The 133,166-nt window shown below is 40.8% G+C and overlaps 1 protein-coding gene across 3 annotated transcripts; it reads right to left on the bottom strand.

Moving 5' to 3' along the window:
* Nucleotides 1–29,367: 29,367 nt before the first annotated feature.
* On the bottom strand, nucleotides 29,368–126,725 carry EXOC2 (exocyst complex component 2). Of its 3 annotated transcripts, none has more exons than XM_061590748.1 (28): nucleotides 126,616–126,725; nucleotides 124,536–124,695; nucleotides 121,022–121,198; nucleotides 119,960–120,086; nucleotides 103,311–103,424; nucleotides 101,525–101,649; nucleotides 98,309–98,389; nucleotides 94,145–94,290; nucleotides 93,976–94,057; nucleotides 93,125–93,227; nucleotides 88,690–88,808; nucleotides 78,573–78,707; nucleotides 77,651–77,775; nucleotides 74,201–74,269; nucleotides 71,993–72,150; nucleotides 70,765–70,886; nucleotides 68,082–68,143; nucleotides 67,001–67,081; nucleotides 66,507–66,566; nucleotides 65,204–65,265; nucleotides 63,603–63,669; nucleotides 61,685–61,801; nucleotides 58,006–58,147; nucleotides 40,654–40,709; nucleotides 39,748–39,870; nucleotides 34,609–34,670; nucleotides 32,584–32,643; nucleotides 29,368–30,089 (listed from the first exon to the last, which is right to left on the bottom strand). In XM_061590748.1, the coding sequence occupies exons 2-28, from the start codon at nucleotides 124,651–124,653 to the stop codon at nucleotides 29,996–29,998; spliced, it is 2,787 nt and encodes a 928-aa protein (XP_061446732.1). In that variant the 5' UTR covers nucleotides 124,654–124,695; nucleotides 126,616–126,725; the 3' UTR covers nucleotides 29,368–29,995. The 3 variants fall into 3 exon arrangements, with proteins under 3 accessions (XP_061446732.1, XP_061446742.1, XP_061446750.1); XM_061590758.1 differs by lacking the exon at nucleotides 126,616–126,725 and adding an exon at nucleotides 126,448–126,580; XM_061590766.1 differs by lacking the exon at nucleotides 126,616–126,725 and adding an exon at nucleotides 126,159–126,404.
* Between the last annotated feature and the right edge of the window lie 6,441 nt (nucleotides 126,726–133,166).

The following is a 133,166-nucleotide window of genomic DNA, read 5'->3' as shown; positions in this document are numbered from 1 at the left end:
CAGTGGGCCTTAATCCGGCCCTGACAGAAGGTGTGTGTGTGTGGGGGGAGGCAGATTGCTGCACTAGGCTGAAGATGCTGCAGTGATCAGGCTGAATGCTGTCACATGATGGCAGTGAGGCCAGCTCAGGTTCCAATGTACCTGGGTCAACACAGCCCCTTCCCAGAACACTCTGTTTCAGGACTTCCTGCTGGTTGCTGCCCACAGGGAAATCACTGGCGGCAGTTCTGCCCAGCCAAATGTTCAGCAGGTAGAAGGGGGACCTCCACACTGGTGGAGCAACACTGGCATCAATCCTCAGAGGAAGGCTGACTGGGCTGGGTGGAGGCACCTCATTTGACCTCTGTGGTCTATGTTTGCTTAAATTCAAGAACACTAATTTAGATTATCTAAATTACCGATTTTATGTCTTTCAATTATAATTATTTCGCACATATTTGTTTTTTAAATAGCTTTCTGGATCTTAGCTGTGCTTTATCTGCAATGTTATTATGTAATCTCTTACAGATTTTTTGATTAAGCTGTTAAAAATCTTTTAAATAATAAATAAAAATAGAGACTTAATGTTCTTGCGGAGGGGAGTACCAATTAACACACTTCTTTTAATAATGTTGAGGTTCATTTTCTGTGGATTTCTTTTTCTTTTCCCAGCAAAACCCCCAAAGATAGTATGCCTTTTAAAACAGAAGTGGGGGGTTTACAGTCAAGGGAAACCCCCCAGTTAATTTATTTTTAAATGGTGTGAAAGCTTTCTGCTAAAAATAGCTTTTGCTCTCTCTCAAATATAAAGTTTCTGTTGAACTTAAATATTTGTCCTTTCCCCACAAACAAAATTTCAGTGATAGTCAAGCACCCACATTATACAATACAAAATGTAAAAGAAAACGAATCAAAAGGGAAAGCGACATTGGAGAGGTAACAAATTCCAGACAGAGTTGTGGGGCCCTTCAGTTTACACCCCAATCCCAACTCAGTGTATCGAAATCACATGTGAGGTGGATGGATCACATGGCCATGCAGATTAGCCCTGCCATGCAGTGCAACAAGGGCCTTTACCTTCTGTTTGCCCAACATGCCAGGAGGCTCTGTGGGTGCACTGATGTAAGTGCATGGAGCTCTTCCATATGAGGGTAGGAACTCAGCGCTCCAAGGAAAGATGTCTGTCGAGGTATATAACCCCTTTATATGCTAGCTGAATGGGGCGGCTGTGTGCATCTATGGCAGGGGCAGGGATAGTCTGTGTAGCCCCATGACCCTCCCTCACACAATCTTTCAATATATGGGAGAGAGAGGCTGAACCCTTCTAGGGTAATTTACACAAAACAAAGGATATAGCATACCATTCAGGAAAGGTGTCCTTTCCAAAATGCGTTACGGGGAGATGGGGATTTTTTGACAAGCAAATCTCTACTAATGTACTTAATAAATGGGCACCATGTAATATAAAACAAGTTTCGTTTGATTAGTCAGTTTCTCAGAGAGGGTCGGGTCCCAGATTCTTGTGTACCAGGTCTGCAATGAATAAGCTGAAAATTTCCAATGACCTGTTGTTTTCAAGTGTGTTTCTGTTGAAGAAGATATGGACATTATGCACGAATTTTGCAGTCATGTAAAATTTCTTTCTCCTCTTCAATTTCTTTCACTGCAGTTTTCCCATCTGAAAGAGACCCTATGAAATATAGTGTGCAGGACTGATCTGCAGTCTCTCCCCGACATCCCACCCCTGCACTTTCATACACTTTAATTACACTCCATATGCTGTACTTAGTTGCATGTTTGGTGAGTATGAAAAGGGATCTTATGCCAGTCAATGAGGGCAGTACTGAGCTAGAAGGACCAATGGTCCATCTTACACTCAGTATAAGGCAGATTTCTCTGTTCCTAAAATCAAGGTATACAAATATGTATAGGTTGACCAGATTCAAAAGAATATAGAACTTCTGCACCTTGTTATATAGAAGAGAGAATTTCAGCAGGTAGAGCTTGTCATACAAGATTAAAGTAGGAATTTGAAAGTTTTTTAACTACTAGAATTAAAATTCTGCAATAACCTCATTGTCTGGAACAAAGAACCTCACTGGGTGCACAACAACATTGATATATGACTGATACTATATTATTATTATTTTTACTATGTATGTCCTTCTGATTGTTTCCTGCCTCCTTCTACAGATTTTCTTCTACTACGTCTATCTTTCACTCTTCTTTTCCTTCACTCTTTCTTTCTTACTCAGATGTAAGTCCCATTAGGTTCAATGGAGTTTACTCCCAGGATTACAGCCTAAATAAATAAATAAATAAATAAATAAATAAATAAATAAATAAATAAATAAATATTTGTTTGTGGAAGTGATTGCCAGCTATGATGGTTTTGGTGACAGCAATCTCAGTGATGTTTCCTGGAGCTGGAGCAGTGGTGGCTTCTGGCAAAGCCGTGGTGTTCTCAGGACAATTTTGTAGCATACAAACTTTTACAGCCCACAAAAAAAGGTTGTCAGGGCATGAAGAATGTAAGAAGCAAAGCTCAGACCAAAGGCCTATCTAGTCCAGCATCCTATTTCCTACACGGGGCAATCAGATGTCTCTTGGGAAGCCTACAAGCAAGGCATGAGGGTGACAGCCTTCTTTTGCCCCTGTTCTCCAGTGACTGGTACTTAAAGCATGCTGCTTCTGATCCTGGAGGAAACATACAGTCATCATGATCAATGGGAACTAGTGGCCATAATGACTAGTAGCTAGGGCTAGCCTTATTCTCCATGAGTTTGTCTGTTCCTTGTCTTTTTTATTTATTTATTACATTTACATCCCACCTTTCCCCCAAGGAATTCAAAGTAGCGCACATGCAGTGGTGGCTGATGTCCATTAGGATTGGTGGGGTGGAAGGCAAAGAGGTCAGCGGGAGATGGAACCAGATCCAATGACAGGCAGAGCCAACTATTTCTAGGACAGAGACACACTCACTATTCTGCCAATTCCAGTGTGTCTCTGCCTCTCTTTTCTGAAAACAGGGTCACACGCCGCTGGTGAAACCTGTCCCTTTTTACTGTAAAACCTGGTGGGATCAGTTTTTAAATGCTTCAAAGAGATTTCGCAACTGGTCAGCAGATCAACCCGTTCCCCCTCCAGGTGTGGCTAATGGAAACGCTTTGCTGTAGGCGATTAGTGTGTTCACAGTCCTGATTTTGCCCCCCTTCCTCTCTGCAGAGTTCTGCAATGGCAATACTGAGTTTATGGAGCAGGAAAATGCCACAGTCAGGGCCACCCCTTCGACCGGTTATAAGTAAGAAGACAGGCAGGTTGAGGCTGGCTGAGGGTAGACTGAGGCAGCTGGGGCTTGGCTGTCTTGCTTCAGTCATTTGCTGCACAGGAATTCTCTTGCCTGCTCTCTGACTGTAGTGCGCTATGGTCTGGATTGTGTGCATAGCCACTAGGAGGATAGTCCTGGCTTTTTGCTCAGGGGTTGTACTACCTTGCCACTATGCTTCTGTCAGGATGCTATGAAACTACAGGGAAAGATGTGACATTTTGAAATGTGACATTTTAGGTGAGCATGTTTCAATGTATGACTCCTCCTCTAGTCTAGCTGAGATCACCATGTGCTCTACCCTCAATTTCCTAAGGTAACAGAAAGAAAAGGTCGGAAGGAGATAACTACTTCTCATAGTCTTAGAACACTGAGTTTACCCTTTTAAGATTAAACTAATGCTCTCAGTTTCTAATGTGGTGTAAGCCTTAGGGAAAAGTAGGCATCACGAGACCACTGATAAACAAAACCAATGTAATGTCTGCTAGTACTGGCCCTCAAGAGGAGATGGAATAAAATATCAACCACAGGTCATGAGTCAGTGACTGACACAGCTGGTTAAACCAAGATATTGGATGACATAGGTTTGACTACCCAGTTCGTTCAAATTCTGTGGTCCTTGATTCAGGATGTGAATTTTTCCACTATAGTTAAAACATCATTCATTTGCTAGCCTTGTCTGAATTTGGTTACTTCTCAAGTCTCTATATCAGTGATTCTCAAAAGGTGTGCCGGGGCACACTGGTGCGCCGCAAGAGGTGGCTAGATGTGCCGCGCATATTATGAAAGTATATTATTATTAAGATATTTTTATTCATAGTTTAAAATATATTAATATATTTTTTATTTTGTACATAAAGTGCGCCAGAACATTTTTATATGTTTTACAGTGTGCCACAAATCAAAAAATATTGAGAACCACTGCTCTATATCCAGACACATTGGTAGCTGCATTCACCCACAATTGCCAGGATTTCCACAACAGATTACTGAGTCTAGATCCATCTGAGGCTCCCCCCCCCTAAAAAAAACCCCTCTTTGGAGATTGTTAAGGTTCAGGAAAATTCTAGAAGAGTGCCTGAAAGCATCATATACTGAGCTGTGTTGGTACTGTGGTGCTAGATCTCACTCCATGCCTAAAGAGGACTAGTAAACCCTGCCATCCTTAAAGGAAGAGGGGTATGACTACTGGTGGTGGGGCCCCAAGTCAAGTCCTGATATGGCAACATTGTGTGTGCGTGTGTGTGTGTGTAGATGTTGCTAGCTGTGCATACCAGGCACAGAGCCTCTTCTGTTCCAAGAGCAGCAGCACTATGTATGTGTGTAGGGGTATATAACCTCACTAGGCCCAGGATGAGATCTGATATAGGCATGAATCATATATCTTCATTGGCACACTAGTCCTTGGCCTGCTTTTAATCCTCACAGATGTAACAGGTTAAGGGAGGTCTTTTCATTGTTGGCACCCTGGGTTTGGAATGTTTGTGCCAGAGAGGCTTGCCTGCTGCCATTATGATGTTCTTCTAGCACCAGGCAATAACTTTGTTATTTTGATGTTTCACTCGGATTATTTTGATATTATCTTTATGATGCTTTGATAGATTTGCTGTTTTGGGCTTATTTTAATGTATTGGTTATTTTATGATGTCTTCAATATTTTATTGTAAAGTGCACAGTTGAAAATGAAATGGACTGCCTTCAAGTTGATCCCGACTTACGGCTACCCTATGAATAGGGTTTTCATGATAAGCGGTATTCAGAGGGGGTTTACCATTGCCTCCCTCTGAGCAGGGACCCCGGAACTGTTTTCTAGGTGGGGGGGCTCAAGACTGGCAGGCAGGTTATGTCATGATGACATACTTGCAGGTGCATTTTTACATCTGCTTATTTAATGGGTTAAGTAAACAATAAATCTGTCATATTCTAGCACTGTCACAATCATAAATACACTGTTAATCTGTTAGAATTCCTGGTGTGGTCGCCATAGATTACAAAAGGGATTCTCATGCTCTGAAGACCTCTTTGTAGTGGCAGTGCAGGAAACCATTCATTTTTTCCAGAATTTAAGAACACTGCTGTACCACTATCAATTTTGCTTGGTCTTTTCGGGGGGGCTCAGCCCACTCAAGCTTAGTCTTAGGGGGGGCTTGAGCCCCCCCTGCCCCCTTGTTCCAGGGTCCATGCCTCTGAGGCTAGTCCTCCCCAGCTGGCGAGGGCCTGCTCAGCTTGCCACAGCTGCACAAGCCAGCCACTTCCTTGTCCGCAACTGGTCTCCTTGGGACTATGCAGCTTGCCCACGGCTGCACAGGTGGCAGGCACGTAACCCCTGAACCATGATCTTTAGCTGGCCCTTGACATCCAGGAGACATGAGTGGGGATTTGAACTCACAGACTCTGGACTCCCAGCCAGGCACAGATACTATGTTTGAAAAGAGGGGTATCAATTTTAATAAATCAATAAATTAATGAATAAAAACAGCTCCACAGAGTATTATGCCACAGCAAGTGAATACTGATTATTTGAAAGCATACTTTTAATTGTAATATGGTTGCTGTTGACTGGGCTTTGTGGCTTCTGTAGGATTTTTGTGTAAGTCTCACAGAAATTAATGGTCTATGAGCAACAGTAGTGTTTGGTGGATGACTGCATCGCCATTTTAAGAAGAAAGCAAATAACCACCTTAATTCAGTGCAGTTCCAACAGTTAGCTGAAGTTAACTTCATCACTGCACACTATGGTATACAATCATTTGGCATAATGATCCTTGAATATTTGTTTGTATCATAAACATTTCAATAAAAAACTGAATACCCCCCCCCCGAAATGATTCTTGTATATTACTATTACTCACTGCAACTTTGCTCTGTCTGGAGTTTGGTTAAAAATGCCTGACTCTTTGGGGAGTAACTGATACTTGTTTGATATGAACCTGATGTGAGGCATGCTGCTGATATAAATAAGAAGCTAATATTCTGAAATACACACTTGTATAAAGCTGGAGACCCTAAAGATCTTGCAGAGGCTTACAGGCTGATTATATCATTCTAAAAACAGAACGCAGGGCCACTGTACATTCAGCAGAACCAAGCGGTAAAGCTTTTCCTGAGCTGTAGTACTTTAGCTTACAGGCATTGTGGTAACAAGGAGGTAGGCTTTTTCACTGGTGGCACCAGTGTTGTGGAATGCTCTCTCTGCTGAAATATGAAAGGCCCCATCAGTATTGGCATCCTGCAGGCTCTTGAAAACACATTTATTTAGACAAGCATTCCTTTGATTTCCTGACCTCAACCTCCTGTTTTAAGAGTGTAATCCAACTCATCTTTCTGCTGGGATGGGGGGAGTTGGTTGCCATGGATCCCTGGCTGTGCTGGCAGGCACTTGGTGCCACCAGCCTCCACTGGTCTCTCAGCAGCAGCCGTCTCCATCAGCAGGGCCACACCGCCACCAGGAGCCTGCTGGCACTACCAGGGGTCTGCTGGGGATGGCCAGCCTTGCAGACTGAAGGATTGTCAGAAACAGGTGGAAGCCCTGAAAACAGGGCTTTTCAGGTGCATGGCAGGGGCAGAGTTGTGGGGAAAAACCTCTGCGAGATCCTCCTTGTGTTCAGAGCCCTCCCTTAGGTCCTGATCTGTTTGGAATCTCTGCCAGCCAAAAGGCCGGCACAGTAAAAACATTTCCATGGTGGCCTATGAGGAGCACTAACGCCCTGGGAGGCCTGCTTGTGGGAACCAGTGCTTACCGGCTAGCTCGTGTGCGCAGCTCCTGACAGAGCCGGCATTCAGCCAGGCTGGCTGCTCCTGAGCGGATGGAGGATCCCATGGGGCTTTCCGTGGGCTCCTCCTCTACCTGCCCCCCTTCTGCCGGCTCCTCGTCATTTGGATTGCTCTGCCCATTGCTGTTTTAAGTACTTGAATTGTTATGCTGTTTTAATGGGGTTGTTTTATTCTGTATTTTAATTATGGGTGTATATTTTTTGTAATTGGGTTTATACTTGTAAATTGCTTAGAAGGCACCTTGCCAATTAAGTGAAGCCAGGCTGACATCTTCACCTTGACATGCTCAGTTTCTACATATAAGGAGCTTTCCCATAAAGAACACTTAAAACATACAACTCCTATTTACCAACAGCCAAAAGTTACATAGTCCAGGAAAACCATACATTACCACTGCATTCACCTATAGTGTACGCAAACTAGCTATAAGTCAAACATGGAACAGAGGGAGAATCTGCTTACATGGGATTGTTACTTGCCCCTAGAATGCAGCGATACTATTACTTTATGAACTGGGGCCCAAGAGCAGCATCTGTTCACTGGTCAAACTTGAGCTATTTGTGTAATGAAAATAGTGCATTAATGGGAGAAGAGTTCTATAAGAGAGCAGAGATCAAAGGCTAACCATCCATTAAACCTCTGAAATCTCTTCCGGCCAAACCCTCATGTCTGCCTCCCTGGAAGAGCACACTGCCATTTTCTCTTCCTATTTTTCAGGAAGTTTTTAAGTCACAAAACCAAGACCCAGATTTCTTTGAAGCTTTTGTGCTCAGTTGTGGTTAAGCTTGACTCTTATACTCAGATGTAGTAGGAAAACTAAGCCTGGATGATGTTCACCTTTGCTAACCAGCTGCTTAGTTAGGTAGACTGTACTGTCTTGTTACTGCGGACCTTTTCTGAGTCTGCACTGGGGAGGCTGGATACCAAAGGAAGATAAGGACCAACAGGGAACTGGCCTTCTGCAAGAACCTGAGCAGGGGTTGGACTCGATGGCCTTGTAGGCCCCTTCCAACTCTATGATTCTATGAACCCTGGGTGTGTGCAGAGCTTGGGATATGGGGCTTGGAACAAGTTTAGCCCTGACAGTACACATACACCTAGGAGTTTGTGAACAACCTCAGTCAGGGGCCAAATGTGACCCTCAAGGCTTCTCTAGCTGGCCCTCAGACCTCTCCCCAGGCTACACCCCTCACTGGCCCTGCTCCATACCCTCCTTGAGTGCTTTTGCCTGACTGGAATATGTTCTTGAACTCTTGTAATGCCTGTTGCCTGTCAGGATGGAGAATAGACAAGAAGTATGGGTGGGGTAGCAAACTCTTGACTTTAGCGTAGCTGAAAAGTAGGCTGCTATACAATGGTAAAATTGACTTCTGTTGCTCTGCCAATGCCCACCACCGGCATGTGGCCTCTAGAACATGCCCTCAGGTGGAAGACGTTTCCCTGTCCTTGGTGTACAATATACATCAAGTGGGTTTATGATCAGGATGGGATCCGTTGGCTGGCACCAGTTGGCATCTGTTGGCTGGCACCAAAATTAATCTGTCAACCTAACAGGCTGGTACTGATCTGAGTTTGTTCATTGTCTGCTAGCTGCTGAATTTACAGTCCATTTTCCCTCATAAAAATATTGGTATTAATAAGGAAATATCAATAGATGAAAGGAAATATCAATAAAATTATCATTCTTAATATTGATATTTTAGAGGTGGATTTTTTTAAAAAAAAATCTGATTTCAAAAATATCTGTGGAAAATTGCTTCATAAGAATCCAATCTGTAACGATAGAGAATAAACAAATTAATGTAAAAATTGATACCAAATCTGAATTGGGTGGAATTCTAGCACATCCCTAGTGTATTAAGAGTATATGGAAGTGGGTTTAAATGTATCCTAGATCTCCGGGCCATCACATGCTAGAAATGCTAGAAATTTGACAGGTAACTTGCTGGTTTCCTTCATCACATATGAAGATGACAATATAAATAATCAGGCATATCCTCCACTAACAGACAGAGAAATAACATTCATATTCAGTGTTTCAGTGCCTTATCATTGATGGGAATTTACCTTTCCCCCCTTAAATATGTCTTTCAGATGTACTGGAAGTGTTTGCAACTTTTTTCCCCTTTCCTTTTTAATACTAAGAGGTTTCCTGGAATGACACCTACTTTTAATTCTGAGCTAGCTGTCATAGAAATGGCATGAGAATGTTTCTTATCTGTGAACTCTTCAGGGCTGCTAGGGACAATCCACTTAGTCAATTAATGCCCCAAAGATACAAGAGTTCAGGAACCACATTAAAAGGATCTTTCAAAGGCTACACAGGGTTGAGGAGTGTTTGGACTCCATAACGTCTCATTTGCATTACATGCTAAGATAGCCACAGAAATGGCTGTAAGGTCTCACCTCCTATATAATTCCAGACAGGCCTGAAGCCACCTCCTGCTCTGTTTTTCACCACATATGTTCTTGTATAGGTAGCACGGTTCAAGAAAGACATTCCTCTAAATATCCCCTTATACAGTATTTCATGTGGTTTGCTTTAATGTAAAAACCCACAATAAAAATGTCAACATGCTGAACCGGTGCCTGGCTGCGGCAATGGATTGGATGAGGGCTACTAAACTGAGGCTCAATCCAGACAAGACTGAGATGTTGCTAGTGGGTGGTTCTTCTGACCGGATGGTGGATGTCCAACCTGTCCTGGATGGGTTGCACTCCCCCTGAAGGAGCAGGTTCGTAGCTTGGGGGTACTCCTAGAACCATCTTTGTCACTTGAGGCTCAGGTAGCATCGGTGGCACGAAGTGCCTTCTACCAACTTCGGTTGGTGGCCCAACTATGCCCCTATCTGGACAGGGATAACCTGGCTTCAGTTGTCCATGCTCTGGTAACCTCCAAATTAGATTACTGCAATGCACTCTACGTGGGGCTGCCTTTGAAGATGGTTCGGAAACTGCAGCTTGTGCAAAATGCAGTGGCCAGATTGGTAACAGGAACCAGACGGTCTGAACATATAAAACCGATTCTGGCTTGCTTGCATTGGCTACCTGTATGTTTCCAAGCTCGAATCTAGGTGCTGGTTTTGACCTATAAAGCCTTACACGGCTTGGGACCACAATACCTGATGGAACGCCTCTCCCAATACAAACCCACCCATACACTACGTTCAAGATCAAAGTCCTCCTCTGGGTGCCTACTCCAAGGGAAGCTCGGAGAATGGCAACAAGGGAGAGGGCCTTCTCAGTGGTGGCCCCCAAATTATGGAATGATTGTCTTGATGAGGTGTGCCTGGCGCCAACACTGTTATCTTTTTGGCACCAGGTCAAGACTTTCCTCTTCTCCCAGGCATTTTAGCATGTGTTTTTAAATTGTTTTAAATTTGTAAATTGTGTTTTAATTGTTTTTAAAAGATGTGTTTTTAAATTTGTATATTTGTTTTTGATGTTTTTAGTTACTGTAAACCGCTCAGAGAGCTTCAGCTAAGGGGCGGTATATAAATACAATAAATAAATAAATAAATAAATAAAAACACACAGCAAGATATGATATTCTTATAAGCCAGCTATCTGAGAGCCAGAAAAATGTAGAGCTCAAATCTCCAGTTGCTTGCAATTCAACCTTCCTGTGATCACTCCACATTATTAATTGCCCAAAGTAGGAATATTTATTCACAGTTTGGCTGCCAAACAATACACTCTTCTTTCAAAGTGGGGAAGAACTCCAAGGAGTCATTTTGCAACCGTTGCTCATTTTTGTAGACGCTCAGGTGAAAGGCAAGTGAACTTCTTAACCTTTTTGCAAATATGCTTCATGTAAACCCCAAGCAGGTTCTAAAGAGTTTAACTATCATCACACACTGGGTCAGGGTACCCTAACAATGCCAGTTTGGGCAAAGTGCTGAGGTCCCTGAAAACTATAATGCCCAGAATTCACTGGTGTAGAAGTAGGTGTAAATAGGGTAAGAACATAAGGAGAGCCCTGCTGAGTCAGACGAGAGGCCCACCTAGTCCAGCATCATGTTTTCTACAGTGGCCAACCAGATTATTGATTTATTTATTTATTATTTGATTTATATCTCGCCCTTCCTCCCAGCAGGAGCCCAGGGCGGCAAACAGAAACGCTAAAAACACTTTAAAACATCATAAAAGACCTTAAAATGCATTAAAACAAAACAAAGTTAAAAACATTTTTTAAAAAAGCTTTAAAAACATCTTTTTTTTTTAATTATTAAAAAAAGGTGCCTCAGGGAAAGCCAGCAAGATGCCTCAAGGAAAGCCAGCAAGTAAAAAACTTGAAGGCAACAACCCATTTTTGTTCCCCAGCAACTAGCATTCAAAGTGTCCTTTCAAGAGGTCTAGTAATTAAGTGTTAATCCTAAGTGAGACTTTTAGTTACCCACATAAGGAAGTTCTTACTTTCAATAAATGCCCCAGCTTCACAGGAGCAGTACCTCATCACGGGGAAGGTCAGGCAACTACCCAGGAGTGGCGGGAGCCTGGAAACTACCTTCCCTCACCATTTTGCCGACCTCAGTGCCTGCATATCAGTGCTGCCATTCTGCCCTTGCCGCACTCTAGCCTTGCACCTTGTAATTCTTTTTGTTATTTGATGGGTTTAAAAGATGTTATTGATTATGAGTTATGGCTTTTAAAGTCTTGATTAGTTTTATTTATTGTGTGTGTTTTTATCTATGATTCTTGTTTTAAATTCATGTATGTTTTAAATCTGCTGGAAGGTACCTAGAGACCATTTGGTATTAGGCAACTAACAAATAAAAAACATAACAAATAATAATATAAAGGAAAAGGGTAAAGCTGCATGCTCAGGAGGAGGACATCAGAGTTGCCATTTCATGTTCATCCATGCTGCTAGGCCTTACAGCAGTTCGTTGTCTTTGTCACACTCTCAACCTGTGCCTTATGAGGGAAGGGGAAAGGTGGTGGGTTTCTGAGGAGAATAGGGAGGTGGAACTGCCGTTTCGCTCCATGGAGTTCCAGAGACTCTCTTGCATGGACCAAAAGGATGCTAGTTTCTCAGGAAGAAAACCAGCAGTTTATTCTGTACGGAAAACATCTGAGGCCTGACTCTGAGCCACTCTGTTACACTTAATCCCAACAGCCGTTATAAGCACCATCATAAGGGGCTTCTTCTTTTCCTCCCACATTCCACTAGAAGGCTGCCCCTCCTGATCAGCCAACATTAACCCTCTACTGTTTGCATATTCTCTGCCACATTATTAGGCCTCAGCACTGCTAAACACTCTTACACGGAAGTGCAGGGAGACTGCTATAGGAGAGGAAAGACTGAGGACTTCTTCCATGAGTCAGTTCTGGCTCCCTAGGGAGAAGAATAATAATAAGAAGAAAGCAGGACGGCTAGTCAACTATGTCAGTTGGATCTAGGTTATGTTTGCCTGGCAGAGGGAACAATTTGGTTCCCCACCCCTCTTTCTTCAGAGGACGACAGAGGAATAACCTGTGATGTCCCTGGAGGAAAAACAGAGTGGAACCCTTAGGGGAGAGAGTAGCAGTCTGATTGTCTGGTATCTCCTGAGAAAGAAAAACTGCCCGACTGAAGGGCAACACCATATCAATTCTGAGAGAACGTCTTATCTTCTTGTCACTGGAATCAGAGGAGATCCCAGTCCAGGTGTGAGATCCACATCTAAATGCTCACGATTCTTGCTTGTTAAGGAGATTTGGGCATGTTTCTCTTTTATTTCCTTGTAATTGCTGCTCAGCAGCACTGTATAATTGGAGGAAGGGGAGGTCCCTACAGTCTAGGGTTGCCAGCTCAGAAGCATCCCAAAGTCTGAGATTTCAGGAGCGGGCCCTAGTGATGTCATTAAGCATGATTGGAAGTTAAAATGGAGGTGTTTCCAGGTCCAGCTGAAGTGACAGGATCATTCCTTCTCACTTGCTTAGTGAGCCTGGGTAAGGAACATTTAATCTAGGCTACTGACTTCTGGCAAGAAGGGTTTTAAGTGCCATCAGACCAGGCAAGTCAGCAGAAGGCCATTGTTGGGAAAAGGAGCCTAGTGTTGTGGACATGTTAGATGGGAGCATTCAGGAGTAGACTGATGCCCCCGAAGGCTGCAATTCTATACACACTTGCTAAGGTGTTTCTTTTCTTCCTTTCTTTTGTTTTTCAAACCAATTTGGAGGAGATTGGGTAGTGGGGAGGGCGTGCGGCTCATGTGTGTTGCTGTGTGTGTTTGTGTTGCTAAATTTGTTTAAAGCAGCACAACAGCAGCAGAGAGTAACAGCGGATGTTGAAATGCGAGTGTGCCAGCATGTGTGTGCGTTTACCTAAGAATGCAGGCTTTTACCCTGCATCAGGATCACTGAGACTTGAGACAGTAAAATAAGAAAAGCTACTTTATTTACAGAAATACATAGTAGATAGAAAGGCAAAACTAGTTCTAACTAACTAACTAAGTTGCAGGCGTATCACCCAGGTGTGGGAGTTAGCCCCATGCTAGGAGAGAGCAGAGACAAAGGGTGTCTCCTCTCTCCCGGACAGTCGGAGAAGAAAGAAGTGGAAAAGGCAGGAGGAGGGGCAGGTAACCTTCCCTAAAGACATAACAGTCTAGTGACAGAAGGAAGTCAGTTAGAGCATCACAGGTAAAGGCAAACAAGCCTATCCATCTGGAGGACCCTAACTCTATCTCCCTTCTGGAACATAAACAAAAGAACAAAACAGGAGTTGCTCTTGCCCCACTTCCAACAATGTGTAGTTCCTGCGCAGGGTGAGAGCCTGTGCAGTGAAATGAATGATAGGAGAAAGTCAACAGATGCCTTCAGAGTGAGAGTCTGTAACTGGCAGAAGGCTGGCCCTCCCTGGATGTGAGACAGAGGGCGAGTAGATGTGCCCTGTGTGAAAAATATTCAGTGGGTCTGACTGTTCCCAATACTTGCAGAGGCCTGCTGGGATAATTGGCTCAGGTAGGTTTTGTTGATTCTCTACTCTTTCCTGCCTACTCTGTGGGTTGATATAAACTCACTTTGACAGCCAACCCAATTCCAGTGAGTTGACAGAAAGAATTGACGGAGAGAAAACACACATGGTTTGGTTTACCTTCACAGGCAGTAGATTGGCGGCAACAGCAATTGAAGTCACACTTCCCAGTATGTGAATTCTCTTTTACCACTATTGGGCAAGAAACAAACCATAATGCAAATAACAAGGTGCATCATCAGTGGGTTTAAAGCTGACCACAAGAAACCACTGTTGTTGCTTTTATGGATGTAAGGGCATAAAGTTAGAGGTAAATGAAATGCAAATAGAAAAAGAAAAATGAAAGGCAGTGATTATTTCCTAAATGCAATACCATACCAACCACAACAAGATTCCTATGAGTAAGACAGAAAACTCAGCATACCTTAACCAGTCAGGGTTCCTAACCAAAACTAAAAAAATCCTAGCAGCCAGTCAGCCAAGGTCACAGAAATCCACATGCAGCACAACCTGACCTGGGGGTTGCAGTTAGTGCAGAATGCTGTGGCACAATGGCTGACATGAGTGAGACCCTATCAGCACATAATACCTCTGCTCTGAAATCTGCACTGGTTGCCGATTTGCTGCTAGACTAAGTTCAAGGTTTGCTTTCCATGTTATGGGTGCCACATAGTACTTGTAAGAAATCGATCCCTGAGGGTGGCAGTATCTATGCTTTGGAACTCCCTACCTATTGACATTAGGCAAGAAACTTCATTGTACTCATTCTGGCACCTGGTAAAAACCTTTTTTTTAGGCAAGCCTACCCAGGCATGTAGAAGCTATTATGTTTTTAATCTGTTTTTAACTCATTGTTGGTTTTATTATTTTGAATGTTTTTAAATACCTATCTTTAACTGTTTTTGCCAATAATTTTACTGTTTTAATTCCTTCTATAAACTGCTTTGAGGTTGGTTTTTTTTTTACAATAAAGTAGTATATAAATGTTGTAAATAAAATACATAAATAAATTTTGGAGTCACTGTGGCCTGTGGGTCTCTTTCCTCTTTTATATTGAATCAGGCCATTTGGCACCATCTAGCTCAGTACTGATGACCCGGATTAGCATTAGCTCTCCAGGATTCCAGGCAACAGTCTCTTCCAGAGATTAAATTTTGGACCTTTGCATGCCAGGTCCTGCCTCCAAGAGGTCTTCTGTATCTCTAAAAGTTGTGGAGGGGGGAGGGAGAATTCTACCTTGTGGTTTTTCCCATTACAGAGTTGCAAGAACACCTGCACTTGGCTGACCTTATCTTCTCCTAAAGATACAGGATCAGTCTCAGGCCATGGACCTGGCAACCCTACTCACAGGGGTTGTTGGAAAGACTCCATATGCACACACACTCTGGAGATGTAAAAATACATACCACCCATATAATAGTTTATTGTCAAAACCAGTTGGCCATTGCAGAAGATATTTTTTAAAAAATAAGTGTTGGTTTCCTGCCAAATAAAAGCAATGACACCTAAGTAAGCCCTGCTTAACTGCTTAAAAAAAAGAAGGATCGGAGAGGGAGCGAAAGATTTAGAACACAATCCTTTTCTAGGTTGACTCAAAAGTCCCATTGATTTTCAGTACAATCCTAACCATGTCTACTCAAAAGTAAGTCCTACTGAATTCAATGGGGTTAGCTCCCAGGTATGTGGAATTAGCATTGCAGCTTTACTCCCAGAAAAGCTTCATATTGGGAAGGTTTTTAAAACAGGCTATGAATAAGACAAATAAACTGTCCTCTTTAGCAGTCCAGTAACATTTAAACTTGTTTGACTCCTTAATTAGAAAATTTTAACAGTGCAGCATGTGTACTTTTTAAAACGTCTGTTCAAAACTTATTTGAAAGATAACATGTATAATATGCCATTTTTGCAAGTAAATTAAAAAGACCCTGCATGTACACTTTTATGCCTACCAAGATCCTGCTGTGATCTTCTGTTGTAGTGCAATCCTATGCATGTTTACTCAGAAGCAAGTTCCAATCTTGCACAGAGAAAGTATTATTTATGCTGCTGAAAGCTATATATTTACTGAATTCCTGATGTGAGACAAGCAGGAAAAGGAAACTGTGAGTTTAGCTATTGCCGGGGGTCAACAAATCTTGTCAATCACAACCCTGACTTCGTTTATTGGCTAAAAACCTGAAAGAGCAGGGATTAGAGCAGCCGGTACTGATAGAAGTTGCACGTGTGTGTGTGTGTGACATTTTGGTTTATATCTTTTGAACCAGACCACCTAGAAACTTATTTTTTTAAAAATGAATGCTAAGAGTCTAGAGATTAAGGTGACTCATTTGGAGACCTGGAGAGAACCCCCCAAAACTGGAGTATCTGGGTGAAAACCAGACACCTGGCAATCCTACTACACACCCTCGCAGGTGTTCAGATTAGCAGAGGGAGTCCTTTTGGTAGTTCCACTGCCCCCAGGAGTGTTTGGTGGATGTGGTGGCCCAGGAGAGGGCATTCTTTGTGTCAGCCCCTAACCTGTGGAATTCCCTTCCCACACAGTTGTGTCTGGCACCTTCAGTATACAGGTTTTGTTATATTCTGAAGATGCACCTAGACCAGCCTTTCCCAACTAGTGGGCCACCAGATGTTGTTGGACCACAATTCCCATCTTTCCTGACCATTGGTAATGCTGGCTGAGGCTGATGGGAGTTGTGGTCCAACAACATCTGGTGGCCCACTAGTTCGGAAAGGCTGACCTAGACCCTTTCTAGTTGTGATTGTAATTTGTTTTAAACTATTTTTAATATTGTACGTTATATTATTGTGACTCACCTTAGGACCCTCTGATGAAAGTTGAGTAATAATATTACATGGGTATGGATAATAATCATAATGGCATGGAGAATGGAAGCAGGAAGAGAGGAATCAATTTCACATTCTGATTTCTTCTGTACATCTTCTGGAATAATTAGATTCTGAACTGGATCAGTTATGGAAATCCTTGTTGTTGATTAGAGTCAGCAGAGGCCCCTCTCTAAGTGCAAGTGGTGCAGTGCCCACCCAAACTCCCAGTCCCCCCAGAGCTATAACCCAGTCCCTTCTCTGTTCATTACATTCATATTCAATACATTACCTCACATTTAGAGACACTCTAGACTTGTTTCTCTCCATTTCCTGTGCTTGCCAGTCATCTTTAGACAGCACAGACAATCACAATAAACGCTATGGTTCCACCCGTCTCCAGGATTAAAAAATGTTTTTAAATAATAAATTCCAATAGGAGAGGTTTAGGGAGGAGAAGGGACCCCTCTGACCCTCCACATTTTGGTTTTATTTCCCTTGGAATAAACTAGCCAATCAGGAGTCCCTCAGAAAAGCAATGAAAATTCCATAGCAGTAGTGCAGGGCTATGAAGAACCTCCCCAACCATTCAGAGTCATGGATTTCAATATGAGCCAGTCAGATGCATGTATTTGCAAGCTGCTTGTTGCTCTTCTCTGAGTCTGAGTTACTTTTCCCTCTTTTTGCAAGCCCCAGATTAAAGCAGAAGCAAGCACAATTTTTTTCTTTGCTTTTCTGTGGCTAGTCTTTGAAATCAGCAGTATATCTCTGTGAGTTCATTGTTCAGTTTTTGAGTTCATCAGTACCATATGTAGAGACATTTCAGTGATAGGAGTGGTGGTAAACTTCCAGAAAAGCATGTTTGGTTGCCATGGGGGATGCTGGTGGAATCTGTTTTTTTCACAGGCCAGACTGGGCCCTATTTATTGTAGGAGGAAGGGAGGGGAGATTCTTAGTGGCAAACAGCCCCTAAAAATGGCATCATAAGGAGGGTGGGATCTGGTTTCTTCATGGGCCAGACTGGGCCTTTTTTATTTGTTAGGGTGGGGGGGAAGAGGAGATTCTTGGAGGTGAACTGCCCGAAGAATGGATTAGGCTGGACTGAACCTTTTTACTTATTCAAAGTTTCTGAAAAAATGATATGGGCTTATGCAAGATAATTAACTCCCACTAGGGACAAGAGCAAGAACTTATAATTATTTTAATCAAAACAGAAAAGCTTGGCAGTACTTCGAAGAGAACCAGATGTTTATTTTCTTTCTAAGCCCAGGACTGTGTCTTTCATTATGGGGGCTGGAGGAGAAGACAGCAGGAAAGTAATTGATAACACAGACATCCTGGCATTGGTAATACAATTTGCAGGGCACATGTGAGGTTGTTGCATACTTCCAGCCCCAATTTCACTTTGAATCGGGAGATGGAACCTGTGTAGATGTGGTTAATCAAAAGGAGAAGGAATTTTGAGTTAAACAAATTCCTCTTTTTATAAAAACCAAGAAACTTAGTTGTTATAAAATTGTGAAAGAAAAACCATCCATACTTCATATCAATGTCTGAATCCCCGCACCAGTGGAATGCTGGAGGAACTTGTGGAACTTCCTGCTACAGTATTTAGAACTGATCATATGGTGTGAAAGACTCCTCTTTAAAAACATTTTGGCTACTTGTTTCCCCCCATCTGCCATATATTTTTCTCTGAGCAATAGGACCTGAGTTTACAGGATTTATTTAAAAAAAATATCTGGAGATCTTTAGCCAATGAGTATTAGCCATGACACTTAAATACACTACTCTAGGTCACAGAGGTTTTTCTGTGTGCCAGGGAATGATCCAGACATAGCTGGAATACAGTCTCACATATATAATGGTTAACTATACTAAGAAGGTGGTGTGATTTAGCTATAGTAATTAACACAATCCTATTCATTTTACTTAGAAGTAAGCCCCATTGTGTTCATTTATGTGTAGAATTGGTCTTCCAGGTCATGGTCCAACACTCCAACCCAGTGGTTCTCAAATTTCCCCCCCCTCACAGACCACTTGAAAATTACTGCGGGTCTTGAATCGCTTAATTATTTTTTCTGCCTATCATACCAATTGTAATGCACTGTACTAAGTGCTGTATGATTTTTAATGGTATTTTTATTGCTTCTTTTATTTTTTATATTATATTTTATTGTATTACAATTTGCGCTCCATGGAATTCAATTTGTAATATAATAAAATACAATATAAGAAACACGAAGCAACCAAAATGCAATTAAAAATCAATATAGACATTTAATGCAGACATGCTGCAGACCACCTGAATGATGGTCCATGGAGCACAGCTTAGGAACTCCTGCTCTAACCATTACATTTATACAATTACAGATGCTCATTTTAAATGTTTTAATTTAAAAACATGTTATCAAGTTGCCCAAATGTGTATTTTCTTTTTATTCTTCACTTGAGTTCTTTGCATGGTTTATGTCAGGGTTGGCACTGGGGTGGAACAGCACTCTTGCACCTTTAACAAATGTGTGGCGGGCAAAAATTATTATCAACTTAAAGTGCATTTGGATGAACTTGAACTGAACTATTTTGTTCCTCTTTTAAATGAACTTTCCAATCCCCGCTAGTTACTGACACAATCCTTTTCATCTTATTCTGAAGTAAGTAACCCCCTCCCCCGTATTCTGTTGGGCTTACTTATAAGAGTGAGCATAGGACTAAAGCTCTGTTGGTGCTAAGTAATTAAGTGTCCACTTCTGTTTTTGTTTTTTTGCAAAGGAGGAGGACAGGGGAAGAACCAGAATGGGTGGAGGCCACATAGCTTTTCTCCCATCAGAGAAGTAAGTGTGACAGCATGGACCTCTTCTGAAACAAAGTAATCTAGTTAGGTGCCGTTTGCAAAACTGCAATGCTTGAGTGTCCACAGTATGTTTGCAAGGGAGGATAGGGATAAAACCAGAGCTTGGCCACACCCTGTGACCTCATTGGTTATGCCCCCATAACAGCCCTACTAGATCTAGCGGTTCATTATAGAGTATAATTTAAGAACGGACTACATTTTTGTTGATGAATAAAGTGTGTGCGTATAGTGTGTGTATTGTATATATTGTATGGACTAACTACATCCTTCTGAACCAATCAAGACTTTTATTTAAGTCATACATGAGAATGATTCAATGTTAGTGCATCATGACATACACCAGGGATGGGAAACCTGTGGCCTTTCAGGTATCATTTAACTCCAACTTTCATGGTCAACTAGCACGGTCAATTATTAGGGATTATAGGGAGTTACAGTCCAACATCTGGAGGGTCACAAGTTCCCCACCCTTGTCCAATGTTTGGAAAGAACTAGTTTGATTTAACAAAATTCACCAGATTAGATAAAACACTCTCTGAACTACATCTGAAAGTAGGGGTAGAAACTCACTCACTGTTCTGCCAGTTCCAGTGCTTCTCCACCTCTCTCTTCTGAAAACAGAGGCACATGACACTAGTCAAACCCCGCCCCTTTTTACTGTAAAACCTGGTGGCTCAGCTTGAGTAAATCTTTTTTTAAATTCATCTTCAATGAGGTTTTGGAACTGATTGGCAGATCAACCTGTTTCCTCCTCCAGGAGTGGCTAGTGGAAACACGTTGATCTGGCAACTAGTGTATTTACAGCCTAGTTCCCATAATTGCTAGGTGTTCTGAACATGAATTAAGTTTATTTTGGAGTAGAACTTTGAACTATTTCTAGTCCATCTTCAGGTTCATTCTCTTACATGTGTTGTTAATGCTTTAGACTAGTCTTTGGGCCTGTACATTTAAAGATTATAATTGTTAGGAAAATAAATTCACATTCCATGGTGTGTGTTTTGATATTTCCTTAGCCTTTTTAAGATTATTTTATGGTTCAGCAAAATAGCTTGTAACATTCTGAATGCTGGAAAAAAAAGGCCAAGTATCATTTGGATGAACTTAAATTGAACAGTGAACTTAACGTGAACCAGATAAGTTCAAACTTGTCATTCAGGGACAAACATGAACTGGAAATAGTTCCCTTTTGGACATGTCGAACTTGAACTAGGTTCGTTTTTAAAATGAACTCTCCCTGGCATATATGTTTGTCTGCCAATGAATCCATTGCTAGCCCTTTATAAAAAGACAGAACCTAAACTACTCCACTCTCTCTCTCTCTCATATAATTTGCTTTGAGGTTTGGGTTAGAAAGGGAGGAGGAATTAGAATGACTATGTTTTAGGACTGGGACTGGGGGAAAAAGGGAAATGCTAACAGGAAGAGCTCTATTACTGATCTTACTGTGAAAGCCACCCAGAAGGAATGTATGAAATATTTATATTGCAAGGATATAATCAAACAAGCCAACAACAAAAAAGATTAAACTATTTGGTCACTTTTTGAGTAATTAACATTTAAAACTCCATTTACAGTATAAATCTGACCTAACAAGGGCAAAGATCCAATTATCTCTTTCTAACGTTACAAACAGAAAAAAGGCCATACTATGAGAGCAATCGTGCTCAATATAGGAGGTGTGTGCAGCGTCCTGCTTTAGGCAGAAGATGGACTTAATGCCCCCAAGGTCCTTTTCCAGGACTGTGAATCATAACATTTGAAAAGGTGAGTAAAAAGAAGAGTTCTTTTTAAGTCTTTCGGGTGCACTGTTAGGTTACTTCCCATCACTATAAGGTTTTGCCAGTAATTGAGATTTTTATTATTGTGAATCTGCAGCACTCTTATCCTACAATGTAGCTGTTGCAGAAAGACTATCATTGTGGGGAAGAGGTGTCAGTTTTCTTGGCTTAGGCTATAATTCTATGCAACCCAGGAGGCCAGCTGAAGGGCCTTATTCTACTTCCTAAGCGCTGCTCTGCCAACAGGAGGGATGGGCAGATCTGTCAATTTCAGTTCTTTCAGTTTCTCATTTTTCCAATCTTAAATTCAGTTCTCCACATTTCTACGATTAGCAATTTTTTAAAAACTCATGAAAATTCGCCAGCATTTTTGTACTAGAGTTTCTCCTACTGAACACATTTCTGTAGACAACTTTGACTAATGTACACATTTTTGCAAACACTTTCTCATCATATAATGCATTTTGTATGTTTGTATATTTTTCACTCATGTATTCATTTTATGCACCCCTCCCCTAACATATGCATTTTTGTAAACTTTGTTTGGTTGGTGAATTGCATTGCAAAATTTGAATAAGTGTGCATTTCAACGGATGGCCATGTTTTGGTTTGCATATTGTTTCAGAAAGTACCAATTTAATAGATTTGGCTTCAAATGCTAAGTGAATCAAATTTCTTGTTCATCCCTAGCCAACAGAGAGGACATTGCAGTGGTAGGATAACTTATGCTTCTTGAGAGTTCTGCAACTGTAGATGTTCTGGGTTTGTACAGGCATGCTTTGATCTACCACATCCAAAGCCCCCTTGTTCCCCTGACATCCAGAGAACTGGCACAACTCTTATGCCAGGGGTGGCATAGTTAATTCTGTCTGATTGTAGGCAATGGGATGGAAGAGAAAAAAACTGCCTTCCCCACATCTCATCCTGGCTGCAGCAAATGGCACAGGCAATGGACATAGTGGGTAGAAACTCAAGGAACCTTTAATCGATTACATCTATGAAGTGTAATGAAAGTATCAGAGCCACTCATGTAAGCCCACACCAATAACAGCCTATGTACCCACAAAGCAATGCACCATTACGATTTGATGCATTTAAGATTGGGTCAGTTAATGGAAAACAGACTTTATTATACAGCCACAAGAGTGGCTGTATACTATAGCCAGCATGGATTTTTCACATTTTGCAATGTTAAATTGAAAATACCCCCATGCCATTCTGATGCTTCCCATAAGCTCATTTCAAAACAAAACCTTATAAAACTTATAGTCCTGAACTCAGAAACGCTTGCTTAACAACATTCTCAATTTTCATGGCGATACACAAAACAGTCAGAGAGAATATAGAGTTCAAAGTGTAAAAAGAGAGAAAAAACCCCAGAGTCCTTTTGGACTTTTTTCTCTGAGTTCTCATAATCTGTTGAAATTCATTAAAAATCAGCCATGTTCACAGAGTACCTGTAATCCTAATACTGACCTTGCCCCATACTCTGACCTGCAGTGTAACAGTTTAAAAAATGTCTGGCTGATTTTTAATTAATTTAACAAATTTTGGCTGGATCCCTATGATAAGCCCGGGCATGCTCAGTAAGAACCAACTGTCAGAGTTCTAAAAGCCAGACTCACAGCTGCTTGGCATGCCTAATCAGGGGGCCACACCCACAACTAGACTTTGATTTCACGTGAGACAGTTCTCTCAGGGAATCCTGGTAAGTGTAGTTTGTGAAGGGTGCTGAGAGGAGACTCCTATTCCCCTGAGAGAGCTCCAGTGGCCAGACTGGTTTAACAGTCAGCCACTCTGATGGAAGGTCTGTGAGGGGAACAGGGTGTCTCCTAGCAACTCTCAGCACCCTTCACTAACTACATTTCCCAGGATTCCTCAAGAGAAGCCATGACTGTCCAAAGTGAAATAAAGGCCTGGTGTGGATGTGGCCAGGGACAGCTTTGGTTTAAATTTGGGTGTGAGGCTACATGTGCCTGCTATAGAATAAAAAGGTGGGGCAACGCTGAAAAGCAATGATACTGTTCACAATGTTTTCCTTTTGGAAAGGAAAGGGGCTTCCCTTCTGCCCAGTGCCTACCCAACCAATCTCCTCCCCTCCCCATCCAGGTCAGTGTTGGACTACAACCTGGGAGACCAGGGTTCAAATCCCCACACAGCCATGAAGCACACTTGGTGACCTTGGGCCAGTCACTGCCTCTCAGCCTCAGAGGGAGGCAATGGTAAAACCACCTCTGAATACCATTTACCATGAAAACCCTATTCATAGGGTCTCCATAAGTTGGGATCGACTTGAAGGCAGTCCATTTCCATTTTCAAACATGATTGCACAGAAATAAATCCCATTGAACTCAAAAAGTATGCAAATGATCAAACCCACCCTCCCTTCTCCTCCCTCCTATTCCCTCCCTCTTGACCCTTCCCTCCCCCTTCTTTTGCGCCTCCCTCCCCATCTCCATCCCCTTTCAATCTCCTCTTACCCCTTACCCCTCCTCCCCATCCCCTTCCTCCTCGCCATGGTCAGTTTTACCTATCTTAAGCATGATTGTACGGAAGTAAATACCATTGAACTCTGAAGGTGGGGTATTTTTCATCTACTCCATTGTCATAGACAGATCATCGCTTGCTGAGTTTTAGACTCACGACAGCCCTTTCCCTCTGCAGAGGTGGGGGACCTATTAAGTTGGTCCGCTCCCGGAGGCTTATGGATCCTGAAGCTTTCCAGAGGGCTCTGGGAGTTTTTCCGGCTGATAGCACTGGTGCTCCTGTCGAGGCCATGGTTGATCTGTGGAATACGGAGATGACCCGGGCCATCGACATGATCGCTCCCGCGCGCCCCCTTCAGTGCCGAACTCATACAGCACCGTGGTATACCCCGGAGCTGAGAGTGATGAAGCAAGAGAGAAGGAGGCTAGAGTGCAGGTGGAGGCGAACTCCTGACGGATGTAATCATTCCTTGGTAAGTGCTTCCACTAAGTTGTACATAAAAGCGGTTAGGGCGGCAAAAAAGTCTTATTTTGCTACCACCATTAGATCATCCCTTTGCCGCCCAGCGGAGCTTTATAGGGTGGTACGAGGGCTTCTACATTCTGGCTCTCATGATACTAAGGAAACATCGGAAGCCCGTTGCAACAAACTTGCGGAGCACTTCCAGGATAAGATTGCATGCATCCGTCGGGACTTAGACTCTGATGTTATGACAGATGAATCCATTGAAGTGTCCAGAGCGCGGTCTTGTCCTTTATTATTGGATGAATTTCAGTTGGTGCAACTCGAGGAAGTGGACAAGGTGCTTGGAATGGTGCGGGCGACCACGTCTGCTCTGGACCCTTGCCCATCTTGGCTAGTGAAGACTAGCAGGGCTGTAACCGCCGGCTGGGCCAGGGAGGTAATAAATGCCTCCTTGAGAGAGGGAGTAGTCCCTGGTAGTCTCAAGGAGGCAATAATAAGACCTCTTTTAAAGAAACCTTCTCTGGACCCAGATGTTTTGAACAACTACAGACCGGTGGCGAATGTCCCTTTTTTGGGCAAGGTTCTGGAGCGGGTGGTTGCCGGCCAGCTCCAGGTGCTCTTGGATGAAACCGATTATCTGGATCCGTTTCAATCCGGTTTTAGGTCCGGTTTTGGCACTGAAACAGCCTTGGTATGATGACCTTTGTCGGGAGAGGGACAGGGGGAGTGTGACTCTGTTGATTCTCCTTGATCTCTCAGCGGCGTTTGATACCATCGACCATGGTATCCTTCTGGGGAGGCACGCGGAGTTGGGGGCACTGCTTGGCAGTGGCTCTGCTCCTACTTGGCGGATCGTCGCCAGAAGGTAGTGCTTGGGGAACATTGCTCGACACCCTGGACTCTCCATTGTGGAGTCCCTCAGGGGTCGGTTTTGTCCCCCATGCTTTTCAACATCTACATGCAGCCTCTGGGTGTGGTCATCAGGAGTTTTGGAGTGCGTTGCCATCAGTACGCTGATGACACGCAGCTCTACTTCTCCTTTTCACCTTCCACAGGTGAGACTGTTGATGTGCTGAACCGTTGCCTGACCGCGATAATGGACTGGATGAGAGCTAATAAACTGAAACTCAATCCAGACAAGACTGAGACACTGTTGGTGAGCTCTTTCCCTGCTCAGATGGTGGATGCTTATCCTGTTCTAGATGGGGTTACACTCCCCTTGAAGGAACAGGTTCGTAGTTTGGGGGTCCTTTTTGACCCTTCCTTGTCGCTCGAGGCTCAAGTGGCCTCGGTGGCACGGAATGCGTTTTACCACCTGCGCTTAGTAGCCCAACTACCTGGGCCCACGCCCCTATCTGGACAGTGATGATCTCGCCTCGGTTGTTCACGCTCTGGTAACTTCTAGACTGGATTACTGTGGTAACACACTCTACGTAGGGCTGCCCTTGAAGACTGTTCGGAAACTTCAGCTAGTGCAAAATGCGGCAGCCAGGCTGTTGACGAGGACCAATCGGTCTGCGCATATAACACCTGTCCTGGCTCGCTTGCACTGGCTACCTATTTGTTTCCGAGCTAGATTCAAGGTGCTGGTGTTGACCTATAAAGCCTTACACGGTGTGGGACCGCAATACCTTGTGGAACGCCTCTCCCGCTATGAACCTACCCGTTCACTTCGTTCGGTATCTAAGGCCCTCCTCCGGGTACCAACTCACCAGGATGCCCGGAGGACTGTTACTAGATCTAGGGCCTTTTCTGTGGTGGCCCTTGAATTATGGAACAGCTTACCGGAGGAAATACGCCTGGCACCTACGGTTCTTTCTTTTAGGCGCCAGGTTAAGACCTGGCTATACTCCCAGGCATTTTAATGTTTAATGCTTTATGTTTAATGTTTTTAGTTTAATGTGTTCCTTTGTTACTGATTTTATTCTATATTGTATTTTAATCTCGTTTTGTACACCGCCCAGAGAGCTATTAGCTATGGGCAGTCTAGAAATGAAAATAAATAAATAAAATAAATAAATAAATAAGCATGCAAATGATCAAACCTCCCTTCCCCTCCCCCTTCCTTTGCCTCCCTCCAATACGCTCCTTCCCCTTCCCCCAACCCCTCCTCCACCCCCATGGTTAGTTTTTCCTATCCTAAGCATGATTGCACAGGAGTAAATCCCACTGAACTCAATAAGCATGCAAATGATCAGACCTGTTCTTCTCCTCCCCTCCCCCTCCTGCCTGCTCCCATCCCAGTCCTCCCCTCTGCATTTCCTCCCCTCTTCCTCCCCTCCCCATCCCCTGTGGTCAGTTTCACCTATCCTAAACATGATTGCACAGGAGTAAATCCCACTGAACTCAATAAGCATGCAAATTATCAATCAATTCTCAGAAAACTTGCACAGGATCCAGTTTCTTACCTGCCGGATTAAAAAGCAGGGAAATTCACTAATAGGCAAAAAACCTTGTGGTTTAAGAATGTACCTATAGCCCACAGAGATTTCTATCAAACTTTAAAAAGCAGGGAAATTGTGCAGCTATAGTGAATGCACCAGGGTAGCAGGAGACCTGACCTCCTCTCTGAGATATTGTACTGCCCTACAAATTTGTCAAAATGCAAACACAATTTGGGTTGGTCTTTCACAGTCCAATCCACTTGCTGTGTAGCTTGGAAGAATTTGGTAACATGCGGAATTTCCCTGCTTTTTAAAGTTTGATAGAAATCTCTCTGGGCTATAGGTACGTTCTTAAACTGCAAGGTTTTTTGCCTATTAGTGATGATACCTTAACAAACAGTTGACTACATTCATGTTAACTCAAAGTCTCACATATGATGTTCTCTTACCCATACACATTACTGAAAAGTCAGTCATCAAAATTATTCTTTATGGCATAAGAACATAAGAAGAGCCTGCTGGATCAGGCCAGTGGCCCATCTAGTCCAGCATCCTGTTCTCACAGTGGCCAACCAGGTGCCTGTTAAACTATAGTCCAATAATACATTTTTAAAAGTTCACAAGAGGTTTTGGCTAGCCTCACTAACAGAGCAATCCAAATGCCGAGGAGGTGGCAGAAGAGGAGCCGGTGGAAAGCTCCGTAGGATCCTCTTCCCACTCAGGAGCTGCCGGTCCGGCTGAACTCCGGCTCTGTTAGGAGATGTGCACATGAGTGGGCCAAGAAGCGCCATCTCCCATAAACAGCCTCCTGGGGAGTAAGCGCTCCCTGGAGGCCACAGTGTGGCATATTTAAAATTATTTTACTGTGCTGGCCCTTTGGCCAGCAGTTTGCGGGGGAAACCTGGGGGAGGGGGACCTGGGGGAGGGGTTTGAACATGAGGAGGATCTTGTGTAATTCCCCCACGGCTCCTACCCTGCCACACCCCCAGAATGCCCCATTTTGGGGGCTTCTGCAAGCTCTCCGTCTGTCCACCTGGCCACCCCTGGTGGACTTCTGGTGGAGCTGACAGGCTCCTGGCGGTGCCTTGGCTCAGCCAAAGTGGACGGCTGCTGCTGGCGGTGCCTTGGCTCAGCCAAAGTGGATGGCTGCTGCTGGCGGTGCCTTGGCTCAGCCAAAGTGGACGGCTGCTGCTGGCAGAGCCCGGCACAGCTGGGACCCTGCCAGTGCAGCCCGGACTCCATGGCATCAAACTCACTCCAGCCCAGCAGAGAGGAGAGTTGGATTGTGCACTAAGCCCAGCAAATCCACATTAGCATTTGAGAACCATGCTGCAGATAGCATTACGTCATTAAATATAACTAAACTCTTTACATATATTACAATGAAGTCAGCAATGGATCTCATTTGGACAATGCTGGCTTTCATCTGGGACCCTTGTACCTCATGGATCCTACAAGGCCTTAACAAGCTCTTGCATCATTTCCCCCAAATGCTCCTCTTTCTACATTTAAATTGTGGAGGAGGCATCAATTAAGAATTTCTAGAAATAAATTTATTGGAAATACAGCAGTAGCAGCTAGATCTTGGGTTTTAGTTTAATCAACCTATTAACCACACTGAAATTTATGAGCAGTCAGGTGTGAAGGCTATGGCAATGAATTCAACTAAGAAATTTCTATAGAACAGGCAAAACAGTCCATGCTCGTTCATCGACCTGTTGTGCAAGTGCACACATCTTTTTATAAAAATCTAGTGTGAGAAAGGGATTGGACACTGCAGATTTTGGGGGGCTTCAGTGCCCTCTCCCAAGTGCTGACTGTGCCCCGTCACTTGGACCCCCCAGTGGCAGTACTCCTGCAGCTGCCATTCTTGACCTCCCCCCTTGAGTGAACAGCATTGATGGCAGCACTATAAAGAGCCAGGGTGTCAAACATTTCCTACCTATTATAGCTCCACCATCTCGGTTGCCCAGTAAGCCCCACTTATACGAGAAGGTGAGCAGCCACCAGTCTCCCTCTCCAGAATGGGCTTTTAATCTGGTTTTAATCTGGTTTTAGATTGTGGATTTCTATATATATCTGTTTTGTATTGTTTATGTGATTTTATTGTATTCATTCATATTTGTTGTACACCGCCCAGAGAGCTATGCTAGTGGGGCAGTATAAAAATTCAATAAATAAATAAAAATAAATAAAATAAGCAGTAATGAGCTGGGGAGCCAAGCAGGTGCTGAGCTCCCTGGTCTGTTACAGGGCCACCACTGGGTGAACTAGCTCAGGAACGAGTGCGAGGGGGAGGCTGGCAGCTATCCCAAGTGGCAGCAGGCTTTGGAGGGGGCAAGACAAGGTTAATCAGCCCAGTGGGGCCTGGCAAATGTTTCAGTATATTGAGTGCTGATCCAGGCCCGAAGGTAACATTATATCATCAGAAGATGTGCAAGCCTCAATTGAGCCTCTGGAGTTTTGCACATATTTACACAGTGTCTGTGTATGAGTGTGTGTGTTATACCCCCCCACCACATAACAGTACACACATTAAGTCATGAGTAGACACTTCTATTTATTAGATACTCACATTTCAATACATTTTTTGTCATCCAACTCCTGGAAGAGTTACAACATGGTTGAAAAAGATTTTTACAAACCTGGCAAATGGTATACCTAAAGCTGAGAGGTCTATTGGTGAATGCAGATGATAATCATGATGTACATGTCACCACTTGATAAGCCAATAATCTATTTGGAAAGAATTTTACTACATTTCTGTAACTGATCAGAAGTATAGGGAAGCAGGAAAATAATAAAGTTCTTCTCTTAGTTTTGTACTTGCCAACCAGCTTGCAAAACACATGTAATGTGATAAATTACCATACAGAATTTTATCATTTGGCATATTTTCAAGACATACCCCTAACAACAAAAATCTTCTGTTTGCTGCATCTCATCGCCAGAAGTAAAGCCAATGCGGAGTGACAGGCTGACAAGTAAATGAGACTTTTTAACCTTTGGAGTTCTGATTCATGAGAGACAATTCACACAAATGGGCCAATACAGTTACTTGTCAGCAAGGTGAACAACACAAAAATACAATAGCATGTATAGAAGGAATACGAAGATCAAGAGTGATAGTGTTTCCTTTTCCTAAAATGGTTACATTCTAGAATTGCCTTATGTCTTCACCACTGTGGAAGAAGAAGCTTGAAAGCAGGTGAGCTGCAACTGCATGCTACTCTTGAATGTATTTAGTAGCTCTTCTAGCAACCTGTTAAAAAGGAAAATACTTTAATGATTTTGACTGACCTGCAGAGTATAAATTTGGGGCATGAAAATAACCAACAAATTTTATACACGGGGGGTGGGTGGGAAATAAGGGTGGATTGGAAATGTTATGTACCATAACTTGTCGCCCTGGGCTCCTTTGGAAGGAAGGGTGGGATATACATTTAATAAGAAAATACAAACAAACAAACAGTGTATATGGATGGGAAACAATCTTACACATGCTTAACCCGATCCTAGACACACTAATTAGGAGTGCCATTTCAATTTTCTGGGACACACACAAAGCTTTTATGGGGGTGGAGATTCATAACAAGGCTCAATGGTCTTCTCTTTGATGTGTTCCTTAAATCAAGGAGCAGGTTTTTGTCCATGTTTGGATACAATTGGACACCGTTTTGAATCAAGATGGCACACTGAACCTTTAAAAACTGCACTGATTTTTTTGTTTGTTTCTTAGAATTCCCAAGGAATGATGAGAAGGAGGCTTGCTAGTATTACCATACTGGCAAACCATATTTATTTTACTGATACTTCTAATGTACCTTTAACAGAAACAAGTGAAGCAACCCCCTCTCTCTGATTTTATCAACCACTGTGGTCACCATCAGATATATCTGTGGTTTCAAATAGGCAAAATGGCTGCTCCTTCCTGTTTCTTAAATAGTACCCTTGATGCTTAGTATCTGTGGTCCTCCAGATGTTTTTGGACTCCAGCAACTCCCATAAGCCCCAGCCAGCATGGCTGATGGTCAGGAAGGATGGGAGTTGTAGTCCAACAACATTTGAGATGCTACAGGTTCCCCATCCCAGCTGTACTAGAGTTCACTCTCAATTATGTGTGCACAGGGTTGCAAGCTAACAGATCTTATATGTGTTTTAAAGTGGTATTAGCTTGAGGAAATTCAGACAGACAATGGGATTAGCCTACATAACCTTACTGTGTGGCACAACCAGAAACCAAACCCCTGCTGTTTGGATTCCAGTTCAGTGCCTGCTCCTTTCCCTTTGATTGCAATGTTTACTCATTAGTTAAATCAAAGATTCAATAAACATTCTCAGATTGCCAGATATTTCTGACAAAGCCAAAATGTAAGATGAGCCTTTAGGTGGTAAGTGCAATTTTAAAGTAAGTGTGTTAGTGTGCAAGGATAACTATTAAGGAGCAAAGAGAACCCCCCCCCTTCAAAACTCTAGGAAAGAAAAGGGAAGAAACCGCATAATTTTATATTTAAAAAATGTTGAGCTAGTCATTAGGCAGCCACCACCAAGTTCCTCTTGAAAAAAATGTAGTATTTTATAGCTGCAGTAAATGCTACAGCTGTATAATCTTTGCCAGGGCCAGCAAGTAAAAGACATAAACATGTCAGAATCTACTTCCTCAATAACACCCTCCAGGAGCAGGTACTAGCACAGCAAACACACACAGGCAATACTTAATAAGTCAATATTAAATATATCACTGGCAACACAAACAGGACTAAATCATTCCACAGATGTGAATTTGTTATATGAAATGCTGAGCTGAAGTGTGCAGTGAGCTTGCAGGTGCAACAGCAGTGTAGAAAGGCAAATAATAAGCAGCGGTGAAGAAAACCCATCAGGTTGCAAGCTGTTATCGGGAAGAAACTCTGCATGCCAACTGTTGCTTTAAGTTCACCGCCGAGGCTGCTGGAGGCAACCCAAATCCCAACTCTGGAAATTTAAGTCTGTTGAACTCCCTCTTTGTGTAACTTAGGCAGAACAGACAAATAAGGAGATACAGGCTTCAGTGCCAGTTTGGTGAAGTGGATAGGGTGCTGCATTTAGATGTGGGAAACCCAAGAACACATTTCAGCTTACCATTGAAACTCCTTGTGTGGTATTGCACAAAATTGGTATCTCTTTGATCAGGGGCAGAGAATCTCAGTCCTGGGGGCCAAATGCCGCCCTCGAGACTCTCCCTCGGAAGCACTCTCTCTCCAGCCTAGGCCCTGTACCAGCCGTACTCTATGTCTTACTTTAATAGTTTAGTGTAGCTGAAAGGTGTCCTTGAACAGAGATAATGCCTCTGGCTTCCTTGAAGGATGGAAGGGGGTGCAGGGGCTGTAAACCTCTGACTTGCGTGTGGCTGGAGTACAGCCTACTGTACAAAGGTAAGAGTCACATCCATGGCTCCACTCACTTTTGCCTCTGGCCCCACCCACCAACGGCAGGTTTCTGGAAGTAGCATATGAGGGAATACAGCCCTCAGACCGAAAATGTTTTCCCACCCCTGTCTGAGAGTAAGTTACCCTGCAGATCCTTGGAAAGGCAGACAGCACAAGGACCATACTGAATGTGTACATGGCGAAGGGCCATAACAGAAACATCATTACTATCACCACCAACAAGGTTGTAACTTCTTGGACTAAAAGTATTATATATCATGGAATATTGTAATAATCATATTGTTCATAGAACACATATTTTAAATTATGAAGGGGATATAAACTTACTTTTTGTCTCCACCACTTGACAACTGCGGCAAGGCTTCCAAAGCTTGCTTAAAGCTGGAGCTGTAACATTTAAATGCATATTGATTCTACCTAAGATTTACAAAAATCTTTTTATTCCCAACCTATATACATGTTTTAAGTGCAGTCATGTTTTTCAATTATGCAGGTTGTGTAATTATGCATTCCCATAATATGAGCATTTATCCTCTAAAATTAGCACCACATTAATAAAATGCCTCAGTTCATAACACTTTCCAGCAGGGCCGGCCCCAGACATGCTGGGGCCCTTGGGCACCAGCTTGCCCTGGGCCGTGGCACGCATGTGCGCATGCACACATACATGCATACGTGCGCCCAGGGCCAGCCCCAGACAAGCTGGAGCCCTTGGGCAAAAGCCTGCCCCAGGCCCCAACACTCCCCTTCCCTACATGGCAGGGATGCGAGCGCACAGCACGCATGCATGCCATCAGCCAAGATGGCAGCAGAGGCTTCAGCCCCTTAGGAAAACCTCAGCCACCATCTTTCTTAAGGGCACCGCTGCGTGCGCAACCGCAGAACAAGGTAAGTTAAGGAAGGGAATGGCGGAGCTCCGAAGCTCTTGCCCTGCGATCCGCGGCAGCGATCCTGCCGCAAATCATGGAAGGGGAGCAGAGGGGCCCCCTAGGGGCTCCTGTAGCCTCAGGGGCCCTTGGGCCAGTTCCCCACCTGGCTGCCCCTTGGAACCGGCCCTGCTTTCCAGTATGTGGCTAGCATGCAGTGAACTCGTGCACATGTGTGTGTATGGCATTTGAATGCATTTCACCTCATGAAGAGGAGCTTAAAACTTTAGTCATTTTTTTCCAGTTTCACACATTATTTTGATTATTATTTATTCCATTTATATTGCGCCCTTTCTCCCAAAGGAGCCCAGGGTAGATTATTAATTTGATAGCCATCTTCTTCCACATCCTGTCCTTTGATAAAGTGACATACAGGCATACCCCGCTTAACGTTGCTTCACTTAACGTTGCCTCGCTATAATGTACATGCTCCATTCATCCCCATACCCCGCTTAACATTTGCGCGCTTCGCAATAACGTACACTTTATTGGCATGGTGCCGCTGCCATCTAGTGGTGATTGCGTGCAGTACAAGTGAAGACAATTGCTTCGCTTAAAGTTTATTTTCGCTTAAAGTATACTCTCGGGTCCCATTGCAAACGTTAAAGCGGGGTATGCCTGTATTTTTGATAAGTCTGTGCAGGGCTTTCACAGAAAGAAATAGAAAGGTGATGTGTTAAGGCCTCGTTTTTACAGCACAGTTAATAATTGTTGCACCCAGCAGAAAAAATATAGTCAAAACAAATAGTCTCTCTTGTTACTGTTTCTTGACGGATGTGTAGGAAAGAGAGCCTAATAGGAACCATCCTGCAGACTGCTGCCAACTTGAGCTAATGCTAAAGAATTTTTAATGTCTGCTAGGTATTTGTAGAGCAGGGAAAAGATTACACACTTTCAAAATTAGACAAAACTCAGCTAGGAAGACTCCATGTGCATTGTTTTAACTATAGCTTTCAGCACATTGTAATTTATGGTTTTGCTGCAAAAGAAGAGCAGGTGCCCAGAGAAGAAACTTCCAGTCCAGTAACCCATCTATTCAGTCAGACTCCACAATTAGTTCACAACTGCTGTTCCCAGTGCTTTGCAGATGCGTAGCAACCATCAAGGAATAAGAAAGGGAATGACAGAGCTCAGCTAAAAACTCTTCTTGACTGAGGACGTGTGCGTAATCTCTAAAAATGAAGTGGATGACTGATTGGGGGCCCGCTTATTGGGAGTTTCCAAAAACCCTGCTTAGGGAGACAGGCTTATCTGGCCAGGGAAAACCTCTCCTCCTGGATGATATCTGCTATCCCAGGAGGAGGTTCATTCCTAGTTGTAAGACTCAGGGGGTGAGGATACTACATATTAGGCTCTTTTTTACTTTTGTGCACAATTTGCCATGCATTTTAATCATTGACCAACACTGTAAGCCTTTTGTACTTACTTGCTTTCAGATGTGAGGAATACAGCCACAGCATCTCTCAGTGCACAGATTTCAAGCCGGGCCTGGAGGACACAAATGTTCAGACATAATGCAAATGTATTTATAGCTTCAGCATCTGATTTTGCAAGGTTTGGTTGCATAAGCAAAACAGTGGTGGTGGTGGTGGTGGAGGAGGAAGAGGAGGAGTAACAGCAGGTGATAAAAATTAAGAGCCCTTAACTGAACATTTGTTTCTGGTGCTGGAAACATCAGTCCTAAAACAGCTGTAAGGCCAACTATAGATTTGGGAAGTTCCGGAAGTGAATTACAATGAATCTGAATATTAGGAAAAGTTTGCAAATATAGATTCTTCAACTTATTTCCTACCCTGCAAATGTAAAGTAAATGCCCTGAAAACAACTTGCACTTAATGTTTTTACTGGGGAGACTCTGGCTTCTTAATATGCAATGCAAGCAAAGAGGAAGGAAGTGGCAGAGGGTAAAATCTGTCAATAAGCATCTCATTCTTTCCCGCCCTTTGCGTTCTTGCTGTTGAATAGTAGCAACAACAAAAGGCACCCCTTGAGCATGTTTTATGTTGAGTGATCTTGTCAACTTCATCTAGGGCAGCCTTCTTCAACCTGACACTCTCCAGATGTTTTTGGATCACAAAATCCCATCATCCCTGACCACTGGCCAGGCTGGCTGGGGCTAATGTATGTAGTAGTCTAAAACCTCAGGAGGGCACCAGGTTGGGGAAGGTTGATCTAAGCACTGCACCAATGTTTAGGGACAGCCACTTTGTGCTGTAGGAGGTATCCAAAATGAAATAAAATTTTAAAAAATGTAAATATTTCAGAATGATTAAGCATTGTTTTGCTTTGTGAACTTTAGTTGGAATATGCAACATGCCACTGACAGGCTTTCCTTAATCCAATTAAAGTTTGCATTTCCACGGCAGGTAATTGTTATGGATTCTTAAGAGAGCATTACGATGAGACACAAGGAAATGTTAAGTTACATGCCTCCAGAAGTACATCATCATTTTCACACAGATTGAAGGAATACTCTACAGGCATACCCCGCTTTAACATACACAATGGGACCGGAGCGTGTATGTAAAGTGAAAATGTACTTAAAGTGAAGCACTACTTTTTTTCACTTATTGATGCATGTACTGCACTGCAATCGTCATATATGGGCATAACTGATGTAAATAACGCATTTATAACTAAAATAAACATAAAATAAAATAAGCTTCATATCTAAGGTGATAGATTTACGACTTTTCTTTGTATCTGCCATTATGTACTGTACGTAATACTGTACAGTACTGTACTGAAGGCAAGGAAAATGCACCCCACACACACCAATGCACCCCACACACACACAAGTCAGCAGTGGCAAAAGCCAGAACTAATGATAGACAGAGAGAGAAAAGTATTCCATTAAAGCAGGAAAGGAAGATGGGACAATGGAGAGGTATAAAATGGGACAATGGAGAGGTATAAAATGAAATCAGGGTGATCTAAAGATTTTTTTTATTTTTTTATCACAATTACAGTAAAGCAGATGGGACAATGGAGAGGGAGAGGTATAAAATGGGATAGTAAAATGAAATCAGGGGGATCTAAAGAGCACGAGGTGCCCCCACACACACACACTGCCGCCGCCAGGGCAGGCAGAGCTCCGATCGCTCTTTACAGTACTGTAAAGTACTTAAAGGTAAATGATTTACATTTAAATGATTACAGTTCTGTCTCCAAGGCAGCAGCCGCTCAGATCACTAGATCGCTCTGCTCAGATCGCTCCGATCGCTAAGATGACGCTTTGCAACACACGTGGCACGCAAGTTCCGTCAGTGTCCATTATTGCGAAGTGCTTACGTTAAAGTGGGGTATGGTGGCGTATGGAGCATGTACGTTATAGCGAGGCGACGTTAAGTGAAGCGACATTAAGCGGGGTATGCCTGTAGTAGACTATCAAGTAACTGCGGCTAGACTGTATAACATTGTTACTCTGGCAAAGTACCAGTGATTCCATGGATCTAAAGAACTGGCTGCAGAATTAATCTGATGCTCCAGGCTAGCTGTTGCAAACCTTACCTGGAAAAGGGACTGGTGTCAGGACTGTGCTGGATCAGCACAAAAGGGATAACTGGCCTTATATACTTATAGTAGTTCTTTATCAATCTCGCAAAAGAACAATCAGAGAATCTACCTGCTTCTTTTGCCCAATTATCTGATATCATAGAAAGAACAAAATGATGCTGAGGCAGGGAAGAGATCTCAAAGGGTGCAACCCTAGAGCAGGGGTAGGGAACTCTTTTACTGTTGAGGGACACATTCCCTTGAAGGCCACATGCCAGTGGTGGGCGGGGCCAGATGCAAAGTGGGTGGAGTTTGTAGCATTGCACATTGCTCTCTCTGTGCTTTCCCCAGCTTCCTCCATATTTCTGACCATTTCAGATTTCCCACCCACCCCCTTCATTATCAACACAGGTTGGAACTGATCACTTACAGAAGATTTCCCCCACCCCCCATAATTATTGCTCTACGCACTTCTGTTTTTCCATCCTCCAGCTTCCTTCTTCTTCCTTTGTGCTCCTCCCATCCCATGGTGCACTGCAAGTTCCACCCTCCCTTCCTGGCTCTTCACGTCTAAAAGCAGCCATGTCCTATCTCCACATTTCTCACATACAATGCAGAAGACAAAGTGACTCCCAGAAGGGGTGGTCCAGGGAGCAAGATGGGGCCACATGCAGCCCCAGGGGTGCAGGTTCCTTGCCATTATACTAGACGATTGCAGAGGATTTATCAGCTAGCTAGCCAAGGCACACTTATGAAACATGGGAGAACACACTTTCTCAAAATCTAGCTGAGCAGCAACTTTGTATTTTAATTTAACATATCTATACAGTAGATTTTTCAACACTGTAAAGCCACCTCTCAGAACAAAATACAACTATCCTCTGTGCCTGGGATACATAGAATCCCATGCATAAGTAAAACACACTTTCTTGTGCACCTGGAGAGTGTTGTCAGTTTCTCCTTCTGGAACAGCACTGAAATTCACTTTGGAGTGTCCACTGATCTCCAACAGTGGCTTCTGGGGGAGAAAGTGATCCAGAGAAGCCCCAATACTCACCCAATGTTCTATAAGATTTACTGCAGGTAAATTATTGGTCCACTGATATGAACCTATACTCATTCCATTTCCACCTCCCACCCAATTGCAAATTAGCGTGTGATATTTGTGTCTGACTTTTTTCATTTAGCTTTCAAACTATGAACTGTTACATTTAATATAGTATTTAATATTTCCATATCCAACACGTGTAATATAACTACACAAAGTGACAAACTGTTGTGCACTCAGTGTCTTACTGTTAAACATAAAGTTTGCCGCCCTAGGCTCCTGCTGGAAGGAAGGGCGGGGTATAAACAAACAAACAAACAAATAAATAAATAAAGTATTTACAAACACTAGACTGCACACTATATATTCTAAAGCAATTCCACTGAAGTCATTGAGTAGGCAGTGGGTGGGTAACTTCAACATCTTTGCAACTTGCAATATATTATGAAAAATGTTAAAATTCCCAACTTTCTTATGATGTGAGTGAAGAACAGAGAAAGCTGAGCTCTGGCTAAATGAGTCCACTTCTTTTATTATGGGCATGTGGATTTTCAAAATAAGCCCTATTGTAGAACAAAATCTGCTCAAAGAAAATGTTCAGTCTCATAGGCAATCTGACGTATGTTACACTTAAATAATAATAATAGTAATTTACACATCATAATGCATAGCTCTGTGTGTGTGCCAGACACATCTAAGCTTCTTCAGAGTGGTTCAAAAACGCATGTATATCATCTCGCCATCATGGAAGCTACATGTGATCATTTCTGCATCAACTTGCCTGCTGTAGGTTTCTGGTACACATCTGTGGGTTTAACTATGCTACAAACTTGTATTCTTTTAAAAGCAGCTTACTGTCATGGCTACCACCAAAGAGCTCTTGCAATTGCTAATTGGTGAGGGTGTGGAGCATTCTATACAAGGCTCTTTGATCCCATTACAGACCTACAGTTTTCAGGGTTTCCTGGAATGGAAAAATGTCTGTTACATTAGTCTAAAATCCTATTTCAGGCATTCTGAAATTGTATCTGTGGCAGGCATGGAGGTTGCCCCTGTGATGATCCTGTATTAGTGTAAATAGGGTAAGTGCTGTTTGTATAGGAGATACATGGTAAGTGGAGTGAAAGAGGAGGGGGAGTGAATGGGCAGTAGAATGCTGGATGATTGGCTGAGTGTTTAAAATGGCTGACAGTATAAATGAAAGGATGTCAGGTAAATCTGGGTGGATGTGATGTGATGAAAGTGAGTGGGTTGTTTTGGTGGGTTTTAGAGAGTTGTTTGCCAGGAGAGCGTGGAGAAGGAGGGGGGTGGAGTTTGTATTAGTATTAGATAAAACCATATGCTTATGTGCCTTATGAAGAAATCTTGTTATCTTTGTTATATTTAATAAATACTTAATTTGGTTTACCAAAGGCCTGATCCTTGGCTGGGGTTTCACAGACCAGAAGGGAGGGTAAGGTAATGACCAAGGCTGAAGGGAAACTGTAACAAATGGTGGCAGCGGTGAAGAGAATAACAATACAAGTATTCAGAGTATCTGGGAATACTGGTATTAGGACGTGACTGGTGGTGCTGCCTAGCAGGGGGATCTGTTGAGATCTGTGCTAGAGCGGGGAGAGAAACCATAAAAAAGGACAGTCCGGACTGGTGGAATCCCTGGTGGTGCCTAGTGACAGGCAGTAACCACGAGCAGGTAGGAACCTGACAGGGAGAGCCAGGGAAGGGCGTCACAGCCCCTCCCCACTCCTGACCTTCCTGCATTGAGAGGAAAGGTTTGAAGAGTATTTAAAGCACTTTTGGCTGAACACTGTCCTCTTATGACTGAAAATCCTGATCGTACAGGGCTCCCAATTGTGGAGAGGATTGAAAATGCATTCAGCTGAATGCATTTACCATGTCCTTCTGACCTTCCTGCTCAACACAGGAGGGTCAGGGATAGAGGAACTGCCCCCCCAATACAATTTACAAACATCTGAATAGGACTCAAGTCTGTAAAATAATACACCCCCAGAAGTCACATACCTGCAAAGCACCATTTCTGCTGAAGGATGAAACACACTGCATTAGCCTGCTGAGTTCTTCAGCAACTGCTTCGACAATCCTTGACAACACTCTGGGTACAAGCTCTTTTGAGATGGCAAATACCTGCAGATTTCAAATTAAAATACAATTTAAAGTTTAAAAGCTGGAATTATTCCCTGCCCCTGCTCACTTGTCAGGATTGAGACCTTTTCTCTTGTCTAAAGGCGTTCTAGACTGTCACCATTTTTGGGTGGGATTCAGTCACATACCGCCAAATTCAGGTTGTGCAATTATAGTTGATTGAGAGTCTTGCACAACAAACCTGCTTCCTAAAATATCAGACTTTTTGCAATAAGGAACATGAAGGGAAAATTCCCTGGCAAGTGTGGGTAACATTTGCTTTGTCATAACATCATCTAATCTCCCCACAAGCAAATCAGAAAAAGTGCTCACTGAAGAGCCATCATCATCTAATCCTTCTGCAAACAAATCAGGATGAATGCTCAATAAAGAGGTTGAATGGAAATGGCTCCATACTTGCAGACTGTAAGTGACCCACAAGGGGTATAAATGATGTGAAACAAGAGAGCGCACCTGCAACAAAATATTGCGGTGTATCCCCAGCTCCTATTATATCCAGATCAGTTTTTCTTGTTTCCTACTTTTCTCTACTGTTCCCAGTCTCTCTCTAAAATATAGTTAAGGTCCTTGTGGCACAGCCCTCCACAGCTCGGATCCTGATTGCATCGTATCAACTGAAGAAGAGTGGAGCACTGTTCAGGCTAATATTTCTTTGGAATGATTTTTTGGCACTGAAAAAGGCCTGCTTTTCTTGAAAGTTGACCTTGCACTTCCCCTTGTTTAAACACATTGGTGCTCATCATAGATAATCTGAAATAGCCTCACCTCAGCGTGTACAGCAATGATATGAACTAAGGCTTCCTTCAAATAGTTCCTGACTCCTGGAATTAAAAAAACACAACTATTATGCTGAAAGAAATATTTCATTTATTTATTGCATTTCTATCTTGCTTTCCCTCCAAGGAGCTCAAGGTGGCATACATGGGTCTTTCTTCTCCCCATTTTATCCTCACAACAACTGCATGAGGTAGGTTAGGCTGAGAGAATGTGATTGGCCCTAAGTCACCCAGTGAGCTTGATGGAATTTGAACCCTGGTCTCCCAAGTCATAGTCAAACGCTCTAACCATTTCATCACAACTATCTATACCATGCAGGCCCCTCATTCCTTTAAAAGGTGCTCCATTGGTTATGATACCAGTACACAGAAAACAAACGCTTATCCCAACCGCATCACCAAAATCTATTTCCTTTTCGAAAGCGAAATGGAGAAAGGCACATTTCCTTACGGTAAAAGGCTGAAGAAGCCAGAAGTTCCTAGTCTCGTCTGGCATCCCTTTCCCCACCTCTTCAAAATAGCTGTTTGTTTTGTGTGTGGTTTTTTTTAACAGTTCTTTCAAATACTATTCAATAAATGGCAGCTTTCAAAAGTACTTGTCTGATCTCGCCATTATTGAACAGAAACACAAGCCTGGAAAACAGGATTGCAAATGTAAATTTTCTGCTGCAACTCCTTTGTAAAAGAAATGATTGACAATAACAAAAATCCTTATTTCTATGTTGGTGGTTTCAAATGTAACTCATGACAAGAGTTGAGCACATACTGTGATCATCCAGTCATAAAAGCTTATGACACAAGAATGGTGAAATTAAGGTAACAACCAAGTCCATGAAATGTTCACAATTTATTTTAACAGAACCAAAATTTTACACTCCAGTCCTGTGGAGTACTACCAGCAAATATAAACAAAACTTTAATGGGGAAACTTTTTAAAAAAAGTCTAACAACCTTATACAGTAGGGCTCCGCTTCCCGGCGTTCCGCTAATGCGGCGGCTTTCCTCCCCTCTTTAAAAGCCGCTTTTGCAGCATTTTTGCGCGACGTGCCCCATTAAAGTCAATGGGGTTCCGCCTTACGGCGATTTCCGCTTTACGGCGGGGGTCCAGAACGGAACCCGTCGTATAAGCGGGGCCCTACTGTAACTAGACAGACAGCTAATCCATTCTATAAGTAAATAAAATCTACAGACAGACGTGAAAAGTTTGAGCAGAAAGAGTATGAGTAAACATACTATAATTGGCTTACATTGAATATATATTTATATTGCTCTGTAATGAGTATTTTGAGTATTTTGTGAAATTTGTGAGTGCATGGCTTTAACATCTTACCAGGTGTTTTTTGCAACACAGGGACATAGCTACGTTTAGAATGAGAAAAATGAAAAGTGTTCAAATAACATCAGCTACAGTTTATAAATAGAATGGAAAGATATTATTCTGAGGAAAGCAGAAACGAAGATGAATTGTGAATGTCAGTCTTTATTACAGTCACATGACCTGTTACAACAGAGATCACAACTGAAGAAAAGCAAAAAGGCTGTACACTTTGTACAGTTTAGTAAACATAGTCTTATGCACATTGCAATTAAAAAAAGTTTGAAATGCATTCTGTAACATATAGGACCTTATCTGATAAACAGTTCATAACCAGTCTCTTGTCTGGGTAACCCAGAAACTAATCAAAAGAAGATTACATTTTTAAGAAGTCAAAATTAGTAGTGCAGTTATGGCTGGATCTTGGGGCTGAAGTTCAGGGCCCCACACCCCGAATACCCTAAATGACCTTTGAAAGTGAAAGTGGCCAAAACTGTCCCTTGGGTCCTGCCACTGCTCCCATGCTGACTGTAAGTGACTGATTCATTTTGATTTATCCCAGAGAGCAGTAGGTGATGGGGGAAGCAGCAAAAAGCAGGCAGCATCCGTTCTGTCCTCCTCAGGGGAAGAGCTGTAGCTCAGTGGTAGAGCATCTGTTTTGCATACAGAAGATCCCAGGTTCAATCCACAACATCTCCAGGTAGGACTGGAAGATAGCTGCTGCCAGTCAGTGTAGACCATACTGAGCTAGATGGACTAATGGTCTAACTCAGTATAAGGCATCTTCCTGGGTTCTTATTTTAAAAACCATTTTGTACCTTGGAGGCTACTAGCTGGGCATATACATGATATCCAATGCTCATTTTATTATTTTCTGCAACATTTCCCCCCTTTCTACAATAAAATGGTGCTTATTCCCATGCACAAGGTTTTTACCATCAGGGCAGCAGAAGCAAACCCCATTTTATTCCTGCAGTCATGATGGTATTATGATTTAAGTAAGTTTAAAATGTCAAGCTCCACATACTCAGTATGTTTTTATTTTTATCAGGATTGGTGAACTTTTTTGTTTGTTGCATTAAGAATGTGGAAACAGTTGTAAAGCAAGGAACAGAGGACAGGGGAGAGAATAGAAATGTTAAATGTGTGCTTCATAACTGAAGTAATACACATGGCCGTCTAAAGCGCAGGCACACACAAGCGCACCACTCTGGGTAAGACCACTAAAAGTACCTAAAATACCAAGCTGCACCATTGGTCACAATATAAAACTACATGTGTTAAAGCATCAGTAACTCCTGCCTTACAGGGACACAATGTAATAGGGAATTCTCAAAACTCTGGCCTGAAGTAGTACTGCAAAACATTAAATCTTGCAAGTATAAATCCTTTACAACCTTGTGTTTTCTTAAGGGGATTCAGATAAGATGGCAGAGTACCATAATCAGGTAGAGTTCCATGAATCATGCATGGGGGAAGAAATTCTATTGGCCAGGAAATACAGATCTTGTCTTTCAATATCATATAATCTTTGGCTCAATACTTTGAATGCTTGTTGTTGCCCAAATGCTGGAAGAGATTCAAACGAAACTTGAAATTTTATATAAGTTTATATGGGACCATGTACTCTTATAAGAGTAACATAACATTTTATCTTAACAGTCTGAATCTGTTAACATAAGATGTACAAAAGTAGATATCGCTAAAGAAAAGACCTAACTAAAATGGTAGAGTCTGGGCCCACACTTTGTTTTCCATATACTCTATACCGGCTTCATCCCTCCCAAATGTGCTATTAAGAAAGTGCCTGAACTTCCTCCAAAGCAGAATTGGTCACCACAATACATATGGGGATACCTTTTTCAGCCCGAGGGCTGCATGCTCATGGCGGGCGGGACCAGAGGCATAAGTGGGTGGGCCAAAGGACATGACTCTTACCTTTTGTGCAGAAGGCTATATTCCAGTTATGCAAACGTCAGCGGATTCTGCACGCACTTCTCCATCCAGGCAAGGAAGAGGTATTAACATAGTTCAAGGACACATTGCAGCCTGGCAAGAGGGTATGAAGCAGGGCTGCTGAGGGATACAGCCTGGGAAGAAGGGGTTTTGCTTGGGGAAGGACCAGAGAGGCCTGGAGGCCCTGGGCCGGAGGTTGCCCACTCCTGCCTAAACCAGTTTACTTCCTCCCCCCGCTTCAAACACAGGCAGCAATGGGTAAGATCCAAAGAACTGTGGGTAGTGTTCTACTCATGTACTGGGGTTTTTCTATCTCCTGTTCCAGAAATAGTCCCATCTCCAAAGTCCTCCAAGATTGGGGGACACTCGAGACTGGCACTCCACCGAGGTGCTTTCCTTAAGGGAAGGACCATAGCTCAGTGGTAGAGCACATGCAAAAGGTTTATTTTCTGGCAACTCTTGGTTGGTCTTGGAGAAGACTGATGCCCGAGTCCAGGAGAGCTGCTACCAATCAGTATAGACCGGGGGTGTGGAATCTCAGGTCCGGAGGCCAAATGCAGCCCTCCAGGGTTCTCTATCTGGCCATCAGGGCTCCGATGAGGCCACATGCCCCCAAAGCCACACCTCTCACTGGTCCTGCTCTGTGCCCCTTGCCCCCAGTGAATTTACCTGGCTGGAATGTGCCCTTGAATGTGCCCACAGCCACTTTTGCCACACCAACTACTAGCATATGGCCCCTGCAAGATTGCTCATGAGGAAATGTGGCCTTCAGGCTGGAAGACGTTCCCTATTCTTAGAGTAGAGCTAGATACACCAAGGAACTGACTCAGTAGAAGTGCGATGTTCCACTGGGGCTACCACCAGAAACAAAGACTGTCACCCTTCCCTCTAATCAGTGCATGGAAATACTTTCAGCTGCCCAACAAAGGGTCTTAGTTCCTGGCCAAGGTTTTGAACATTATTCATATCTTTACATTCACACTACACATAAATATTTGGTAAATATAAACACTGCTCAGGAATTTGCAAAAAACATATATAGGGAAACAAGTCTGGAAAATAGTTTTCTCTCTCTCAGGCTTTCAGGTTATTTATACTTTTGCATCCTGACCAAATTCAGCAGAACAGGGCAATTTACAACACAGTAAACAAACAAACAATTCCATCCTTAGTATTATACAACTAGCAGTAAAACGTAAGAGACTCAGTACCCATCTGCAAGGCAAATAAGACTCCTGAATACTATAAAAGGCTTTGATAAAAACATGTTGCAATGCTTTCCAAAAATCAGTAAACTGAGGGCTCAAATGGGCATTCCAAAACACTGGGGCTACCACGAAGGCCTTAATACCAAGCCTCACAAATAAAGTGATCTCAAACATGTTTTTCCTCATTGATAACAGGACTGCGGGAGGGTGCTGGGAACATAAAATAAGTGTTCCCTCAGATAACGATTACTATTTTTTAAAGGAAAGCTTGGGAGACCATTTTGCAATGAAGACCTGTGCAAAAATCTGATATAGTGTCAACAGAATAGTTGTAGGAGCAAAATAACACGTCCCAAAAGCTGCCTAACTTGGGAAAGATGTTTTATATTTGAAGTGAGTGCTCGGTTAGGGCACAAAGCAGGAATACTCTGTAAAATCTTGGATTATTCACTCTGCTCCAAGGCATCGGAAATGGGTTATTCATGCCAGAAGGCTAATTAAACTTTCTCTTACAGCCCCATCCTAAGCATGGGACTATTACAGCACATCTGAAAATGTAAGAATTTTTTTCTCTAATAATTCCAGAAAACTACCACCTTAAAATGCCAAATTACATTTCACAGAAAGCTGGGATGAATTCAAAGAGGGCATGAACTTCAAACACTATAACCCCCCCCCCCCAGCCTTAAGAGCACAGAGCTCAAAGAATTGAGTTAAATGCTGCCAAGATAACAGGAAAAGCAAGATTTTTTACCCCAACTCCATTTCCATTGGGCAAATCTCAAAGAGTTTAAGATATTAGGAAGTGCAACCTGTACTTCCTTTTCACAAGTGACCTATAGTTTACCCACACATCCAAAATCTAAAACCCTCAAACCACTTTTAAAAGTGAAATAACACTGCTGGCCAATTTGCAAACATTATATAACTTTTTAAAAAATGCATTGAGGACTGTATTATTGATGCTTCAACAGCAAAGAGAAGCCCTTTCCACATTCACTCTTCTAGCAGAGTCTGGAGCTTCTGAGGGGGAAAATAAAAACCCAAGTCCTCAGCCTTCCCCCAGTTCTCTTTCAGCTAGCCTCAGATGTAAACCCCTCAAGTCCGGTTCACTTTGTGGGCATCTGCACCCTGCCTGTGACATGAGCGTTACATGTATATATGCGATTAATATGATCCATATCTCAAGTCATGTATGTGGAAACAGCTATTGAAATGCATATCAGACATGTGGTAAGGTGCATGTGAGACTGCTGCTCTGCTGCATGTAGATATAGAGGACGATCATTTTGCTATGTTTGTGAACAGGTTTGACATACCACCACCCCCGCCAAAAACAACTGTGTATATTATTGTTAATCTACTCTTCATGGCACTAAGAACCTTGAGCCAAATCACAAGGCATCAAAAGAGGATTCTTTATATTCTCAATTTCATGTAATGGCTTATATCTTACTAGCTAGGCAGGGTTGGGGAACCTCTTAGCCCCCAAGAGGGGTTAATTTGGCCTGTGAGGCCATTTTCCTGAGGCCACACCCACCCATCAGGAGCAATATCAGCTGATGGGCAAGAGGAGAGGATTAAATCCTGCATTGGCTGCACACACCTGTTCCCAGCAGGGAATAGGCATACACAGCTAAAGCAGCAAGATTTAACCCCCAATCTTCAGTTGACAAAAGAGGATTAAATACTGCTCAGTTTGGCAGGATTCTATGCAAATTCCTTCCTGATTCTGCAAGAGGGTTGCATACAGAACCTTGCCAAATGGAAGGTTTTTTCCTTCATTTTAGCAGGGGATTCCAATGCAATCCCCTTCCTAATTCAGGAAGGTGTTTCTATTGGGATCTTGCCAAATGAAAGGCTTTAAACAACCCTGCATAGACTCATAACAGTCAGAGAAATACCAACCGGGGGGGGGGGGATAGAGAAAAAGGGCAGGGATAACGAGGGAAGCCAAAGAAGAGTGAGGCCAAGTGATGCTTCCTTAAAAGGGGGGGGCAAAAGAAGGAAAGTTGAAGAATTGGGGAACAGAACAGACTCAAGGCACTATACACCAATGATTACTGTACCTTCATATGGCCTTAAAAGAAAAAAGCCTTGTAAAACACTTTTTGTCAATCAGTGATACACAAGGTATTTCTGATGAAGATGCAAGTTGTAAAAACCATAACCTTCTAAATGCAAGACAGACAAAGGCAGCATATGTGATGTCATGGTATTTGAAGAACTGTCCCCACCCACATACCTTCTGACTCATTTAGCAAAAGGTAGAAGCCTGACTGGAAATTCCCCAGGGAAACACAAAATAGTCTGCTGTACTTGCCTGAGTAGGAACATGGATGAGAGAGAAGCGGGGGAGAGGATTCTTCACTAAGATGCCGCTACTGATTGGGCAGCTTTGTAGCATTACGTAAGAATTTTCTGGTTGGTTCAGGTTGAAGTCCACCTACCCCAGAACTCTTTCCCAAACAGTAGGAAAGCCAAAAGCACAAACTGACTAGTCAAATACAGTTCGTCTGTTTAAAAAATCAAATACATTTTAAATCACAGCAATCATAATAACGCAAGAGCAGCCCTTCTGGATCAGACCGAGAGCCCATCTAGTCCAGCAGCCTGTTCTCACAGAGGCCGAGAAGCGTATGGGAAGCCTGCAGGCACGACCTGAGTGCAAGAGCACTCTCCTCTGCTGTGAGACACTGTATGGCTGTGCCTCCCAAAAAATAATATTCTATACCTTCTGTGCCTCCCAATTCAGCAACCTGTAAAGATCCTTCCACATAATTGTGTGCATACAGCTTGCTAATGTGTGCAAGGACTTAAGGATCTGTGCCACAATGTGCATTGGCACTGGAAGGGGAACAGAGCAAGAGCTTTCTGAAACTCTTTAAAATGTACACAAAATACATAAGGAAATATAAGGACAAAACTGTAGCTCTTTCCAAACCGTATTGGGATGGGCATTAAGGGTGTATGGGATGAACAAGGGCCCCTCACCAGGGGACATTCACTCTTGCCTGACGGGGAACAAAGACAGTACCTGCTCCAGGATCCCATCCTCACTGGAGCTCTGAGCAAAGGTAAAATTGATTAGACTATTCCAAAGAACAGTTGAAAGATGAGATGGTGATCTTCATCAGATCAATGTCTAGATAATCATTCTGACTTTTAACTGCTGCAAAAGATGGGGTGTGTGATTCAGAGCCCTGTAATATGCAGTTTTTCCCAGTACTTTCCTGCATGATGGAACACAAAAGACCTCACACTAAACAGTTCCCTTACTTGGAAGAGACTGGGATAACCTTGCAACTTTGCAGTACCCTACCAATCAAAGCTGCTGGATTACTGCCGAGGATTAATAAGAAGGTAGGGAAAATACCTGTAAACATGCACTGAAAGAATGAAAAGACACTCAATGCTTAAGTGATCTTCAGCATTTACCATACAGTGCTAATTCAATCTGTGCTAGTGATTGTGAAAGTAGGGACCAAGGATTTTTCAAATTATATGAAGAGTAAGAATATGCAATTTTGTGAAGTGCCCTACAAATCAGTACAATTTCAACTGGTTACAGGCTCTGGAAGTGAAAGAGGAAGCACAGTTTGCTTAAAGCAGTGAGAAAAAACATTTACTAGAAGTGAATGATGATCATCTGCATACGGAAGAAATCGATGACCCATTTCCTGCTTTTACTGGAAACATTCCTCCACCGATCATAGAAGGATCTAAAGCTGTTCTGTTTCACTTTGCTCTGATAGTGTCATTGTTAGAAGAAAACGTGAACCTGTAGGCAAGATCTGGAAAGTCTTTGGAGTGACTACCCACTAGTTTAATCACATTTTCCTGTTTTTAAGTCCTTAATTCTAAATTAGCTGTAACCTGACAAAAATAGATTGAAGAAAACAGGGCTATAAATACCTCAGGTTTTCCCCCATTTACTTGCGCTTTAAAGACAAGGTTTTTTTAAAAAGAATTTCTTTTGATAAAATATGTTCAGTTGGAACTGATTTCCTCTTCCACCTGAGATCTTGCGGAAGCTCTTGCTGAAGGAAGGGGAGAGAGGTTTCACCAATTCTCACTTTCTTCCTGAAGCTCCCAGTGTCACCTGTCTCAGTGTCACCTGTTATGCAGTTCTAGAGAGTGCCCTGACCCTCTGGAACAGTGTTGGACAGCGGGCACAGGAGATGCAGGGGGAAAAATCAGTAAAATCTACTTTCCTCCTTCCTATGTCCTATGGAAGGAGTTCTGCCCACATGGCCAGAGTCAATGTAACACATAGATTTTGTGAACAAAGACACATTTCAAGTAGCAAAAGGATTATGACAGTCTTGACACTTGCTACTCACCTCAAATGAGTTGGAATTGCTTTTTCAGGTACACCCCAGTGCATACTGTGTAAAGTGTGGGGAGCTAGCCAAGTTCTGCCACCGGCTAAGCCACTAGCATGGTTTAATCTGGGACTGGGTGCACATGGCTTTGACTTTCTTGTACCTGAATTGATATCTGGAGTCAGGAGGAGTTGAAGGATCCCTCTCTCTACATACTCACCTCTATGGAGGCTGCAAAGAATTTGATTATGTCTATCCCCCCCCCCCCAATCTGATGCCACTACTCTGACCAACTTTTCAAGGGCTATAATCAGTCTTCATTAATTCAAGAAATAACAAATAAGTTACTTAAACATCTACTTTACACTCCATCAGCAAAGAGCGCTTATTCATAAACATATATAAGAAATAGGTACATCTTAATTTAAACCTCCTTTTTATTAAAAAGTGCCACTCATCAAAACCAAAAAATGCTTTAGTGTTTGGGCATTTATTCCACCATTGCCTTTTATGAACATAAACCATCCACTGGCTACAAGGTATTATTTTCTTCAACACCCATCACTATGATTTTATAAAATTATAATAAGATCTGCAACACACAAACTAGCTGAAAAGTGATAGGCGCTTATAAATCCATAAAGCTGTTACCATAATAATAGCCTGTCATAGCCATTACAAGATGAAATGACAGCAATTTTGCAAATGAAGAATGGACTTAGAGATATGCAATGTTTATGAATTTAGTTTGGCTGTCACTCAAACATTATGAATATTACTCCAAGAGCTGTTTAGAAAAATAAGAAAATGAATCCACTGATCTGAAAAAGGCCTGCATTGTGGGGAAAATGCCTGGAATATGATAAGAGATTACAGAAGCCTAATTCTCTCTGAAATACTTGTCTTCTGCATGCCTGGCCATCAAAATGCCAAAATCTTTGATGAGACGGAGGCTATAGTACATTGGCTAGGACAAAAAATCCAAGATAGGCAACCAAGTCAGAACACTTGGTTCATTAGGTGACTATTTTCCTCCCTTTTATCATGTTACAATTTATTTGAGAAATGAGGATCCTCAAGCAGCCTACATTTTCATGTTTCTGTTCACATGGTTGTTAAAGCTGCATCAGATGATCAAATAGTGCTCATTAAATAACTGTTTGATGCACTGTTCTTCCTCATTTAATTGTTCAATGAATTGTACTTTTTAAAAAAAAATTATTTATATTTATATCCCACCTTTCCTCCAAAGAGCTCGGTTCCTCACCCTTCTATTTTAAGTCTCGCAACAACTATGTGAGGTAGGTTAGGCTGACAGTGACTGGCCCACTGGTCACTCAGTGATGATCCTAATGGAGTGAGGATCTAAACCCTGGTCTTCCCAGTACTAGGCCCAACACACTAACTACATCACCACACTGGATGGTATAATTCAGAACAGACAAAAAGAAGTACTTATTCACATCATGCAGTGGTCAGAATGCTGGATTTGGACTGACAAGACCTGGATTCAGCTCCCTACTCAGTCATATAGTAGGGCTTGGGCAAGCAGCCAGCTAAATAAAACAGCATAACCCTGAGTTTTCTCCTATACGAGAGATAGGATACTATGTGATGAACAAACAAGAATTTGGATTTTGTTTTTTTTTAAGGTGGATTGCATAGCATAGAGGCGTGCTGGCAATTCCATGTGCAGAACATTCTCCCTACTGCAGGTAAAGCATGTACTGCGCACTGCATGGCATAGGCACATACATAAGTATACAGCCAATTCCCATTACCCTTCTGTCTCAGAAAAGCAATGGAAAGATAATGGGAATCAGGGATATATGTGTGGAAATATACTTACATACGTGCTGCATAAGGTGCTACATGATATGCACAATGGAGATAATCCCATGCAAAAAGGAAGTATGTGGTGTGTGGGACTGTAACAATTGCAGCAGCTCAAGAGAGTTCTGGACTTACTGCCATCCCCTGAACCCATGTCACATCCAGTCCAAAAGGGACTATCTGTGTGATTGCGAAATGATTACATAGGAATCTGCAACGCATTCTCTACACAGGAGCGTATGTATGAACTGGCTTTCTTATTTGTTTGGTATTTAATATTTGGCTTTGTTATTTAAAGCGCAATCCTAACTATGTTTACTCAGAAGTCAGTTCTACTGGATTCAGTGGGATTTACTCCCAGGTAAGTGGGGTTAGGACTGCTGCCTTGTAGTAATACCCATTTTTGTCTCAAGATTGCTTCATGCAGTAAACTCTGCATAAACATTGATCTTCATAGTAGTCTGTTAAAATGTGTTCATGGGTATTCAAATACTATGCTTTCTGGAAAGAATATCTTCTCTCAATTTGTATGAAGATTTTAATAGTGAGACCAAAGAGAAGTAACCAGTTAATTAAATGCCGGAATGTAATAGCAAAAGCTGGAGGATTAAACTGACACAATGTGATAAAAACGGGATCCTTTTCCACAGTGTGTGCTAAATGGTTTCTAGGAAGCGTCATATTTTCTCTGCTCAGGTAGAGACTGCAAAAGTTTCTTACAATACCTCTAAGAGCTCTTAGGATTTCACATTTCATTTTCTGTTTTCAAAGAACAATCACCAAAATGAACCATAGTCATATTTACTTAGAGAGTGGCAGAATGGAAAATGATTTGTTTTTTAGTATGAGCTGTGGCACTCAGCTCAAAATTCAACATTTGGAACTTATCTAAGCTTATGAATGAAGTAAAGAACTGGAAAGCTGAAGATTTTTCACAGTTCAAAGTTAGGGGTTTAATCATTTTGAATCACTCTGAGCTACAAAACAAGTCCAGAGCTCTAATCTCATCCAAACATTAATAAAATTGTGAAGTGTTTCATTAAATTGAAATTGCTAAGCCGAGTGTAGAGAAATGTTAAAATAATGAAATGTTTGCTATTATAATGGACCTGCTGTACTGGTTAATGGACCATTCGATCTCCCAATATTACAGTTTGGCTCCAGACTAAGGTGGGTACATTAAACTCACCAGCCAAGTTTTTTTTTAACTTAAAATTTGCCCAAAAATGATAGTTTGAAAACATTACATTGAAAGTTACTAAAGGATCATGTTAGGAAAAAAAATACCCTAGCACTTTTCCCACTACCTATCAATAAACTATTTTCATAGCTTAACTTGTTGGTGAACCCAACTCTGTAAACTGAACAGTGCTTGAGAACACTTTAATGTAGCAAAAGAGCTTTGCTATACTGCATCATACTGCTGTTTGCATACAAAGATTCAAGGAGTTCATTTATTTATTTTTGGACAGCTCCATACTTACCAGTACCTTTAGGTACTCCATCCAGAAAATAAAATTAGCTAGAGGTAAATTATTATTTTATTTATTTGCATTTATATCTCACCCCTCCACCCAGAAAGTCAGGGTGCTCTTGTCTCTGGTCAATCAGGTTTTGCAGCATTGCAACACTTCACCATCCCTACAAAACCTGCCCTGTGCAGGTCTTCAGATTCTGTATACTGTAATCATGTAACAGGGAGAGGGCTGCAGGGATGAGTGCATTAGCTCTGCCCATACCATGGTTGTTCTCAGCACTATCTGAAAGCTGGAGAGTCATCCCATACCACCCTTACCATGGTGAAGTGTTAGTTAATACCCATAAAGGTAATTGCACGTCCATGGACCTATACACTAATGGTTAATAAGAGGTGGAATTATATACTCACACCACATTTTAAATATTAAATAAAATAGCTGAAACACCCAATATTTGCCCACATAATTAAAGCAAGAAGGTAAGTTCCACGTATAGATTTCCCCTTCTCAAAACAAAAGAATATTATCTTCTGTCTTCTTTCCTGCTCATGTCTCACATCATTTTGAATTATGCTGGCTGAGCCTAGCATTCTTTGGGAGAACTGACACAAAGCCAAAATTACACTGTGTTTTGTGAAACTTCATATGTGCACACTACAGGACTGCACCTGTTTCTTTTCATGGACCCCAAGGTGGCTAGCCTCATGCCATCAGCATGCCACAGCAAGCTGGGCTACACATATACTGCTATAGCTGCATTACTGCTCCATATAGCCCTGAGTCACCAGGACCCATCTTAAGTAGCTGGTCCAAAAGCAGGAGCCTTGCAAAATGGACCACTGCAAGACCTGAGCAAAACGCCTTGTTCTGAAGTTCCTCCTCCTCCTCTGACCTCCATGCCAGCTCTTTCATCCCTTTACAGTACTCCCTCTGTGTGGGTACAACACCAAATGCATGTGGCCTAGGTTAAGTCAACACTCTTACATAGTTCTTAGTCTGTAGAATGAAAATAATAGTGATCTCTCTCACAGGACTGTTGGGATGGCAGAACTCTGTACAAATTTTAAATTGCTTTCAAAATCAGAAAGTCCAATATGAATAATAACAATTGTAGAAACATGTCATTTAAGGCAGCCTCTTCCCTACTAGTGTAGAGGGACATGCTTCTTTACCCTACTCTACAGTAGGTACAACAGTAGTTTGAATGTCAATAAGCAGAAAGAGGTTGCTCTGTGAATATGTCTGCTTTACCTCTCTAACTTAATTAAAAACAGCAAAAAGTCCAAAATGCAATTCCCCCCAAATACTGACGGCTTATAGGGAGGTAGACTTCGGAGCTACACACAGATCTACAATTATGGGATAAAATCCTGTTCTCGTACCCGATAAAACCTTGTTAGTGGAAGGATCCAAAGGCTAACTTTTAAGGATGTGAGGTGGTGGCATGTGATCACATTGAAAGCTCAATAAACTCAATTAAAATGGCAGATAGCGGCACTGTAAGTTAACAATACACGGTTGTATTGGGATTGCACTGCTGTGTCCTGTTTCTAGAACAAAGTATTAGCTTAGGGACTAAACAACCAGTCTTGCCATCTCTCGCTAGCACCACTGGGCATGTTGCCCATTGGAGCAAGAGCACACTATATCCAAGGATCTCGTTCGAAATCTTTTTGTAATAGTTAGAGCTATTGTGGCATGTCACTGGAAGTCCACATTGACTACACCAGTGTGTGTGTGTGTGCCCACGCACACACACCATTGTACAAGGGACTTTGGAACAGATGTCAGAATGAAAAACAATATCACACATCAAATTAACCACAAAAAGGTGAAGCAAACCGGGTCCTTTTCTTGCATAGCAGAACTCATAATTGGATTAACTAGGACAACTCTGTCAGGGTAACTGGACAAGGTAACTGACCAGCTGCCACTTTGCTCCTTCTGTCTCTCAACTATCATCTGCCAGCTGTCATTCCACCTGACTGCAGCAGAGGTAGAGATGGGACAGCAGGGCCCACTTCAATGGCTCAGCAGATAGACCATCTGATATTTGCTCCTCCCTTTTCTGAACTGTTTCTGAGCAAGCTGGTTGTTACAAGACCTATGCAACTTGAAAGCCTGATGCCACAGTTTGCTGGCTTTTCTCTCCTTTTCCCATTCCTTTGGGGTCTTGACTTTTAGGTTATAAACCACAGGGTAGGGTCAGATTTGTTCTTAATCTGTGCACAGTGCTTAGTAATTTTAGGTAAAAGAAACATAAAAACTCATCTCAGATAGCAAATATACTCATCTTACAACTCAACAAAACATTCACAAAAGTCTATCCAAGAACTCCTGATAACTGTATGACAACTTTCACCCCGTTCTCATCTTTTGCTTTCTCTTATCTTTACCCTCTTGGTATTTGGTTGCATCTACTTTGTATGTTGATGTGAAAACTTTTGATAAATAATAAGGGGAAAATAGACTTGTGACATCTTTAAAAAACAATATATTTTTGACACAAAGTTTCACAGCAGGTGCAGGTTGGCAGTCTCCAGAACAACATGAAAATTCTTCTAGAGGGGAAAAAGGTTCTCCAGAAGACTCATCAAATAATACATTTTACCTTAAGACTTTCAAGCTTTGGTATCTGTAAGAATCTCATTTTTCTTTACAATTAACACTTTTTATATTTGAAAAAGAGGTCCATTACTATCATGCCACTTTACACTAAATGCAATGATATTTTGATACGGCAGTCTGCACTGCACAAACACCATGCTGGTGACAGTGACACGATCCTCTGACACTGCACCTCGCCCTACATATATCATGCATATATGAATGCTACCTTCATGCTGACCACTGAACCCGTTCCCTCTATCTGTCAATGTAAGATGGGCGAAGTATCACTATCAGACAGACACATGACATTAGGGTTTCTCAAACATGGCACTTGAAGCTTAAGTCTTTCTTTCTTTCAGGTGTAATGCACGGCCCAGCGGTTTTCAGGTGTAATGCAGGGAATTTAGCAGTTCCACATTACTGAAGCCACTGCTTCAATAATATTGTTGCGATCAATTCTGCAACGAAACCTTCAACCTCTGAAGAGCACAGAATAGCAGTTGAACTGCAGTTCTCTGCAGAAGCTCTGCCAGCCTGAGAGACCACCTGCCCTGCCTCTTCTATGACTCTGGAAGCCTACACCTGTGCTGAAGGGGAGGAGTCCACACCTCTGCTTACAAAGAGACTGTGCTGATACAAAACAAGCCTCCACTCTGAATAATGAAGTTTTGTAGGAGATACAGTAAATGGTTTTCTTTAGGGGCTTGGGGTGTTAATGGTTACTTCTTTGTTTTTAAAGATTGTTTTATTATGTTCATAATGTTGAAAAGTTGTTTTTGCTTATTATATTTGTTATGTCACTGTTTTATTATTTTTTGTTATTAGGAAATTGTTTTTGCAATTGTTTTTGAGATGTATTTTTGTTCACCTTGTTGTAAGCCACCTTGAGCACAATTTTATGTGGAAAGGCGGCATACAAATAAAGTGATGATGATGATGAACTTTTCAAGGCACAATTCAGACCATCTCACATAGGTGGACTTAGACATACAGTTCAGGGATCATGCACTAGATCAACAACCTTGTGTACTGTGTGGGCCTATATGAGTTGCTGCTATATGCCCAGAATCACTAGATTTCTATTTTATTAATTTATTGCATTTCTACATAGTCTTTCCTCTAACGAGCGCAGGGCTGCCTACATGGGGTTTTAACACAGCAACCTTGCAAACTAGGTTATATGGAGAGACAATGTAAGGCCCAAGGTCACCGATTAAGCTTCATAGATGAGAAGGGATATGAATCTCAATTTCACTGGCTCATGTCCAGTGCTCACCCTACTGTATGATACAGGCTGCTTGGAGTAGCAATTCTGAAGCCTTATTTAGCTAACCAACCAATTTCCTACAAATTTAAGGCCAAAGTCTGCCAAGTATAATGATGGTTATCTAAAGAGTTCTGAGTGTGTACTTAAAGTGCTTCTATGCACATATGTAGGCTTTGCTCATTTTTACGTCCAGTAACAGGCCTCCTGTGCCGTGTCAGATGCCACTCCATGGGGTCCCCTAACCTTCAAAAGCAGTTTTTTGGGGAATGCAAGGGAATGAGGCAGGAAGTCAACATATACGCAGCCAGCCTTAAAATCGATGTTAACAAAAGAACCTTGATCAAGGAGATGTTTATTAGACACTACAGAACACTCAGCTTTATTACATGTGCAGCCTGATCCTATGCATGTTTCCTTGGAAGTGTGTTTAGTAGGACTTACTCCCAGGTAAGTGCATACAGAATTGCAGCCTAAAAAAAATAACTGAGAACAGTCCTGCATTGACAGATCTACCACTGTAGTAACTTCAGGGTCCCTGAATATCATGGCAACAGCAGGTTCAGCACCATGGGCAAATCTGCATGAAGAACCATGCCGGTGGTGTCGGATTCTAGCACACGATGCTGTTCCTGCTTCACAGTCTGCTGCTCCCTGCTGCCACAGAGTGGTAGCTGCAGGAAGTTCAGATATGCCTCTGCATGTGCCAAGACTGGGCAGAGATGGTGATTAGCGGAGTGCAATGTATTAGATTTCAAATAACATCCAAGATCCTTGAATTCTCATATTTTTGTACATAATTCAACTCTACCTAACTAGGCACAGATAATGTTCTTGTTAAATATATGCTTTGATGAACAGTCATCTTCTTAAAAATTACATATTAAAATGACACCCATTATATATTTTATACATAAATGCATTTATATCAGTCTTTTTATGATTTGAGGGAGGGGGTCAGGTTAAACTGCTGTTAAAGCGCTATTCTCATACATTTTCTTACACAATGGCACTCTGGTCTCATACACAAGTGACCAGATTTTACATAATATAAGATTTGCGAAAAGTGGCAAAGTTGCTTTTCATAACTATTCACTAATGTATGAGAAACGAAGAAGGATGATAACAAATACAACTATTGAGAGAGATTAGTAGTAGCAGAAGATGCTATAATTATATGGGTTATTTCTGAAAAGAGGTTTAAGAATTATGCACAATAGGACCACTGAAGGAAGAAGCTTTAACTAAAATTTTTTGTGGAGGAAAGAAAATAAGTTTAGTGATATAGATTTTTTTTTTAAATTATCGTATTTGTCTCTGCTACAGATTTCAGAGGTTTTAAAAATACCTACCGGTTGGAATAAGACAGTCTTTCCAATCAAAATAACCTGCATAAATGCCAGTTTCCAATGAGCCTACTATGGGATCAGCCTTCAGTTCAATGTACGTTTCAAACAGTCGTTGATCAAGTTCTTTTAATGAGTCCATGCTAACCTAAAAAAGAGAGCCATAACTATAATTATTTATAGTATTAGCACTGTGTATACCTTCTTCTGTCATCTAGCAAGCATGCCAAGCATTTAACACTTTTAGAATGTCACACAATGTACATTTTGGAAATTAGGATTTCTAAAAAATGAACAGAGAGACAAGAAGCTTCATAAGTAGCTCAAAGAATCCCCAAAGTTAGGTTAATGGTATACTTTGCCAACCAGCATAGTAAATATTATATCCCTTAATCATTCACTTGGACTGAGACGTTGCTCTACCTGCTAAGTAACTGCTACTTGCTTTTTGTAGCTCACTAGCAGAACGCTGACAAGGTTCCCAGTTGCAGACCCAGGAACTGGGTGATGAGACGAAGGGCAGCTAAGAAATCTTTTTACAGGGAGGCCCTCAAAATGTATAAGAGACAGAGTCATTCCTGAGATTTCTCCAGCGTGAAGACAATGGGAGTGACTTTGTGACAGCCAAAGAGCAACATGAGAAGTCCGATGGATCAGGGATTTATGGGTCAGCTGCATCAATACCAGTGTTGAAACAATGATCCTTCAACATCAACTTCGCTGGACCAGCCATATTGTTCGAATGCCTAAACGCCGTCTTCCAAAGCAGCTACTTTACTCCCAACTTAAGGATGGAATATGGAACATCAGTGGACAGCAAAAGAGGTTTAAAGATGTTCTTAAGCAAATCTTAAAAAATGTAACATGAACATTGAGAACTGGGAAGTCTTGGCCCATGAACGTCCCAAATGGAGGTCGGCCATTATCAAAGGTGCTGTGGACTTTGAAGAAGCACGAGTACAGGGTGAACGGGACAAACGAGCTAAGCGGAAGGCACGTCAAACAAATCCTCATCGCGACCATCTTCCATCTGGAAACCTATGTCCTCACTGTGGGAGGCTGTGTGGATCCAGAATTGGCCTCCACAGTCACTTACGGACCCACTGTTAAAGACCTTATCTTGGAAGACAATCTTACTTGGCCACGAGTGATCGCCAATGAATGAATTACATTCAACACAGGTGAAGCGGTGGTAAAACAAGGATATGTGTATAAAAAGTAAAGACAAAATTATAAGGCCACTTTGAAGCCCTAAAGAATGAACATTTCTCAGATTAGCCAACAGACTTTATAAAAGGATGAAAGGTAAAAAGAAAAAAGAACACATATATAAAATCCATCATTCCTGGGACTTTACATATATCTCCACTACAAGATTTCTGTCAAAAATGTCACCTCACGATACCTCAGTGTGGGTTTTAGCCAACATCAGTCAAAGCCAATGGAAAAGTGAGACTTGGCCAGAATAACTACAAATTGTGCAACCTTTACGAACAGTACAAGTTACAAGTAATAAAATACTGCAAAACAGATTTGGTAAATATAAATACTGGTGGGATTGTTGCCTTTCGCCTTCCTTGCCAGCATCACTATTGCTATTGCATATTTCCCCCAGTTTCTGCCCTAGCACAGAGAATGAAGGGAGGAAAGAGAGAGATAGAGAGATCTATATGTAGCTGCCATAGTGCTACACTGTACAGTAGGGCCGCAGTCATATGGCGGGTTACGTTCCGGACCCCCGCCAAAAAGCGAAAACTGCTGAAAAGCGGAACTCATTGAATAGAATGGCATGCAATGCCTGAAAACCGCCATAAAAGCGGAACAAGCGCCGTATGAGTGGGGCTTTAGTCTAATTGCGTCTAATTGAGACCGCCGCATTAGCGAAGCGCCCTAAAGCGAAGCGCTGTAAAGCGGGGCCCTACTGTATTTCTCTAGCATGTCTTAACTCCAAAGTGCCAGGACAGGCTCTACGTGTAGTGCTGTGATAGTATGAGTGAGCAGGGCAGAGCAATGGGATGACTGGTAGACATGTTTTGCTACTTGGTTGCTTGTTAGGAGCAGCTGCTACTTACTCTAGGTGAGTAGAAAGTTGTATGACTGAGGAAAGTGAAAGGCTGAACTAAATTAACATAAATATTAGCTGCCATAAAACAGCTGCTTAGCAACACCTTTGCTGTGTCCCGGAAAATGGTAACAGTAACAGGCTTACTTTGAAAAGTACACACATTTCTGGAATGAAACTAAGTGCAAAGTCCCAAGAAGTCAAAATATTACTGATAAAAAATAAAGATATCTATTTACAAAAAGTCAGGATGAGACATTAACTTCTACCCTCTTTTGACATTTTTATTCTTCGGAAAGAACAGAAAATAAAACCATACCCAATCTAATCTGAACAGCAGAGGTTGCTGGTAGATATTACCTTTACTTTTTAATAATACCATTACTAACACACCTTTAAAACATTTTAATAATTATCACAAAAAAACACTATTAAGACTATATATCAGAGTAAAATTGTTCTTGGAAATCTGATAAATTAATGAATGTGAATGTAGACACGTATTTATAACTAACAGAAAAAAGGCTATTGTCTTTCTCAAAACACAAAGGATCACTTAACCTAATTCCCAGCAAGTTCAGAACACACAAAAGAACCTGTCAGAATCAAGTCCATAGGTTGGACTTCTCTAATCCCCATCTGTCCTACTGCCTTAAAAGCCTGTCAGACAACTGGGGTTCAACTGGTTGATAATCTGTTGCTTTTCAACCAGTTGGATCCCAGTTGGCTTTGCATCAGAAGTCCAAGCTGTTTCAGCAGTTTAGATCTCCAGGCTGGTCTCTGTCGGGCTGTCATCCACAGAAACAGTGCTTGTTTCCCTGATCAGCTTCCCTCTCTTTTTATCTGTCCTACAGAGCCAGATCTATATTCAACAGAGTTCTTGGAGTTCTGTTCTTGGCTTGTTTTGCCTCAGCTGCTCACATCATCATTCTGCAAGGATGTGATTAGAGACTAGTTTATGTGGATTTGCTTGGAGCTGTATTTCTGGCAGTACCTTTTCACAGGGCACATAATACAGTTAAGGAATTAATGGCTACAAAATGCAGTGATAGACATTAATTCAGAAGGCTTTAAAAACAATTAAGCAAATTCACAGATCAGAAGTCTTATCAGAACTACTGGCTATAACAGAGGGCATTGTAGTCTCCAAATACAGAAGTATATCTCTGACTACCAGATACTGAGGCCAGGCAGTGGATGGCTATCCCCAGCATACACTACTTGTGAGTTTCCCAGGTCATTTTGAGCCCTGGAGTTGATTGCCAGTCAAGATAAAAATCTGCTCTGATCCAGCAAGGCAATTCTTAATGTTGGTCAACACATATTTATGAATATGACAATGACAATTTCTAGATTTATTTCACAATTTTTAAAAATTCTTAAACTGTTAGTATGTGACTGAGTACTTAAAAAACTTTAAAACAATGTAAGTTAAAAAATAACCAAAAAGCTTCTTTCTATTTTTAAAAAATAAATACAGTTTAGGATAAAGGTGTAGTAACTAGAGTAAGCGTCGTTTTGAATGATTGCAGACTAAATCTCTATTTAGTTACACTAATCTTATTTTTTATTTATTCTGGGAACCTACTGAAAATTGAAATAGAAGCTGGATCAAACACCTACTTGGGTGATTTTTTCAACGCCTTGAAAGCCATGTTTCTCAAAGTGTTCAGCTAGGTTTAGGAAGGTGTGCCGTTCTAGATAGCAGCAGTTACTAAGCACAATTAAAAGTCTCCGCTCCTAAATCAAGGAAGATTTTAAACACAAGAAAAATGCATTAACAGAACAAGAAAACAATTATTGTTTAAAACAGAAATCAGGCTATGGTTACAAATTATGACCATAGGAGCAATACTGAAACATTAAATAGAACATCGTTCTTAAAAACAGATGTACAACCATACTTAATACAAGACTGCACTTTTGGTCTGAAAGAGAAGACAAATGTAACAGTAAAAGGGACACAAGGTGTATTACTCCTGCTGTGTCCAATGCAACACCCATGGGGCCTCAACCCTAGCATCCATGAGTCTCTAATTGCACCCCTGCCCACCAGTCCTTACTTGAGCCGGCAGTGGTGTTTCTTTATTGTTGCTGTTTGGCTTCCTTCTTCATGAGGCAGAGGGCATTTTAACATTCCCAAAATATACTGCCTAATGTTAACCTTGGGGAATGCATTTTGGAGATTTTTTAATGACTACCACCTCATGGGGATGTGAGCTAAGAAGCTCCCACAGTGCCACCTCTAACTGCTCAGGTAATGAGCCCCACACCCCACAGGGACCTTTAGGATGACCAAATCCTTGACTCAGGTTGAGCTTTTTGGAGATAGTGTTTCTGTTGACTTGAATAGCTAACAAAAAGAGTGCATGTAGGGAAATAGCTGGGGGGGGGAGGATAACCCCCGTGGACCTTGTTGTCCAAATGGGTGTTGGTGGGGGTGGACTTCCTCCCACCAGCCATTTTCCTGCATACACTCCCCCCCCCAATCAGTGCAGATGCAATTTCCATTGACTTGAGCATAGGGGAGGGAATGTATGAAGGGAAACAGCTGGCGGGGGGGGAGCCCCTTTCACCAAGGAGCCTGTTGCCCCAAGGATTTTTGGCATGGATAACCTTACCCCCTCCCAATCATTTTCTTGCATGCACCTTCCCCTCCCCCCTTTTCAAGTCTTATTTATTTATTTATTTATTGTATTTATAGACCGCCCCACAGCCGAAGCTCAATAGAGACACACACAAAGTGTAAGTGTTTCCAACATTTTAAGAGTAGCAATGTCTCCCGTGGCAGGTATCTGTGCTCTAGGGCCCAGAAAGGTTATGGACATCTGTGCTACCCCCTCCTCTGTCCCTCCCTTATTTCCACCTCCTCTTCATTATCCATCTGGGGGAAACTTACAAAATGTGTGAGACTGGAAGTTTCCTCATCTTAGGCACCCATCTGAAGAGCATTTTTTTGGTACAGGATATGGAAGTGAGGGAGGGTGGGAGTGAATGGAGAATTATATGCTCATCTGCTAAAGCTCAGTTGTGAAGGCATGCTTGCAGAACGTCATAGTGCAGTAATTTCACTTTCTATATTACATTTGTCTTCTGTCTTATTGCATCAAGGTATTGTTCAAAATAATCATGACTAGAGAAAATATGGTTGAAAAATCTACAAAAAGGCATGGCAATCTAGGTGAGATATTTTAGTAGCATTTTACATTTTCTTCAAATCTCATTAAAAATGACAAGCGGAAAAAATATTAAAAGGATTCAGTCCTGTTTTAAAAAATGAAGAATATTAATTGAATTTCATTTCAGAAGTCAATCAAGAATTTAAGCAAAACCAGCTTCTTGTTCTTTAGAATGAAATACACTTGGGCTTTGGTTTCTCATGATTCTCAGAACTAATTTAAATTACTAGTCTGATTGAACATTTAAGGCTACAATCCTACACACACTTAATCTAATGGAATTTACTTCCAAATTCACATGCATAGGACTGCTCAGTTAATCACCTTTCACTGCTATTTTTATAAAAGTAAACCATACTTACTAAAGACAAATCGGAGTCTTCATGGATACTTCCAAATAAATCTGAAGATGAAACATCAGCTGAAAGACTGAGATTTTGCAAGAAGTTACTGGTTAAGTACTGATGGCTTTGTTGCAAACATTTAGAATGTATCTACATTACAAACTTTAATAACCGACAGAATTTTACCAAAGAAAAAAGGTTGCTTACCTGTAACTGTGGTTCTTGTCAGTGATCATCTGTGCAGTCACACATATATGGGTTCTCTGCCTCCACAGAGCCTTGTTTCAGAATGTTTTAAAGCTTGGTGATAAAAAGTTTTGGCAGGAAGCCGGCTCCCAGTCCTCATGGCACACGCTCAAAGGGGCATGGGTGCCTACCTTCTCATTCAATTTCTTCTTGACTTCCATAGTGGTAGTATTGGTATGAATTTTTGCTTCCCTTTCTTCTGGTAGTGGTTAGAGCAGCCTTTCCTAACCAGTGTGCCTCCAGATATTGTTGGACCACAACTCCCATCAGCCTCCCATTGGCAATGCTGGCTGAGGCTGACGGGAGTTGTGGTCCAACAACATCTGGAGGCACACTGGTTGGGAAAGGCTGGGTTAGAGTGTTGGACTACGACCTGGGAGACCAGGGTTCGAATCCCCACACAGCCATGAAGCTCACTGGGTGACTTTGGGCCAGTCACTGCCTCTCAGCCTCAGAGGAAGGCAATGGTAAAACCACCTCTGAATACCGTTTACCATGAAAACCCGATTCATAGAGTCAACATAAGTCAAAATTGACTTGAAGGAAGTCCATTTCCATTTTCTTCTGAAGGACAAAGTGAACCAGGCCTTATTTCAAATAGAATGGCATACCCCATGTACAGGACTGCACAGATGCCAAGAGGAAGAACCTGGAAACCGTAGTTGAACAAAGGTGCTGAGAATGGTCTGTTAGAATTCCTAACCTCCCACACAGAACTACAGTTCCCAGGTAAGGAATGACTCTGTTTAACTGAAGTATAGACACGCACGTATTCATTGTTTGTAAGTTTTGGAGTATGGCTTGGACCATGAGACCTCTGAAGCTAATGGCTCATGAATAACCTGGATCTACGTCACGGATAAGGAATCTGTGGCCCACCAGATGTTGGGGCTCCAACTTTCATTTGCTCGAGCTGGCACAGCCAATGGTCAGGGATTATGGGAGTTGTAGTCCAACCACAATCTGGAGGGCCACAGGTTCCCCATCCCTGGCATGTTATCATTTCAAGGTTTTTTGTTCAGAAGCAACTTCTCAAAACATAAAAAAGAAACAGCCCCCCAAACCAAAGCTAGAATATTGGAAGAATATAAATAAAACTAGCTAAAGATGTTGCTGAAAAGATATCCTTTAGTGCTGGTGTTCAGACTGCCAGTTGAGGGAATGAGCAGGTAAATCTACCCCAGGTACTTCTCGTCCTTTAATAAGAAGCATGGGGCTCCCTTCTCCATGTGCTCATATAGGAACAATATCCTGGTGTTTTTATACTCATCAACCAGTAATGCAACTGGAAACCAGAAAACATCTGTAGAACTCTGGAATAATCAGGATGTGGATTATTGCCCAAAAGACTACTACCAGATTATTTCACTTACTGTGTAGCGTCAACATCACTGTCGGGCTTGGTACTCAACTGTTCCAGACAGTCAATGAATACCTGTGTGTGAGAGAGTTGGAGGGGGATCACAATGTTGAACCTCAATACTAGTAACATCATTAGCAAATGGTGATCTTTCAAACCACATTTTCCTTTACACATTTTAATCTTCATTTCATATCTTCCCCTTCACTTGTGCAACCTGGATTTTAATCTAATTTTAATGGCCTGTGCATTGCTGTTTTTAAATCTTACTATCTCAAGATTTTAAATTGAACAAGATATAAATTTCAGTTGACACCTCTCCATGTGAGAGCTGAAACTAAATTAATACAAAAGGAAGGTATTGACTTTGACAGCAAACCCACGCTTTTACAATAAGCATGTGCCTGTACTAAAGCCCCTCTGTTGAAGTTCTTCGTGTTTCAGTTATGTTTGTCACTAGAAGCAGGAACTACACATTATGAGGTCAACACATTTTTTCCAACCCTGGCTTTTCTTGGTAAAGGCACATGCAGACGCAAGATGGACTTGCAGAAAAAAATTGGTGGATGGAAGAGGTTGTTTAACCTTCCCCTATCCACCAAGGCTGTTACTAAATGCTCCCAGACTCCCCTTGGCTGTACAGAGGTGCTGTGTATTTGAAATGTGAACTCCATTCTCTCAAATCCGGCAGAGGCGGCATGGTGCATGCAAACCCCAATTCGAGTCAGGACTAGTTCCAAGGGAACTTAGCACAATTCAAACTGCTGCTATTTTATACTTGAGAGGGAAGAGTTCACGTGAGTTACCCAATCTTGAACCCTCACCTAATCCTAACTGAATCCTAACCAGGGGTTCCCTAACTGTCGTCCATGGACCACCAGTTGTCTACAAGCTTCATTCAGGTAGTCCGCTGCATGCCTGCATTAAACATTAATGTTTTTAAATTGTATTTTTATTACTTCTTTTATTATACTGTATCACAGTTTGAATTCTATGTAATGCAAATTATAATGCCGTAAGAAATAAAAGAAGCCATAAAAATAGTTAAAAATCATACAGCGTCTAGTACAATGCACTAAAATTGCTAAAACAAGCAGAAAAATCCACCAAGACCACTGAAATTTTAAATAGTCCACCAAGACCTCTGGCAATTTTCAAGTGGTCTGTGGGGGGATGGGGAAACGTTTGGGAACCACTGAATTAGACTAAATTCTAACTGTATGAAAAATGAATGCTCTTCTTAATTTCCCAAGCATGTGGAATTGAACAAACACGTTAACTGTTTAGATACATGCTTTAAGCCACATTTATATTACCTGCATAATGTTAATGCTCAGCTGGCACACTTCCTCCTGTATTTTTGGTTGCTGAGAAACCTAAAGAAATAGAAAGCAGTAAGTGAAAAAGGGTAGAAGCAGCACATGAGAACAACAGGTTAGGGAGACAGAGCAGGACAGTAAAATATGAAGGCTAGATGCTTACATTATGGAAACACTTTCCCTTGGCTCCATCCCATGCCACTCCTGCTGATGTAAGATTAGAGAAAATGCATGGGCGAGGTGGGATCACATGGGAAGAGCCACGGTAATGTCATTTTTCGGCATTATTGTTGTTTGTGTGATGCTATGACACTACAAGTAATATAGGAGTAGCCTCTTTACTTAACTGTATTAGGAGTTCCTTGTAATTCCTTCCATTTATCCTGAGGAATTATGTAGGGAAAATATTATTTTAAATACACAAGAGGTTGGGATCATTTTGGTGTCCATCATGCTATTCAGATCCAAATAACATATTAGTCATTACTTACACTGGTCTCTCCAGGTTTGCAGTCCAGGACACCCTTAAGTGACTGCACAGAATGCACAACACGCTGTTCAAACTGAGATGGCTAACAGGAAGAGAAAAACAAGAAATTAAAACATTTTTTTATAACACCTAGAAATCATGACTTCCTTGGTACTCAGTTTCCTCCTGCACAGTGGAAATGATGCTAGTTTCCAATAAACTCTCTGTTTAAAGGGCCAGCTTTGAATGATTGGTATAAGATCTAATGGGGTTTATATGTCCATTATATTGTGTAACTCCTATAGCTCCATGTTAAAATGTAAATGTACTGCCTTCAAGTCGATTCCGACTTATGGCGACCCTATGAATAGGGTTTTCATGAGACTGAGAGGCAATGACTGGCCCAAGGTCGCCCAGTGAGTTTCATGGCTATGTGGGGATTCAAACCCTGGTCTCCCAGGTCGTATCTTTTATACAGACTGCTATGTTGCCGGTCAGTTGCAATCTCCTTATTTAAAATATCTTACCTGTACAGTTAACAATACATTGCTTTCCTCTCCCCTTAACAATTAATAAGCTGAGTCACAGCGAGTTTCAAGGCTAACTGAGAATTTGAAACCAGCTCTCCCCAGTCCAACATACCAGTACATCACACTTGTTCTTCATATGTGTATGTATCAATTTAAACATTTATAATTGTATTTGCTTCCATTTATCATATCTTGCTGTTATTTACCAGATGCTGCCCTGGGCTCCTGCTGGGAGGAAGGGCGGGATATAAATCAAATAATGAATAAAAAGGTAAGTAAGTAAGTTGACCAGGGCATGTACCAAAGTTTTCACTGATATGAGGGGATAGAGAAGGGTGGGATTTTCACAGTATGGCACACAGGGAAGTGATGGTACTTATCCCAAGCAGCTTATGCATGGGGTTACTTTACTGTATCTTTAATAATCACTCAGTGACATAGATTAGGCTGAAACAAAGTGTCTTGCCCAAGATCCCCAAGGAAGTTTCATGCTGAGTGTGGATTTGAACAGTCTAATAGGCTACACATGATACCATTCAATACAGATGCCTAAAAACATAGCAGTATGCTCACCAAACAGGTTAGGCCTTCATTATCCACCACCCAATCTTCCTTTTCAGCTAATCTCTTTACATCTGTAACATGGGAAAGATTTCAAGAGGGTTACTCTTCTGAGGAAAAAAATGGATGAAACCCTAACCATGCACTTTTGTCTCCAAATGTAGTGACTTGTCATCCAAGTACATTGCCACTGGAACCTAAAAATACTGCAGCAGCTTTTTATGACAGCAAAGCAGGTTACTTAACTATATACATGAAACAAGCTGGGTAACAAACCATTTTTAAAACGATGACACAGACTTACATTTTATTGAAACATTTGTAAATCAGAGCATTAAATGAGGGTAAATTAAACACATATGAAGATAAAATGACAGATGAAGATAGCAGCATTTAGGGAAAAAAGATTCTTTTTTTATTATCTAAATTGCAGGGCCCGAGGCCAACACAAATAAAACAGTACAAATACAATAATTTATAATCAAAAAAAGTGTTTAAGAACGTTCGTGGAAATTTTCCAAGGCGGAGGTAGCGCCTAAGTGATATTTCGTAAGGCAATATGATTTGCCCGGAGTTTTCGGGCTGCTATTATGAAAAGGGATACATTGTAAGTTACTTCCCGGATATGATCAGAGATTAAGAAAATAATTTTTTCATCAGGTGAAGTAAACTGGGGAATGTCTAACCATTTCTTAAGGAATCTAGATCTAGGTTGAATATATATTGAGCAATAGAGCAGAACATGGGGAAGATCCTCCGCTGTGGGAGAACCACAGACACAGGTCCTTTGATCCTTAGGGACACCAGCTAATCGACCTTCCCTATCAGCATTTGGAAGGGAAAAAAAGCATAGGGCTGTAAAAGCCTGTCTGAGAGCAAAGGGTATAGATTGAACGAGATAAGTGGAGCATTGGGGAGCAAATTTAAATCTCCAGAACCAGGGAGATACCTTAGAGTTGGTGATTGTTAGCCTATCTAATTTCATGGAGTAGAGAAATATACGTTCACGTAAAGATTTGTTATTTAGGTTTGAATTAAACTCCGATGCTGAGAGATGGTATGTAGATAACAAATTATTTAGCTTAGAGCCCCATAGGACAAAGGCAAAAGGGTGATTAACACATGATTGCAGTAATACCCTAGACTGGGACACATTAAAAGATCTTAGAAACTTTAGGAGAGTGAAGTGTATGTGTGCGATCAACGGAGGGGAGCCAGTCTCGGCTCGTATCATTGCTGCAGAGGTTCCCATCGGGAGAGATAATAAGCGCCTAAGAAAACTATTTTGTATAGTTTCTAGGGCTGTTACAATGTAATTATCCTAACCCCAGACAGAAACTCCATATAAGATTTGTGGGATCACCTTAGCATTGAAGATTTTTAAAGCTGGATGGATCTGATTGCCACCCACAGATCGAAAAAATTTTAAGATTGCCCCGGCTGTCTTAACCGTGAGCAATTTGATATATTGTCGATGGTATTGCCAGGAAAGAGTATCCGAGAAATAAATTCCCAGGTATTTAAATTCTCGGGGTTGTTCTAGCTGATGTTCTGCTATATGCCAACAATGGCCTTGAAATTTCTTCCCAAAGACGAAAACTTTGGTTTTAGCACAGTTTATATTCAGCTTTTCCTCTGAGCAATAAGTCTGTAAAGATCTCAACAACTTTCTGATTCCAACAGGGGCTAAGGAAAGAAGGACCATATCGTTGGCATAAAGAAGTGTCGACACTTTCCTTTGGCCGATAGAGGGGGAGAAAAATTGAGGTCCAGATAAAAAGGGAATAATATCATTTAAAAACAAGTTAAAGAGCAGAGGGGCTAATAGGCATCCTTGTTTGACACCTCTCTCCACCACTATCGGCTCAGAGAGGGCTCCAGAGTAAGGAGCTCTTACCAGAGCAAAAGTGTTAGCATATAAAATGCGAATTAGATATAGTAGGCGAGGGTCAATATTCAGATTATACAGCTTAGACCACAGAGCGTTCCTATCAATCGAATCGAACGCAGCGGCCAGGTCAACAAACGCAGCGTATAAATGCCGAGTAGGGCCGGCGATAGACTGTTTTGCCAGAAAATGGAGTGTTAGGCAATGATCGATCGGGGAAGAACCCTTACGAAAGCCAACTTGCTCTGGATGATCTGTTGAGCCTGAACCCAATCTTCTAGTTTATTTAGAAGAAATTTGGCGTAGAGTTTGGAAACTACATTCAGCAGGCTAATTGGCCGAAAATTGGCAGGGTTAGAAGGATCTTCCTTTTTATAAATAGGAATGATGATATTACATCTCCAGCCCTCAGGGATTACGCCAGAATCGTTTATTCTAGTAAATAAACGAGCCAGAAATGGGGCCCACCAGTCAGAAAATTGTTTGATGACCTCTGGTAAAATAAAATCTTCACCCGGGGATTTCCCGTTTTTTAATGAGTCAATCAAAAGTTTAATTTCTTGGGTTGAGACTGGGGGCCATGTCGGCGTACTCGTGATGTCCGACATAGGTAGAATATTATGTGGAGACTAAATTGAGGAGTAAAGGTGTAGAAAATGAGCATGCCAGATTGAGATCGGGATCAGGTCGAACTTAGGGATATTACTGAGACCATGTCCCAACTTTACTAAAGACCAGAACAAAAAAGATTCAGGAGGGCACTAGTGCTGTCAGACAAGAAATATATAAAAAAGTGCATTTTATTACCTTCAGCCGTATGTTGTAAAGTAATTATTATACAACGAACTCTGAGATCAAAAATAAGATCCTGGATGATCTGAAGCATATCATTCGGTATCTCAAGTGCAGCAAGAGATTCATAGCTAAGCCTGAAGAATGAGAAAAATAACATGAAGTTAGGGCTGGCCTACAGCTTATTATGCAGTTCAGATGCAAAAAAGAGTCATAATTACTGGAGGGGTCTATGGTTTGATGGGAAGTAGGGGTTTTTAAACACGAACTTTCTGGGACAGCCACTATGGTATCATTACTCCTCCACAGTGGGTTAAGACAGTGGCATTTAATTCCATTCCCAAGCTCAATGTACTCTGTGTTGCCTGGCAAATTGCTAATTGCCAGCTAGGGAAGATCACTTCCACCATGGACTGAGTGAGATCCACCCGCTAAGCTTCTCTCCTTGTCTCAGAGGACCTCAGTGGGCACTGTTGCCTGGTAACACCAGATGTTAGCAAGGGAAGATTTGCCTCCATGATAGAGCTGAGCAAGTTTCACCTGTTCAGCTTTTCTATCTTGTCTTAGAAGACTTCAGTGGGAGCGATTACCTGAGTGACACCAGGGAAGAACAATGATCATTCAGAAAATGCTGCCTGAAGAATCTTCATTATGGATATATAATTTCTGTTCCTGTTCTATATTTGGGTGTGCGTATTTTAAGAACCTTTGTGAGCTGCTTTAAGAGTTTCCCAGGACTATAAAGTGACACCTAAATAAAGAAATATTTTCTCCTATGAGCGTGAGTCACTACTTAGCCAAAAGAAGTCTAGAGATGACAACAATGCTTTGAAAACACAATTCAATTTTTGTCATAGCTCCTTGGCTATACTGTAAGCCATCTCTCCCTCTCCCCCCAGCTAACAAACTGCTGATTGACTCCATCTTTTGATTATTTCCTCACTTTCCATAATTTCTATAAATATTTTTTTGTTAATCCTCTACACCATTCAAAGGTACTGAGCAGACACCTGAATAGTTACACTACTTAAATACTGTTTGCTTCTTGTTGTTTTGGCTTCTCATCTCAGCCATTTATTTTCCTTGATTGTCCATCTGGATCAGGACAAGGCCTCTTTCATAACACCATGACTCCCAATTGTTAGGCTTCACACACACACTCAACACTAGGTCAGAGGACAAAGCTTACTGAAGCTTGCCAAACCCCCCCCCCCATCTTACACTAATTTTCCACTGTGCTTACCTAATTGTCTGGATAACATGAGGTAACCATTGACCAGAAAGCTCAGATTTCATCTCCCAACCACCATATTCTCTCAGCTCACTGTCTCCAAGGCTGATTGGAAGTAAGGCACCACGGATCAGTTTGACTAGGGACTTCATCACTTGCTGAATCATAGTCTGTTAACAACATAAATAAACAGCTCATGGATAAACAATGAAACTTGTGTGTAACCAACTAATTCATAACACTGATACAGAGAGGAATAAATATTCTACTCAATGAAGATTTTCCATTAGGTCACACTCTGGAAGGTCACAAATATGATGCAAATAGGTATATTATTTATAAACGGCCCCTTCATTAAAAAACCAAAGTGGTTTGCAGCATATATAAATATACGATAAAACCATATTAAGGTCAGAAATCATTAACTAACTATTGCAGTACAATATATTCTCAATTGCCCGCAAATGCCTGCTGACATAGAAAAGTTTTCGGCAGGCGTTTAAAAGCCAAAACAAAAGGTGCCTGCTGAATATGTAATACCCCCCAAATTATCAACACAACTAAGTAAGACAAAACTATAAATAGAAATATTTGAACAAACATATATGGACAGAATGGACCTTGCAAAAAACTGGATGCTCATTTCCAGCATAGTCCAAGCTAGTGGTGACAAACGCAACTACTGGTCACAATTGCTTGGATCAGTTTAAGAATTTCATATTCAGATTCTGATACCGCATGTATGCAACCACTACTTCGGCTCTGTATCCTTATTGCTTAACTCCACAGAGTTAGTGACATTTTGCATGATTTTATCCTCTTCCCATATTACAGTAGGGCCCCACTCATACAGCGGGTTACGTTCCGGACCCCTGCTGTAAAGCAAAAACCACTGTAAAGCAGAATGCATTGACTAACATTGACCAAAATGGTGCCTGACGGCCAAAAAATGCCGTAAAAGTGGAACAAGCGCTGTAGGAGCAGGGCCTTTCTGCAATTGACAACCGCTGTATTAGCGGAACGCTGTAAAGCGAAGCGCTGTAAAGCGGGGCCCTACTGTACTTTAGCACTTCCAAGAACATAGCCAGACATCCCCAAACAGCCTCCCTTTCCCAGATGCTGCAGAATTCCCCTCTTAGAATACATAAGAAACTGCCTTATTCTGAAACAAATCACTGGTCCATCTAATCCTGACTACTGTGACATTTTTGTCAGCCCTACTACCCAACATCCTTTAAGCAGAGATGTTATAGATTCAAAAGAATGCTCCTCACACAGCCATAGCAGAGACTAATTTACAAACTGAACAGTACAGTGAGTGTAGCCTGTGAGCAGATTGAGGAAAGGAGTACTAGAAAGGGGAAACAGTACTACAAATAGCACTTATTGTGACCATCAACTCTGGGCATGGTCTTAGCTCCACTATCAACTGATGATCACAAGCTAATTAGAAGGGGTTAACATCAAAATACAATCAATGCTAACAAAGCTGAAGGGGTGGTACAAACATGGCATACTATCAGAATGGTCAAACAGCTTATATAGTACTTTCTAAAGGTAATTGAAAATAGTAGCCATATGGGTGAGTAGGCTCCTGTAAATTGTTTAAACTGAAAAAAAATGGATTCAAAAGGAACAGTCTGAGTTATTTGAATACTGCTTGAATTAGGTAAATATTAGCATTTGATGCTATTAGTAAACTGTTGAATTGTTCTACTTATTCTTAGTTAAATGTATGAAACAACCTTTTTTTAAAAAACCCAGACAATAAATGGGGCTGTTGCTGATCATTCCCCCCTCCCTTACCAATTCATTTAGTTTTTTTTCTGAATATGCAATAAATAGGCAATGAAAAAGCCATTATACAAATTACAATCAAAAGAATCTACTGTAGGCTTACCACATCAGATCGAAGAGAGTTAATTCCTGTCCTGCCTAACTGTGCCAGCTAGTTGGAGAGCAAACTAAAGGTTGAAGCATGATGCCAGGCCCAGTAAGAATCAACAGTTCATAAAGTATTGCCACACATGGGTTGATCTGATAGTAGTAGCTTGAATGCATGGCCTGTAGACTCATTAGATTGTAAACTGTATCCAATTAAAAAGTATTATTAAAAATAGTAAGCATCAAATGTAAGCATCAAATCTTCAAATGTTAAACCACTGCTGGTCTTCAAAGGTTTTACACCCTTTCAGTCTGGGTGGCTGCACACCTACTTACCTTGAAATCATTTTGCCTTTGTCTAGCATTCTTCTTTGATCTTTCCATTTGGCCTGATTTTTCAGCAGTCTTGTGAAACACAAAATAAAGCAGAAATGCTACTGTTGATAGTCATTGTTAACATTCAACAGGAAAACAGTCAGTTTTATGAAATCTATTTTAGCAATGGTATATGCTCATGTTAGTTCTTAATAGGCAAAGTCTGATTATTGTAAGAATATTTCAGAAAGTGGAAAATTCAAGCTTAGATCCAGGCTTCAATATGCTAGTAAACCTTGGCAAATTAATAAGACAAAGAATACTAATAATAAAAAAGGGGTTTTTACTGTCTTTGAATCTTTGTAGTATCAGAAAGTCATTTATTCATTGGCGATCACTCGTGGCCGAGTAAGATTGTCTTCCAGGGTAAGGTCTTTAACAGTGGATCTGTAAGTGACTGTGGAGGCCAATTCTGGATCCACACAGCCCCCCACAGTGAGGACATAGGTTTCCAGATGGAAGACGGTCACGAGGATTTGTTTGACGTGCCTTCCGCTTAGCTCGTTTGTCCCTTTCGCCCTGTACTTGTGCTTCTTCAAAGTCCATAGCACCTTTGATAATGGCCAACCTCCAATTGGGACGTTCAAGGCCCAAGGCTTCCCAGTTCTCGATGCTCATGTTACATTTTTTTAGATTAGCTTTGAGAACATCTTTAAACCTCTTTTGCTGTCCACCGATGTTCCGTTTTCCATCCTTAAGTTGGGAGTAAAGTAGCTGCTTTGGAAGATGGTGTTTAGGCATTCGAACAATACGGCCGGTCCAGCGAAGTTGATGTTGGAGGATCATTGTTTCAATGCTGGTGGTCTTTGCTTCTTCCAATACGCTAACATTAGTCTGTCTATCTTCCCAAGTAATTTGCAGAATTTTCCGGAGGCAGCGTTGGTGGAATCTTTCAAGAAGTTGGGAGTGGTGTTTATAGATGGTCCATGTTTCACAGGTGTACAGTACAATGGCTGTGTAAATAAACAATTTGGTCTCCCTGTGAATATCCTGATCCTTGAACACTCTACGCTTCATTCGGGAGAATGCGGCACTCGCAGAGCTCAGACGATGCTGAATTTCAGCGTCGATGTCAGAGGGGCTTTGGATGGAATGGAGGTGTTCCTCTACTCAGCCCTGTCCAGCTCCACCAACGGCTGCCAGAGAGAAGCGTCCCAATGCGGAAGCTACCACCAATAAGCATCTCTACTGGCCGTACCCAGTGGAAATCCCTGAAATGGGGCATTTCTGGGGTGGAGCCAAGACTGGATCTGCTGGATCCTGTTCAGACCCTGCTGTCTTCCAGGCCTCTCTGCTGAGCTGGTGAAGGGAAGGGCTATTTTTCTGCCCCCACCCCCAACTTCTGCCCTGGTAAGCATAAGTGTCAAGCGTGACAAGCCACTGACTACACTGCTACATCAAGTCCTGCTGCTGCTTGTTGGGGCTAGGATTGCTGCCTTTGTATGCTGTAGTGACTGAATGACACCTAATGGCCAGAAGACATCATAGTAAATTTGGAGTTTGGAAACATGTCACTCTTCATTCTTTTAACATTAAAAAGAATATAAAATTTGCAGTCTTTTTCAGGACACTGTTAATATGAGCTACCTTAAAATAGATGTAGCAGAGTTCGCATGCCATATTCAAGAACACAGAATAAATTCAAAGTCAGCTACAAAAACCCCTTTTTCTAGACTTTCCACTTTCTAAAGTGCTACTGCCTACTAAGAACGAACCCAAGCATGCACCACTCCATTTAAATGCTATGCTAAACATAGGAAGCTGATTCAACTCAGTCTATCTGCACACTTTGTAAATTTAAAATATACCGTTAAACCTGTTTGGCTTACTTCCTGTGATATATAATAATCCAGATCTCAAGATAAGTTGATCAGAGGAAGAAGACTGGCACTGGACAATGGATGACTCTACTTTTGTAAAAGGGCTTAGAATAGACGGCCTCTGGTGCCTCTCAACCCCACAGATTCTATGAACACATAAAGGTGCATCCAAAGTACAGATTTTGCTGAAAAGGTTAACCCTTTCCTGTATAGACTTCTGTGGTAAGTCCAACGGTTAGATTTGCAGATTCACTGTGCATAGAACTAGGTCTCGGTTTAGCTGCAAAGTTTCTGTTGAATTTTTTTTTGAAAGCACTTACCCAACTTTTTTTTTTAAAGACATGCAGGCCATCCTTATGACTATAGTAAATAAATCATGCAGATACTTTATTACTGGTGTTCTCTTTTCAATCATTGCTCATCACTTTCATGACTGGATGATGCCACAGTGGGATGTGTGTATGTGTATCCATGACAGTCTCAGTGTCTATCCTCAACTGTCCTTTTAGATCGAAAATGGCAGGAAGTGAGGAACGGCCATAAAAATGATGGGCAAAGTGGGATGTGACACAAATCTAGACCCCAGTTCTCCCTCTTTCTCTCCCCTCCTCCTCAAGCCTGGACACAATTTTAAGAAACTTACAGGGACCCTGCATGCTGATCTTTATGTGCAGATAAAAGCTCAACAGTATTTGAGAAACGTAATGGATGACATTTCCCTCATACTATCAGAAGAGGGGTGGCTCCACGTTTTGTGGGCAAAATGTCTAGTGCTACGCATGACAACTCCTCCTTTCCAGCCTTCTCATCAGCCAGCCAGAGACAGAGGGTAAGGGGCAGCTGTAGCTGATCTCTGCTGCTGGCCCGCCACCATTTACTCTCTCAAATGGGTGGCAATGGCTGCTAGGAGTAGCTGGCTCAGTGAATTATGGTGGGCTAGTAACAATAAGGGAATGAAGAGGAGCTGCTGCCAGGAGAGGCACAGCAGCCTGGAGGGGGACAGAGAAACCCAGTGTGCCACCCCCCACTGCCACCTACAGAGAGGGTAAGAGATAATGGAAGGGACCTCCCAGGGTGGTGGACCTCTGGTAGCTGATCAGCGTTGCCAACCTCCGATGCTGGCCTGCAGCAGAACCAGCCTAAGATTGCATTATTATTCCTCCAAGTGCTCAAAGTAGCAGACCTTGTTCCCCCCTCCCCTCAAACATCAATTTTATCCTTAGACAGTCCCAAGAGATAGTTCAGGCTGAGAAATAACACTTAGTCCAAGGTCATCCACTGAGCTCCATGGCTAAGTGGGGAGATTTGAACCTCAGTCTCCCCAGGCCTAATTAGATGCTCTAACTATACGAGACTGGCTCTTAAGGAGTGTAAGGAAGGAGTTTCAGTCTAGAAGCACTGACTTTTCCTTAGTTCTTCATAGAAATGGTCTTCTGTTTGGCTAGCAAAAGGAGAATGAGGGAGCACAAGCAGGTCTGATACATAAACAAAAGAAATCTGGAGAAAAGAAGTCTCAGTAAATGAGACTTTTACGTTACATTCCTCATATAATACCATATAGCTGAAAGTACTAGAAAGACTCAATGCATACCTCGCTAAAGAGGCTCCCATTCACATAAGAAATCCAGAGTTTCCAGAAGTTGGGGAGCTGGCTTACAACAAGCTTTGTTAGCTTTTCAACAAACGCCACTTGCTGAGGAGCTTTAAATCGCCAAGCTGAAAAAGGGATAGCAAAATCAGGAGTTAACTACTGCAAAACCATTAGTAACTAATTGCTTTTAATTGTTGATTGGTGTGTAATATTAAAATATAGTCTTGCTCCTTGAGACTTGTTTGCTTCAACAAGCTTTGCTTCAGGCAATTTTACAGGGGTTCACATCCAGAGGGAATTTTATGTGTTTCTCAACAATCTGAGAAGCATGCTACTATGAGAGGCAGGAGTCTCATGATTCAGCATGTTAGAAGAATGTTGATCGGTTTCTCATAGATTGTTAGATCTGGTAACAGGACACTAAAAGGATGTCGTGAGGGAGAAGGGAAAGAAAATAATAATAACAATAATAACAATAACAATAATAACAACAACAATAATAATAAACGTAGCTCTTTAGAATATTTAATCTACTTCACACAGATTATTTTAATGCAATCCTTACAATTGAAGGCTGAGGCTAAAACAGCAGGAAACAACATCAATAGTATGGATTGCTTAAAGTGAGTCCATGGAAGAGGTAAGAACTGAAGCCCTGCAGCCCCTCTCACGAATCTACTCCAGAGGGTTGGAAGATCCTCCAGAGCAGATTTTGGGGGCATAATTGGGCTGGAGGGGGGAAGATGAGAAACTGGAAATCCTGTTGCACAAGCAGATTTCCATTGGGCAAGCAGGCAGACATGATTGGATGTCGCCCTCAGTCTCTTACTTGGGACATGACGCCAGCAAAGGAGAGGGACTTCATCAAATTGCAGCACTGTTTCTCAAAAAGCAAACCAAGAAATGAAACCCCAGCACCTACTTTCATCACGACTGGACTGATTGCTGCTGCCTCTTTTCAGTGAAGCACTCCGACTGAGATGGCCAAGTGAGGATGGGCGAACTTCACTGTCCAGATCCAACATTGGACTATGCAGTAATGGATTGCCTGATTGGGCTGGGGGGGGGGAGAAGAGAAATTATACAGTAATTGGCATGAGCAATGTGTTGATTCTAACCAGTGTTAAAATGTATAAAATAAACATGTGCCAAAGTCTACAAACACAGATCTACAAACAAACACAGGTGGATCAAGAGAACGGTAATACTTATATAATTTCCTATAAATATCTGTGAAAACCAGATTTTAGTATATCCTACAAAGCTGTTATTTCTTCTGGCTGCATGTACTTATGTCCAACTGTGACTGAAAGGGGGAAACTAATGCGTAAAGATAATAGTTACAGAACAATTGCCTTCTTATTATGCCGAGTGGATCCGTGTATGCTTAACTGAGTGCAGTACTGTATGAAGTCAGCATACTTCAGTCTTATGTCACATGGTTCATAAGTCACCTGCAACATAAAGGAGGGCGGTGAAGCAACACTAAAGCCCTCTGCTCTCTACTGGGTCAAATGATAGAGGAGGGCTATTGCCTTTATGCCTCTGCCTGTAAGCCTCTCACAAGCATCTGGTTGACCAGACAGAAACAGAAAACTAGACCAGGTCAATCTTGGTTCAGGTCCAGCACAACGTCTCCTGTGTATGCCATGTAAGGTACATGAACATTACGGAGGCTAAGAACCCTCTTGGAATATTATAATGAACATAAAAAGCCTTAACAAAGTAAAAATGTAAAGATTTCCTGCCCACAGTAGCATCAGATTTTGGACCAAGCTCCGGATACAGTGCTAAATCAGGGGGCGCAAACCTTTTTTGGTCCATTGTCACATTTGGACTTGTGAGTGAGTGCTGCTGGCACCAGCCCCTCTGGACACTTCTCTCCTCCTCCCCCCCCCAAGAGACAGAAAGATAAAAAGTGCACGTGTGTGTGCTCATGCAAGCATGCTAACACACACACAGCTTTTCCAAGGAATTTGGGTAAGAACCAGATCCAGTAGAAGACATATGAGCTGAAAGAGCAAGTGGAAAAAAGCATCACTCTACTTCCTCCTTCACACCACCTCTTGACTAAGGAGGCAGCGAGTGAGAGGAGGGCTCAGGGTTTCATGAGTTGCAGGGGAAGACCTCAAGGGCTGTTATGGCCATAGGCACCATGCTGGTGACCCCTAACTGAACGAATTATCAGAAATAGTTGTAGCTTTCAAAATAAAAGAGCTTTGGAAAACTCTTCTTCATTGGCAAAAGACATATCTGCAGAGTTACTCACACCACAATGATTACACACCCATGCTTCGCAGCCCAAATGAAAAAGTTACCCTTCTGATATACCAGCATGAGCTCATCTCCACTGTCATAATACACTAAATGGGCCACTGCCATTGGTAGGACAGTAGCTTTATGGCTCTTTGCCACTCCCTTTCCTGTAATATCGGAGGTGGGCTCCACCACATGAGCTGATGCACCTAAGTATCTTTTTTCCATGATCTAAGCACAAAACGAAGCAATATAGAATCGGCTCGGAGGCAGTATAGAAAATCTACTGCTCCACCCTAAATTATGGGAGCACATAAATCATTTAAGCAAACATTGGAGCACTGGGGTGCTAGAGCATCCAAGAACACAACCTTTGATACAATACTGATGTTGAATTAAGCAGTTTGGGTGGTGGAACAAAGAAATTTGCAACCTCAAAACAACTTTTAAAACATTTACATCGCAGTGCTGCACATCTGAGCAATTATCAAAATGTGGTTGAGAAAAGGGGAAAAACTATGTCACAGGCAACACCCACAATGCACCAGCAACACCTGGGCCCCCCAATCCACACTGCTGTTAGAAGTGCTGTTACTTATCTGAATGGCTGTTGGCCTACCACAAATATAGCACTTTGGCCACTTGGCAAATGCAACCTGTTTTTGGTTCCATTTCTGTTGGTACACACCTCCTCAGTTCACCATTTGAGGGAGTGATTCACAAGAGCCTTGGAAGGAAATGCTGTTGCTTCAATTACAATGAAAAGCGATCCAGTCACACAGCAGTCATAAAAAAGAGCTGTTCAAGTTTTCAAAGAACAATCACGATCTCCTCTAAGTCTGTGAGATAAGCCTCAGAAGTGCCTCAGGGATTAAAATTCAAGAGGAAATGGGAACAGAGGTTGCCAAATCCTGGATGTACTTACGAAGTTCATCACACCAAAACATCATTCTTATTAAATTCAACTTAACAAATAAACCTAATTAAATTAAAATATTTGCAAGAGGAATATGCAAACATTACTGTATGGACCTTAACACAACCTGTGCCTCCTTCCCTTCCCTTCTCCACTTCAGGCAAAATCCCATTACTACTACTGTTTCTCAGTATCTTTAAGACTCACTTATTCTTTTTACGATCCACCCTACTCCTCTTCTGCCTCTGTTCTTTAATCACTTTAAGTTTCAGAATGCCATTGCTGGAATAATCTTTATTGTGTTCCATCTATAGGCTCATGTCTTCCTTCTTAATGGGACATCTAGCTGGCAATTTAAAAAACGTACTGAAGTTCAGTTCTCCTTGCTTCCCTCCAAAGACTGTGATTGCCTGCTGTACCATTTTTGTCTTAAGGCTGCAAATGTAGAATGCATCAAGTGCTTTGCCTTTTATTTTTAAAGAAACAGGCATGTAAAGGATTATGCTGTAAAATACGTATCTGTCCAATCAATCTCTATTACATTCAATGACCAGCACAGAGAGCATAATGGAAACTACATGAAACATCTTATACAAACATATTAAAAAAGAATAAAATAAAATGAAGTAGCATAACATAAAATAGATAAAATATAATTATTTAAACTGCAGTATTACAGAAGTCGTCATCATATTGCATACTTGTAAAGGGAAGATTGTAAGATATCTAGAGTTAATTCCTAATGAGTTTTACACACTGCAACACAAACTTTACCTACACCAAGAGAAGTAGCTGCATTTTAATCAGAGAGGAGTAAAAGAACATAGAATATATCCAATCATCCCAGCAGTTTTAATAGAAGAGATTCAATTTTTTTAAAAAGCATAGATCATGGAAGAAAAGACAACACAAAAAGAACATGGGTCACCAATTCAACCTCTTTAGAATCACAGGGACACTTTAATTCACATTAGGGGATTTTTTTTGGTATCTTTCCACAAAAACTACTGAGGGAATGACATTCAAGCATGCAAGTGTGAAGGCCCTGTGATGCATTTGGACCGAGAGTGCATACTGTTTGCAAGTTTATTTGGCTGGACTGCTCTGTTTATTAGTCCCTTTGGCTGTTAAATATCTGTCCAATCACCTCTAGTTTAGTCCTGTTCAGGTGTCAATTGGGCCTGCCACCACTGCCACCACATAAGCTTGCACAGAGGACTCTGAGGTCCAACTGATAGGATGTGCTCATCCTGGTATATGGAGCATTAGGTTTGTAGAAAATCTGAGGATTCTGATAGGTCAGTTAGCTGTTTTGGAATACTGGTTCAGTCAATCAGAAAAAAAGTTACAAACTTCACTTTTTATGAAAATCCACTACAACCTTTGTTTATATATACTGAAGAAGTACACTATAAATATTTTAATCCAAATATTCATCAATTTGCTTACATACTGTAAAGGCATACTGGTTGGATAGCACACTCTGCCTTTCAGACAAAAATTAAATGATTTTGCAGTCTGGCCACTCAATCCTTTATCTTGTTAAGTAATATAAGCAATGGGCCTTAGCAAACTGCTCACCCAGAAGGAATTGATATTCACACTAGACAAGCAGTTAGCTGCAAAACAGCACTCAAGAGAAAGCTCAGACACCTACACTGTGAAAGGGAAAAAAAGTACACAGGATTTCAAAAGTACTTGGAAAAACACATCTAGTCCTGCACATGTATTTATTGCGAGTGTAGGCACTGGACCAATATTTGCAGAATGACTTTTAAAGTAATTAAATTAGCATTAGCCTAACCTCTCTTAAACAGGAAAACCAAACAAAAATAAACACAAAGGAAAGCATGCTAATTATGATTTTCCTTCCCCAACCCTAAATTCACAAGGGCATTCTATAACCCTGATGGAATTCTAAATGTTTTGAATTGCTCATTTTACATCATACATATGGTTTTGGCTCAGTTTCTTAAAACTAACTCAAATAATCTGTAAATTTCCTAGAAATTGCTGTGAGAATATAGTAAGACAAAACAAAATTATTCCGTTTCAAAGCTATTTCCAGTTCAAATGCACTTTCTCATACATTAAAGCTATACATTCTCTCTCTCTCTCTCTCTCTCTCTGCACACTAAAACATTTTTAGTAGCACTATAGCAGCAGTTGATTACTTTTAAATGAAGTTCTTAGAATGTTAGTATCTTGCATTGCAAAAAGAAAAAAAGAGTAAACATGATAGGTGTTTTGCCTACATGCTTTTGCTTTTTGAAATAAAATTTCTCATTTATGCACTGCACCCTGTGCCAAGCACAAAGGGTTTCTTGTAATTAAGAATTTAAAAAATGATGGCACAGTATACTGGTAAGATTATTTCAGAAAATACACCAACTCAAAAATGATCCTTTTGTAGTGTCAGTCAGAATAGCTTGTCTGATACTAGACTGATATGATGAGAGCATGAACACACTAAATTGCCACTCCTGTACCAAAAACAAAACAAAAAACCCACCAATGGTTTGTTTATTCATCAATAATAGAAAACGGGAAAGAATACTTTCTTGTTCCACTAGAAACCACATCATCAGTTTGCAGTGGTACCAGGAAAAGAAAGTTTAACATGAAACTAATTTCTTAATTGGTTGTCTAGCATTACAAGAAAGCACAACACAGGAGCAGAGAACTACAACAGCACATATACCCTCAGGACTAATGAACATCTGGAACACATTAGCAAAGCTGACTTTTTTCCAAGTTGTCCAGGAGATAGCGCTTCAGGATTACACACCGCAGCCGGGAAAAGAAAAAGTTGCTGCACAAATCAGTATTCAAACATTACTCACTCCAGAATAAAAAATTAAAGCATAGCCATTTAAAACTGCACACAGCTATTTTAAGTACTGGATGTAAATGCTATTATCCAGTTGGTTGTTTCCCCCCAAATTCAAGAGTAATTATTGCAGCTAACCATTCAAGAGATTCCATATGTGTGCTAAGGAAAAGTCTTGGGGTTAACAATATACTGAAAGGTGTATGATGCTATTCTCCATGTATAAAACACTCCTAACGTGCTATGTTTACTAAAAAGTTGTGTCCGCTACATGTATACATAACAGAAAATACAAGACACATTCAAAACAACATAAAACAATGCACCAACCAGCTGATCTTAAATAATGTCAATGCATACCTTTTAAAGGATACTCTTTAAACATTTTAACATACTACTTAAAAAGGCATTTACAGAAATTGTAATTTACAACCTTTATAATATGTCATATGTAAAGCTGCATCTATGTTGGGAAAATTCACATACGCACACAATCCATGTAACACATCTGCATGCAATATACGTAGGGTTCAATATAGTTAGCTGAAAATAAACCTGAATTAATAATACATTGATTAAAAATGTGACTATGTACAAATTTGCTGGGAGTACAGTTTTAGCAAGAAGATTAATAATGTATAACTATTAGACTTCAATTTTTTACGAAGTATTGCACAAATGTTAGGTGGCAATTTTATTTTTCCCCAGAACATTTTTACGTTGTAGCAACCGTAGTTTCTCCCTCAAGCCGCAGTCTCATCTGCACAATTTATGTTCAATGAGACACATAGCTTAAAGCAGTGGATATGAGCTAATGACAAGTTAAATTTGATCTGCTTTTAAAATAAAAAAAGCTTCCAATTAATTATTTGTGACCTTGTTTTCTCAGATATCTTCATTTATGTGAAGGACAATCCATCCAACAAAAGATGTTATGCAATGGAACTATGTGGTCTGTATATAAGTTTATGAAAGATGTCCAGAAATGCCACTATGTAATGAAGTTGCAGTATTTCCTTTTGCTTTGCTCACATATAGTGGGCTCCCATAAAGGCTACAATAGTGAGAAGAAACACTGATCTATAGCTGTTGGATTCTCTGAAGGGTGGCAGACTTCCTTACCGCCCTTAAACACCTTTGAACATTTTTTCCTGTGCACAGCAGGCCCTTGTCCTGAGCTACAGCCCGACCACCCACCGTTGCTTGTTGACCAAACAGGCAGCGCCTAAAGCCTGCACTGACACAAGGAGGATAGGATTCCTTTCAAACATGCCACACAGAAGACTTTCAATCTGCTGAAGCAAAAAATTAAGGAAGTTCCTTTAAAATGAACTTGAATCAACAATACATTTTAAAATGCCCTATTTGATTCCAGTATCTGTCTATATTTGGAAACTAAGATGGACCATCTATGAAACACATATTACAAAAGACATTAAAAATGAGTCTCTCCAGTTACTAAGCATTTTGTTGTCACAACTGCTGATTAGTTTCTGAAGTCAACTAAAACATTTTTGTAACACACTTAAAACAGAGATAAGACATTTTTGTACAGAACAAAGTGGATTTAATATATACGTATCAACATAAGAGATTTGTTTAAAATTGGGTTAGCAGTGTATAGAAGTTAAAACCTGCTGATAATAATTAGATTGTTTCTCAGTTCCTTCTTCTATTGCTTTAGGTGAATGGTATAATCCTGAATGTGCTCTCCTAAGACTTTTATGCACTTAAAAAGTAGGGAGCTTTGGAATTAAGGGGGAGAGTCTGAGCCACAAGACTCTCTGTGACATGCGGTCCTTTGAAAATTAAAGTCTTAGGCAAATATTTAAAACAAAGGGTGATATTCAACGTTAGCCACAGACCTATTAAAATTATATGCCTTAGTTGGTATTCCACTCCAAATGGTCAAGAATTTAAAAGTGAAAAAAAGGGTTTTAAATGAAATTACATATAAAGGAAAATTAGGAAATGGCACCATGCTATTTTAGGATTTGGCAGTGCAAGTGGACAAGAGATGAGCTAAGTGCTATAGCCAATACAAGTGGTACAGAGACTCATGCCACTCCTGTAGGACTCTGGGGAAGCCACTGTACAGGAGGAGGTTGAACTGGAGGTAGAACTGAACTTCACTGCGATGCCATTTTGGAAAGAGTAGTCCTCTCATCGTTCCCTGATATATGTATGTCTACATCAGCAAAACATTTTAGTAAATGTATTTTAGGGTTTTGTTTGTTTTCAACAAGATAAGCTACATCCTCTGTTTCACATGCCAGGTTGCCATTTTGGATGTTGTGTCAGAAGCCCCCTTTTGATTACAGCTGCTAAAAGTTGGCGGGGGAGGGGGAGAATAGGATCCAACCGCTCAACTGTGGCTGCACTTGCTGCTACCTTCTGTCCAGCATTGAGGAGGTAAGCAATTACTCTGAACCCAATACAAATTGCTGCAGAGTGAAGCCAATGGATAAACAAGCTGTGGATCACCACATATTTTAAGATGCCTTAACATTGTATGGAATCTACTATAAACATGTCTTGTATATGTCCCATTGAAACGAGGAGTTGCACAAGAGCAAATCTATTTATGCAGCATGTGCCTTTGAGTGGTGGCCTTGATTAAGCTGCTTAAAATACAGAGTAACTGGAACTGGTTTAATTTGAACAGGGCTTATATAGAATTTTCTCTGTGGATTTCAAGTGCCTAGTTGATCAGTACTGAGCTTAGCCTCGATTTCCTTTTTATTATATTTTTTAAGATCTACAATACTCTGGTTTAAATAAATGCACTTGTAACCATGTTCATTATGTCATTTTGAGATGGTACCAAGGGAAGTTACCTCAAAAGTTGTTAAAAGTCTGCTAAGCTGGCAAAGGCTCAGGAAGAAAATGGCAAGCTATATAATGATTAATAATTTAATTTCATAACTGATATTGCATTAAGGCTTCGCTTGACATTCACTATTAAATGAATATTTCTATTAAGAACGGGGGATGTGGGTTAGAGATGAAATAGCTCCCAGCTGCAAGAGGCCTTCTTCCAGATGTACAGTATGGAAAGGCAACAGAGGAGAACCAGCTGCTAGGATAACAAATTGAAAAGGCTCCTTTGACACAGATCAGGTTGGCCTGTCTGATCAAACAAAGATAGATCATTCATTGCAAGGTGAATAGAAGCCTAGCAGGAGAGAAAGAAGAGGTCAGGATCTGTCTGATTTCCTAGCACTTAGGCAGAGCTACTGGCAAGTTAGCACTGAAAGGAAACACATATCTTTACTACAAGAACAGAAACAAGTTTAATAATTGTCTTGAGACATGAGCTGTGACCCAAATCATGGCAGATCATCTGCTTTTCTATCAAAGTAAAAAATGTTGCAAAAGTAGTCAAAGATATTGTAGGAGCTAGCATGTTTGCAAACATGGAATAATTTGAGGCTTTTCTACAGATAAACTTGAAAGACTTCATTTCTAAACTACTAGCCCCCCTCCCACTCCCCCATTTTCATAATTGCTGTACTACACAATTTGGAGGGTAGGGTTGGGAAGTCAGTTTGAAATCCTTTTTGTTTCTCACACTGCCAGGAGACAAAGAAAGAAGCAGTGATCAGACAGAACAGCCACGCCACATTACCATATTTCCCCACTAGGGGAATTCAGTTTTTCAAAGCACTAACTTTTCTTCCAGTCTAGGGAATCTTCAGCCAAGCTCAGACATAATGATCTCATGCCAATAACCCATGCTGTATTGCCCAAAAACAAATCATGACCCTTGCCTTCCCTTGCATGTCCAGCTTCAGTACTGATATTGTGGCTTATTTAAACCACAGTTTCCCATTACCTGTGGTTTAATATCTTCTAGGACTGGAGAGGGCAGCTATGAGAGAACTAGAAAAGGTCCTCAAATGCAAAGATGTATCACCGCACACCAAAGTCAGGATCATTCAGACCATGGTATTCCCAATCTCTATGTATGGATGTGAAAGTTGGACAATGAAAAAAGTGGATAAGAGAAAGATCAATTCATTTGAAATGTGGTGCTGGAGGAGAGTTTGAGCATACCATGGACTGCGAAAAAGACAAATGATTGGGTGTTAGAAAAAATTAAACCAGAACTGTCACTAGAAGCTAAAATGATGAAACTGAGGTTATCATACCTTGGGCACATCATGAGAAGACATGATTCACTAGAAAAGACAATAATGCTGGGAAAAACAGAAGGGAGTAGAAAAAGAGGAAGGACAAACAAGAGATGGATTGATTCCATAAAGGAAGCCACAGACCTGAACTTACAAGAGCTGAACAGGGTGGTTCATGACAGATGCTCTTGGAGGTCAGATTCATAGGGTTGCCATAAGTCGTAATCTACTTGAAGGCACTTAACAACAAACAACAACAATACCTTCTTACCAACCAGGACATGAAACCAGGATTAGACTCTGCCTGCCTTAATCATGCACTTGGTCATAGCAAAGACAGCATGCACTATAAATCATTCAAACCCATTTGCCTCTTTTCCCCAGACACCCATTACTCATTTCTCCCCAATACCTCAAATGCAAGTTATTTTCTTCATTAAGCAACTCCAGTCAAAGTTTCTTCCTTCACTGGAAGAAGGGGCCAGACTCCTTTCCTATGGCAGCATCCAATTCATGTACTGATGGTCAGGAATGCTCACAGGGGAAAGAGGCCATGAGGCATCTCCAGCTGTCACTGCTTGTCCTGATCACCAGAAGAATGGGGGTGGCAAGACAAGCAGTGGCTGGATATCATTTCTATTGTGAAGGAAGGCAGTAAAACAATGCACAGTCATCACTGTATTAGGCACAGCAAGAAGAGAGCTTCACTGCTCAAGTCCATGGATTCTCTCATTAAGAAAGTTATCTATAAATTAACTTAGAGATGCACCAGATTGTAAGAAGTCATATGAAAACAAGGTACAATGTTTTACAGTAAGACTGGTCAACATTGGGGGGGGGGGGGAGGCTATACTGCATCTCCAGGTTCAAGGAAAGGCACTTCTATAAAAGGAAAGATATTTACCTTTTTGTTCTTTAACATAGCTCTCCTTACAGTTGTGCATAAGTTGCAAAATCCATTTATGCTGGGCACCGATACATTGCCAAGCTGGATCCCCTTCTGCATGGAGATCAGAAAGGTATCTGCAAAATCATTAAACTGAATAAATGAAGATTCAGATTCAACCCATGCTATTTCTGTGTTTCTTTGATCACTCCCCTTCCCTCCAATCTTGGCAAAAGGGATCTATAACAGAATTCTGAAAGAGATATGTCAGAAGACTTGAATATCAGTAGATTAACAGAGCAATCCCATACATGTCATGTCAAGAGTAAGTCCCAATGAGTCAATGGGGCTTACCCTCAGGTGAGTGGGGTAGGACTATAGCCTAAACCACTCTTACAATTAACAAAATCTTAGCTAGCCACAGAGCCTGAAAAAATATGCACCTTTTTGCATTATTCCAAGCTAGCTATTTCCAGTTAACGATGCAACCCTAGACATGAAATAAGTCTCACTAAGTTCAATGGAATACACTTCTAGATAAAAGGGTAGGCATCTTAAATACAACCAAACCTCTGTTTAAGACAGGGCCTGTTCCCAAGCAGAATGGAAAGGAAGTCAGTCTCACGTTATTGGAGAGCAAAGTTGGTTGCACATGGAAACTGAGGGCACAATCCAACTCACCCTTCCATCAGGCTGGGGTGAGCTGGATGCTGCAGATCTCCAGCATCTGGAAGCTCCTGGCTGTGCTGGGCTCCACTGGCAGCAGCCCTCTGCTATGGTGGAGATGTGGGTCTGCCAGGAGCCTCCTGGTGCTGCAGCAGTCTGCCGGTGACAGCCAGCCTGATGGATGGAGGCCTGGCGGAAGGTCTCAAAATGGGGTGTTCCAGAGGCGTGGCGGAGCCACAGGGGGGACTTACATGAGATCCTTCTCACATTCAGACCCCTCCTCCGGGTCCCAATCCACCTTAAAACTCTGTTGGCCAAAAGGCCCACAAAGTTAAAAAAAAAAAATTAAATCCCATTGTGGCCTACAGGGAGCTCTTACTCCCCAGGAGGCCTGTTGGCTAGAGCCAGGGCTTTCCAACCAGCTCGTGTGCGTGGCTCCCGATGGAGCTGGTGTTCAGCCAGGCTGGCAGTTCCCGACCAGGAGGAGGATCCCGTGGAGCTTTTCACTGGCTCCTCCACCACCACCCTCTCTGCCGCCAGCTGGATTGCAATTGGATTGCTCTGCCTGTCATTTCAAAAAGTGGCCTATTCATATCCCTTTATTTTCCAAATACAAAAGTGCTTTCAGTAGTAGAAGCTCAGAGGCAGACACACTAATCCAAAAATACAACACAGGCATGTGCAATTATTAATATTTGGATTTTTTAAAATGAGTGATTTTTTGTAAATGTATTGTGAATCTAGAGATGGAGACACTGTGGGCTTATGATTCAGCTTGCTTTCTTATTTTGCCAGATTATGCTACTATAGGCAGGTATTTCTAACATTATGGTATTTTTAGCATGGGGTTGCACCGCTACACTATTTCCCAAGACTATAGAAGTCTACAGAGTTGGCTAAGCAGCTGCGAACTTTATTATTTATTACATTTACATCCAGCCTCTCTTCAATAGACCTCATCGAATTCATAGGAAGTACAGGCACTGACCAGACCTGCTCACCCTCACCAAGGTTGTTGTGTTATGTACAGACAATGAGACTAACTGAAGACAACCCCGTATTTGCAAATGCATGGTAATGTTAAAAGAGGAGGGGGCTATATCACTCATATCCTAGTACTAGACTAAAACAAACTGAGCCGTTTTAAGCCTCAATAAGCCCCCACTCAATATATGTATGTTGAGGGGTTTGGCAGATTATAAATAAAGGGATATCATTAAGCCAGAGCACCCTTAAAAAACCCCAACACTGGCAGGTATTCAAGTTTTCTGTCCTTTTTAACAAAAAAACTGAAAAGGCAATACAGACCGATTTATCCAATCCCTTATAGAGGGAGGAAAAAAAGAAGCAATTCACTTTAAAATATACCTCTAGCTAGCATTCAGTATCTTGGAGTGCAGCTCCTCCCACTGCCTGCTCTGCCTCACTGCATCTTTCCATTTTCCTCAGCTGTGATGTCTCTTCACTTCCCCTACATTTTACTCAGGGAGAAATGGGGAAGCCACTGAAAGATTCTTTTAAGCTCCTAGATCACCTCCAGTTGCCTAAGCCAGCTGAGCTGTTAAAGCATTTGGCAACAGGAGATGCATTCATGACCCATCCTCACAGGTTGAGGCTAGGGTGGGAGGAGATACACAGGGCCCTCATTCAGAAGTTTACCTGACCCAAATCCTGTTCTGTGATGGAGAAGGAAGTATATTCCCCTCCATCATGCTTGTAATGTAACATATAAAGCATAGGCGAGGGGAACCAAATTGTATGATTGCTCGCCTCTTTATCGAGGGGTCAGCAGTACACAGTTCAGATATCTGTGCATTCAGCGATTGATGTGTGACTACATACATCATAAGCATGGTGACAGGGTGCATGGACCGCTTGCTCCTCCACAACAGAAATGGGGTGCTGTCTTTCTCCAAGTCTCTTGCTTCCTTGTATGCAGCCACTGGAATGAGAGGCTGACACAATGGATGCTAGCTGTGACCATCAATGTTCCTGCTCTCCTAGTAAAGGGATGTCCACAGCTTCACCTGGCAGATATTATAAATGAAGTTAACCATATGCTACTAGTGTTTTTTTTTAAAAAAACTGCATATTATTGAAAGAAAATCCAGTTCTTCAAGGTTCTTTCCATCAGTCATCCACAAAATATGTACAGTAGTCCAAAAAAGGTTATATCACAACCCTATGGAGATCTGGGAGCTTTTCTCCAGGTTGTGCCCACCTGTTAAGGCATGTATTTACTAACCACTGCAGCAGATGGGAGTGAGTCTTACAAAGAGATATTTAGAGATATTTAGGCTGAGGACACCTTTCCCCCCCTCACCCAAAAAAGCCCTTCAGGTTTACCTCATAATGCATATGATTAAAACCTGTGCCATTTTGTATAGGTATGTGTCCTGACACACACCACTGATTTGCAGTGTGGGGAAATCCTACTGGAATTGGCTGTACTCAGGCACTGCCTATCATCTTATTGACACTGTCTGGAACCCCCACTTTTGGCTCCTGAATGGAACCAATCCCAGCTGACTTTGCATTTGGTGCCACATTTAAAATATACTGTAAAACCATCACAAGCTCTTGCCCAATTTATTCTTAGGTGTTCTTAGGTGCTCTGGGTCTCAGTTTGGGCTGCAAAACATGAAGACAAACTTGATGAAAACTGGTCCTTTGTTGTTGCAGAGATGCACAGAGGAAGCTACCTTATACTGAGACCCATTGGTCCACCTAGTTCAGTACTGTCTACACTGAATGGCAGTGGCTCTCCAGGGTTTCAGGCAGGAGTTTCTCCCAGCCCTGGAGATGCCAGGGTTTGAACCTGGGACTTCCTGCATTCAAGGCAGATGCTCTACTACTGAGTTACAACCCTTCCCACAGCATCCCACAAACACACACTGCCTTTAAGCAGTAATCAAGCTGGATCAAGGCCAATAGAGGAAAGAGCAAATCCCTGTTTGCCCCATCCAACCCCTTCACCTGTGCAGAAACAGCTAGTGGTTGATGTGGGGACAAAATATCACTGGTATTTTGCCTTCTCTTTAAAAGAAAACGACATAAGTTAAAACATAAGCTTGACAACCCATCTTTAAAGCCACTCAATTCATATTTAACTGGGATAATTAAATATTACTATAGCCAACTGAATAACCTGGACAAAAACAGAAACCAGAACTTCTAGCCCCCAGTGATAGAGTGCTCCTTGTATATTGTACAAATTACCAGATACTCTGCATTCCAGGAAAATATGTGATTAACTGCTTAAGTAAATGTTTTCAAAGCTCTATGTGTCTTCCAAAAGAAAGACTGGAATTAAATGCATATTAGAGGGCAAAACAATACAAAGATAGCAAAGTGTTTCTATAATTAGCTACATCTCATTTTGATATTGCCCATTTCACAGCTCTTAAAGTTACCTTTAATACTAACTTTCGGATGAAAATACCCTAAAGCTACTTAACACCTCTTACACTGAACAACATGTGCCATGACACCAGTGCACTTGGTATTTGAATAATATGTTGCATAAATGAAACATAGCTGAATATTCATTGTGTTTTCAGTTCAATTTTCACAATATCAGAACCACTTTGAGACTTTTTCAAGCCTTATCTAAAGTATAAAACATAACCCAATGTTCATGTTTCACACAAAGCACTGGAGCAGGAAAACATTATACAGAGATTTTGTCATTTTATACGTAAGAATGTTACCAAGAAAATATTATCAAGGAAATATTGCTGTCTATACAAAGAACATATATAAAGGAGGACAACGTGAAAAGGGTCACCTTATATAGCGTTTTTGGTCATGTAATGTTGATGGAGTCTCAAGCAACTTATCCAGAAGCAGTTTCCTTAGTGCATCAACCCGTGTTTCAACTTCAGCATAATCTATGGTTGTAAAATTTTTTTAAAAATGTTTTTCTTAGAGTAAATGTCATGAGTTTAATATGTAAAGCTAGCCTATTTTAAACAAAAAAAATTTTTAGTCCAAAACTGCTAGATATTAACCACTATCACCTTGATATCACTTTCTTCCTCATCAGTTACATTTGTTACTTCTCCAAGTTTCATGTCTAATCATGTTTTATTACTAATTTCATCTAATTCCATTTCATTGTCAAATAACAGTTTATTTACAGATCTAGAAATATATATCTTGCAGTACATAAGAACCACATGAAATATACAACAACGAATTATTAGAGAATTAGAAAAAACTCACACTAGGATTCAGAATCTTTTTGCGCCCAGGTGAAGTACATAAGCAATTTATATTTTAATTTTAGCCCGGGAAGATTTGCATTAAAGTAACTGTACAAAACTGCAGGCTGCAACTCCAGAGCTTTTTTAAAGACACAAATATACCCAAAGAAGAAATCCCAAACCTTAGCCTGTTTTATGTTACATAATGCTAAAAGGATTGACCAACTCCTGCTATATACAGTACAAAATAGTGTATATTTCTATGTATTGCTCAGGAAGAAAATTTGCCAAAGCTATTGTGTAAAATAATTATTCCAATACTGCAGAACGCCCTGCATAACCAGAAGATCAACGCCACAGAGGGCTTCTCAGTTTGTGTTGCTAATCATTCCTATTAAAACTACAACAGACTTTAGCAAAATCCAAAACTCACATTTTTTGAACACTTGCACCTCAGTCTTCCCAAACAATGACTTAGCTTTTTCATAGTCATTAATGACGACATCATAATCGCCCTTTAAACGTGCAAAAAAAGAAAAGTAAATATATTGTAAATTGAGGTAAAGAATCATACGTGTACAGTATCTTATAATATCAAATACCTTTTGAATATTTCTTTCAATATTCATTGGAAGATTAAAAAGAAATTTGAAGCGCTGCAGGACATTGAGAGCATTTCTTGTAGAATCAGCCTTGTCTTTGCGACCCAAAACTTCCTGGAACAAAGTATCTGCAGTGTGACTTGCTCCTTTAAAAAAAAAAGTGAACAAACATGTAAATAAGTTGCATATGATAAGACAGTAGAGTAGCTTGCACTGAGTTTAATGTATATGTTTGTCATCATTATAGTGATTAATTACGATGACATTGACACAAACGTTCATACTAAATCTGTAATAGATTTTTTTATAAAAAGAATATACTGAAACACTATTTTATGTGTTAACTACTTAGCCTTTTAACGTGACAGAAACCACAGTACAATTAAGGCAACTTTAGTTCTTAGGTCAAATTCTTTTAGTTCATTGTGGTGACCATCGAGTTTGCCTTGGCTACAGAGCTGTTTTTTTACAGTTCCATCTCTGCCTTTTAGGCAATTTGATAATTGCTTAATATATTCATTTCATTACAGCAGAATACAGTATAACAAACATGAATGTTAAAACCACTGTTAGCAGCGCAATGCAGAATTTGCTCTTTTCTGGGGAAAGAAATAATAGATACTTGGACTTTTCAGGAAAATGTGTCTAACAGGGTATCCTTATTCTTTTTCATTAAATGATCTTAGTTTAGGAAATTTATGAAAACTACAAGTCACAAGCTGAAGCACCAGTTCAGACTTTGCCCTGGATCCATAATTTGAGTAACATTGACTGCTTTCAGTAGATCCACAATCAGGAACATTGAGCACTGTTCTAGGTGAATAAGAATTTCTGTGTTAAATATTTAAATTATGAGAGATCATACCTATATTTGCATTTAATCTTTATGTTGTACCATAGCTTATCTAATACTAGAACTTGTTTAGTTATGACAAACTATGTCCTTGCCTCTTTGACTCATAATAAAGATATATTGACATTTTACTTTTTTTCCCTTTCAAACTGGTGACTTATTTTTAATTTACCAGAAAAAGGTGAATGTTTTTAGCCCTTTTGATGGCTGCCTGTAAAAAAAAAAAGTTTCTACATTATCTGGTCTAGTGACTATAATTTAAGCAAAGATGAAAAAATTACATCAGTCTCACTGGGTGGCTCGCATGCCATTTTCTCTCGTCAACACTGTGGGTGGCCCGCTCATGTTAAAAGTAGCCTTTGTAAAATAATTGTTATATCTAAATAATGTTTAAACAGTGCTGAAGTTTCAAGCCCCCGATGGAAGAAACTTTGTTTTGTCAGGAGAATTGGTCCCACTACATTTTATGGTTGTTAGGAAAAAAAACAACACACCAGAATTACCTGATGTCTCAAAGCTAATAGGGTATTTTTGCTAAATCCTACTCTTTAGAAATGCTTACTGGATTATATTTTATCATTTCATAAAAGGGTATGGAATATGAGTATTTGCAAGAAAATAATACTCCAATAGAGAAATATGGTGACACTGAGCCGAATCAGAATAATCTTCTGCTCAACAAGTGCTGTTAAAACGCATTTGATTAAAAACAGAGAAATTACATAACATTTATTCATTTAAAGTTTCAAGCTTCAGAGACAGACATTTATAGTCGGCTCAGAAGGATTTATTTACATTTTACTGATTTTAAAGTTTTGGTTTTAAACATAAATCAGCATAATAAAGAAGTGTCAAGATCATTAGCATATTCCAGTTGATATAAAGAGTGAAAAGCTATTTCTACTTAAAATCTGCTTTTTTTTCATCTTCTGCAATAATTAATGCCATGCCACTTCCTATTAGCGCAAATGACACCTATTCTGGCCAAGATGACCAAGAATTTGGCAAGAAATTAAAATTTAAAGAATCTATATATGCAATAATTTATTTATAAGAAATAAATATTGTCAACCATTTTTTTTTGTAAAAATAGTGTTGTTATACAACTGAAGTTAACTAGATATTGCTGCTGAACCCTCAGAACTGTTACATTCATCATATTGTGAAAATTGATAAAATTGGATTTTTTAATTACTTTGGTTGCAAAAAAAAATCAAGTTATTTTCCCAGATGTCCTCATACTGAGAGAACTGCGATGTTGCAAGCTATGTCTGAAATTTTGGCACAGTGTTACTTCCCTGCAACTTTGCCTGTAGCAAAATGAGAATCCCAATAGGTCAGACAAGTAAACTATGAGATTTTGTATAGTTAAGAACAAAAGAATTTTGAGCATACCACTGTTCAAAGTTTACTACTTTCAATAGCAGCAGTGAGACCTACTTAAAAGCTGTGTGGGTCACTTCTACTTTAATCATACAGAAACAAAACATCCTGACATTAAAGAAAAGTAAAAGAAAATGCTTTCATGTCACTTTTCTGATTTCACACAATATGATCATATTCTTAGACAAGTGAGTCAGTTATATGGATATAGTTCTTTGCTTATTGATACTGTTTAAGGGAAACATCCCTTCCACTGAGGAAGGTAAAAACATACATCACAATGAAACGAAGTAAAATAGTTTTTGCAAAATCCAAAAAACTCAACTTAAAAAAAAATGATTAGGCACATACTGAGAATTTTCTTCACCATAACATCTATTGTAATTGTAATTCATATTTTAATGTTTCTACTGGATGACTCCATATCTCTTGAACAAAATATCAAATAAAAATGTTATTTCAACTCAACCAAAGTTGAGTTATTAACTAGTTATGGCGTTATAGAATTGAATATTAACGAGTTATGAACAGCAGCAGCAACACCTAGTCACATATTTAGAAACAAGTCTTCAAAATCTTAATTATATTAATTTAATTATGATCCTGAACTGAACAGCACAGATTTGATTTAGAAATTGGGATGGATTACATTTTTCCTGATTATTTAAGATTTCATATTTAAAATGACTTTTTTTCTTTACATCTTAATTTCTTACTGCCTCCCTATTGATTAAATAATCGATTGATTCTTGCCTCCACTATCATGATAAAAAAATCAGTGGTCATGTCACTAAATTTCATAAGTATTTCAAAGTGAGACAAAGGTTACATATTCTGCTACAATTATTAGACTGGAAGAGTGGGGGTCTAGTAGTACTGAATATTATGGTTATGAAGAGGCTCAGTTTTCCTAGGTAACTCAAGTGACTTCATCCAGAGAAGAAAAAATCTCTGAATTCACAAGGCAGGGGTTGAAATGAAATCCCTCTGAAAACTTTAACCTGGTTTGCTAAGAAAGATAGATCAAGACCGTCACAAAACGTTGGGAGACCATGAACATATTTTCCAATTAATTCTTCCATAGGGTCAGTAACTGACAACACTGACAAAGCCCAAGAACCCACTGTACAAATGGAAGCCGATTCTGGCCAGGCAGGTACATGTATGTGGTATCTTCAGCAATTTTCTCCCCTCTCTGTAGTCCTCCCGAGACAGCTGGTCCAGAGGGTCATCTGATCCTCTGGAGTCAACTTTCTGGGGGTGCAAAGGGCTGCAGGTACACCAGGAAGAACTGGTGAATCCCACCACCATGAAAGTGGTGGTACCTTCAGTATTTTGCAGTCTATGCCTCTACCTGAAGAAAAACGAGAGAAAAGATCTGATCATACACAGCAGATCTGGAAAACTTGAGAAGCTAAGGAACTTATCACATATAGCAGAAATGGAAATGTTGGTGTCTTCAGTATACATTAAAGATTAAATGGCTACTATTTATCCAATAGTGCAAGATTATGTACTTTAAACATTGTATCTTGGTTGATATCCAAAGTTCTTTCTGTTGAATGTGAAATGTTACATAATATAATAAAGGCTATTAAGCTATGTTTCATAAACCTGTCCCATATCACAATGTATCTCAGTTTTAATGGACAGAATTTGAATCTACTTATTTTTAAGGAATGACTATTGGGTATCAAAAAATAGTTCTCATTCCTCTTTTTCTCAGGCAGCACCCTGACATACAGTAGCTGAAAGCCTCTGCAATGCTGTCAATTGTTAAATTATGATGCTTGATATATATTCATGATTTGGGAATAAGAATCAGAGAAAATCTGCTTTCCCCAAATTTCAAAGTCTAAGCAATACGCTCCAACTTGTTATAAAATCTGAAGGCTATAAATAGTTGATACTGGCTGTTCAAAACTCACTGTTCAGAACATTCTCTAGTTTTTGCGTCATGGATCCTTCCACTTTTTCTGTTCCATCCGCTTCCAGTTTTTGATGGATTGCTGGAATAAAACATCTTGTTAAATGCTATCCGTTTTAATGGGTGAGACAACATGTCTGAGCAATATTCCAGTTAGATCTAAGCAGTACATGTTTGTTACAAAAGTATTAGTGATCTAGTGAAGTGGGCACTGTTGACAGGAGCCAGATACTCCAGACTTCTAAACTGTACTATTCTGCTAGCTTACGCTATGATCTTTGGCAGTAAACTTAAAGTCATGAACCTGTGGGGGCCATGTTTTCTTATTCAGTCTTCTAATTAACATTAAAATTCTATTTTATATATTGTGCATCATAGTTCTGCTTCATACATTTACTATAATTTCTTCCTTAAGTTCATCTGACTCTCAAGAAGCAAATATATTTTTATACTACCACATGCAGGTTCTACTGTGCTGATACAAAACTAATCTGAAAAGATAAATAGTGTAGCACTGTGGTGTACGACCAACTTTTCTCTTACCAACTTTTCACGCCTTTCTCAAGCCACTGATCTTCACTAACAGTACCTGGGCACATTGCCACAACTTTCCTTAACTCTAGAGCTTTTCCTCTCCTAAGTTATTTTTCATTTATTTATTTAGGATATCTTACCAGACGATTCCCATAGCAGCTTCCAAATTAAAATACTTTCCCCCTCCCCTTCCTTCCTTGTGTCTTATTCTTATCCGATTATTCTCTGCTATTGCTTATAATGTAGCATATTTTAAGGGAAAGAGTGAACATTAACTTGTTTTTAATGTTGTATTTTAAAATTGTTTTAACCTGACCTGGGACCTTTGGGTGAAGTGTGGGTACAAATCAAGACGATGATGATAACAACAACAACAACAAGAATTCCTATTGCAACATGCTGTTTATGGAGAATATGCACATGAGATTCACAAATATGGGTCAGTATAGACACCCATGCCCTCTAAAAAAGGTCATATTGAAAATTTAACATTTGAATACTTTTAGCTTACTCAATGGGAGTTCTTGCTTGAGAATGGCAGTGGGAGAATATTTGCGGAAATCATTACCAAGATAGGAAAAGGCTTTCATTCATCAATATACACTAAGGGGTGGGAGCTTGTTCTGCAGTCCTATGCTTTGAAACTGACTTTCATGTGAAAATAAGAAATGAAAACCCTGTAACGAAAGTCACAGATATGCCAAACTAGATGTTAAATCATCTTGTGCTGTGTCACACACCACACGTTGAACTAAATAACCTTGAATTAAAAGTCATTACCCATGCCGATTCGGAATGTTTAATGTCTACAAAAATATTGTTTTAGATGTGAAAAGGGGGGAAAAAAGGACAATCTTACACAGTTTCCCCAAATAACCAAATGTTCACTGGAAGCAGTAGAGAGTAGTTGCTTTGCTTGGACAAAAGGAGATACAAACAATGTAAAGTTGTATCTTCTACTGGAGCTATTTAGGTCAATGTGAGCATATGAAAGCTTCTATACTTCTTGATCGCCTTGCATGTTTGTATACCAGCCTAAATTGGCTCAGTTACCATTTCTACCTGCTTTGTGACTCTTCCACACAAACGGTAAAGCTTCAATATTGGCATCCTCTAAATGCAATCACTTTAAAGTTAAGAAACACAGGGACTTACAAACAATGAGAGATTTAACATGCACTTTTAATTTTTCTATGCAAACTAGGTTGATTTGCATAGTTTGCAGGAAAAAAAACAGTTTGCATCAGAAAATTTTCTGATGCCCTAGAGAGTGATATAATTTAGCATGTTTATTTTACTTGTATTTAGTAAACAAAGCTAAAATCTTTCAACTTGCCAAGCTTGCCTAATATGATATTTGCAACCGGTATCATTCACTAACAAACGTATGAAATGGAAAATTTTCATGGGGGAAAAAAAATCACTGGAAAATTTTATCACTAGTGTTACTATGAGCAAACATGTATCCATGCCCACAATTACAATCTGATATGATCACCAAGAGCAAGAGAAAATAGTCTCAAAGGCTAGAACTGGACTGCTGTGCCTTTCCAACTACAATGAAGGCAACTGATAGTCTACAGTTGTATAGTTTTAGAAATTTCAGATGTGGTATCCTCACTTCCCTACTTTTCTGATTTTTATTCACTGCTTATACTGGCATAATCCAGAAACATATTTGTATGCTGCTAAATAGATATGGGCAGAAGACATAGATTATTTCACTTTCACATAGTTAATTGCATACAAAGTTTGGCAGTGAGATGAAAATAGAACTGTCATGTTTAAGCCAACATCCATCTTACAAGACTAATTACAAAAAGCTTTTTTTCAGATGTTTCTTGATAATAAACAAAACAGTAAGGAAAATTTTAAAAACAAATTTAGGATTATTATATTTATGCCACGATACTGATTTTATATACATGGGCTTAGTGCAAGGCAGAAATGCCCTATACTCTTATCAACAAGCTGGAGAAGACAAAGAAAGCTTTTAAATTCCACAACACCTTCTATGAGACATTGCAGCACACTTGCTCTCCAACTCCACATCCACACAAACCAAACATTGAAGACAGTTAAGAAAGCCTGTAAAATAGTGTAACACACTGTAAATGTTCCACGAGCAGAATCTCGCATTTCTGAAATGTAATTCTTACCCAAAGGGGGAAAAAACAATCACCCTCAACAACTGGATATGACAAATAAGTATTCATGGGAAGATCTTTTATGTTCCCAGATTGCAGCTTCTCTCTCATTCCTGTGTAGTGATAGAACTGGTGAGAGCTTTTCCTTTTATGAAATACTGATTGTTTTAAGATTAGGCATTAGCATCACTTGATGCAAGGATCCTTCATCCTTAGCAAAGCCACTGAATTCGGGGGCCTGTACAAACTGTGGTGAAGGTTATAAGGAGAACATTTAGTATCATCTATATATTTAATTTCCAGAAAATGGATGTATTTTATGCCAGTTTTTACCTCAGTAATATAGAGAAGCCAGTGTGAACTCAATCACCACAGTAGAATAATGTGAGTATTTATTCACATGAGCTAATGTTAATCAAAATAAGAATCAGCTCAGGTTTTGGAAAGGCAAATTATACAATCATTCTGAAATACCTAACAAAGATAAAGGTAATCAATTATACTTTTGGCATTCCTTTCAAACCTCTGACACGTACCTGATAGGGCATCTTGTGCTTCAAAAAAGGTACTGAGGCCTCCTTTGACATACTGTAGACTTCCTTCATTCTTCTTGTTGGCTTGTTTCTTCAGATTCATTACTGCCATTTTAAGCTGATCAAAACTGAAACCAAGAGGCAAGAAAAAATATAGATGGCATCCATACAATGAATATGAAATTAGATACTTAAAAATAAACTCTAAAGTAATCAGAAACCTGTTTACATAGAGAGACTAGAATGACCTATTGCCATACCCTTATTCACCTGGAGACAAGTTCAAAATTAGAAAACATTTCTCCAGTAAGAGCTGTGTTTTCTGATACTTGATGAAAGTTGTAAATTACCAGGCTAGAATATGGGAACTGAATCAGCCATGTGAAAGCCATGGTTACGTGAATCCACCTCCACAAAGATTTGTAACAGGTAAAGAAATGGAAACAAAATGGTAGGAATGTTTACAGTAAAGACAAGAATAGTTGGTCTCCATATCTACTGAAAACCAGCAAGCTGCCATATTCATGCTATCTGAATATAAAACAAAAAGTATTGTATGGGTCCTTTACTTCTTAAAAAAATCACTAGATTGTATTTGCAAAAAGAGGGGAGGACAAAGAGAAAGAATACAACTAGACAAATTAACAAAATTGTCTATAGCGGCATGATGCAGCAGACCAAAATGTCATTCATACAAATCTTTCATCTCCTAGTTGCTGTTACTAGTTTAAAACAATAATTGGATTTTTGCCTTTTAAAATTTCGGTTTTCTGTCCTTGTACTTTTGTTTATTCTTGTCATAATGACAAATGTACTTGGTTCAGCTAACATGCCAAGAGAAGGAATATTCAATTTAAATAAGTAAATATGTAACAATGAACTCCCAACTATGAATTATGGTTACCATCTAGAGGACTACATTCCAAGAAACAAAAGAAAGAATTTGTTATTTCAAATATACAAAGACATGAAATAATAGTGAAATAGGCAGCACAATATTTCATATAGGTCAGAGGCAAAGTACTGGGGAGGTTTATTTTTTAAAAAAACATGGCAAAATCAAATTATTGTTGTTGTTTTTAACCAACATTTTAATGTTATGTTCATAATGAACATAAGAGCCCTTCTGGAACAGTCTAGCATTCTGTTCTCACAGTGGCTAACCAGATGTCTATGGGAAGCTTGCAAGCAGCACATGAGTGCAACAGTCCTCTGCCACTCATGATCCTTAACAAGGGATGTTCAAATACTCTGATAACTGGAGGTTATGTATAGCCACCATGACTAGCACCCAATGATAGCCTTTTTCTCCATGAATTGGTCTAATTCCCTTTTAAAGCTCTCCAAGTTGGTGAACATTTTCTTGCATTTTTCATTTCATATTCAATTAATATGACCGTAAATCTTATTAATATGAAAATTAATTGTGTGCAGAGTTATTAATTTACCACTAATATTAATACAATTACAGAAAAATAAAGTCAAAATCCAAACATACAGGGTATTCAAAAAAATTGGAAAATTAGGAATTGGGATCATTTCATTGCTATTTACATAGGGCTATCTCAGAGGTGCAATTCTTTAATTGTGAGACACCATGAATTGGCTACAAATCTAAAAATAATCCTTTACAGTCACACAGTAAGGATGCAATCCACAAACTTGCCATTTTACTGACACATTTTTTTGTGAGCTACTGATCTGCAACTACCACCTCTCAATTCACAGCCAGTATTACTGATATCCCCTGGACATTATTAAGCTACCAATACAAATTTTATGTACTAACCTCGTCGTTGAATGGTTCTCTATCAAATACCAGGCAGCAGAAAAGTTTTCACTTGTGAAGTCAGCACTCATCCCAGGAAATAGAGCTTCCAGTTCCTTCTGTGGAAACTTTCCTCTGAAAAAGTAAATAATAAATATTTGCTGAAACAAAGGTGAGTGAGGAAGCATGCTCTCTTACATACACACACACAATGAAAAATGAAAACATCAAGCATTAAAGTAGCACTCTCACACACAAGTTACATGAGCCATGAACACCAATGGATTTAATGGCACCTTACATACAAATAAGTGCAGTTTTGGAGCTGGAAGAATAAATATGCGGTACTTGAATAACTTATATCATTTCTGGACTGCTCCAACATAGGGTCACAGTAGCATAACGCTGTTCTAGGAGGTGAACAACATAACTACAGAAATTGATAAAATAAATGTTTTATAGCAAGAGAAGCTAATGTAGTGCTCTCCAGATGCTATCAGACTATAATTTCCCTCAGTTTTAGCCATTCAGAAATAATGGGAGCTGCAATCCAAACAACTATGTTTGGCTATCCGATTTAGATGAAGGTTCTATTTAGATATCATGGGCTGATAAGTGTTGATAACCACTTGATATCCTATCTGTTTCCTAAACCCAACTAAGCTAACTGCCATCACCCCAAACCATGGTAGTGAATTCTATTGGTTGGTTAAGCCCTCCCTTCCCCAACCCTAAACGAACTAAAGATTTATTTATTTCAAACATTTCATACTCAACCCTACTTCTGGGATGGCTTACAGTTTAGAATTCAAACCATCATAAACTTTTAAAAACAATACAAAGAGTTACTAACAGCAGCAGAGAAACAATACAATAACAACAATCAGATGTAATAATGTTGCAGGAGAGTTTTAAAAAACCCTGGCAAATAAGAAGTCCTTTACCTGGCAGAGATGAGGCACCAGAACCAAAAAGTTCTTTTCCCGAATCATCACCCATCTAACTAATGGCAACAGCAGCCAGAGAAAGGCTTTAGAAGATAATCTTAACATTTACACAGGTTCGTGTGGGAGAAGGCAGACCATTAGGTATAGCTCTAAAGGTTAAAACATCACTTTGAATTGTGCTATGAAATGGACTAGCAGCCAGTGAGGTTGTTAGGTGAAGAACTGGTGAGATGGGTTCCAATTGACCAGTATTAGTCAACAGTCTGGCTTCCCGTGGGCATCTGGTTGGCCACTGTGAGAACAGGATGGTAAATTAGATGGGTCACTGGTCTGATCCAGCAGGTTCTTCTTAAGTAGATGCATTTTGAAGCAACTGAAGTTTTCAAGTGCCTTAACACAAAAGAAGAGCAGCCCCACAATGCATTATAGTAATCCAACCTGACTGTCATTTAAGTAAGCCCTATTGTATACTACAGTACTCCTTGGTTCATGTGAAACTTAACTACATTCCATTCCATGATGGATGAATTCTGCAACTAATTTGTTTTTCTATATTAATCACCTCTGTACTTCTACTTTTAGTATTTAATCACCTGTTAAGAAAATTCATTGAGAGACCATGAATAACCAGAAACCAAGCTTCCTACTTTTTAACTACTCCAGTGATCTGTGCCATAAAAGAGAAAACACTCTACTGTGAATGACACATTTGGAATAAAACAAAAACTGTGCCTCCTCTTACATCCAGATCTTAGTCCAGATTTATATGCTATTACTGAGGCATGGAAGTAACTAAAGCCTGTAAGTTTTGTGTATACACATTACTACTGCAGTGCAGAACTGGACCACGTGGAAATGGATCCCAAGCTCTAACACAGCTTTCCCAACCATTGAGTCCCCAGATTCCCATCATTCCTCACCATTGGCCATGCTGGCTGGGGCTGATGGGAGCTGTAGTGCAACAACATCTTCGGAAAGGCTGCTCCAACAGTAACAGATAAATTGGCTTCCTTATGTACCAACTACAAATTTATTTTTATTTTCCTCCTGTTATTATTAAGAATTATTTATTAATTTTTTTTATTAGCCATTATCTTCACTCGGCCGTCACTGGTTTCTCCTGCAAGGGGACACCTTGGCACCATGTTGACACTGCTTTTCCTCTTGGGTTTGCATTTGCACTTTCCACTCAGCAGGGTAACAATTCCAAGAAAACAGAGAACACCAGCACAGACCAAACCACCAACACGGAGTGAGTGCCAGTCAAAACAGAAGGGGCTGTTTGGATCTGTAGGACCATTGGCCTCCAGGACAGGGAATGCAGCCACTAGAAGCAGCAGGGTTTCCATGGCGGTGAACTTCACACTGGTGTGTAGTGAGAAGCGGCGCTCTCGGCCCCAGAAAGGATAAAATGCAGGCAAGCCAACCCGACCCGGAAAAACCTATTCATAAAATGGAAATAGTAGTCTGCAATCTTATTTTATGCTAACAACATTACAGAAATCACAAGTGTTAAGGAGAAGCTGTGAGTTTACACTTCTGAACAGAAATGTGATAATTAAAAGGATAGTCTGTCTTAGGGAAGGATGTTGGATTAGATGCCCCATTTAATTCCTTATAACTTTATGATTCAATGATAATTACAGCCCTTTGCAGAAGTGACTCAGTTAGAGCCTACAGACATGGAGGAGATCTGGAATCAGGTTTGCTTGCCCTGTCCCCAAATATGCCTTAATATGGGTTAACACATGCTGCCTGATTCACACAGGCAATACCTAAAATTGGGAAGGGACATCTCCAATAACTAAAATTAGGGATGGGGATTAAGGACACTTTTACTGTGCTAGGGTCATGGGACACAAGCACATAGAAACGCAGGGAGCTCCCTTATACCGATTTCAGATCCAGATCTCTCCCAGCCCTACCTGGAGCTGCCAGGGATTGAACCTGGGACATTCTGAACGCAAGCAAATACTTTACCACTGAGCTAAGGCCTTTCTGTTGAACAGGGGAGGGATGTGGAACCATGGGAGCCAACTTAGGCAAACCCTGGAGGGAATGCAGCCTGGCTGCATCTTTTCAAAAACAGAGCCAAGCTGTGAGGTTCATGAGGCTTGAGACACTGGGGCCCAATGCATTCACCCAGCTAGGAGCGGGTACCCTAGACTGCTCAAGAATAAAAGCCTTCCACCGGAGATCCTACTTGTGATTAGGAAGGAGGGCAATGAAACAAGAAATGAAAGCAGCTTGGAGAGCTGCTTGTAATAGGATTTAGGAGCAAGAGAGACAAACCTGAAGACAAGGAAGAGATGTAGTGTACTTATTGGTCAACCCACTTCCATCTTTCCAATGTCTTGGGCAAACTGTCATGGAGCACCAGAAGGTGATGTGTACGTGTGGCACACGGGCACCACAGGCTCCTATTTAAACATGAATTCCCACCAGTAGATGCAAAGTGTATGTACTGGGATAGACACAATCTGGGTCCTCCACCAAGCATGTGCTCTATACACATCTGCACAGGGCTTAGGATATAGTCCTCCATGTATATTTCTTCAGATAACATTTCCAGATGATGGAGGGGTAGGCAACATGCCCCAAAATTTGAAGACAGAAATGACATGATGCAGTTTTATTCTGTTGTTTGCTGTCTAGCAACGAATAGTGAAGGTGACAAAGCACTGTTGATAAAATAGCTGCATATGAAAAATGTACCCGGTGTGTGGTGCAGTGTTCTTACTCTTTACGTAGTGCTGCCTCCCAGTGTCACATAGTTATAAAAAATACTATTCCAAAAAATTTAGAAGCAGTCAGGTTAAAATATTAAGTCATACTAGACACAAAACCTGACACAAAATCCCTCTCTGAGGTATTAGGAAAACAACACTTTTCAAATACGCAAAATGTATTCTCGAAATACACACACACAGGTTTTTGAATGCATGTAGGTTTATCTGTGTATAAAGCTGCATTATTGAGAGCCAATGTGATGTAGAGGTTAGAACATTGGACTAGGATCTGGGAGAACAGAGTTTGAATCCCCACTCAGCCATGAACATCACTGGGTGATCTTGGGCGTCATGTCTCTCAACCTAACCTACCACACAGGGTCATTCTGTTGCCCTGAGCTGCTTGGAGGAAGGGCGGACATAAATGTAACAATAAATAAATAATATAAACCACAGCTGCTATGAGAAAGACGGCAGAGCTATACTGCAATCCTACACACAACTAGCTCCCTTAAATTACATTGATTTCAGTGGTATTTAAGCAAGGTAACTGTTTGTGAGATTGCTTCCCAAGGATCCAGGAAGCAAAAAATAATAAAAGATTTTAAGAATCCAGTGACATTAACAATAATAAGTTGCTTGAAAAAATGTTTCAAAACTATGACTGTAAACCAGAAATTCCCAGAAGTCTGTTTAGAGCCAATTGCTATTATGCCACAGGATTTTTTTTAAAAAATAATGATTATTAAAGTCTTCTGCAAGCCCACCCACCGCATCTTTGCATCATTTACTGCAACAGGAGTGCATCAGGTGTGACTGGTTTATTTACAGAGCAAAGTATGCAGAGGATTGCAGTCTTAGGAACAGAGGAAGCTGCATTACACCAAGAGACTACAGGTCCATCTAGCTCAGCTTTGTTGACACTGATCAGCAACACTCTCCAGGTTCTGTGGCAGGAGTGTTTCCCAGTCCTACCAGCAGATGCCAGAGATTGAACCTGAGACCTTCTGCACACAAAGCACGTGGTCTGCCACTGAGCCGGGTCTTTCCCAGCCTTAACTGCTCGCAATGCCAAATCAGCTACTCATACAGAACGTGCTGCTTTGAGGACAGGTACTGCGTACCCTTCCACACTCTAAAAGTAAACCCAGGTCAAGTATACCAGACTTCTCTCAGAAGTTTGGGAAATACAGATGCAACACATTTAATTCTGAATAACATTTGAAAAGCCGAGTAGTGGAGTTTAGATCAGAAGAAACCAGAAGCCCTTTGAGTGCTATTCTTCACAGTCCACAAGACTACACTGGATCAAATATGCTGAAACGCAAATATTATACATAAGGATACCCCCTTCTTGCCTTTCCTGTCTCACTGTGTGTACTTTGCAAATATTATTTATGCATTTACTAAACTTAGACACCGCTGCCCTGTCAAACAGCAAATGCTTTTAAAACAGAAAGATACACAATAATATACATTTTAATACATATTAAAAATTAAAATTAAAAATGTATAAAAAACCCAACAACAATATAAAAGCAACGATTAGACAGTTAAAATGGGAGTGAAAACATCAGCAAGAGGTAGAGATACCTTTAAATGCCAAGGAATAAAACCAGATTTTAAAAACAGCATATACAGAGGGTGTCAAGCAAGACATTTTAAAGCTTTTTAAAAGCTTAGGAGAACAGAAAAAGCTGGCATTAAAAATATATTAAGGTAGGCACCGGACAAATTTGTCTGGGAAGGATATTCCATAGGCAAGAGGCCACCACTGAGAAGACCCTTTCTCAACCACCTGCTGTATCAATTGGCAAGGGCATTCAGATAAATGCCTCCCTTGAAGATCTCAAAGCATGGCCAGTTACATACAGGAAGAGCCATGAAGGGCTTTAAAGGTCAAAACAAAAACCAATACTATGAAATGGGCATGGAAGCAGATTGGGAGCCAGTGAAAATGAGAATCAGCTCCAGCATTCGGTGAACTTGGGACAAAAACATGTGCACCTTGTTTACTTGGAAGGACTTTTAACAAAAATTCCACCTGGATCTCATTGTTTTTTAAATTTTGATGTTGAAAGTTTTAACTCTGTTCTTTTTTGGTTTTTTATGTTTTGTTTTAATTCTGTTACTACTGTATTTAAATTATTTTTGTATTTTCTTTTTTACATACCACTTTGTGCCACTGTTAGGGCTTAAAGTTGGCATAAAAATGTTTTAATACATAAATGCCTCTTTTAAAAATGAAAGTTTCAGGATGCTTAATACAGTGTCCAGTATCAATTTCTGTGCTTATGGGAGCTGATCACAAAAGCCATACAGCCTTATAAAAGCACGCTGAAAAGAAATCAAATGAGACTATAACAGGATGACGATCACTGGACAACTTCCAATAATATAAACAGGATTGTATTTTAGTAAGTGGTTTGAGGATCATAGCTCAGCTTGTCAAATGGACTGGATGACAATACATGAGAGAGTTGGCTCCACTCAAAGTGTGTTATGTTTTCATTACATTCCACTGCCAAATTAATTTCCAGAACTTGCTTACTCTCTCAAGTACCATAGCCAGTCTGCAACAGTAACAATAGCGAGTCTAGGTTATCTATCTTACTTGAGTGGTGAGAGTTGCAATACTGGGTGGCAAACATCAGCTAGTAACCAAAAGGAGACTGTGCTGACACCCCTGGAAAATGTTAAGCACCATTATGTATCTAATCTATCATAAAAGCAAAATAAAAGTGTCACGGTAAGAAAAATGTAACTTCAAATACTTTTGCTTTTGGCTGGCTCCATTGAAGGCACGTAAAGAAGCAGCACAATTTTTACGGTTTTGGTAAGTGTCCACATAAAGAGCTTTTTATAGCCAATTCACACATGCATGTACATCACTTGATTACTCAACACTTTGGGACTTGTAGCTGATTGTGTGAACTGACTGCAATGGAAAAGCACTATGGTCGAGGCAATATGACATGATTATCTGTGGTAATATGGATTCTTTATGGTTCATTCACATACGGACATTATTGACTCATGAAGTTGTCATGAAGTCATCATGAAATGACGGCACTAATGTTGTGAACTATGATTTGAAGCTCTGAAATGTTTCAAAAATTAAATTAAAAATATAAAACATATTTGAATAAATACTGGGAAATTTGAAAGCGGTGTTTAGAGATTAATCTATTTCTCAAGTTCAAGTTGTTCCTTAATGCTGTAGTCACCTTACACAATCACTTGTTCTAAAATAAATCCAATACTGAAGCCAATTAAGAGACTGTTGTTTATATGACTGATGAGACTAATGCAATGGACTGAAGGGGGGAGTTCCACCAAATGGCACTAACTTGCAGGTGCTCCTGGATCCCTTGTTTTTCCTGGATATTCAAGTGGTGACTGTGAATAGAAATGTTTTTTACCAGTTGCACCTGGTTTGCAAGTTTGGGCCTTTTTTGGAGAAGACTGATATGGCATCTGTCATGTATGTTTTAATTACATCCAGATTCAACTATTGCAGTCAGACCAAAGGCTATCTAGTCCAGCATCCTGTTTTCCAGTGGCCAACTAGATGCCTTTGAAAAGCCCACAAGTAGGGCATGAGATGAATAGTTATACCCAGAGTAGATCCACTGAAATCAATCGACCTAAGTAACAAGTCCATTAATTTCAAAGGATCTATTCTCAATAGGATTTAGTTAGATATCACCCATGGTGTTTGTGAGCCTGAAGGTAGTAAAATCCTCATGACTAGCAATCCTCCATGATTTTTAAGGCCACCTAAGTTGGTGGCTGTCACCACATCTTGTGTTAGAGAATTCCATAGTTTAACTATTCAACATGTGCAGATCCATTTCAATCTGGTGTTTGTTACTGTCATTCCACTGAATCTGCTCTTAACTCAAATGATCTTTTATCTGCTAAACTGAGTGGTCAGTTGGTCTGCTCTTTAACTTGATTTCTTGAGTCATAGACAAGGCAGGTAGCAGTAACAGGACTATTGTTAGCTGAGAAGTGGACACCAACGTTAGACTCCACAGGCCTTTTCTGCTGCACTGTAACTGGAGAACTGTGGCCTGTTGGAGGAGACAAAAGATTTCACCAGCTAGTCCCACCAAGAGGAAGAATTTGCTATAGCTGTGGGTGGTTCCAAGGGGCAGATGAGCCTATTTATTTGGAAGTTGCGAGCAGGCCAGCCCCTTCCCAAGGGAAGACTTCTCTTTGGGGTACACTTTCAGTGTGTGATAACCCTGAGGGCACCTCCCACAGATGACTGGTTGTGGATGGGGTTGCTCCCAGGGAAGAGACTGGAATCGGGGGAGGAGATGTGAGTTAATCTGAGAGATGGAATGCTGGAGAGTGGCATCTGTGGTGAGAGCAGGAGCGTGATTGCTGGGTATTTTGAAATTTGCTATTGTATATTGTTTTGACTGAATTTATTTTACTTTTATTGTATGTTTCTTTTGTATTGGGGGGTAAGTAAAAGCAGTAAATATATAAACATAACATTTAATTCTTCTTTTGGTTTTAGCGGCCGTATACTTTCTTGTTGTTCTATAGCTTTTAACAATCCATCTTCTTTCCATCTTAAGACATTAAAAATTGTTTCCGTTTACTGCTAATTTTAATTGACTTTTAAATATTTTTAATTACTTATTCTTCACTGTTTTTATTGATAAGTTTAATATTTTTGTGCAAACCACTTAAAGGCTTTGTTAAAATCAAGCAATATATAAATTTTGTTAAATTACCACAAGTCCTCTTCTCTATGTCACTTTCCTCTTGGTCCTGTGATTTCTTCTTTTAAATTCATTATCACTACTTGCTAATGATCTGCAGTTCTACTTCTGATCTACCTTCTCTTTCTTTGCCTGTGATTGCTATTTCTTACTGGATACCTTCCCGCTACTTTAATGGGGCAAAAGCAGAGGATAGGCCTAAAGAAGACAGTAACTGGTGGAGAGTGGAGAGTGGTAGGGCTGGGTTATCTGCTTCCTATCAGGATGAACAGGGCCCTTCTGGTCTGATGGGAAGACAGGGAAGGAATGTAACCTTCTCCTGAAGGGGGCAAGAAGGAACAGCCCTAAGCTCTGAAGAATCTGGGATTCCAGGAAACAACACTAATCTTAGTTTGCCCTTAGCTTGTGCCTTCTTCCTTCACTCTCACTCTGAGTAACACTTCTCCTGATTTAGGGGTGGGGAACCTGTGGCCCTCCAGATACTGCTGGACCCCAATTCCTGCTCTAACTTGGAAACTGGCTAAGTAAATATTCCATTTGAGCAAATGCTTTCAAAGAAATGGGTCAGTGGTATTTAGTTATATGGCAGGATTTGACAGGTTTATTTGCTTTCATGTAAAAAGAAATGTAAATCTGTAGTTCATAAATAAAGCTTTTAAATAGTTATCAACAACCCAGAGGTAGTGATTTTGTGCACATGACCATGTAAAATCTATTTAAAAACTGAAGCCAGGCAGTTCTACTGGACACTGTCAGTGAAAAGTAACATGAACTAGATTCCAGAGGATTTTATAGGTCAAGAAGAGCCATTTTAAGTAAATAAAGACTGAATGGCAACCACCATAAACAAACCAAGTAACCATACACATTCCCCGTCTGGTATCAGCCAGACTCCTAGGAGCAAAAGTTTGTACCAGCTGTATTCTGTTACTCATGCATGCAGGAGACCAGCAGAAAGGATGCGGGAGCAGACTAAACAGGACAAACCTGAAGGTGTTAACAAGGACTTTCTCCAGTGGTAGGACAGAGGACAAGGATGGTCTGTGGAAACAATCTAAAGGGCAGCTAATGGCAAATCTGGACACAGCCAAAGTGTAGCACTGATATAAGAACATCACTTCGCTATTGCTGAATGCATTTACTTAACACAATGGGAGACAACAAAAGTAGCAGGAGAGTACCTTAAGGTTACAGGGCAAAAGTTGACCAAAGCTGAACACTTTTATTAAGGGTCATTCAATTCAATGGAAGAGTCAAGTGCACAATTAAATCATTGGGTCTTGGAAATGTTTTAACAGTGGCCAGATTGCAAGATAACTACACAGAGTTTTGTGATCTTCAGTTTGACTTCTGATACTGAAAATCAAAATATTTAACTGAACCTGTAGCCAGTTACTTTGCTGAGCTGATGAGGAATGACAGCCTTCTTGTATTTACATATAAACAAACCATGGACCACCTCTGCTAAAACTGTCAACTTTGCAAAACGAGGATTCTCATATTCCATTAGATGGCAGTGTATGATTAGCAAGCTAGACCTTTCATATGGAAACCATTTCTAAATTTATCAATAAGACACATAGTGCTAGTGGAAATATTTCACCTTCGTATTGTTTCAAGAAATGTCCAGTGAGGACACTGTAACTGGACAAAGTACACACAGACTATTATTCCTAGACAGATGAAGCACATTTAGGATTGCTCTTTACTGTCATATTTTAAGGAATGCACATTCATGTCAGAGAAGGACGGGAAGCTACAATTAATTCAGTTTTATCAGCAGAGTAACTGTGTAGTTCAACAAAAAGACACAATCCCATGGCACGTTAAAAGCGAAGTAGCTTATTGTGGTCTGAGTTTTCACAGCCAGGATCCTAATTCATTAAGCCTGAAACCTGAGCCACTTTGGTCCTCTGAAGCAGGTTTTACAGAGGGGGTTAGGGAAGAACAGGAAACTTTCCTTCTGTGAACTTCCTAAAGTTAACTTATCTTAGGATCCAAGCCTTATTCCCTATGGAAGAACTGATTCTCTGCTAGAATTGATTCTCCATGGCTGCAGCAGTAGTTTGCACAGCTACACACTTGTTGTACTGTGAGAAGGATCTTGGAATTGTTATTGATCACAAGCTGAATATGAGCCAACACTGCAACGTGGCTGCAAAAAAAGGCAAATGTTATTTTAGGTTGCATTAACAGAAGTATAGTTTCCAAATTGCATGAAGTACTAGTTCCCCTCTATTTAGCCCTAGCTAGGCTTCATATTGAGTACTGTGTCCAGTTTGGGACACTGCACTTTAAGAAGGATGCAGGCAAACTACATCCAGGGTTCAGGGAGGGCAACAAGAATGATCAGGGGACTGGAAACAAAGCTCTATGAGGAAAGACTAAAAGAACTGGGCATGTTTTGCCCTGAGAAGAGAAGACTGAGGGGAGATATGATAGCACTCTTCAAGTTCTTGAAAGGTAGTCACACAGAGGAGGGCCAGGATCTGTTCTCGATCATTCCAGAGTGCAGGACACAGAATAATGAGCTCAAGTTACAGGAAGCCAGATTTTGGCTGAACATCAGGAAAAATTTTCTAAGAGCAGTATGACAGTGGAACAAATTACCTAGGGAGGAGGTGGGTTCTCCAACACTGGAGGCATTCAAGAGGCAGCTGGTCAGCCACCTGTCAGGTATGCTTTAAGCTGGGATACCTGCACTGAGCAGGGGGTTGGACTCAATGGCCTTATAGGCCCCTTCCAACTCTACTATTCTATAATTCTTGAAAATTAAAGAATGTAACCAAACCTGTATGGGACTGAAGATACACTATGTAACAACTACTGTCTACTTTAGCTGGAATACTACAGTCTGATTGGAAGGGGTTTTAGCGTTTGTTTTTAAAATTGCTGTAGTTGCAATGAATTCACGTGCTAACCATAAGTACAGTGATGTCATTTCCTGTATGTCTATATCCTTAAGGTTTATGCTTTTGAAAGGTACAGATGAGCTCCTTCTGCTGGGTTCGTTTGTGAAGCATGCCGCTGCTGCCTCTACTGTGCAGCCTCACTCAGACATGCAACTGTGGGTCTCCTCAGAGGATACGAAGGGGGAGCAGGACCTTCCAGTAGATCCCTGTACCACCAGTAACCTGAAGGTGCCCTGGACACAGACCAGAGATCTCTATACCAGTTTACTGGTTCCCACCTGGCTCCTTCACCCACAGGGCCTCAGGAGTAGAGGAGACAGTACCCAGCAAGCTGTACCTGAACCTACTCAGGAGCCAACAAAAGCTTCTGTAAGCACCTGCCAGAATCAGGGCCAGGCTAAGAACCAGGAAGGGGTGGGGCCTCCAGCTCCTATCGAAGTTCTCAGCCCAAACAGAATCACTGTTGAAGCTACTGCGCCCTTGAAGCTCCAAACGCCAGTGCATAGCCTCTCTTGAGCCACGAAACAGACAGCGTATGAAATAAAGCCCGTGGTAAAGCTAATGTCTCCACGTTTATCTTTCACTGTCCTCTGCTTTCATTCATAATTTCAAATACGTTTGCAAAAGTGTGCATAATCGCCTGTGCATTTCCACTCTCACACACCATATGGACTACAATATACTCAAGCATGGGAAAACACTAACCAGCTCACCAGGGGCTGTAATTTGTCTCCCAAGGCTGCTGCCAGCATACCTCTGCCAGCAATGAACTCTCAGTAATGTTCACGGATAGGCAGAAGTCTGCAGAAACCAAGCCAGATCCGCTGCCACTGCTAGCTGCAATTTGCCTGCCCCTTGGGCCCCTTCTGCCCATGGGTGGTGCGAGCAACAGAGTTCTGCCACTTGGTCATCCTGTGCTACTGCCCGGCCAGGGTTTGGATTGTCCTGCTTGTGCACTCCTGGTTGTTCCTCCGCAGGTGGCGCCTGCATTCGGTGCCAAACACAATGTGTGATTCCACGTTATTGTCATTTCACAGATCTCAAAGGGTTTTCACCAAAATAAGTGACCACTGAATATATTTACAGCTATAAAGTATGGATATTTGTAATAAAATATTTGGCAGCAGATTCATTTCAACTGGGAAGCAATTTACCACACGGACATTTCTTTATATATAAAAAAAAAATCATCACAAAAACCACCATATCTTCATACAAATAAGAAAATAAAATATTCGGTTTCTTTAGGCCGTAAAATAAATGAAATTTAACAAATATTCCTGGAGCTACGTTGAGCCTGCTCATGTTTCTCACCTTGTTTTTTATTTTATTTTGAGGAATAGTATTTTCTTAAACGACTCTCTCAAGCGAGTGCTACAGTCTCTCATTAATGCTAGCCTATCTCCGTCAGCCTTCATGATGAAAAAATCTCCTCCTGTTTGCTCTGTTCCTATTCATCTTTTTTTACACCTTGCCTCAACTCCTCCCTACGGAGTCAATTTTTTCTAAATGATTTGTAGCTCAGTGGCAGAGCATCTGTCTTGCATGCAAAGGTCCCAGGTTCAATCCACGGCACCTCCAGGTAGGGCTGGCAAAGAGATGTGAGATTCCAGAATACCAACAAAAAAAGAAAGGCCAGCTATGCTATGCAGTAGTCCAACTTTTTGTTAATGCACAGCAGTTCTTCATTGTAGGCATAGATAATTTATTTCTTCTTCTATTATTATTCTAATTATAAAATTACAAACAACAGGAAGCTCTCACTTCATTACCTCTGGGAGACAATACAAAAAGAATATACTTTCTCCATTTTAACTGAATTGTGCCCTCTATTTACCCTATTATTATTAATCGTCATCAGTTTGGGTCATTGCAGACCTGCACTAAGGCAAACACATGCCATCAGTGGCTTGAGAAGTCTACATATGTTTGCTGCTAGAATTGGGGTGGGGGGAGGAGTGAGGAAAGGATTGTTGTCAAGCATCTGTAGCTAAACTGGTGCCTGGTGGCTCACAAGTTTTGCAGGGCTGGGTTAGTAGAACTTAAATATCTGTAGATGGCACCCCATTCAAAAACATTTGTGCCAAAGCATTAGCTTGCGGTGTTGACATGATGCTATGATTAAGCTTTTATATAGCACTGGCATTCACATTAGAAGAGTCTAATTGTTGATGCAGTGTGATTTACAACTGGGGAAGTATTGCACTTGTGCAGTATTTTTAACTTCCTTATATCTATATGTCTGTCTGTCTCAATGCACTGCTATGGCACTACAACCTAAGTGCCCCAAACTTCCAACTATGTTCAGCTGAAATTTAACAGAATACACTTGAAAGTAATTTTTATTCAATAAGCTGCAAAAAAACAACAAAAAACACTATACCATTATTAAGCCAAGAGCATTACTGTACTAAAGCTTTTAGACCACTATTTTACAAAGAACAATAGAATACAGTTACGCTCATCAGTGTGCAGTACTGAAAGCTCAATGACTATTTGGTACTCTAAACTTCTTCAAGGCATATCCATCTGCAGTGCTACTGTTACAGTATGGCTGTAGCATTGCAACACTTACTTGCTCCAATAGCAAATCTTAATTATCTATATATCAACTGTTATTTACAAAAATGCCACTATTGGAATCTTTGCATAAATGTAGCCACTTGTGAAGAAAAGCAGTAGGATTTATGCTTAGGGAAGAAACCACTAATATTTCTATTTAAAAAAATGGATGGAAAATATATTTTTACTCTACAACTCTTCCTACAAATCTCAATCTAAACATACTCACATTCAACTCAAACAAACCATCTAGTTCTTTGAACAGCTAATCCCAGGTCACTTATCATCTCATCCTTTCATCCCACACAGCTATTAAAAATGTTCACACTCAACGAAGTCTTGAATGGATTTGTTACGTTTTATTTCTTTCTACAAATGAAAAGCGGTATGGAATTTTAAAAAATAAATAAAAGTAAAAAAGCAATAATGTTAATATTCAGTAAGTTATGAAAACTAAAAGACAACTGTGCCTGTTCAGGAATAGCGTGGCCACAGTGACCCATTTAATCGGTAAACCTCGAGACTGTACTCTTGCAATGCACCATATGTAAGGCTGGCCTGAAGAATGGTTCAGAACCTGTAGCTGGTGCAGAATGCAGCTGCTCTATGGACTGCTTCGTATTATATGCATGTAACAACTCTCTTGAAGGAACTGCACTGACTGCCAATTCACTACCAAGCCAGGTTAAGTATTATGACTACAAAGCCCTAAACAACTTGGAACTAGGTAACCCAAGGGAGCATCTTCTTCTATGCAGATCTGCCCACACACTGAGATCAGCAGTTGAGGCTTTCCTTCTTCAGAACACAAAGAAAAGGCCCTTTTTGGTGGTAGCACCTACCATATGGACAATGGCTACGGATGGTGGGAGCTATAGTTCAGCAACATCTGGAGGGCCAAAGGTTCCCCACACCTACTCTCTAGCATGTTTTCAGCGTATTTTAAAAATTTGCTTACCCTGGAGTTTCCTGATTGTTAATACTGACTGCGCAGGTTGTCACCTACTGAAGATTTTGTTTTAATTACTGGGATTGTTATAATATGGTTTTATTGTTATGGTACATTTTTATAAGGTTGTACACCACTTTGGATATCTTGTAATAAATAAATAAAACACAAACAAGTTGCCAGACAAACAAGCCTGCCAGAGAACTGGGCATCAGGCAAAGGTGCTTGCTTACATAGTTGCTATGTTACGGTTGAAATCCAATGCATACGTTCTGGGACTTTAACAACAACAACAACAACACTCGCCCTTCACCCAAAGATCTCAGGGCAGTTTACAACAATTTTAAAATATAGCATTAAAAAATTAAAACAACCTAAAATCACAAAGGAGCGTAGGTCTTAAAAATATGGGGTGTAAGTGCTTGATCTGACACTGGGGCTTAGTTCAAATTAGGGATGTGCTAGAATTCCACCCACTTTGGATTAGGTACTCAATTTTCCATTAATTTGCTATTGTTGAATCTATACTAGGTCAACAAAATGCTTTCGAACCGCCACCAGCCAATGGATCCCATCCCTAATTCAGATTTAATCATCTTGGGCTGATAAACTATGGAGCTGTGTATCCATGTGCTGCATCTTCTCCCCCTGTAATGCACCCAGCTTCAATGCTGATATTATGGCTTGTTTGAACCTCATATTCCCATTACAACTAAACTGGTACACTACGATTTAATCCCTGCTTATAAAATAGGATAAGAAACAGGATCACATAGTGTACATGGGCACACAGCTTGTTCTCAGGCCAATAAGCCATAGTTTATCAACCTAAAATCATTAAGTCTGAACCAGGCCTGAGTCAGTAGTCATAACTCCCTGACAAGGGTACCTGTTTACATATTTCCAAACACAAGTGAGCCACCTTTACACACACTTTTCATTTTTAGGTGTACATCGCTTAGTTATAGATCATAATATGTGAAAACAACTTCGTTCTCATAACTGGTGACAGAAATATAATTACCTTCCCCATTTATAGAACAAGAGACTGAAGAAGTACAACTTGTCCAGTAAAACTGTGAAAGAAACACTAGCTTTCTGACAAAGACTGCATTCATACATGGGGCTGATTGCGTTAGTTTAATGGATTAAAAAGGTAGTGCTTCTGTCCCAATTTCTAAAATTCCTTTCACACTGCAGTACCTGCTGTGTTAAGCCACTGTGGCTTTTTTAACCGATGTAACGGCATTTTACACAACTTTCTTACACACTGCTGCAACGAACAGCACCTTGTTTTCGTTCCTCACCCATAATACACATGCGCACTGTAGTTCCCCTACAATTCACTGCTTGAGTTAGTGTCTGGATACAGTGGTGCGTGTGGGAAAAGGAGGAAGGGAATGTTGCTCCCAGTACAATTGAATACCAGTACAATTTTTGTCAGCAAAAAAACAGGCATGCACCTAAAGGATGGGAACTTATTGCATGCCGGGATCCCTGTCACGTGACCGGCTGCAGCTGGTGCAAAGCTCCCATGATCTTTCAGGTTCCCAGGCTTGCAAATGGATTGTTTTTCATATTATTTATCACGAAAATTAGCACTAAACTTCCACTATATTTCCGGAACTAGGTTTTATGTTATGTGAAAGGTCAAATATAATGTGCAAATTATGAGGTAAGAAATCATCAGAATAACAGAATAAAGTGCAGTGTGAAAGCAACCAAAGTCAAATTAGGCTATATACTTATTCTCCTCAAATCTCACACTCTGAAATCTAGAATCATACAGAGAAAGCTACTAAGAATGTGAATCCACACTACTTAGTACTCACTTGTCTATCTCAATACCAAGAGGGTTAGCAGGACGAAGAGACAAAGGGGGCATCCCTTTGTTCCTGTCAGTGCGCATGTCGTAATAGTTAATTTCATCAACCCAGACAGCAGACTGATCCAGAATACCTAGAGAAAACAAACACATGTATCAATAAGCCTCATGAGGTTCTGCTCTGCTAAATTAAGTCAAAAAGCCCTACAAGTATAAAATGTGTATTTATATAATTGTTTGGAAAAAGGTGGACAACAGCAACCTGGAAACCAACACCCCCACTGCTCCTGCTGTCATCTGCTGGTCTACCCATGCAACCCAAAGAGCTGTAGAGCAGTATGGTTCCCAGGTGATTTTATTTGGATTTTTCAATTGCAACACAGTTCTTCTCTTTTCTTTTTTGTTCTCCTGCATATATAACGCAAATGAAAACCTCAATTGGCAAAAAGTTACCAAATTCTTGCAGTGGATTGGACTGTGAAAGACCAACCCAAATTGGGTTTGCATTTTGACAATTTTGTAGGGCAGTCCAATATCTCAAAGAGGAGGTCAGGTCTCCTGCTCCCATGGTGCATTCACTATAGCTGCCCAATTTGCCTGCTTTTGAAAGTTTGATAGAAATATCTGTTGGCTATAGGTATGTTCTTTAACCGCAAGGTTTTTTGCCTATTTGTGAATTTAAATGTGATCAACAACCAAGAAAAGCTCAAATATTTTGAAATTAAGAGGTTTCTCATGGAAGGGCCATAAGCTCAAGGTCAGAATGCATATTCTGCATGCCCCCAGGTTCAAAAACAACACCTTCACTTAGAGGGCTTCAGTTAGCTGGCATGGAACAGAACTATGCCTGAGACAAGCTAGAGAGCTGTTACTAATTAGAGTAGGCAGTACTAAAGTACACAGGCCAGTGATCTAAATCTGTGTAAAGACAGCCTTGTATATTTCTATGATTTGTTCAATAAACCCTCTCCTAGAACTTATGAAGATATTCTTTTTTACAAGACTTTTTAAAAAAAAAATTAAGGAAAATATTTACATGAACAGATGTAAATGGATGAGAGAAGCATACCTATTTTTTCAGGCTTCAGAAGTTTAAAAGAAACAGTTGAAGTCCCTTTGCCTCCTGACCTTGTAGTGACGATAATGTCCCCTTTGTCATTCTTAGCTTGACCTACTCGGCATACAATTTTGCTGGCAGACATCCATTCAGCAGTCAGAAGACAGTTGTGTCCACAGATTGTCAAGCCTGAGATAATGCAGAGAAACAGAAGTTGCTTGACAGTGACTATTCTTTATTTCATCATTCTCGGGAATACATGAAGTGCTTTTGGCCCACAAATAAGACTCAGGTGCTACTTACTTTATGGATTCACTTCAGAAAGGAAGTTGTAAAAGTTTTTCTAAGGTGGTACTTTAAATACATAAAGATTAGTATCCAATACTGAAGTACTCAGCCTTGACCACTGGGTGAAAATGAGATTACAGATACAATACAAATTTGTAAAGCACAGCAAACTCTTGCTCAGAAAGCACGTTACCACAGTGATTCTCAAGGTCGGTCAGACTTCCCTTGCGGTGCATGGAATACATGAAGAGGTGGATTCAATGTCCCCTGGCAGAGAAACTTTCATTATATCCTCACTGACTCATCATCCCAACCAGATCTAAAAAAAATGAAGCCCAGGAAGAGGTGCTATGTTCTATGGCCTAATGATTTATTTATTTATTTATTAAATTTATATCCTGCCCTGCCTGCCAGAAGGAGCCCATTTCCCCATGTATGGTTTTAGGAAGAGATCAGAGATGTTCTTTTTCAGTCTTCTTCTAGTTTCAGTGTTGGCTTATTGCAGCAACAGACTGCACACACAAGTCTACATACAGTGCCTGGCATAAGTAATCAGACCCCTGACCAATGCTCTCATATTACTGAATTACAAATGGTACATTACAATTTCATTCTGTATGATATTTTATTGTGAAACAGTGAAACTCAATTATTGTAAGGTGACATTGGTTTTATGTTGGGAAATGTTTGTAAGAAATATGAAAAACTGAAACATGTTGTTTGCATAAGTATTCAACCCCTGTGCTGTGGAAGCTCCCACTTTACACAGAAGAAATTGCCCTATGGAGGACACAATGACCTTATCACTGGCCTCCACCTGTGAACCATTAAAGTTGCTGTCACATTGTCAGAATAAAACCCCCACTGTTGAAGGATCATTGGTCAGGCTGTGGATCTGAAGGAAAATGAAGACCAAAGAGCACTCTACAGAAGTGAGAGATAATGTAATACAAATACAAAGACTAGGAAAAGGGTACAAAAGAATATCCAAATGTTTGGATATCCCAGTGAGCATACTTGGATCAATAATCAGGAAGTGGAAGCTGCATCACACCACCCAGGCACTGCCAAGACAAGGCCGTCCCTCAAAACTCAGCACTCAGACAGAAAGGAGACTTGTAAGGGAAGCCACAGAGAGGCCAACAATCACTTTGAAGGAGCTGCAGAGTTCAGTGGCTGGGATTGGAGTAATGGGGCACCAGTCAACCATAACACTGGCCTGTAGGGAAGGGGGGCAAGAAAGAAGTTGTTACTCAAAAAGTACACTCTGAAAGCGCGTCTGGAGTTTGCCAGAAAGCATGAGAGTGCCCCAGCTGCGATGTGGGAAAAGGTTTAGTGGTCAGATGAGACCAAGATAGAGCTTTTATGCCAAAACTCAAAGCGCTATGTGTGGCACAAACCTAACACAGCTGATGCCTCAAGACACACCATCCCTACAGTGAAGTATGGTGCTGGCACCATCATGCTGCGGGGATGCTTCTCATCAGCAGGGACTGGGCATCTTGTTAAAATTGAAGGAAGAATGGATGGAGCAAAATGCAGGGAAATACTGCAAGAAAACCTGCTTCAGTCCACTAAAAAACTGAAGCTTGGGAGGAAATTCACTTTTCAGCAGGACAATGATCCCAAGCACAAGGCCAAAGCAACATTGGAGTGGCTCAAGAACAAAAAGGTGAATATCCTACAGTGGCCCAGTCCAAGTCCTGATCTCAATCCCATTGAGAATCTGTGGCGCTCTTTGAAAATTGCAGTCCACAAGCAACGTTCAACCAGTCTGAACGACCTGGAGCGAATCTGCCAAGAAGAATGGGTCAAAATCCCTCCAACGCTGTGTGCAAAGCTGGTACATACCTACCCCAAATGACTTAAAGCTGTTATTGCAGTGAAAGGTGGCTCTACCAAATATTAATATGTGAGGGTTGAATACTTATGCAGGCAACATGTTTCAGTTTTTTATGTTTCTTACAAACATTTCCCAACATAAAAACAATGTCACCTTACAATAATTGATTCCGAGTTTCAGTGTTTCAAAATAAAGTATCTTACTGAATGAAATTACAATGTACCATTTGTAATTCGGTAATATAAGAGCATTGGTCAGGAGTCTGATTACTTTTGCAAGGCACTGTACTGTGGAACAGATTATTAGTACTGGGGTTGCTGGGGGCCACAAGGGAGAGCAAGTTTTAAAAAAGGACTATTATTGGTAAAACCTGAAACTGATATCATGACACCCATTTTAGGATGAGCTATTCTATTATGATTTCCACCCACAAAAATTTAGCTACAGACCTGAACAAAAAGCATACAAAACTAGAAAAGTAAGGATTCACTTGGTGAACTCATTACTATATTAAAGAAAAGCAACAGGATGAAGGAAGGCACTAAAAAGTTCCTGCCCTATGATACAGCTGTGGGAACAGAATGCTTGATTGGATAGGCCTTTAGTCTGATCCAGCAAGACTCTTATTATGTTCGTTATCTACATGTCCTAGGGCAGCCTTTCCCAACCAGTGTGCCTCCAGATGTTGTTGAACCACAATTCTCATCTTTCCTGACCATTGGCAATGCTGGCTGAGGCTGATGGGAGTTGTGGTCCAACAACATCTAGAGGCACACTGGTTGGGAAAGGCTGTCCTAGGGTATCTACTTAATCATACTCAGAGTAGACTCACTGAAATCAATGGCCTTAACGTAATCATGACTAACTTCATTTCACTGATTTCAATGGGTCTATCTGACTTAGATACCATCCCTAGCCTCAATCAACTTTGTCATCTCTTCTAACTTAATGGGGAGGAAACCCAACCTTATACTGTCTATCACAGTGGTTCCCAAACTTTTCCCCCACAGACCACTTGAAAATCACTGATGGTCTTGGCAGATCACTTAATGATTTTTTTGTCTGTTGTAGCAATTGCAGTGTGATGTGCTAGATGCTGTATGATTTTTATTGCTTCTTCTATTATTTTATATTGTATTTTATTGTATTAAAATTTGCAATCCACAGTATTCATATTGTAATACAATAAATGAAATAAAAGAAGCAATAAAATACAATTAAAAATTAACATGATATTTAATGTGGGCATGACGTGGGCCACCTAAATGAAGCTCACAGACCACAGTTTAGGAATCTCTGGTCTATAAAGTGTTTTAATTATATGATTGAATATTACTTTTCCAAGTAAACTCTAACGGATGCCTTCAAAACTTAAAACAATTTTCTTGACTTTACCTATTAGATCTGTTGGGCCCACTCCCAAGTTTTCTCCTCGAATTGTGACCTTTGTCCATGCGATGCCTTCATTGGGAGAAATTCCTGTCACAAGAGGAGGCTTGCGTGCATGAGACATTATAACTTTCTTCTTTGATCAAAGATTCAGATATTCTGCAGCCTGAATTAGTAAAAACATGAAATATTTATATAGCACCAGTTAAAATAAAACCTGAAAATGCTCAATTTCAAATGTCACCACTTTGTAAGAATGTATTATTTTAACATAGCTTGCTAAGGTCCATTTAATTCTTAAATGCTGACAGTTCCTAAAGAACATAAATATGAAATTGTTAATTTTTGAATTTAGAACTGGATTAGATGTATGGTGGCATATGTGAAAGCCTTGGGAATGTGCAGGATCACAGCTAAGCTCACAGCTGAAGCTGTCAGTGTGAACTACTATCTTTATGTGGGCGGTTTGTACATGAATGCCCTGCTACACCAGTTGGACATTTTTGATCCACACTTATTATGAGAATTGGTAATTAAATTTACTTCTGTCAGCAACTCTAACAGAATTACTTTTAGGGACAACACTGTATCAGATAGCAAGTTTGTTATCAGAGAGATCTGTAAAGAACCATGAGACCAAATTATTCATCTAACTAGGAAGCATATAATTGTCTGTCACACTGCCCTTCTAAAGTGTAGATCAATGCTGGGCAGACTTCAGGCTTGCACAGTTGCAGCATGTGAAGTGGGTGGGTGCACTGCCATTGTCCCATTCTCCTGGATGCAGTGGCGCTACCACTGGCCAGGTCCAGGATGGGTCAGGATGACAGCAAGGTTGTAGGAAGCATTGGGTTCGTGGTGACAGGTGTAAGCATCCATACATATCTGTGCTTATGCCACCAAGCCAGTGTTTTCTCCACTCTCGCCATTGCCCTGCCCCATCCCAGCAAGCAGCAGCACTGCTGCAGCCTAGAGGGTGGCACAACAGGAGTGGCCCATCTTCATGGCTGGCTTGAGGTCTTTTATTTTTTAACTACCTTGGCTTTTATTAGAATCCTTAATTAGAACTTAATTTTATATGTAATGTTTATACCATGGGTTGATATTATAGAGGATGTTTTGTTCAGTTATTAATTGTATTTTATCAGTTGTGGGGGTTTTGTATTTGCTTTCTTATGGATGCTTACTTATGTCATACACAGGTTAGAGTTTTATTTAAATATAAGCGGGATAAAAGTGTCTAAAGAAAGAAAGAAAGAGAAACCCTGAGATACCCCACACAGATGGTGCAAAAGACTTGCACTTTGAATTAAATAATTCTGAGCTGAAGAATTTGAGTACCAAATTTCTTTATTTCAGCTGTATAACTTGGGGCAGGGGTCATTTCATTGCTGCTATTGCTAAACTGCTGGGAGTCAGAAATCTTGCAGATCTAGTGCAAATCACCCACACCTTCTGCCAAAAATGACAGGGCAAAAATAAATGGGCACAGACCAGACACCCAAAAAGGTCACATAGAGGCACCAACGAATGACCATCTCAGTATTCCAGGGCATCTCTAACATTAAGATCGCGATACTGATCGCTACACAATAAATGTTCAAGGCTTGAAATCCTATGCACACTTACCTGACAGCAAGCCTCACTGAGCACAGTGAGACATACTTCCAAGTAAAGCATGAGTAAGATTGTACTGTAAAGGGTGGATCAAGTGCAAGGATGCTGACCTAGAGTTTATTTTATCAGGCTCAATTATGATCTTAGGCTGGCCGTATCCAGTCTGGGGCCAGACTCCAGCCAAGCGCCCCATTACCCAGGGTAAAATTTCGAGGGGTGGGAATTACTGCTCCCTAACTCACGAGCTGGCCGGCGGCGGGGCTTTTCCTTGCTATATACATATACATAATAAAAGCCCCACCCGACGCGACTGCTCGACAGACTCGCTGGCAGGGGGCGAGCTCTCCAACCGCGGCGTGTGCGGGCGTGGAGACCCCTCTCCCTCGGCCGTCCGTCGCCGTCGCCTGAGAGAGCGAACTACAACCCCCAAAATCCAACCCCCCAAAATGAGTCAAGTAAATCTACCTACCACCGGAAGCACAGCTGGCGGCGGAAGGTTGAAAAAGCCCTGTCCAAGGGACTGACGGAATTACGGAGGAGGAGGAGTCGAGCAGGATCAACAGAGCGGAGACCGCACGTGACACGATGAAGGCAAATGCTGGTTGGCTAAACCAGTGCTGTCCCTCAGTTAACTTCCGCCAATGACTTGCGAGAAGAGGAGGGAGGGAGCGACGAAGGGAGTTCTCCCCATCTTTTAAGGATGGAGAGAAGGGAAAGAACAAGCGGTATCAAAGTCGCTTCTCCATTCCTGCCGGGGTTGAGAAGGCCGGAGAGGGGTAACTGGAGGGCTGGTACGTGGATTTCTCTAGCTCTCTTAGGGGAGTTATCATCTGATGTGTTGTCCTGCAAACTGAGCCTCAGCAAACAGTTGCTGTCGGCTTATCTACGTAGGCTTGGACGGGCTCTTGTGCCAGGATCGTGTTTAATTGTGGATTGATTCTTCTCCGGTATCTCAGCTTTCCGAGTGCGGCTACTTTTTGTTTATGCCACACCCATTCTCATTGGAGACAATGCCCCCTCCTCGCATGTAAGATAAAGATAAAATAGGCTCATGCCTCTGAAAGTTCACCCCACAATATATTTGCGGTCTCCGGAATTACAGACAGTTGAGCATAGGGCAGAAAATAGATCCATCGTTCGGGCGAGACTTTGCTAGTACAGTAGGGTGGCACGTTCTTCACAGTGGAAGATATAGGGCAGATCCCTGAACCTGAACTAACATTTGCAGGAAGGGATTCTGAGGAACTGAGACAAATAGTGGTAACGAGAGAGGAAGTTCTAGGATTAATAGACAATATAAAAACTGACAAATCGCTAGGCCCAGATGGCATCCACCCGAGAGTTCTCAAAGAACTCAAATGTGAAATTGCTGATCTGCTAACTAAAATATGTAACTTGTCCCTCGGGTCCTCCTCCGTGCCTGAGGACTGGAAAGTGGCAAATGTAACGCCAATCTTCAAAAAGGGATCCAGGGGGGATCCCGGAAATTACAGGCCAGTTAGCTTCTGTCCCTGGAAAACTGGTAGAAAGTATTATTAAAGTTAGATTAACTAAGCACATAGAAGAACAAGCCTTGCTGAAGCAGAGCCAGCATGGCTTCTGCAAGGGAAAGTCCTGTCTCAGTAACCTATTAGAATTCTTTGAGAGTGTCAACAAGCTTATGGATAGAAGTGATCCAGTGGACATAGTGTACTTAGACTTTCAAAAAGCGTTTGACAAGGTACTTCACCAAAGACTTCTGAGGAAGCTTAGCAGTCATAGAATAAGAGGAGAGGTCCTCTTGTGGATAAGAAATTGGTTAAGAAGCAGAAAGCAGAGAGTAGGAATAAATAGACAGTTCTCCCAATGGAGGGCTGTAGAAAGTTATGAGACTCACAGACAGGGTTTTCAGTGAGAGAAGGAAACCTGAAGCAAAAGAGTTAAGCAGAGCAGAGGGGTTGCCAGGTTCCTCAAGGCCAGCAGGTGGTTGACAAGGGCAACTGGGTAGATAAGAAGCTGCTCTTGCAGAAGCTCTGGTGTGGGGGAAAGTCGTTTGGAGTGAGAGAACTGTGTTTTGTATTTTGTCAGTAAAGACTCTTACAAAAAACTTGCCTGGCCTGGCTTATTCACTGGATCTATTCGACACCAGAATTTCTTACTTGTATGATATCTATACACACGCACCGACAGAAAGTGGAGTCCCTCAAGGATCGGTATTGGGACCTGTACTTTTCAACTTGTTCATTAATGACCTAGAATTAGGAGTGAGCAGTGAAGTGGCCAAGTTTGCTGACGATACTAAATTGTTCAGGGTTGTTAAAACAAAAAGGAAATGTGAAGAGCTCCAAAAAGACCTCTCCAAACTGAATGAATGGGCAGAAAAATGGCAAATGCAATTCAATATAAACAAGTGTAAAATTATGCATATTGGAGCAAAAAATCTTCATTTCACAGATACGCTCATGGGGTCTGAACTGGCAGTGACCGACCAGGAGAGAGACCTCGGGATTGTAGTGGACAGCACGATGAAAATGTCGACCCAGTGTGCGGCAGCTGTGAAAAAGGCAAATTCCATGCTAGCGATAATTAGGAAAGGTATTGAAAATAAAACAGCCCATATCATAATGCCGTTGTATAAATCTATGGTGTGGCCACATTTGGAATACTGTGTACAGTTCTGGTCGCCTCATCTCAAAAAGGATATTATGGAGCTGGAAAAGGTTCAGAAGAGGGCAACCAGAATGATCAAGGGGATGGAGCAACTCCCTTATGAGGAAAAGTTGTAGCATTTGGGGCTTTTTAGTTTAGAGAAAAGGCGGGTCAGAGGAGACATGATAGAAGTGTATAAAATTATGCATGGCATTGAGAAAGTGGATAGAGAAAAGTTTTTCTCCCTCTCTCATAATACTAGAACTCATGGTCATTCAAAGAAGCTGAATGTTGGAAGATTCAGGACAGACAAAAGGGAGTACTTGTTTACTCAGCGCATAGTTAAACTATGGAATTTGCTCCCACAAGATGCAGTAATGGCCACCAGCTTGGATGGCTTTAAAAGAAGATTAGACAAATTCATGGAGGACAGGGCTATCAATGGCTACTAGCCATGATGGCTGTGCTCTGCCACCCTAGTCAGAGGCAGCATGCTTCTGAAAACCAGTTGCCGGAAGCCTCAGGAGGGGAGAGTGTTCTTGCACTCGGGTCCTGCTTGCGGGCTTCCCCCAGGCATCTGGTTGGCCACTGTGAGAACAGGATGCTGGACTAGATGGGCCACTGGCCTGATCCAGCTGGCTCTTCTTATGTTCTTATGTTAAAGATGGGAGTTGAGGGGAAGGGGAGACTCAGCTCCGTGACAGGCCAAGCTAGTTTAGTTGCTCAGCCTCACTCCCTTGCTTTAGAGGTCCTCAGTGGGAACTGCTAACTACCAGTAAAGAAAGCCTTGGCTCCATCATGGACTGAGCAATATCCAGCTGCTCAGTGTCCTGTTGTGAGCACTGACCTGTGCAGCAACGGGGCATGGCTAACCTGCCTTTTGCAGGGCTCAGCCTGAATGCTATAGGAGAGCAGCATTCACCTTTAGACCAAGCCCTAGGCAGGTGTACCGGTTCTGTCCCAATTGCAACCTCCACCTTCACTGAGAGGTTCCTCTACAGTTAAAGGGGCCCAGCCTTTCCCAGCAGTCTTTTACTCCAATGAAGCAAGAGAGACTCTGGCCATACTGCAGCTTCTGTGTCACAAGATGGCAGTACGGCATCCTTGGGCCAGAGGGACACTGGCACCAAGGGATGACCTTGTGAACATGTTTCTGGGGCTGGCCCTGTGTGCAGTTCTCCCTCCATCCCTGAGACCTTGAACTCATCCCCTGAAGAAAGGAAGTCTGAATCCAGAGTCATGATACTCTGCTCATTTTAGAGATCCTAATTGGTTCTTCTATCTGGCAGCACTAGGGAAGACCAAGAATGAAGGGAAAATGAGGGTCTGAATTGATTTTCTCTTCCTGGATATATTTTAGTTAGTGTTGTTAAATGAATGAAACTGTATTTTAGTCAGTATGGATGTCTTAAATGTATTTTACCTTGTTTTATTGATATTTTAGTTATATGGAAACCACTCTGAGATCATTTTTACATAAACCAGTATATACATTTTATTTATTATTTGATTTATATCTCACCCTCCCAGCAGGAGCTCAATGCTACTAATAAATAAATATTTTTGATTATATGTCCAAACGTTTTTAATGTGATTGCACTATGCAAATATATTGTGAACTGCTTTGAAAACCTTTTCAAAGTGGGGTACTGTTATTTATAAATAAACAACTCTTACAAAACATTAGCCAAGAAAACATGTTCACCCTAATCTCTCTCATTTTAAAAGTGCCATACCTATATAGCATTTCAGAAACTTTTACCTGTAATGCAACTGGTTTTCTGAACAACACTACATCCATTCCAGCTGGTCATTATAAGAACTATTGTTTAAACTTTAAGAATTGGGTACCTGTTTGCTTTTTTCCTCTTCCCTCCCCATCATTTTTTTTCCTTTTGTGTATGTCATTTACACTGTAAGCCTTCAAGCAGAGGCTGAAACAGTGAACCATTTTGATTCATCCAAGCTGTGATTTGACAGCTGGATAATATAATCACTGCAGATAATATAAATATAAATTCAGAAAAATATAAATTCAATATATAAATTCAGAAAGTTAATTGACACAAATTAAAATAGTAAGAGATCCCCCCCATATAATTTTTTTAAATGAATCTGATGGTGATATTCCTTAATCCCTTTGGAGAACTTTAGGCCACAGATTTGCTGCAGACTTCACTGCTATGAATGTTACAGCCATCATTGCTGCATCAATAATACCAAGTTCATTCCTGCAAGTCTGCCAGAAAAGACTAGGAATGAATAAGCTAAACAATGCTAGAATTCCAAGTCATATTAAGAGTGAGTGCATGTTTATTTGAATAACAAAAGAAGACTTGTCATTTTAAACAAGTATTGGTCATGAACATTACATTTGGTTTTAAAAAACTCTCAAATATCTCTAAGCTACTTAAAATGAAAAGATAAGCACATATAAAGAAACAGTAATTTTAGTGGAAGAAAAGAAATAACTTATAGGTTCATTTGCCTTACCTTGTCATAACCTGCATTCACATCAAGTAAATACTAGCAAATGACAAGTCATTGTAATTTTCAATAGGTTTTTTTGGTCTTCTTCTCCTTCTTTCTTCTTTAAGACTTTTATACCGCCCGACTAGCAATAGCTCTCTGAACTTCTACATGTCTACTTAGAAGAAAGTCCCACTGAGTTTAATGGTGCCTGCTCCCAGGTAACAGATCTATAGGATGGCAGCTGTATTCTAACATTTGTACTATGCTTGACTATCCCAGTTAACAGGCTCTTGCAGCAGTTTACAGTATATCAATACAGTACAATAATAAAATAAAAACAAGTTTGTTACTTCAAACTAACATCAATTCTAAAACAGTGAGCAAAATAAAAGGCAAAATACTGAAAAAGTCAGAATACAAATTTGAGATTGCACGAGTTAAGGTACATTATATGACCCAGATAGCTGTGGAATCTAGATCAATTTTGACAAGATCAATGTTGAGATATATCTTAAAAGACATGCTATAAAAGACTTCACAGTTACTCTGTGTTTGTGTGTGTATGTATTTGTCAATATCTTAAAATTCCTATTTTAACCCACAAAAAGTACATCTTTCAGGAGATACATATATATATATAGAGAGAGAGAGAGAGAGATTATATCTTGACATAGTAAAACTAAAATAATCACAGCACTCAGCAATGCCATTAACATTTCTGAGTCACCGGGGATTAGCAGGCTGGACTTGAAGCAGATGCTGTAAAAGCACTTGGTAGAAGAGTTCAGCACATATTTCAGACTGAGCTGCAGCTGTGAGAGATTGCTGCCACTAACTGTGGAATCAAGCTCAGGAGAAACTCTGGGCACAGTTCCGGCATCCGAAATAAATTAAAGTAAACAGAATTGCTCTCTCTCATCCACCCTGTTAGCAGCCTCTCGGCCAAGCTGGAGACCACACACCCAGACCACACAGCACCAGCTGAACTCACTCGCACGCAACATCAAGAAGCTGTCACTCAGCTGAGGTCCTGGGATGATGGGGGGTGGGAAAGTGTGTGTGTATTTAAGAAAGCTGCTTGTCGCCTTCTCCTCCTCTCTTTACAGCTGGCTTCAGCGCTGCGTGGTTTGGAGAGGAGGGACTTGGGGATCCATGGGCCATGCTGAGAACACAGATTGACTGCTTGTGACCTTTTGTTGTGGTAGCTGGTGCACCTCCTGCACTAGTGTAGTAGCTGATGTTGAACTAAGAAGAGCTCCCACTTAATGACTGTCCCATCAGGTTGTTACAACAATTGATAATATCTATTTTAATGGGTATGGATTATTCCTCCTCAAATATTACAATAATAACAATTAGAGAGACAGTGTAGCATGGGGCAAAGAGACGTAGGTACAGAGGTGTAGTTGTCTAGGGTCTCGGGGTCTTAAACCCCTTACTTTTTTGCAGCTGGATCCCTATGTCTTCAGTGCCCTATGAGCCAATCAGCATAACGGGAGTATGTTAGCAACTGAGAAGAGTCTTCTAAAGCAGTATTCAAACTTGGCTAGATTATTCTATAATCTTAGAAGATTGTATAACCTTACAAGGGGTGTGGCTGTGAGGGGCATGGCTGTGACTATTATGAAGGGACTCTGCACTTCTGAATTTGCCACTACACTATTGCTTCAGTGTGAACCAGGATGTCCCTGGTTCAAATTTTGCTTTTAGGTAGACCTAGGCAGGTCACTAAAATGGAGATGATAATTGGAGCCCTGCAACAAAATATTGCAGTGTGGAGTGTTTCTGTTCAGGATTCTAGACAATCCATTCTATTCTCCCTCTCCACCCACATAGTTTTCCTCTCCCCCCCTTCCCTGCAACACTTAGTGAGCATACCATGACCACTGCTCAGTCTTCTCAGTGTGAACCAGGAAGTGA

The sequence above is a fragment of the Rhineura floridana genome, chromosome 1 (assembly GCF_030035675.1).
Source record: "Rhineura floridana isolate rRhiFlo1 chromosome 1, rRhiFlo1.hap2, whole genome shotgun sequence".
Taxonomy (NCBI): domain Eukaryota; kingdom Metazoa; phylum Chordata; class Lepidosauria; order Squamata; family Rhineuridae; genus Rhineura; species Rhineura floridana.
Note: the sequence above shows the minus strand (reverse complement) of the source record. Positions and strands in the feature narration are given on the sequence as shown.

What these genes read in the sequence shown, in the direction of transcription:
- EXOC2 (XM_061590748.1), bottom strand. Translation starts at nt 124,653, where the DNA reads ATGTCTCATGCACGCAAGCCTCCTCTTGTGACAGGAATTTCTCCCAAT. An exon ending in GCGTTGAAAAAATCACCCAA is followed by an intron (nt 58,148 to 61,684) that starts GTAGGTGTTTGA and finishes TCTCTTTTTTAG; the next exon opens with GTTAGCATGGACTCATTAAA. An exon ending in GCAGAAATGGTGCTTTGCAG is followed by an intron (nt 34,671 to 39,747) that starts GTATGTGACTTC and finishes TGTGTCCTCCAG; the next exon opens with GCCCGGCTTGAAATCTGTGC.